The sequence below is a fragment of the Tachysurus fulvidraco genome, chromosome 26, assembly GCF_022655615.1.
Source record: "Tachysurus fulvidraco isolate hzauxx_2018 chromosome 26, HZAU_PFXX_2.0, whole genome shotgun sequence".
Classification (NCBI taxonomy): domain Eukaryota; kingdom Metazoa; phylum Chordata; class Actinopteri; order Siluriformes; family Bagridae; genus Tachysurus; species Tachysurus fulvidraco.
The window spans coordinates 8,105,438-8,241,005 of NC_062543.1; the positions used below are offsets into that span (position 1 = coordinate 8,105,438).

The window sequence follows — 135,568 nt, forward strand, 5'->3', positions numbered from 1 at the left end:
AACGCTTGATTTCAGTTCTTGCTGCTGAGGGCGTCACAACCAGTTATTCGGGTTAGGAAGCAAACTGCTTTTCACACAGGGCCAAGTAAGTTTGTATTTTGTTTGTCCTTGATAATAAAAACCTTTATTTAAAAATTGCTTGTTGTGTTTACTTGATATCTTTGACTCTCTGACTGTGCACTTGCACTTTAATCTACATTTTTACTTCAAACCTCAAACCTATACTCTAAATGAGTGACATTAAAGGACACCTTTTTTGTATTAAGACTGTCCTAAGAAGGAATAGTACTTCTGATTTGTTATTCCCATAAGTAATGGGGTTGTGGGTCTCAGCAAGAATGTCACTTATGCTCCCTTCATGAACTTTTTGTAGTTTTTAAAAAAAAGATGCTTGCATTCAAAGCCAAAAGCAACCAACCTATTTAAAAGAAACACCCCTCCCTGATCAAAGCCCACTCCACATTACATTTACATCATTTGGCAGACACCCTTATCCAGAGTGACTTACCTTATCTTTTTTTTATACAATTGAGAGTTAAGGGTCTTGCACAGGGGCCCAACAGTGGTAGCTTGGTGGACCTGGGATCAAACTCACAACCTTCTGATTGGTAGCCCAACACTTTAACCACTAGGCTACCACACGGCTTGACTCAGCACGTCATATCTCAGAGTACTTATCCTAGTACTCAGGCGGTGGAACGATATTCCCCTAGCTGTCTGAACAGCTGAGTCACTTGCTGTCTTCAAAAGAAGATTAGTGATGTACCTCTTCACCAAGCACTTGAACATGCACTTAATCTATTTAAAGACAAATGAATAAAACATCATACTGTACTATCCTCCCCGACAGGGTTTTCAGGCTGATGTCATTCTTGGTCTCAGTCAAGCAACATGATCTGGTCTGTTTTCGACAGATAGAAAATTGCATCTGATAAGGCTGATAACAAGAGGAAGCAATTAAATGTTCTCAATGTGATAAGGATCTGGTTTCACCATTAGCCCAAGCTTCTTTTCAATGTTTTTTGTGAGTCTCATTATATCACATTTGTGAGAAATCCAATGTAGAGATAATAGAGACGACAAACACCAGACTCAGTTCAATCACAGAATCGGCTCAGCTAATTAACCGTCTACAAAAAGGATGAGAATGATGAGCACAGTGTACAGATGAGTGCATAAGAGATAGTGAAAGATAAAAATATAAAGTGCAGCCTTTTTAGGTAGTGAATACTGTCAGTAGACAGTCATAGAGCATTATGGGTAATGTTGGAAACTAACCAAAATGAAACTAAAATCATATAGAAGTTTAAACTAAAAACACAAAGAATTTCATGGTTTTTATTTTGATTATAATTTAAATCACGGATGCAAACAAAGATCCCACATTTAACATACAAGCACTCATTCATTTTTCTTTCTATTGACATGATTTTGTGATTTACATGAAATGGGTCACTTCACTACACAGCTAGCATGTTTATCCACCTTGTAGCTAAAACAGTGGTCTTTTTCTGTTGGATCTGACGGAGTGCTTAACCAAAGTAATCTTTTTAAACTTAAGTAAACTTTCAAGATTATTGACACAGATAGTGAGAATGTAGCGGACAATGCATTTATTTCATTAAACAAGGTATCAAGTTCAGACAAGCTATATAGCCAATCACGTTTAATGGAAGAATGCAACACTCAATAAAAATCCAAATAAACCAAGAATATCAGAGTAATAAAATATAACAATCTAAGTTTAGATAAACACACTTAAAACAATACCTACATGCATCACACGTTTCTTAGGATCTAATACTTTATGTAATATAATATGACATGCCAGCAGAGCAAGAACTCACAACTAATACACAGAAAGAAGACAGAATATCCCAACACAGATTTGTCACCAACACAGATACAGCTATGGATATTAATCAAAAAGTACAGGCATAATCCTCATCATTTGAAAGCACTTAAATTTTTAGCAGGAGCAGATCGTTTCTTCAGAGCAGGGAGGAAACTTTGGCTTCAGTGGTGTATGTTTAAGGCTACATTTCTTTCCATTATTTATCGTGATGGTTCACAGCATGCCAGACAGCAGAGGAAAAACAATAGCCAACAGCAGAATCACACCTCCATGCTTCAGAACATTGCCATCAGAGCAGGGTTTCGTGGTTTCTAGAACAAACAAATAAAATATGTTCGTATAACGATAACATCAGGGCATCATTGCACTGAGCATGCTCAGTTCACAAGAGGAAATCACTCCAATGAATAATGTCTATTGGTTTTACAGCACACTTCCTACTGGATGCAGAATGACTCTTGAGTTTTAATTGGCAACGTTTCATGACATTAATGCGCAATGCAATTATGCAGAGACAGACTAACAGATCAGACAGAACATGAGAGACAAAAAAAAGAGACAGATAATGCCAAGAAGAAGGAAATACATGGATAGGCAATACTGAAATCTTGCTTTTCAACAAAAGTAAACAGCATTGAGCTGATGGGAAAAGAACATAAAAATACTCTTACTCTTTTCCACAGTTTTTGCCACTGTAGCATTTGTACTCCCCTGGTAGAGATTACAGTTGTATGTCTGTGGCTGGTCACCAGAATATCCTTTCAGAGTCATTTGGCATACATTATTGTTAATTAAGCTGGCTGTGGCCCGGATCTTGTAGGTTGGATCCACAACTATGGAGTCATTAGTAGTAGCCACTGTTTTCTTATCAATTGTAAAGAAACATGATGGATTCATACTGGCTGTTGCGGTGTACGTGCAGTTCAAAAGTAAGTTTTGCTCCTTAGTCAAACAAGCAGTGACCCCGTCTATTTTTTGAGAGCTGGCCATGCCTACAGGACAGTAAGACAAAGCGTTATGTTTGTGGATGGTCAGAGAAATTCCAGTATCACTTTTATAAATGGAAAAGAAAAAGAAAACTATATATTGAAGAGATTATATGCAAGCGGATAATAACTGGTACTGATCATTTAGTTTTCTAAGTGGAATGACAACACTGTTTTTTTAAACTTAAATTTAAGATGGAGAAAAATGGTCTGCTCAATAGAAAAATATACAGTATAGCTGTAGCAGGAACTAACTTGTCTCACGGATGCTTCATAACAAGTAATGTACATTGAATATTTTCCTATAATAATGCTAACTTCTAATTGATTTGTATTACATTGTGACTGCAATATGCATTACACAACATTCTGTAGTCAAATTAATGCCTTAAGCAGTGATGTGTCATGCTTAAAGACTGGCATACAATCTTGTTATTCGGAATAGATTATTTTGCAATCTGTATTAGGAAATCTTTTGCAAGTCTGCAATAACTGATTAATAAACTACTGTATACTGTACAGCCCTGTTCTGTAGTATTATCATGCTATGTAGTTTTTAACATGCTGATGGGTTGAAGTATAGACACATATGTTTAATTACCTAGCAGACAGAAAGTTGCAAGGATACTGTAGTACATCATTTTGTCTCCTGAATCCTGAAGAGAAGTCACAACAAGACTGTCAGATTAATACAGCGTCAGAATTTGAACACCAGGAGAGAACTTGTGCACAAAACGGAAAACTGAACGTTGGCAGAAGTTTAGTATCGCTCTGATCTGGTTTTTGGTTTGAAATATTCCGACAGATTTAAGCAGGATTTTGAAAGGTGCTGAAAGGAAACACAATGCAATAACCACTGCCTGTTGCAGGGAATCTGTGGTGTGTTGCAAATAAGCCCAAATCTAGAATGGGTGGGGTCGCCCAAGGATCCAGCGTCTTAAAGTGCATGCGTAATCTACATACATTTTATTTCATTACCATAGATATTATGCAATCTTCTTTATTTACTGGAAAACCACAATGGATAAAACAAAAGAACGATTAATTGGGATGTTTACGGATTTACAGCTTTCAAGAAACACTGACATTTTTAATAATAATAAGAAGAATAATAAAATAAATCCATGAGACATGACTGAACTCGCTTGCATTCCTTAGAAACCAAATTGAAATTAAGCACCTGGAATTCAGCAATTAAAAAAAAGAACAAAACAACAGCAATAAATGCGGGAAAAAAATAATGGAATCTGTTAAATGTGTAATATCTTATGTATAAATCACTAAACTAACAGTCCTAAGCATAAAGTCGGAGTAAAGGCGCGTCATTTTTTGGGTATTCTGTTAAACGTTACGCACGTTAACTAATCATCAATTTACACATCTTCTGCCTTACTTTTTCAGATTTTCTTTGTAAAGAAAGCATTCACGACTTCTTACCGTTTATTCCCTGTGTTTGAGATGTGGCTGGTTGCTGGAGGTGAAGCTCTAGTCTGTCCTGTGACTGACTTGTTGGTGCTGGAAGTGCGTAACGCGCTGTGTCATTGCACAGATATAGTGAGCCGCACCTCCGACCATCATCCGCCTTCCCGCAAATTACATCCCCAAATCTCCATTAGCACTCACATTCAGGCGAGACATCTCAAAAACCACAAAGCAAAGCATCCATGCATTAAATGTTATCCTTATTCTGCTCATAATCCTACATATAAATTGGTGTAATTATCCTCTACTCATATCCTCCTCACACAACAGTTTAATGTTACTTTTGTGAGAATCACAATTTACACAACGTCATTGCGGAAAATGTGAAAACCTTTCATATGCTGTAGTCTCTCAAAATCATCAACATTTTTTTTTATGTTGTTTTTTATGATCATAGGACAGGTCTTCCTGGACTCAAATTTGCCTCACTTTTGTATATATCATAGGTCAGATTCTAACACACTCAAACGTGGAAAAGTGATGATGAATTAATGCTGACTAATATTTGCACTGATTCCACTGAGACACACAAAGGCTTTGTCTAAATACAAAATACAATACAATAATATATATGAATGCATTTGCATTTAATTTAGCATACATACATACATACATACATACATACATACATACATACATACATAGTATCTCAAAGAAGTAAGTACATCCCTCACATTCTTGTAAATATTTATTATATCTTTACATGTGACAATCCAGAAGAAATGACACTTTGCTACAATGTAAAGTAGTGAACATTGTACAGTTTGTATAAAGGTGTAAATTGGCAGTGGCCATCATGGAGGTGTGTTTGGGGTCGTTATCATGTTGAAATATTGCCCTGCAGGCCAGACTCCAAAGGGAGGGGATCCTGCTCTGCTTTAGTATGTCACAGTACATGTTGGCATTCATGGTTCCCCAATGAACTGTAGCTCCAAAGTGCCGGCAGAACTAATGCAGCCCCAGACCATGACACTCCAACCGCTATGCTTGACTGTAGGCAAGACACACTTGTCTTTGTTCTCCTTACCTGGTTGCCACCACACATGCTTGACACCATCTGAACCAAATAAGTTTATCTTGGTCTCATCAGACCACAGGACATGGATCCAGTAATCCACGTCCTTAGTCTGCTTGTCTTCAGCAAACTGTTTGCAGCACCTTCTTGTGCATCAACTTTAGAAGAGGCTCCCTTCTGGGATGACAGCTATGCAGACTAATTTGATGCAGTGTTTGTGGTATATGGTCTGAGAACTGACAGGCTGATCCCCCACCCCTTCAACCTCTGCAACAATGCTGGCAGCATTCATACATCTATTTCCCAAACACAACCTTTGGATATGACGCTGATCAAGTGCAACACAATTTCTTTGGTCGTCCATGACGAGCCCTGTTCTGAGTGGAACCTGCCCTGTTAAACCGCTGTATGGTCTTGGCCACCGTGCTGCAGCTCAGTTTCAGGGTCTTGGCAATCTTCTTATAGCCTACGCCATCTTTATGTAGAGCAACAATTATTTTTTCCAGATCCTCAGAATTTTCATTTCCATGAGGTGCCATGTTGATCTTCCAGTGATCAGTATGAGAGAGTGAGAGTGATAACACCAAATTTAACACACCTGTTCCCCATTCACACCTGAGTCCTTTTAACACTAACAAGTCACATGACCCCGGGGAGAGAAAATGGCTATGTGGCCCAATTTGGACAATTTCACTTAGAGGTGTTCTCATTTTGTGGCCCGCAGTTTAGACATCAATGGCTGTGTGTTGAGTTATTTTGAGAGGACAGCAAATGTACTCTTTTATAAAAAAAAAAAAAAAAGTGTAATTTCTTCAGTGTTGTCAAAAAAACTTTTTTAGTCTAAATAAAACCCACTTTCTTGCTGCTGTAAATGACTTAAAATACCCTAAACCACCTTATTTGAGCCCCTGACCAATTGAATCTCAAATAAAAATGTTGACTGGGACATGAATTTATTAATCAGATCAATATTTGTATTAGTATCAGTCTCACCGACAATGTAACACCACAATATTACCTCGTTAATAAACTAATGGTTAGACGCAAACATTTATTTGTGTAAAATATTATTTTGTTTCTGGACTACATTACCAGGTATATCTTATCACTGAAGTCCTGAGAAGTCCAATAAAGTTTCAACATTGTGAACAGAATTGATTATGCAATTTCGGGTGCACATGCAATCCATAACCATGGTAAACTTTTATTTTATAAGGTTATTTCTTGTTAGTAAATGGCTCAAGGTAAGCCAATGTAAACACTTTAATTATTGGATTTTAATGGATTAAAATGAACCAATATGGATTTTATCATGTTGGTTAATATTGCTTAGTATCGGTTGAATTTGTTAATAATGATTTCCTCCTTTTTTTTCTTTTCCTTCCCCCAAATCTTCTTTTTTTTTTGTACTGCACAGCTCTATTATACATGAGCCTCACAACAAGCATTACATTTGTCCATGATATTCTATGCACATGACAATAAAAATAAAACTGAAACTTATGTAAACAAATGTTTCCTTTTTTTAAGCACCTGGGCAGTAATATTAGTATTTGTATTTGCTGATATGTGGACATTTGGAGTAGTAATCACAATTTTCCAGTAAACCTGTCATACTCACTGCCTGCTTTCAGCCATGGTCCCTCAGGGGCTGTATGAGTGGCTGTTCATGGTTGCTTGGCAGCAGCTCCTGATAGAGGACCTACTGTATGAATGCAGTACATCATTTCTGACACCAGGCCAATAGATTCACTCTCTGGGATGGGGTAATGAGCTTTGAATGGCTTTCTGACTACAAGAAAAGCTTCCTTAGAAATATGAAGCATTTGCTAAAGGTTACAAACTCTGCAGCACAATTTGAGACCAGAAATGATGCATTGTACTTTCTTTTGTGGCCACCCACAATGCTGCAGTTGTTTCACAAGAGGTAGCTCTGTTATAGAGCTGATTTGATATCATATTCTTAAAGTGATATTAAAGAAATATTCAACTGCTCTTGGTTTATGTCCTTGGTAGTCAGTTCATGTGGAATTGCTCAGAAAACAGCATACAATACTTATGCCATATTTCTGAGTATAAAGTCTTGCAAACATGTTGCTAAATTTGACTCATGAAACTTCCAAAATACAACGGCTACACCTGAGCACCTTTTTGTTCTGTACTTGTGAAGCATTTGTCTAATTTAAATTGCAAACCATGTGCAAAACACAAACAGAGACAATATGTAGCTTTGATCTCTCTACCAAAGCAAATATTCAGTTTTTTATGAAGTTTTGTGTTTTTCACATTTGAAGTAGTTACTCCTGCATCATTCCAAATCAGAAACAGAATCTTAGGTTATTTTGTTTCACATTTCACACTGTACTTTAACTTTAATGAGTGCGCTCCTACATTTGACAACACCTTAGGTAAGTGCTGGGAGCTGCACCATCTCCTGTAATTAAGTTTGTGAGGGAAGAGCAGTGTAGTTACTGTAGTTTTCTTCATGTTTTCTTTGTAGATAAGCATGTATAAAATAAACTAACATTAGGGAAGTTTGTTTTGGTTCTACTTCTTTCCTTTAGAACCAACATTGTCCATGTCCCCATGTGTGTCCGTGTCCTTTTAACTCAACTGTAACTTTTTTAAATATTTATGTTCCATGTTGAAAAGCACAGTAAATGTCATACACAAGAAGTATCATAATGGGCTATTTTATTGTTGCTGTTTTGTTGTTGGTGGTGATCCACAAGGTTGGTTTCTCTCCTCCTATCAGCTTGGTAAGATACCCAATGCTGACTTTAAGCCCAACCCCCCCACCCCCCGGCCAACCTCAGGGTCATAACAGGATTAACAATTAATCCTGGCTATTCATAATCTGTCATTTCACTCATTCTGTACATTCCTAAACCCTGCCTTAACTTTCTTATTGCTGGTGTCAACAACCAGGTTTATTTTCAATCATTCATTTTCTACCGCTTATCCGAACTTCTTGGGTCACGGGGAGCCTGTGCCTATCTCAGGCGTCATCGGGCATCAAGGCAGGATACACCCTGGACGGAGTGTCAACCCATCGCAGGGCACACACACTCTCATTCACTCACGCAATCACACACTACGGACAATTTTCCAGAGATGCCAATCAACCTACCATGCATGTTTTTGGACCGGGAGAGGAAACCGGAGTACCCGGAGGAAACCCCTGAGGCACGGGGAGAACATGCAAACTCCACACACACAAGGCGGAGACGGGAATCGAACCCCCAACCCTGGAGGTGTGAGGCGAAAGTGCTAACCACTAAGCCCTTTGGGTTTATTTTTTCATTAAAATCTTCACCTGCATTTGTATCCACTGTCTCATCATTCTACACTCGTGACATACTGCTACAGTCTTTAACCCATATAGCATAGCTGGTCTCACTACTGTCTTGTACACCTTTCCTTATTCGGTTATTTACAGTATATGCCATTCAGTTTTCTGAGCAAAACAGTGAAAATAAAACTGTCTCTTCTTTGTTCCAATTGATTTATTTTCCATCACATTTGCGATTATTTAAAATTTTCCCTCAAACACAACAACTGTTAACACAATGCTCAGTCAAACGTCTGTAACTGTACAAAGCACACAAAATGAGCTATGTGTTGTTCAAATTCTTGGGTGTCTGTTGCTAAGAATCTAGCTGTAACATTCTAACAATACATTGTTTCCTGCAATGCAAATTCACCACTAACAATACTCCAGAACAGAGTTTCATAACCCTGGGAAAAATGTGGTGCTAACCTCGCTTCTAAATAACGTGTGTGAAATGTTCCTCAACACATGGTTAAAAGCCGTGTGAAAATCCCTTTTGAATGTCATATGATGAAGTCGGTGATGGATGAAATTTTATTCGAAAAACTGACAAACAAAATCAAATTATGAAGCGAAAGTCATTATCAGGAGCAGACAAAAGATCAGGTGATCAATATTTTTATTAAGGCTGGGAGGGTGATTGGATACAGAGGAATATGATTAGTGTTTAGTGTGATTGTGCCGGTGGAGTGAGGTGATGGAGATTGTTGTTGCTGATGGACATGATTGTTGGGCGCAATGTGTTCTATAATGTGGAGTCTCTAATGGTTTGCACTGCAGATGTGTGTAAGTGTCAGCGTTGTCTAACATTTTCTCTCTGATGCGTAACACAAAATCGTCTTCAGTATTTTTTAATTGAATTTAATTCAACTGAATTTGTATACCATTTTTAACAATGGACACAATTTCAAAGCAGCTTTGCAGAACATGAGAAATATAGTGCAAGAAGATTAAGATTAATATTAGACTTATATTTAAATGTGTTTGTATTTATCCTCAATGAACAAGCCTGAGGTGACTGAGGTAACTGTGGTGAGGAAAAACTCCCTTATGTAGAAAAGGAAGAAACCTTGGGAGGAACCAGACTCAAAGGGGAACCCATCCTCGTTTGAGTAACACTGGACAGTGTGATTATAATTTGTTATAAACACCGAAAGGTTTTATGAATAATGTCCTTTGTACATTCATATACAGTCCGACAATTCTGTATTGATTAGGAGGTTGTTGCCCTCAAAGCCCACACGTAGTTAGCATCGGGGTTGTACCCTTTTGTTTTAATTCTTTATAAATCTGAATTGTACTTATATGCCCATAATTGGTTGTTTTTGCAACTACAATGATTTCTTTTTAAAAAAAAAAAAAGTAACTAAATACCCTCTCAGTATCATTTTCTTCTGGCTGTGTCTACAGCCTTTTACTGTAAATGGAAGACATTCCTTTTTTAAACGCATAGCTATCTCATTTATGATTCCACTAAGGGGCATGTGTGTGTAAGACATTCCAGTGATCTGCTCCTTCTTGTAGCACTTGACTTGTCAACACATGCCTTTAAACCTCTGCATGTTTTTATCTGTTGGCTGCATCAGGGACGTGTATTTTTGCTGATCTTAATTGAAAACAATACTAAAATTAGGAGTACCGTTAGTTCTATCTGCCACTTGATTTAATTCATATCAGTATGGCTCGATCTTATCTGCAAATGTATTGGTGCAGGTTTTCCTTCCAATCAAAGAGATGGAAAAGATTGGACACAGCTGATCTACATATGATACTTTATTCATTAATTTTCTACCGCTTATCCGAACTTCTTGGGTCATGGGGAGCCTGTGACTATCTCAGGCGTCATCGGGCATCAAGGCAGGATACACCCTGGACGGAGTGCCGACCCATCGCAGTGCACACACACTCTCATTCACTCACACAATGGACAATTTTCCAGAGATGCCAATCAACCTACCATGCATGTCTTTGTACCAGGGAGGAAACCCCCGAGGCACCAGGAGAACATGCAAACTCCACATTACACATTAAACTGTGAATTAGTTTTGTTAATGGTTCCTTACATTACCCACAATGCAATTTTACTATCTGTTCTGGCAGTGGGATTTAGCCCTTGCTTTATCTAATGAGAACATTACTGCAGTGCATGAGTCTTTTAATCTGGCCAGATCTTAGACATCCTCATCTCTACACTCTGCTCAGACAGATCAGGAATTTTAATGAAAACATCACCATGGGCACCATTGTGTATGTTAAGTTATAGTTTGCTTACTAAACCTACCCGACTGCACATTATATATAGCTGTACTGCTTCTTGGAATGTGACACTGGACTTATTAAAATGCCACTGTATGTGTAGGAGCTAACAATGACACCTTACTGTTATCATATCAATATCTGAGATATTTGACTTACATCTTATCTCCACTGCTATCGTCTCACAGAAACTATGTGAATGCAGCAGCAACCAACAATTTAGCACCAGAATCGGAAAGCATATCATAAATAATTCAGTTTCAACATGCTGTTTATTTAGGGGGGGTTTTGACGATAATAAACAGACGATAATAAGACAGAGTTTACGTTCCTTTATTTCTTACTACATTCGAATACATAGACACTGGGCAGGTGATAAGGGCAAGGAAAAGTGCAACAGAAAATTTCTTAGTGCAAAATATCTAAAAGCAACAGAATATTATATGGTATAATCATTGCACATAAAAAGCATCCCTAGTTCTGTTAAACCTCAGAAGTAACCTGAGACAGTGATGGCATGCAGAAAATCCCAGCCAAGTCACAAAATCATACAGTACTACTACCATTATTTAGATAAATAGATTCTGTGAACTTTAATTCTAGCATATCTTGTCTTGCATTTACTTCTATTTCTATTTAAAGCTTGCGCAAAGAGCAAGATCCTCATAATACTACCTGCAAAGAAAATTAAACATCTGTTGTGACCTTAAAGTGCCAAAAAAAGCATGTGCAAATATGCAATTGAATACAAAAGCAGTTCAATGTGCATGAGTGCATAGGGGAAGACATTACTTTAATTATATGATATTAATTGATTGCAAGTTATATATATATATATATATATATATATATATATATATATATATATATATATATATATATATATATATATATATATATATATATATATATATACGTATACGTATATGTATATATAAGACAGTAGTGATAAATAATAGTATTTTTGCTACGTGGTGGGAGTGCTGTCCTATAGAGTGTTATATCCTCTACATTAAGGACTGTGGCAAAAACTGGAAGACAATTTAGCTTGCTTTAACATGAATAGCATCAAGACACATTACAATACATTTGGCTGTAAATGAATGCCAAGCATCAGTACCAACATTAGCTAAGATTAGCCTTTAATATGACCTCACTCTGCTGTTTCTTATTTAATATTATATATCAAAAAGTAAAAGTATAGCTCCATGTAATTATCTGAAAAATAAAATCATGAGAGGACTGTATTGTATTGTAAGTGCAGAAAAAGTACTATACTGTATGGTAGTTCTTTGGATTTACAATGTAAGATATAAAGTGAAACAAATTCTTGTTGTAGAGTTAACTGACAAGGAAAAGCAAAACATATTTAATGTCTATATACTGGGCATCATTTATCAAATTCACCCAAAAAACAGGAACTGTTTAAAAGCTCCCAAATGTTTCTAAAATGTAAGGTATACTCACTAATATGAGCCTTGACTGGTCAGCTTCAAATTGTGTAATCGGTGATGAGTTACTGCGATCTTATATCCAGATTACATTGTCAGGTTGAAAATATAAACATTTTGTGAAACATGTTATATTACAATGACCAGAAAAAAACTTATTCAAAATAAGTTTCTACATTTTGACTAATAAGGCTAGCTATCTGAGAAGTGCGTTTGTTCCCACCTCATACTCAGTGTTTCCATGACAGGGATCCATCCATCATGATCCTGAATAAAAACTGAAATTGTATAAATGAGGATAGTTAACTATTGTATAACTATTCAATTATGATAAAAGAAAGGGAATCTATAACAGGTGGAAAGGTTAGTGTGTCTGTGGTCACCGACTCGCTGCATTAGCTGAGCTGCTTTACTGAATTTCAGTGTGTTTTTAAACCCTTTATCAGTGGTTTACTGGTAGCACACATTTATTATCCTTTAGTGGAGAATTTCAGGGCTGTTTCATTTATACAATAGCTTTCCTCTCTCCCATTAAACCTTTTAATCCATTTATTATTATTAGTCTTAATTTATGTGCCGTGCCTGACCTGTTTCTTACACCCCTTTTGACTTCAGGTGTGTACTTTTACCAAGTTTTACTTCAGGCCTTCAAAATTATTTATAAACAATTTGTGATAAACTATTGATAAATGAAGCCCAATACATATTATGTGGAGTTAAAAAAAATTTAATCATTTAAATCTGATAATCATAAGAACCACATGGACGCCATGATGTTGAGTATTTGTATGTTGATCACTGCGGATCATGCTGGCAGAAGCCCCAGAGAGACAGGAATTGAGATGGCAATGGAAATAATCCAGAATGTAGCCTGAGCTTCTGTGTTCATAGCAGAGCAGATTAGAAGATTTCCTGAGAAATAGAGCGAGAGGAAGTAAAACTATATAAAAACTATTCTTCCAGATTTATACTCATGATCATGAACAATCATTTCAAAACTCATATACATGACACTCACTTTGAGAAAAGGCCATGCTAGTCTCTTTCCAGGTGCTTCCCTGATATACCCTGCAGGTATATGTGTATGCTCGTTCATCTGACATTGGCATCCAGGTGAGGCGGCATATGTTGTTAGGCACCAGTGAAACGTTGGAACGACGTCTGGTCTCTATAGGCGGGATGAGGTGCACTGGGTTGTTGGGATTCGTGGTTCCCATCAGGCGTCCATCCTGTTTGAACTCGCAGAACGGCCCAGGAATTTTGTCGCTTTTTGGAAACTCACAATCCACACGTACATTCCTCTCCAAGTAGGTGATGCAGGAGAATATCTGAGGGCCACGGGGTGTGTGATACCACCAGGAATCAAAATCTAGGAAGCTTGGTTTCTGGTAGCCCGTTGATGCAGCAGTCAGTCCAATCATACATGACAAAAACACTGAAACATTAAGCAGATTTGGTACTCATAGCATAGCATTACAATAATAAAACATGCAGAGTCATGCATTATTGCATACATAATAAATAATCAAACAAAAAGTGATTCAAAAACGAATAAAATGGTCATATTTGTGACAGGAAAACACTGCTGACAAAAAAAAGATGTAAAAAAAGAGAACACAGGCAAAGCCCCTTCTAGCGTTTCATAAACTCATAAATACACTTCTATGATGGAAAGAAAATACAGATATAGCTGACTGCAATGTAGCTTGTGCTGTTGCTAACATAGTGTCTTCAGCTGAAAGTAAACCGCCTGCAAAATTAGTTTCTAGACACATACATGACATTATTGCATATAATATAATATGTATATTAGCATAGCCATGATATCAGCATGTAAAGGTATGTTTATGAATTTAATAATAATAATAATAATAATAATAATAATAATCTGGTACTATAATATGCTATTTTTCCTGTACATTACACACATCGGTTCTTAGCTCCATTCATCCAATCATCCATTCTGACTAGTCTCCCCATCCCTGTGAAGCACTCCTATTGCATTATGCTACCAACACTATGTTTCACCATAGAGATAGTACTAGCCAGTTGTTGAGCAGTTTTCACCAGATGTAGTACTTGGAGTTCAGTCAACATCCTTACATTTTTTTCTCATCAATCCAGAGAATCATTTACCTGAAACTCTCACATATAAACACTGACATCTGACCACAGCACCCATTTGAGAGCCTTCCCTACTGAAATTGAGTCCCACACCAGCTCTAGCATGATAAGGTTCCTGTGTGGACAGTAAATGAGGTATTTCTAAGGTTGGTGTTCTGCATAAAGCCCTGGCCTCAACCTCACTGAACACCTTTAGCATGAATCTGAATACTGACTGCACCCGAGGCTTCCTCACCTGACATCATGCCTGAACTCACGAATGCTCTTAAAACTAATTGGCAAAACCCCACAGATCAGATCCCAAAGTATTCTTTAAAGAGTGGAGGTTACTATACAGTCATGGCCAAAATTGGTAGCACCCCTGATTTTTTTCCAAAAAAAAAAAAGGATTTCTCACAGAAAAGTATTGCATTTACAGATGTTTTGCTATGCACATGTTTATTTCCTTTGTGTGTATTGAAACAATACGATTTCACACAAAACTCCAAAAATAGCCCAGACAAAATTATTGGCACCCTTAACTTAATATTTGCTTGCACACCCTTTGGAAAAAATAACTGAAATCAGTCGCTTCCTATAACTATCAATAATATTCTTACACCTCTCACCCAGAATTTTGTTATGTTTTGTTAGGGACTATCCTGCGTTGCAACCTTTCATCAATTTTTCTCTTCCATCCATGTCCAGGGAGATTAGCTACAGTGCCATGGGTTGCAAACTTCTTGATCATGTTGCACATTGTGGACAAAGGAACATCTAGATCTCTGGAGATGGACTTGTAACCTTGAGATTGTTGATATTTTTCCACAATTTTGGTTCTTAAGTCCTCAGGCAGTTCTCTTCTCCTCTTTCTGTTCTCCATGCTTACACACACACACACACACACACACACACACACACACACACACACACACACACACACACACACACACACAATGCAAAGACTGAGTCAACATCTCTCCTTTTTATCTGCTAAATGCAGTAAATGTATCTGCTTTCAGGTGTGATTTCTATATTGCCCACACCTGTTACTTGTCCCACGTGAGTTTAAAGGAGCATCACTGCTTGAAACAAACTTATTTATCCACAATTTTAAAAGGGTGCCAAAAATTTTGTCTGGCCCATTTTTGGAATTTTGTGTAAAATTATGTCAAATTTGCTTTTTGCTCTGTTGTTTTGTGTTGTTTCAATACACACAAAGGAAATAAACACGTGTATAGTATAGCAAAATGTGTAATTGCAATATTTTTCTGTGAGAAATACTTTATTTTCTGAAAAAATGTCAGGGGTGCCAACAATTTTGGCCATGACTGTAAATATCTTTATTACTATAAATATAAATAAGTACACCCTTCTTACAAGAATAAATAGCAGCCAAGTTTTACTATTTATTTACACAAGATTTTTTTTTACTGTTTCATCTATCTGGCCTGCTGTATAATTCACAGTCTCATCATAAGTAAGAGCTTAAAACATATTTCTAATTTCAGACAGAAAAAAAATGTGGATTTATTTACCAGGCTCTTGTTAACTCAAAACTGGAGTACTGCAACACATTGCTTGGATGCCTTAAAGCCTGCTCCATAAACCACCTTCAGGTGATTTAGAATGCTGCAGCATGATTTGTTTTCAACCAGTGCAAGAGGACCCATATTACGGCCCTCCTCTTCACCCTCTGCTAGCTTTTTTCTTGTCTGGAACAGCACCTCCCTAATTCAACACTCTCTTTCCCTTCCCCATCCTGTGTTCAGATAAAGACCAATGCTTGCTCAGTGAGGGATGAGTTCCCTTTCAAGGACATTCATACAGACTGTCCCTCAGTGCTTCCAAACTGAACAACAAAATCTGTCAATATCTTTAAAAAATGGTTTAAACTCCTAACTTGTCCAAAACTGTCCAAAACTGCACTTACACTAGCTTATGTACTTACATCTAACAAATTCTGTATGTAAGGACTTTTTTGTTTTCTTCTGTGCATGATATATTGCTTTGCTTGTATTCCCTCATTTGTAAATAAATAAATGTAAAATGTACATGTTTGCCAGATAAGATGCTAAATAATAAGCTGAATTTCACTGAACAAGGTAGAGACAGCTTTATATCTATAACTGAAAGTGAACGAAAAAAATATATTTTTAATTTATTCAAATAAAATGAAATTGGCCGGAACTTTGTACCATCCTGTGATATGTCTACTCAGAGAAGGACTCTGAGTTCTGGCAAGGTGCTTGATCATTTGATTGTGTTACAGCAAGTGTTACAGCCCACTCCTGTACTCGCTGTATACACACGACTGTACAGCCACACATAGCTCCAACGTCATCATCAAATTCGCTGATGATACAACGGTGATAGGCCTGATCACCGACAACGATGAGACATTTGCACGTTTTTTAACCTGTTTGTAAATTGTTCTAATTTCTGTTTCTTAACTACTGTATGTAAATGGTTCTGCAATTTCTGGAGCTCGCTCCCAAGAATTTCACTCACCATGGAACATGTGCTGTGGTGATGTGACAATAAAGGTGACTTGACTTGACTTGATAAATAATATAGACACATCTATCTGGAGGAGCTGTGCATCTTGGCAGAACAAGTGGAAAGTGTATATTGTCCAAATAAATGATGGGACATTTAACTCAAACCTGTTGTCCAATAAATAATAATTGGTCCCATTAAAAAAAAACATAGAACCTTCACTGCCAGTGCTGGCTGCACTGATCAGCAAAAGTAGTTGTAGTAAAAGGAGAGAGGTTAAATGTCTTTTTGTTTACTACTGTATTAGTGAAAGTAGATAGTTAGTAAAATAGGAAACTGGCCAGAACTCTGTACCACCCTGTGATATGTCACTCAGGGGAGGACTCTGAATTCTGACAAGGTGTTTGATCATTTGCTTGTGTTTCAGCAAGTGTGATAAAATAATAAAGATACATTTACTGAAAGTTTAAGGAAGGCCAGGCTTCTTCTTTTAGAGCGATCGCCTCTAGTCTTGACCTGATCTTGGAGGTTTAGTGACAAGCTCCTTGGAGTTCATGGCTTGGAATTTGGTCTGATTTGCACTATGAAATGTAGAAATCTACAGTCTACAGAAATGTACAGTCATTACATGAAATGTAATAGAGTCTAACTCTAGAGTCATCTCAAAATCAAAGCCTCTAGTCATTATGGATTAATACCTAGTGCAGTTTTGATGACCAAAAACAAGCAATTTCATTTAATCCATTCTAAATTACATTTATAACCCAATAAAATCCTACTGTTACGCAAAAAAAGGCCAATGGAGCTGTTTAAATGTTGATTTTTGCTAAGTAGATGCTAAATATGTTGATTTTTGAAATATGTTGATGCTAAAAATGTTGATTTTTGCTAAGTAGATGCTAAATATGTCGACAAACACTTTACAGAAGGCTTAGTAAATAGACAGTTATGGTAAATAGACGAATCACTGGATTATTCAGTGTAAATTAAGATGCGCTGGAAATAAAGTGGAAAACGGAGGAGACATGTTTACTTACCAACCAGGGCGCATACGGTTCGTGCAGGAGGATGCAGAATCATGGTCGGACGATCAGACTGGATTGCTTTAAACACAAGCAGTACAGTTAGAATATCTCAATTTGTGTAGAAATGATTAGGAAATGGTTTAAATGCGAGAGATAACTGCAGAATGCGCCCGATGATTAAAACACTGCGTATCTCTGTCAAACACACATACACACACGCATGGGCGTAAATCCCGGGGCAAGTCCCGACATGTCCCCCTCAAAAAAATTATTTAAAAAATATCGCACTCTCTATTGTGAAAAATATATGTATGTATACCTAAATAATTGTGTAAGTAGAAAAAACCCCCGCAAAAACTGCATTTAGAAACAGTTGAGTTCCCCCTCCGCTTCCTCACAGTGGTTTGACCCACTGCCTGCTTTCCCAGTTCATCTACTCTGCACACAGGAGTCAGGTGTGTGGCTGCGGCTTATTATTTTATTATTATAATTATATTACATAAATATATAATTATCTTATTATTTTGTTCACTTTAAATAAAGCGATTCTCTTTAATGTAGCTGGGGCAAACTCATTCATAAATATTTGCGGCAAAATGCTGATTACCGACGTAATTCTCCATGTATCTGCCATATTAGCGATTAAAATCTTACTTACTATCTAGTTAACGTTAGCTTGTTTACAATAGCTTGTTTACAGTAGCTGGTTGCACAGTGCACTGTAACCTTTAACCCTTTTTTAATTCCTTGTTTTTATTGTTGTGATTATTTTTATGATAGTTTTACTTTCTTTGAAGAAAAACTTTGAAAATAACCATAATGACGCAGTCTCCATGCTACAATAATAATCTTTATAAGTACAATTAGACTATTATTTGTGTCCCCCTTCAAAAATTTGCTCATGAGAAATTTTATAGTTATTGTCCCCCCTACTATTAAATGAAATTTACGCACATGCACACACACGCGCTCGCGCGCGCACGCACGCCCGCCCGCACGCACGCACACACACACACACACACACACACACACACACACACACACACAGAGAGAGAGAGAGACACAGACACAGACAAAACTAACAGGACAAAAAAGTCAATCTAAGCTATTAATATCGTCATTCTATGTAACATACAGGATATGTATCTGATGCCCTGATTCAGGACCATGTCGCAACACCAGAGTACCAATGTCGCAACACCAGAGTACCAATGTCGCACACCAGAGTACCACATTAAGGTGAAGGTTAAATCCTGGTAAATTAAATGTTTTCATTATATAGCTTATATATTACCTGAAAACTGAAACCGAGCACTGTAAGCAGTGTAAAGATCTGCAGATCTTGGCGATGCGGTCACCTTAAATATCCGCGTTGATGCTGCTGGTGCTGCTGATGCTGAATCCTCACTGTTGTCTATAAAGCTCCTGTAGTCAGCTGCACTCTCAGTAATGTTGCTGTGTGGGTTATGTCAACGGATAATGCATAATTCACCTGGAGTCCATTAAATGGTACATTATGGCTTGTGGTACATTGTTGGACCACTACTCTTATACCTATATAACAAAAAGGTTGTTGTTAACACAAGAGTAGCTGACTGAAAACATTACTAGCTATTTTTAATTCACAAAAACTAGCGTGTTAATTTATGTTGTATAATAAATTACAAAAACGGTGTTTTATTTTCAAGCAAAATATTTTTCTAGTGCACAGATCACCTCCTTATAGAACAATGTCTGCTATAGAGAGGTCAAAAGATGTGTTGGATCAAGGTCACATCAAGATCATAAGAACCCTTGGTAGGGCATTTAGTTGTTGTATATCACACATTCAGTTACATTCAGTTTATTTCTATAGCACCTTTAACAATTGATAGTCACTCATTAGCTTTACAGAACTATATAAATTCTGTATATGAATTTCAAATGTTTACATTTCTCTATAATAATCAAGCCAGATGCAGAAACGGTGAGGAAAACAACATGAGATGACATAAGGAAGCTTGAGAAGAACCAGACTTAATCTTGAGAAGAACCAGACTTAAAATGGAACTTCTTATCTGGGTGACACCAGATAGTGTGGAATTCAATCTATTTTTAACATGAAATTTATTTTGACTCTTCTCCAATGGAGACTTGAACTCAAATTCAAATGTATTTGAATAGTGCTTTTAACAATGTACATTGACTCAAAGCAGCTTTACAGAACATAAACATAAAAAAGTTAATATAAAGATTAATATAATACAACAGTTCAAGATTAATATTAGATATATTTAAATGTGCTTGTATTTATTTCCAATGAGTCTGAGGTGACTCAGTTGACTCCCTTGGATGGTAAAAGAAGAAACCTTGAGAGGAACCAGACTCAAAGGGGAACCTCATCCTCATATGGGTGACACCGGAGGGTGTGATTATAAATATCCAGTCCGACAATTGTGTATTGATGAGGCAGTTGTTGTCCACAAAGACCACATGTCTATGTGTTGAGTGCCAAACTGGTTGTGGCATTTCCACTTCTAAAGCTATCACAGCAGTCCTAACCCACTGTGGCAAAATTGTTTGAATCAAATGCAGTCCAAAGTCATCTATATGGTTGCTAAGGGTATTCTTAGGCTGTCCATGTGGGGTCATCTTCAGCAGCTGAGAGTGATGAGAAATCCAACAGGAATTAGGACATCAGGATGGATCCGGTGAGCAAAATATATCAGAATCACAAAGAGACTTATACTACACGTTATAATAATGCTAGCATCAGTATAACATTCCATGATATTATTGAATCCCTGTATCTAAACAAAACTATAAAATATATTCACTATCTTTCTATCACTTTGACCGTGCCTGGCCAAACGACTGCTTTATCTTATTGACTTAAAGATAAATGAGTTCTGCACCAATACTGCTGTATGCTACACAGATATATGCAATTATACAATGTGGCCAGCAGAGGGCGGTGCGCACCAGTCATGCAGCAGCAAAAGCAAAATATAAACACAAAATCAAATTTGATGTGCAATTAATCACATTTTTTTATGATTATTTAATTCCAATAAATTGATTGTAATGAAAGAAGAGTATTGCATGTAGACATGTACAGTGTTAAATGAACACCTACTTTGATTTTAAAATAAGATTAAATATTAATCTCAGAGCTAATGGGATTTGATGTGTTTACTGACATTGTGGCTGAAAATGTTAGTAAAATTTAAACAGTGTCCTTTTTTGAGTCTCTAAACTGAAACACAGATGCAGATCTGACTGTGAGTAAAACTCAACAGTAAACTTTTATTTCCTGAAGACAGTTATCTCAAATATTAACAATATACATGCATAGCAGATAATGTCATTTAAAATCAGTTTAAAATTGAACAAAAACTCCATGTGGACAATATTTATTAAACTGACTTGTTTAAAAGAAATTGCAGACAGCCTTTAACATAATAGCTTGTAACACTTTATGAGACATGCTCAGTAATTTCAGTAGCATAAATGAGAGATTTAAGAGGAAAATGTAAAACATGACCTTTGTAGATTGTTTAGATGAAAGATTTTGTTCATAGAGCCATTACAATGCATGTTGATTCCAGGTTATTTCACTAATGCACTAATGTACAAGATATTATAAAAATTATTTCAATAATATCATACATTTCAATTCAGTAATAGTTATAATACAAACACTATTTGTATATATGTATACAGATATGTATATATATATATGTACAAATTGTATATTAGTATACAGTGAGAGGAAATAAGTATTTTAAATGTTTACCCCTGAGTGCTCCTGAGCAAGGCCCTTAACCCTCAATTGCACTGTTGCTTAAATTGAAATAAAAAAAAAAGAATCGAAGTCACTCTGGATATGCGTGTCTGCTAAACGCTGTGTATGTAATATAATGAATGAGTAAAGAGAATTCACATAGGTTGGAATTCCAGTCCATTGCAAATCATATATTGCATGATGTATATGTAAACATATGTACATCATGTAATATATATAGGCATATATGTAAACATATGTACATTATGTAATATATAGACGTATATGTAAACATACGTACATCATGTAATATATATATAGACGTATATGTAAACATATGAACAGCATGTGATATAAATAGGCATATATGTAAACATATGTACAGTCAATAAATATAAAGGCTAGAGCAGTGCAGAGATGTGTGGACATTGTTGAAAATACAAGTAAAAGGCTATGGCATTGAAAATAATGTGCAGACACTGTTGTAAAGGAACAACAAGTAGATGGCATTAAAAATGTGCAAGCTGAATAAACAAGTCCAGAATCTGAATCAGAATTAGAAAGATCTTTACTGCCAGGTATGTTTTCACATATCGAGGAATTTGTCTTAGTACAGAAGCTCCACAGTGTAACATAATGACATTGACAAGACACTAACACATATATAATATAGTCAGTTTGTATGTACAGTGGAAAATGTGCAAATTGAAATATAAATAAGTATGTATGTGTTTTAAGTAAATAATGTAAGAATAGTGTTGTGTGTTCCGTGTATGTCAAGTGTTCATCAGATGGATTGCCTGAGGGAAGAAACTGTTCCTATATCTGGTCGTTCTGGTGCTCAGGGCTCTGTAGCGTCGACCAGATGGCAAGAGTTCCAAGAGTGAGTGTGCTGGATGTGAGGGGTCCTGAGTTATTTTCTTTGCCCTTTTGCTCGCTCTGGAGAAGTACAGATTTGAAGAGTGGGGAGAGTTGTGCCAGTGGTCTGCTCGGCAGTCCAGACTACTAGTGTTAATTAAAAAGTAAATTACCAACTTAATGCAAGTAATACATGGTATTGCACACACCATTAGGATTACGAGTCAGACTCTCTAACCATTAGGCCACGACTTGCCCCAAGGCTATAAAACTTGTCAAAACTCCGCGAATCACAAAAGTATCAGTGAGAAGTATCAGTGAGAACACTCGTTTAAACAGTGCAAACACTCGAACTTGATGCACATCACATTTTTTTACTTTATTGATACTGTTTTTAATCGTAATGCAAAGACCGGTCATCGGGACATAAGCTGTCATGTACAATAAAAGCGCCTGTGCAGCGACAGGAAATATAATTTAACGCAAAAAGCCGCCTAGACGGTGGACTTGCGCTCAGGATTTATTTATTTATTTTTTTGTGCGGCGTGTGGACGGATTTTTTCTAAGCACACACTATTTTATTTCTTGATAACAGACCGCTGCTAACTATAACACACCGTTGCCATGAAAAACAGAGCGTTGCCATGGACACCCAGGACTCTAACCGTAGAGACGGAGCGCACTATTTTCTTTAGCGGAAGCAATACAATTGTTCAGCAGTTCCGTGTTGCAGCCACAGGCGTATGAGACCTGTAACTTGAGCAACAGCGCGAAGCCGCGAACTCGTTCTGAATATTTTAAAGGCGTAACAGCTGATGAAAAAGCAGAGACAATTGTAGACGAAAATGAAGAGAGATTTTATCTTAGTTTTTATTTTATACGAAACATTTTCGCCTCGTCTTTTTTCGTCAACATGTTAATTTAGTCTTAGTCAGCGTTTTTGGACAGTGGTGCAGTCTTGTCATCGTCTCGTCTTAGTCATGAAAAAAAAAGGTTGCTGACGAACATATTCCGTCTCGTCTCGTCTGACGAAATTAACACTACGGACTACCCTCTGTAGTCTTCTGAGGTCAGATTTGGTGGCTGAGCTGAACCAAACAGTAATTGAAGTGCAGAGGATGGATTCGATGATGGCAGTGTAGAACTGTTTCAGCAGATCCTGTGGCAGGTTGAACTTTCTCAGCTGGGGAAGGAAGTACAACCTCTGCTGAGAATTTTTCACAATGGAGTCAATGTGAATGTCCCACTTCCGGTCCTGGGAGATTGTGATTCCCAGGAATCTGAATGACTCCACTGCTGTAACAATGCTGTCCATGATGGTGAGGTGGGGGAAGAGCAGGGGGGATTCTCCTGAAGTCCACGATCATCTCCACTGTCTTGAGCGTGTTCAGCTCCAGGTTGTCTAGACTGCACCAGACAGCCAGCCGTTCAACCTCCAGTTTGTAGGCAGACTCGTCACCGTCCTGGATGAGGCCGATCAGCGTGGTGTTATCTGCAAACTTCAGGAGCTTGACAGAGGGGTCATGGTGCAGTCGTTTGTGTACAGGGAGAAGAGCAGTGGGGAGAGGACACAACCCTGAGGGGTGCCAGTGCTGATGGATTTGAGTTTTCCCAGTCACACTAGCTGCTGCCAGACAGAGGAGGGCACGGAGAGCTGGAGTAGTGATGGGATGATGGTGTTAAAGGCAGAGCTGAAGTCCACAAACAGGATGCTCACATAAGTCCCTGGTCTGTCCAGATGTTGCAGAACATAATGCAGTCCCATATTGACTGCATCATTCACAGACCTGTTTGCTCTGTAGGCAAACTGCAGAGGGTCCTGTAAGGGTTCAGTTATGTACTTCAGATAAGCCAAAACCAGTCTTTCATGACCACAGACGTTAGAGCCACAGGTCTGTAGTCATTAAGTCCGGTAATTTTGGGTTTCTTCACACAGCTCCTTTATACAGGGCTGTCAAGTGTCACGCATTGACACTCATTTTGTTATTTTCTCACGCTCTCCCGCCACACATCGTTTTTCTCACGCAGAAAAACTTTTTGACTATTTATCATATATTTAATAAGCCGCAGCGCCCAAAATGTATCAGTCCGCGCCGCTTAGTCGAGCCTGACACTTATCAGCCAATCAGAAAATAGTACTATTTGGGTAAGATTTAACGCAACCAATGAAAAAAAAAAAAACATTCATTAGCGATGGTATGGGTGGGGGTGTGTGTGAAATGGGTGGAGATGTCACGCTTGCCTGTCTTCAAAACTTGAGAGCTCTGTTTATATATACTCTCTCTCTCTCTCTCTCTCTCTCTCTCTCTCTCTGTATATATATATATATATATATATATATATATATATATATATATATATATATATATATATATATATATATATATATATATATATATTAAGGGCAAGTCGTGACCTAATGGTTAGAGAGTCTGACTCATAATCCTAAGGTTGTGTGGGTTCGAGTCTCGGGCCGACCACGACTTAGGTGCCCTTGAGCAAGGCACCGAACCCTACAACTGCTCCCCGGGCGCCACAGCATAAATGGCTGCCCACTTCTCCGGGTGTGTGTTCACGGTGTGTGTACACTGCTGTGTGTGTGCACTTTGGATGGGTCAAATGCAGAGAACGAATTCTGAGTATGGTTCACCATACTTAGCTGTATGTCATGTCACTGTCACAGGTGTATATATAGATACAGATACAACAGCTACAAAAAATACATGTTGTATGAAGAATTGTACAGGAGTTCAGTTTATGTTTTTCTTTTAATTATTAAAAAAAATGTTAAATTTACCCTGATTTAAAAAACCCTCTCTCTATAATGACGCCACGCGCACTCGCGTCATTTCCGGGTTCAGCACGCAATCTGATTTGCTACTGTAGTTTGTTCAGCAACAAAAACAAGCAGAGAGACTTAGAGATCGCTCGGGTCGGTAAGAACAAACTGTCCTCATTATAATCACACTTTGCATGCCTGTCAGCTCACGATAATTATTCGTTGTAAGAAATTGGACGCGCACAACAAAATATCAAGGGTTTGTTGACAATTATACGTTTAATTTGCAAAAAATAAATATATATTTACTGTCTACAAAAGATCACTTGTAAGTTATTACACAGGAATCGTATTCTGACTGAAAATCTTTAATAGATTTATTCGTGTAGACAGATATTAAAATGTTTCATCGGGATTTACAGAGTCTGGTTCTCTCTTCCTGCAGAAGCGAGTGTAAACAACTGAGCCAAGGCTCTGATTGGCTCGTTACAGCAGCGCGTGCTATGGTTTTGTTTTTTTTATTAACCTAATATTAAGTAAACATTTTGTATTTTGGGGGGTTAAAGTGCTTATTTTTTCCCCGCTATGTTAAATAGATTCCGTGAGTTGTTTTTATGACATGAACCACCTTTGTGTACTTTGGGGGAAAATAAGCAGAAAACAAAAAAGTTTGACTCTTCCGGTGATTTAAAACAGTGTCACATACAATAACATCACGTTATCTGACATTATATACATGTATATAAATACATATTTATATTTTCAAAAGATATTTATGCACACAGTTAGTACGCCGTTAGCTACATAACCAGTCCAAAACAAACGTAGTCATGGTACCGGGACATTGCACGGCATTTCGCAGCTGTTCGCAAAGCGTTGTGTGCGCATGCGCAGTCGACACTCTACAAGTTTAGTCTATTTAAAGGGACACACGGTTCCCTGGGGGAAAGTGTATGTAAAGCGTCAACATTAACACATATGTGTGTGTATATTTATGTTTTGTTAATGCTTCAGTAATTACAGCGTCAGATTCATAGATGTATATATCTATGGTCAGATTTACATACACTTTACATACACCCAGGGAATCTTGTGTCCCTTTAAATAGACTAAACTAAAAAGAGTGTCGACTGCGCATGCGCACACAACACTGCGTGAATAGCTGCAGAATGCCGTGCAATGTTGTTATGTGGATTTCAGAAGTCCCGGTACCATGACAGCGTTTGTTTTGGACTGGTTATGTAGCTAATGGCGTACTGTGAGAAAAACGGTACGCCATTGTCTGCATATATAAGCCAAACACACACACACACACACACACACACACACACACACACACACACACACACACACACACACACACACATACATACATATATAAATCTTCAACTAAGATTTGATGGCCTTTGATAGCAAATTCATATTATCACATCAAATAATTTCACTTGGTTTTTTGACATTTTATGGATTGTTTTTTGTAACAACCCTACACACACACACACACACACACACACACACACACACACACACACACACACACACACACACACACAGTATTTGCTCCCACTCAACACTTCTTCATTAAAATTATGCAGAAATTTTCTAAGCTGCCCAGATCCTTTCATATTCAGTAACTTTTGACGCTGTAATACATTCCCTGTCCTGTATTATTGACAAGAGCCTTTGAGAAACTAGACACTATATTAGTTCAACAATTCTGAAAAATTTTGTTGCTAGAGATTTTTGTCTACTAGTTTAAATCTAGATCATAGTTTTATAATAATACTTTTCTATCATAAAGACAACATTCATCTTGTTTTATTGGTATTACGGTAAGATTCCAGTTTATTGTTATTGAAACATTAAGTGTATTTGGCCTGAATGTTCAGTGGCTGCTTAAACAAATCTTAATTATGCATTAAAATGCACTTTACTGAAATCTGTCAGATAATCTTTATTGCTATATTTTTATTATCACAATTAAAGGTAAATTGAAGGCAAGGAACGATGTTGAGTTCAGAATTAATTAGTCTTTTAATGGATGATAAATTAGTTGTCTTTCGGAGCATATCACAGATATAATTTAAATGTGTCTCTGTTTGCCATGCCTTTCTTTTCACAGCAAACTGATTAGCATGGCAAACATCTTTTATATAAATTTACACCAGAATGCTGTTGAATCTTAGAACATGTTTACTATTTTTCTAAAACAGCAGCGGACAGTAATGCCAGCTGCAACTCAATCGCAGGTAGCAATGCAGTTGTTCTAATATGTGACACAGATTTGGCCTTGCTCTACCTAATCTAATCTAAATAACAATAATTATAATAAACTAAGATAGAAAATAAATTACTCCATCCAGGGTGTATCCTGCCTTGATGCCCGATGACGCCTGAGATAGGCACAGGCTCCCCGTGACCCGAGAAGCTCGGATAAAGCGGTAGAAAATGAGTGAGAAAATAAATTAATAATAAGCAATTGATTATTTATAATTCAATGAGATCACACATAGACACGCGCGCGCGCGCACACACACACACACACACACACACACACACACACACACACACACACACACACACACACAACACCAGTGTCAGACATGTCAGACATTTGTAAATGTCAGTAATTATTTTTCCAGCAACGTCCACAGGACAGAGGTCCTTGAGCTTTCTGTTTTCTATGTAACATTGTTTAATAGTTTCATGAAAAGAAAAAAAGACTTGAGTTGGAACAGGAACTAACTTGTTTTGTAGATGTTCCACTTGTTTTGCTGGTTTCTTTAACGAATATAAAAATGTTGTTTTAAGCCTTTGTGCAGTTAGTTGATTGCTTCGATGAAGAGAATGGCATGAGTATGTAGAATAGATGTTGTAGGCACTCATGTTAGAGACAGTCCTTTTATTCTAATGCTAATGTTATATCTCATTGTGGTTCTTGTTAAACCAGGAAAGAAGAATGAACGTTCTGTGACTGGGTTCATGTGAACCGGCAACCGGAGACTGAAACATAACATTGCACTTGTAAAGGTGTGTGTCCAGAGCACTAGCAATAGGACTTTCAACTGTCCGGTAAAGAACTGCAACTTTAAGCTTTTAGTGAAGCTTATTTAGTAGTTTGTCACACTTCCTAATTTAAATAATTTTTCTCAATTACCCGGTGTCCTAAATCCATGCCCGTCCTTCCCCTTGCTTCACTATTCTTGGTTCAAGACTCTTGACCTTTGCTCCAGTAAATGACAAGGTCCTAAAATACACTCTCTCTCCAAATGTCAAACTAGTAACCAGGAAGAAAATCACAGTCCCCTGTTTGTAGCCATTACTTTTTTGGTTTGTGGTTATTATTATTATTATTATTATTATTATTATTATTATTATTATTATTATTATTATTATTTTAACATGCATAGCTGAAAAGGCAAAAGGAAAGATGGAGCTGGACAATGAGGATGAAAAAAGTCGCACTCTGGTTCAGGTCATCAGTGAGAAGTACAACCCTGATGACTTCCCATACTGCCGTGGGCCTGGTGCTGGTGTTGTGATCCGCACCAGTCCTCAGGGTTCTCCAATCAAAGGTTAGATATTTCACTTCAACTTTATTTTTTTTAAAAATTCAGCTGTCTGATGTCACGGATTAAAATGATTTAAATTCATTACCAACCAAATATTTACCTTCTCATGCAGTCTCATTTCTCAAGGGTGGAGAAACTAAAACTAGATAGATTAAGCAGAGAACAAATGACACAAAAGGATGGATGAAAAAACAGAATTTAATGTTAGCATTTATTTTTGGTTTGAACAAAAGGGTTACTTTGTTGGGTTTGGTACCTTGAACAAACATTGCAAGAATACAAAGGAGCATTACAGACCTGAATCATAGCTGAAATCAAAAATACACTTGCATGCAAATTAATAACCATTTAACTGTCATATCTCTAATGACAAGCTCTTGATCTTTAATGAATTTTAAAGAATCTCACCATTTAAATTTGCATTCTGGATGAAAGAAACTGATGCTATTTCGTATCAAACGTTATTAGAGCTTATTAAATGAGAAGTTCAACTCTGTTCATTGTTTAACTGTCCATGTCAGATCGTGTAAATCTGCCCAGCGTGCTGGTTCTGAATAGCTGTGGAATAAGTCACGCTGGAGATGAGGAAGAAGTGGCGACATTCTGCGCTCATGTGATGGAGTTGGACCTGTCTCATAACCAGTTCAGAGACTGGGGAGAGGTGAGGGTAGTCAGTGTATGTACTGCTCATGATTATAAAGCACTATACAGTTAATGTGCTTTTATCTCATGTTCTGAGTAGAACTAAGACCAAAGACTAAGACAACCCTCTGGGAATGCTCTGGTTGCTGCAAGGGTAGATGATGATAAAGGTGTGGCCACTAGGGGGAGCTCAGTCTGTGGCCTGTTGGTGTTCTAAAATCTACCCTAAAAGGGCACAAAAGGTGATGACTGACAATAAAAATGATGGCATATTTCATCAAAAGCAATACAACTTAATAATATTACCCCCAACATTTGTTAACGTTTAGTATCATCTGCAAATTTCATTAAATACTGTTAATTACCTCAACATGTGTTATTTCCTTAAATACAGCTTATCTCTGATTTCCATCTGCCAGTCTGCGCTCTCCCTATTTTCTGCCATTTGGTAGCCGGGAAGCAGCAGCTCTAATTTTTAGCCCCTATGTAAGATAAGAGATCCCCATAAGAGATTATTACCAGAACATCCATAAAAATCTATTATTAGCCAAAAAATAGCTAATAACATTTATGCACCGTTTACAGTTTCATAACATGCCTTTATTAAGTTATGCTCACAATTAAGTTCTTGAGATTTATATTAAAAATCAATCAATCAGTGACGTGCTGTTTTATAAACGTTTATACAATAAGGGTGGAAGTTTTAATATTCTTAATAATATTAATAATACATTTAATAATATTATTTTAATGACTGCAATCGTCTCTACATTGGATTATTTTATTTTCATTTTTAAATTGTCTTACTTTTATGATTTGTAAGCAAAATAATAATAGATAGATAGATAGATAGATAGATAGATAGATAGATAGATAGATAGATAGATAGATAGATAGATAGATAGATAAGATCTCCTTAGGTCCACGTTTTCTACCTTCAATATTCTTTTAGGTTTAACGTGCTTGTGTTTAAAGACATATGACAAACAGATGAAATAGCTAAATTGTCCAAATTAACTGAATGTGTTAGAAAGATAAAAGATTAGTTGAGCTATAATTTTCTGTTGTTAAACTCTGATAAGACAGAAATACTACTTATTGGTCCAAAAACTAGTACACAGAAGCGCTCACACTTACAATTCCATTTAGAGGGATGTACTGTAACTACTAGTTCAACAGTGAAAGACCTGGGTGTTATATTAGACAGCAACTTGTCTTTAAAATCATACCGCACATAGTACAAAAACAGACTTCTTCCACCTTAGAAATATTTCCAAGCTGAGAAACATCCTAACTTTATCTGATGCCGAGAAGTTACTGTAGTTCATGCATTCATGACCTCTAGACTGGATTATTGTAATGTATTACTAGGTGGTTGTCCTGAATATAAATAGGCTACAGTTAGTCCAAAATGCAGCTGCCAGAGTTCTTACCAGGACAAGAAAGTATGATCATATAACCCCAATTATATTATAGATATAATTATATAATTATATCATCTCTACATTGGCCATTAATGGTTAAGTCCCGTGTATCTAACTAGTCTTCTAACACATTACAATCCTTCACGCTCTGAGGTCACAAAACTCAGGACGTCTGGTAGTTCCCAGAATATCTATGTCTACTAAAGGTGGTAGAGCATTTTCTTATTTAGCTCCCAAACTTTGGAATAGTGTTCCTGGTAGTGTTCAGGGCTCAGACACACTTTCCAAGTTTAAATGTAGATTTAAAAAAACTCATCTCTTTACTCAGGCATACACATAATACATCCCATAATCTTGTGCACTATTATATCAGACTTGCAAATATTGTGAACAGCAGCTACGTTAGGGTTAGGGTTAGGAGAAAAGCTGATTTCATGTGATACTGCAACAGGAAAGTGATTTAAAAGTGTGAATATCTCCAAGACAAAGGAGGAGCAGATCATAAAGATGACAAAACAACAATGTGCACAATAACTGAAAGGCTATTTTAGTTTAGAAATCCTAAATGTGATTTTATTGTTATTGACGTTTCCTTTATAGATCACTAAGATTCTGTCTAACATCCCTCATCTGGACTTTCTCAATCTGAGCATGAATCCTCTAAAGGGCTCCAGGATAGAGCCCGGAGGTGCTGAAGCCTTCTCAAGTCTCCGCCGCCTCGTCCTCAACAACACACACATCTCCTGGGACATGGTGCACATGCTCACAAAAGATATCCCAGAGTAAGTGTACAAGTGTGTGGTGAAAAACCTGTAGAGATTTTTATGCTTTATCCTACCTACATGCCTGATCGTGTGTGTGTGTGTGTGTGTGTGTGTGTGTGTGTGTGTGTGTGTGTGTGTGTGTGTGTGTTGAGCTCTCTAGGATTAATTGATGCCCTGGATCTGGAGTGTGTGCATGTGTGTGTGTGAGTGGATGAGAAAGTACTGTATTTTTATTTTTTTGTTTGTTTGTTTGTTTGTTTATTGTTTATTTATCATGTCTAAACGTGCATCTGGCTGTTGTTTTGTGTCTGTGCGTGTCGATAGTGTATGAATGATCTGTTTATATATCTCAGTTTCAGACTAGTGCACGAGGCAGGTGTATGTGTGTGTAGCTGAGTTTGAGAAACCCTGTGAATGTGTTTCCTGTTTGCGTCTTAATCACGTTATCGCTGCTGCAGACTGGAGGAGCTCTTCCTGTGCCTGAATGACTATGAGTGTGTGAACTTGTCACGGGTTCCCTGCCCATCGCTGCGCCTGCTGCACATCACTGATAATCTGCTGCAGGACTGGGGCGAGGTGCGCAAGCTGGGCCTCCTGTACCCTAATCTTACATCGCTCATCCTCGCTAATAACTCTCTCTCCTCCATCCGTGAGTCACAGGACTCCCTGCAGTGCCTGTTCCCGAACCTGCACAGTATAAACCTGCACAACTCAGGTTAGTTAGGCAGCTTCCTAACATAGCGATGGATTGAAAAGGTTTTTTGTTGTTCAGTAACACAGAATATTGCAATATTATTCCAAATCACGGTAAAATTCGCAAATCAGTTTGAACAGCAGGCACTGATTATTTTAGGCTCTGATTCCTTTAGGGTTCATCGGGTTTATATATCGCTCATTTTTACTACGTTATTATTTCTATAGAGATCAATTTGTATGGCTCACACTGCACACAATCTAAGAATATTTATAAATGTAGTGTTACTTAAGTAATATGTAGATTAACTTACTTATACAGCTATATGTTTTCTGTACAGTGACACAGAACATTTACACATTATAACAATTATGGAAGCACTTTATTACAGTCAAGTTACAAGTATGTTTCTCACCATTGTCCTTTATATATTTGTTTGTTTGTTTGTTTATTTGTTTATTTTAATTAACCAATGAAATAGCTAATAGATTATGTAGCTTAGGTGATAACATGAATTAAACTGATAACATGATGAAACTGGTAAATATCTTATTCGTTAATAAATGGGAAACGTTTCATTGTAACCGGCATATTTTATTCCTTACACTTCCAATATACATAGTTACAAAAACTTCAGCCTAATTATTAATAATATAAGGACTATTTCTTGACTCAAAAAGTGCCCTTGTCATTCTTAGAGATCTGATCTGTAATTCTAAATAAAAGATTTCTCACAGGGACCAAAAGCACATTTTGGTGTCAGCTTTGCAAACATTAACTGCTGTGAACCAGTCGATTAATTAAAGATTTATTAGGAGTTTAGGAAAATAAAGTCACATTCTTAGCCAATCTGAATAAAATCCTTGTGACGTTTACAATCCGAATAGAATATTGTTCAATAACATATTTTCATATTCATGGGATTACAACTGGATAATAGATGGAGGTTTTCCCTTCTTGTCTTTTAGGTCTAAATAGTTGGGAGGACATTGAGAAGCTCAATTTCTTCCCAAAGCTTTCGGAGGTTCGTTTAATGGGCATCCCTTTATTGCAGCCTTACACTGACCAAGAGAGACGATACCTTACTATAGCGCAGTGAGTGTACAGACATATACACTTGCACTCTCATATACTGTACATTACCAGATTCACTCACATAAAATTCTCCCTTTGTAAAATGGTACGCTTATATGATGTGAGTTCTGCCACCGACTATAATGTTATTTGGGTTAGTGGTATGTATATAATGAAATGAGCCAAATGTCTCCTGTTGCCTCTAGCTTGCCTTCTGTGACTGTTCTGAATGGAAGTGTGGTGACACCTGGAGAAAGAGAGGATGCTGAACGCTTCTACATCCGCTATCACCTCAACTCTCCTGAGGATGAGTTATCATGCAGGTACATTTCTCAACTCCTAGATTTCAGCTGATGAACTGTTCAGGTTTGCTGTGTGATGTCATTCCACCTCAAAATTGCTTACTGTCCAATAACTGCACATCCCGAAGTGTTATATTTCTCTTATAGCAATTACTTGTCAATGACTACGATTAATGAATGAATTTTGTGGTCCTTTTGTGAAGCAACATCTTATCATCATTGATGTTACAGCAGGTTTCAACAGTCATTTCCTTAACAGCCTTCTCCACCAGTTAATAATACAAAATAAATAAATGCAACTGGTCATGATTTCAATTTCAATTCCTTTTTCACTTAAAATAACAGTTTTACCTCTGACTGTTACGTTGTGCTGATACTGGAGACCTTTCATACGCGATAAATGAATATCTCCTTTAAGAGACAGTTATCATTTACTCTAAACTGGTCCTTTGTTTGATCTAAGCAGATACACAGTACATGATTGATTGGCCATAAATGTGACAGCTCCACTTCAGAAGAGCTGAAGTGCAGGTGGATCAGTTGCTATCACTTATCCACATCTCCTCAAAATGGAAAGCTTTAAGAGCTATTGTTCAGCACAGCTCTCTGTGTGTGCACTGATCCATTCAAAGCAGGCCTGAGATCAGTAACACAAGCGTAATGTAGACACACAAATACAATATCGTTTACCACTTTGACTGTGTGTTTGCCTCCTTGGCTGTGTCTTAAAAAAATGCTTGCCATCACTGCAATTCAGTACGTTGCACTTATTTTTCTTCCTTATCATCTCCTTTTCAAGCACTAGATAGTCAGCTTGGTGATGTCTTGTACTCATCCCTTTCATGTGTCCCTATCTTCTTTTCCCCATGTCGTTGTTGTTGGGGGTATTTTCTGATGCTCAGCACATGTCAGAAGAAGAGGGATCCCCCACGTTCTTTAGGCCACCGTGTTGTGCTTAACCTGGGAGAGGACGTTTCTCGGGCTCGCTCTCCTGTAGAGGAGGCTAACCTTTGAGAGACAATGTGGCCAGTCTCTGCCTCCTCAAAGACGCCTTTGTGCCAGAATACTCTTGCCAGGAAACTGATATACGAGGTGGCAGCTTGATTCTTTTTTCCTTCTCTATATCCTCCTGTCCACCTTTCCTTATTCTCCACAGTCTCTTCTAAGGTTTTAGGTTGACCGAAATGGCAGGTTTTTTTTTTTTTTTTAAAGAAAGGTGAATTAGTGAATCACACACACTCTCTCACCCTCATGTCTTTGAATGGTTCACTCCCGTAATGAATTGATGAAGATGCGTACGCATTGTGACACAGGGATTCCTGTAGGCAGCGGGAGGAGGGACATGGAATTGTGAATGGCTCTATATAAGGAAAGATCTAAATGAAGTAATGATGTGTCGAACCACTTAGACATTGGGTAGTTTTATTTAACAAAGCAAATGTCTTGTGAGTCAGTTCTATGAATGACTGACAACTTGTCATCTAATCTGATTTACCTGAGCAGTTAAACTTATCAGATTTATTCTACTTTTACGTCATTAGTACAACTAGCAAGGCAAGAGCTGTCTCAGATTTCTGGTGAGTTAAATTTTCTTTGACATTCAACACAGAAATAGTTTGATTGGCCTTCATCTCTCTTTCTCTGACATTCTCTCTTTTCCATCCCACAGCATGGAAAGGTTCCCAGGGGAGTGCAGGTTGAACTTGGTAATAATGCTAAGTGGGTAGCTCTGGTGGAAAGTCTAGGGTTGAGTTTAGGTTGCCTCTTACTGATTTGGACAACTTGCCCTCACCTTAAAAATCAGTCCACTTGATAAAAGAGAGAAATTGAGAGAGAGAGAGAGAGAGAGAGAGAGAGAGAGAGAGAGAGAGAGAGAGAGAGAGAGAGAGAGAGAGAGAGAGAGAGAGAGAGACCTGCTGAGCTTTAATATAGCTACATCCTTTATACAATAATACCCATTATGTGCATGACTATGGCATTTGACACAGACCAGAAGCTCAAGGCAGAGTCAAATCTAAAGCAGTGGCTTTTTAAAAACCCTCCACTTACTCCTTTACTTAGCTCTGTAGGAGTTGATTTCACACTGTAATAATAACTGTTCAGGAAATGAAGAAAACCCATAAGTACCCATCTGTAACCTCAGCCTGGTTGCTGAGTCGAAGCCTGGGCCCAAATAGCATTATCTCTGTGTATGGGATATAATGAGCGTTGTGCTGGCTCAAGTAATTGTAAACCTGTACTGTTCATTTACTTTCTCTGGTAGCACAGATCAGACTCTTGTCCTATAGATTTCTTATGCAGAATAATTTGGTTACCCCATGTGGAAAAACAAGAAGTGAGAATTGAAAGTAGAAATAGAGAAGATATTTGATATATACACTGCCAGACGTATTGCCCAGATTACTGTGGCCTGTCTCTGTGCTAACAAAAAGAGAGATTTTGTCAAGAGAGAACGGTGGAGATGGTCCAAGACACGACCTGTTTGTGGTGGCATGGTAAATGCTGATTGCACGATAGAGGTGGGATAAAGGTAAATAGTAACTGAATGAAGGTAATGAGATTGAAGATAAAGGATTCCACATGTCCACCAGCCTTTGAGAACCTAAAACCCCAGCTGTGGGAATAGACATCACAGCTTGATCCATGAAGAGAATGAGAAGAGCGATGAGATAGATGAAAGATGGAAGAGGTGGCAAAACAAGAAAGCAATGAGGGGAGGAGAAAATGATGGAAATGAAAGAGGGTTCAAGGCTTTATGTCAACTGAGTAACCATAGCTTTGCAGTGGCTGGCATCAGTGATAAGGAAGAAAAAGATGTCTAGAAAAGAAAAAGGGAATGTCTGGATCACTTTGCATGAAGTGTCTGTACAGTCACAGATGGATACCTAGCGATAGTTATCTCTAGTGAATATTATAGAATGTCACCATCAAGTGGTTCCACATGCACAACCTAAAATTGCCTGTGGATGGTCCTACTAAAGTTTGAACAGTTTCTGCCCAATACTCCTTTAGTGAATAATTTCACCTGGGTACACAAAGACTTTTACCTAAAAATGTAAGTTATGATCATAATCAAGTCCCTGATTTTCATAGTTAACGTTGTGGTGTTATCCAAAAGTGGAAAAAGTTCTGGTTCTTCGCAATGGTTTTTCCTTTTGTCTTATTAGACTTTTTTTTCTTGCCACTGGCGCCTTCGGCTTGCTCTTTAGGGATCGTCAAGATGTTCCCATACTGTTGAGTTGTCCATTGTTAAAAGAGCTCTATAAACATGATTGACTTGACTTTATCACGCAATGCACTGAAGATTCTTCTCAGTCTTATTTCGGATTCAAAACACTTTGTGTATGTAAAGCTTAAGCAAAATCATATATTTTGTATTGAACTTCAGGATTCATTGGAACCCAGGTAGTCTAGGTATGTCTATGACAACTTTGCTGAAAACCAACCCCATTGTTGTGTCCCCATTAAAAGAGACAAGTCACTGTCTATGTCCTTTTTCCTTTCTGTAAGTTTAGTCACTTATACTGTTACAGTACGTACAGTAGACTCACTGTATGTCTCCTACTATGAACCTGCTTTACCTTCTACCAACTATTGTCCAGCCTCATCTCTGGGGCTGATCAGAGAACAGTGCGCTGATGGAATTCAGGTCGGACGTGTTATCACCGCCAATGTGATTTCGCTTGCATTTAAGAGAGCTTAGCTCAGGCTAAATGAGACCTTTGAGTGAGTCTTGCTTTTTTCCCTAGACAGAGTGGCACTTTGTATGGACGGAGCGGTATTCCCATGGTGAAGGTTCGGAGCCGCAGGCACCTACCCACGCTCAGCCTCCGCTTTGTGGGGACACTTTTCTTGGCAGGCTGGGAGGGAAATTACTTTGATTGGCATAGTTGGTACAGTAGCACTTTAAAGCAAAAAAGAGCCCCCTCACTAACCCCCCTTCCTAGATTTTTTGAATCATTCCTGCCTGATGTCCTCTTATCTTTCTCACAAACCCTCAGTAACTTGGAGGGTGGCTAGGGAGAACTTTCTCATGGCAAGAGAACACATTGTCCTTTGCAAAGCAGTTAAATAAATAGACTACCAGTAATACACACTGACATTAGTATGTTTCAAAATACAAGAAACATTTTTTTTCTTTTATCTATTTACCAATTTTGAAATGTTGTAATTGCTGGCTTCTTGTGTTTGGCACGAATCTTCAATACTTTTACCATTTCTTTTTTGCTTTTCATATCCTTGTATCTGGACTTAATTTACTTTTGGTACCTATTATAGTAACACCAAGAAAAGATTTCTCCTTGTGAAATGGCTGTGAGCATGACCCAAGCATGAGCAGATTATTCATGAAAAGCGTCCTGCATGTGTCTTTATCCATCATCAAATCATCAATAACCACTTTATACTCATCAGGGACGTGTTGGAGCTAGAGACTGTCCTATGAATCTTTTGGATGCTTTTAAAAGATTTTCCTTCACTCTAACTAAGGGGCCCAAACCTGATTTGTCATGACAGTGCCCCAAGGTTGGAGATGAGGTATTGAGTGGCCTGCAGTGTCTTGTCCTCAACCCCACTGAACATCATGAATTGGAAGGCCAGGCCTCCTTGGTCATATATGAAGTCACTAATGCTCTTGTGGCAAAAGGTGCAAATCTCCACCACCATGTCCCAAAACCTTCTCAGAAGAGCATATCTGCAAAGGAATGAGGAATGGGATGGTATAAAATGGGATGATTTAAAAGGAGATATAGGGATTATGGTCAGGTGTCCACAAACATTTGTCTATATTAATAGTTATTTATATTTTTGCCGCTTGGTCTTATAATTCTACTATTTAAAAGAAGATGTGAGACGTGATTGTGAGAGCAAATGTAAGTAGCTCCAAATGTTTCCTTAAAAGTTCCTAACTATTTACTAATTCCTCCTATTGCTAATTTTAGAGGGAATTGTGCAGTATATTAAGCTTGATGCATACACATTGGTAAAATGATCATTACTTCTAGCTCTTCTATCTTCTTCGGTACAATATGAAGGAGAGTCACTTCAGCACGAAACATAGCTACAGCAGTTGGTATTGTAAAATGCTTAATGAAAAGATACTATGCCTGAGCTTTAACATGACCAATATGTCATTGTTAGTCAATTTTATGATCAAATAACTGTTTCTTTTACAGGTTCCACAACCTTGTGGCCAATTATGGCCGCCTGGCACCACTGGCAGAGGTGGATTTGCGTCCATTGAGCTGTGCCCAGGTTGAGCTGCACTTTGGGGATAACACCAAGCAGCTGGAGCTCCGGCTGGATCAGACTGTAGCTGACCTCAAGAAGCAGCTCAAGCCTGTGGTGCAGCTGCCGGTCAAAATGATGCGTGTCTACTACATTGACAGGCAGCTGGGTTATGCGCTAGCACCTCAGGAGCTCAAGTATGGAGCCCGAGCCCTCCATTCCTACAGCATACGGGATGGAGATAAGATCCTTGTAGTGCCAAAGAGTCAGTAAATATAAAGTGATATGATCACAGAGACAGTGCTTAAAAGAGAACATTTAAAAAAGGAGATAAAGATTAAAGCCAGTGTATAATGAGAAATTTCCCCACTGTGGGACGAATAAAGGTATACAGTGAGGAAAATAAGTATTTGAACACGCTGCCATTTTACAAGTTCTCCCACTTAGAAATCATGGAAGGGTCTGAAATTGTCATCGTAGGTGCATGTCCACTGTGAGAGACATAATCTAAAAAAAAAATCCAGAAATCACAATGTATGATTTTTTAACTATTTATTTGTATGATACAGCCGCAAATAAGTATTTGAACACCTGAGAAAATCAATGTTAATATTTGGTACAGTAGCCTTTGTTTGCAATTACAGAGGTCAAACGTTTCCTGTAGTTTTTCACCAGGTTTGCACACACTGCAGGAGGGATTTTGGCCCACTCCTCCACACAGATCTTCTCTAGATCAGTCAGATTTCTGGCCTGTCGCTGAGAAACACGGAGTTTGAGCTCCCTCCAAAGATTCTCTATTGGGTGGAGACTGGCTAGGCCACGCCAGAACCTTGATATGCTTCTTACAGAGCCACTCCTTGGTTATCCTGGCTGTGTGCTTCGGGTCATTGTCATGTTGGAAGACCCAGCCTCGACCCATCTTCAATGCTCTGACTGAGGGAAGGAGGTTGTTCCCCAAAATCTCGCAATACATGGCCCCGGTCATCCTCTCCTTAATACAGTGCAGTCGCCCTGTCCCATGTGCAGAAAAACACCCCCAAAGCATGATGCTATGGAATTATGACCAAAAAGTTCTATTTTGGTCTCATCTGACCACATGACTTTCTCCCATGACTCCTCTGGATCATCCAAATGGTCATTGGCAAACTGAAGATGGGCCTGGACATGTGCTGGTTTAAGCAGGGGAACCTTCCGTTCCATGCATGATTTCAAACCATGACGTCTTAGTGTATTACCAACAGTAACCTTGGAAACGGTGGTCCCAGCTCTTTTCAGGTCATTGAACAGCTCCCCCTGTGTAGTTCTGGGCTGATTTCTCACCTTTCTTAGGATCATTGAGACCCCACGAGGTGAGATCTTGCATGGAGCCCCAGTCCGAGGGAGATTGACGGTCATGTTTAGCTTCTTCCATTTTCTAATGATTGCTCCAACAGTGGACCTTTTTTCACCAAGCTGCTTGGTAATTTCCGCGTAGCCCTTTCCAGCCTTGTGGAGGTGTACAGTTTTGTCTCTAGTGTCTTTGGACAGCTCTTTGGTCTTGGCCATGTTTGTAGTTGGATTCTTACTGATTGTATGGGGTGGACAGGTGTCTTTATAGAGCTAACGACCTCAAACAGGTGCATCTAATTTAGGATAATAAATGGAGTGGAGGTGGACATTTTAAAGGCAGACTAACAGGTCTTTGAGGGTCAGAATTCTAGCTGATAGACAGGTGTTCAAATACTTATTTGCAGCTGTATCATACAAATAAATAGTTAAAAAAATCATATATTGTGATTTCTGGATTTTTTTTTTAGATTACGTCTCTCACAGTGGACATGCACCTATGATGACAATTTCAGACCATTCCATGATTTCCAATTGGGAGAACTTGCAAAATAGCAGGGTGTTCAAATACTTATTTTCCTCACTGTATCTTATACAATTAGATCAAATCAGTTTATAAATCAGTCTTATGGAACATCAGAGAGAAAAAGGGCCTAAAAGTTGAACGTTTACTATGTTCAACTTGGGAAATCTAATGCTGTCCAGCAGAAATTATTTCTAAAGAACTCTGAATTGGGATATAAGCTCTTCTATTCTTGTTACACTATTACTTTTGAAGATGTGAAAGTGGTGTATTTTTTTAGATGCACCACTGATAACAGATTTTAAAGGTTTTAACTCATCCTGTTGATAGTTTCTTGTGTTACGCATACAATATGCATATCTGCTTGAGACTCTCAACAACAACAAATCCAATACATTTTCAAAATGTATTTTAGCATTTGTAAGGTGTACAACACAAACTATTTTTAAAACACAATCCTATAATACAGTCTCACACATAGATACATATATCAGTGTATACAAAATTCACAAAGCTCTCATTATAAACACTTATTTTATATTAAGATCCAGTTAATAAATGCTTGCATAGAGATATTGACAGAGTGAGTCTTATAAGGTCTCATGCTATGAGCTACAGTTTTTCCTTAAACTTCATTCCTGTATGGCTCCCTGCTGCTTGGGTGGTTAAAGAAGGAAATGCTGCCTTAGCCTTTCCTAGAGGTTAGCACTGTGTGATGAATGGATCAGGACTGCCCTAGTCAACGGTGTGTTTGTGTTTGATTGCTGCAGAACACACAGATCTTCGGCTGGGGTAACACCGCCTCAGTCACACAGCCAGGACGGCTTTCTCCCTGCTTAGATTACAATAGGGTTACCCACCACACTGAAAGCTCTCTGGGTTCATGTGTCTCTTCACATGCAATTCACATCCTCATGCCTAGCTTCCCTTAATAAGACCACTTAATGTTTGCAATGGGGTGGAACTCAGCTTCACATCACATGGGAAACTTGTCACTTGATATTCATTTGCCTGTGCAACCTTCCTTTCCCCCCCCCATTTATGCAGAGATGCCTTTGAGGCTTTTTGATGATTACTGGTCCTCTTGGTCAGTTTCCTGTGTCATGTTGTTGCACAAGTAAGACTTGATATGCCAAGTTAGTATTTGTCAAAGTTGACTCACTCTGAAAAATAGACGAGCATGAATAAAACTGCTGTCATTTGGCTAGCAAACCATCAGCAGTTGTATTTTATGTGCTATTCGTGTAGATTATTTATTAAGGTTATTAATAAGACATAATTATAATATCCACAGTATATTTAGGATTTTTTTATTTTTTGTGAAGAAAATAAGAGTTTATTCAAAATGCATGTTTTATGGGTTTAATTTTATGGTATAATTTTATGTGCAACACAGATTTCAATGAAGTGAATGTTTGTTTTTTAAATGTACAAAAATTGAACTTTTTCATGTTTGTTTTCTTAATATGTAATTTTTGAGGTGAAGCATATAGAGAATTCAGGCTTTATGTAGCCTTGTATGTGTTGAAGAAGGCTAGACACATGCATTTGAGCCAAGTCATGTGATGATACTGATTTTTGTTACCAAAGGGAATTTTACTTGTTTTCACATGTAATGCACAGCTGTATAAAAATTGATGAACAATAATGAACGAACAGTACATCATTACTGCCAATGGTGTCATCTGTTTTAAAATGAGGTTTTTCTAATTTTAGGTAATCTTAGGTTCTTCATTTCTTGACCTTCTACCAATTCCCAGCAATGTGGCTCTAATCCTGAACTGGTTTCTAGTGGTGCTTAAATGGGCAGATTGTATGCTATTCCATAATGCATACATTTAGTGTTATATTATTACATGCTTTGGACTTAGCAGCATCAGGATCAATCATTATTGCTATATTACATCCAATGTGCATTTTCTTCCCAAGGTAAACAGCTCATTTGTGTAGTATCTTACAATTGTCCAAATTATGTCCTACCACTGCTCTTTGAGGTCTTTCTCAAATATTGTTCTCCCAGTCCTTTCATTATACAGTTTACCCCTTTAATGAAGCTTGTTAGCTAATTGGATCAGTTTTAATTCAGTCTCTGATTGTTGATTTTCTTTATTCTGGATATTTTCACTGTGTTCCAATCCTAAAGTGTTGATTAGCTGTTGAAAAGGGATTAAGTGCTAATGTGTTACTGACAGGTCTGTTTATTCTTGTGTCATTGCTCAGTGTGCAACTGAAATGTTCATGAATTTTGGTTCTGTTATTTTGTAGCTGTTGTGTGTAATAGACATAGACCTTGATAAATACTTTATGATTTTTTTTCTACAGATGCAAACAAAGAAAAACAAACAATGCAGAAAGCTCTTAGTTGTAAGACCTCAAATTAATTCACTAGAGAAGCTGATATTAACCAGTGCAAATTAAAGCAACAAAATGATCACTGTTTTTTAGTGTCATATTTCACCACCAGTGTCATATTTCACCACTAAAAAGCCCTAAATAATTCTATGATGAGTTTCTCTTACGGAAGACACCTTAAATAAAACACCCCCGCTGCTAACTCATTTTTTCAATATCCGTGAAACATCATACGGGGCAATAATCACTTGTGAGCCAAAGCGAGTCAGTGCTTTGTGGAATTGTAGCCGTTCTCTGAAGAAATCAGATGCAACTCACTGTGTTTTGTACTGATACAGACACACAGATTGCAAAGAATGTACTGTTTACCATTTAATTGAGTCTAATTGCTAGAAACTGCAGCCTATTTTAAGCTAAAGTTTTTGTATGTTTAGACAGAAAGGATCATGAATCAAGACCTGTCAATTGTTAATCATAAGAAAATATTTTACTGCAATGATACATTTATTACATACATTACATTTACACATGTAAAAAAAAAAAAAAAAAAAGATGCCAACAGATACTGTATCTGTCTTAGTCACACATACCACATCATATCTTCAGAGGTCTTGTGTCCGTGCCTCAACGGGTCAGAGCTGTTTTAGCATCACAAATTAGACATAAATAATATAATGAATAAAAAAGTTTACACGATAGATTTTAAAGCAGGACCGTGAAGATTTGTCTATTCAGTCAGCATTAGTCAGGTCAGACACTGATATCAAGTAAGGAGGCTTGGCATGTAGTCAGTGTTCCAGTTCACCCTAAAGGTTATCAGTGGGGTTGAGGTCAGACCATTTTGGATGCATATTTTACAAATTAGTCAGGTATGGTGTCATCAAGAAAGAAAGAAATTTTATATGGTATGACCCCTGAAAGATTTTGAACAAAGGAAAAATAAAGAGGTTGATTAATCTAAAACCCAAATTACAAAATGATAAAAACCAACCTAATCAAGCAACACTCCAATACAATTCCAACTACAAAAACAATTTTAACTATAGCTCTCACAACCTATCAGATACTAAGAATTTAGGAAGGCGTGTTAAAGATGAGCTAAATTATAAAGAATGTTAATACAATGTTAAAACATTAATTAACTACCTTCCCAGGCTGCCCTTCTCCAAATGTCCCTCACCAAAGTTTTTTTTTTCCTGTGTTGACTTGTGATTCTTATTTACAAAAGATGCCTTGTTTCTCAGTAATCCCTCAAAAATATGTTAAATTCAATTAAATTCAGTTCATTTAATCTAAATGTTTTGGCACCATCAACGTCATCTGCCATTCCTATATCTATGCTGGGCGCTCTGAGGTAATATTCCCATACCATGTAAAAGGTATTTTTTAAACTCTCAGCTGCAGAGCTTTTGGCTATTTCTCAACAGTGCAGGTGGTTTTAGCTGTGTTAGCATCTTAGAGTCTACCCACAGGAAAGAGCTTACCCCAGAGCCCAGGCAAACTCTATCCAACTGGATCCTGTCCAGTACTCCAGCATGCTTGGATCACTACAACAACTTGGCTGAAAAAAATAATCAGGTTTAATTGGTGTCAAAGCCTAATGCTAAGGGCTGGACTACTCTTGTCACGCCTACAGGTGAGAGTCACACGTGCTAAATTTGGCAAGGCTCTCACACACTATTCATTCTCCCAGATTAAAAACTCTGACATCCGTAGTGGGTTCACTATCAAGCAGCAAAAGCCTTCCTGAGTAAAGCAGCAGTCAGAGTTCACCATCAGCTTGGCAACACCAAATAACATGGTGAACTGCCGGGATATCAAGTGTAAGAGTCAGACAAGCGGTTACCAGGCCATGAAAGCAGGGGCTGATGTAAAAAGAAAGGTCACAGAGGAGGTGGCTGTGAGAGTTGGTGTGTTTTGGAATGGTGGGGGCTTTAAGAAAGCTTTTCATGCCTTGCCCTGTACCAGGAGCAAACGTGTTCTGGCTAAGCTGCTGGTATCCTGATCCACCGTCTGCACCACAAATAAGGGGAACGACAAGGAGGGCTGAAGGAGGCTCATTGTGTGGCCAGGAGAGGGAGTAATTTTTGGGGAGGTTTAGATTACCTGAAAGGAGCTTGACATTGTGGATGAATGGAAAGAAAAAGGAGCAACAAGTAACAGATGGATAGGGAAGAACTTTTTCCTCTTCCAAGCTCAAGCCTAGTAGACCAACCAGAACTTTGTGGCAGCACTGGTGAACTACCTGAGTACATTTGACCTCTTTCCCATCGAAATGATCACAGGACTTCCGCAATTCTTCATTGGGCTTGTTGATAGTGTGCAAAATTCAGACAATATTATTTGAATCTTCTTGGTAATGGTGGCAGGTGGCTGGTAAGGCTGATGTCTTGTAGATGCGTTTTATCAGACATTTGACTCTTATATCCAAACAGTGGTGTTAGTGCTTATCACCAAGCATGTCACAGTCTCTTCTTTGTGAGACAGAAACTGGTTCAGATGACACAGAGCCATCTCGGTTGGGCTGACCTATTGCACAATCACCAAGCAAATGTTCTGAAAAGAAAATCAAGAGAATGGGAGGAAGATGGAGAGAAAAGACATGGGCTGATATGTCTTATTAGCAAACTCATTACATCATAAGGAAGACAAGATAGTGAAAAGATAGAAATCAGTCTTTCTCTCTCGTGCCCTTTCTTCTTCTCTTACCACTGTTTATACTGTTACGCTAGGATAGAATGAATGCAGAGTCGTACCGTCTCACATTGTACTCTTTATCATCTTTTCTGTCTTCTTGCATGGATTGGTTAAGAATATGGGTGCATTTACACAACAAGGCAACAAGGTGTAACAGAATCCTCCACTGGGATTCCTACGTTGGACATAGGGAATCCAGGTTTGGCCTTCTGTCCAGAAGATTTTCACACGTCCAGCCCCTTTTGGTCTCCAGTTACCTCCACTGTCCTTCTGTGAACAAAGGTGCATCTGACTCCCATCTCTTTCCCATCTACTTCCCAGACCCTATCACCATGGATTTACCCGCTATTTCCCCGCCTTTCGGTTCTATCTCAGCACCAAATCTATGGAAATCAGCTCCCTTGGTGACTGACCCAGCCTAATGTGTGCCATTGCAAATGAGACTGTCCTTAATTAGTGTAGAGAACCAAGCAAACAGGAGGGGGAGCACTCATACACATCTCTTACATACACTTAGTCATTGACTCATGCGCACACACTGAATGTTCTGACTGACTCATGTTAATGTTGTAATTCTAGCCACCTCTTCTTTATATTTACAAAGAGACTCTCATCTTGTTTTCTTTTGTAAATAAATGACCCAAGGGTGGGCAATAGAGATTTCCTATTTTCTGTAGAGGTTTTTGGTAGGAAAGGGACTCAGAAAGGAAAGTGAAATATCTTTATCCAACTACACATTGTGGAGAAACATGTAGCACACAGAGACCCCAAAAGCTACAATGTGCAAATCTAAAAATAAAATCTCATTGTAAACTTTAGTACCTAACACAGTACCTAACAATTTGTGGAATCATGGAAGTGGAGTTTGTTTAAATTGCTCTATTAATGGCTAGCTAAGTAGCTAAATAGAAAACATAGCCAATTCCCTTCTCTACAGCATTTAATGCATTAAATCAGAAGCACCGGTACAAACACTAATATAAGGTGTGTAGACTGTAGGTATTTGTTACATGGTGAAATTAAATATTTGATGATGTTTATCATAACTATAAGTACTGTGCAGTAAGGATAATTGGCCTTCAGAACATGAACAGTAAGATTATAATGTATAGTTTTGGTTCCACTAGTCATCATCTGGTCCCAGTCTGACCTCTTTACACCAAAAGTTTTTTAGTAACCATATTTGTACTGACAGATTTAATATTCTTTTTTTTTTTTTTTTTTTTGCTTACCTATTATATACCATAATTTGCTAGTCCCCCCTCCCCATTCACCACTCCTTTTTTCCATTTCTTGCTCTCCCTCCCTCATCTGAAAAGTCTAAGCCTTTCTTCATCTCCACCCCCCTCCATCTCCTGTCTCCCACCTTCCCCACAAACACTCTCAGATTAACTTTAACACTATCTGCAGTCTAAAAGCTAGAGCCTGCCTCTGTCACTTCTTCTCCAGCTCACCACTAAAGGGACACACACACAAACATTCTCTCTTCTCTCATCTTGAGATCACTTTTGCAAATCTCTTGCTTTCCAAGCCAAAAGCCAAAACACGCCGCAGGCTCGGATTGGGTCTGATTTGCTGGTCTTGTTTTCCTCTGTAATCCTGCATACTTGGACTTGCAGTGTACTCTTGCGTGAGGGGGTTTAAGGAAGCCTTTCTTGGGTGCTTTCCCCCGCCCCTGTCCCCGGTTCCAGCACAGAACCTGTCCACTCCTAAAACAGTGTGGATGGTACCCAGTTTGATGGGACTGGAAGGCTGATGCCACAGGTGAGGTGCTGAGCTTCTGTCTTCTGAAGACAGGTGAGTTGATATCAACCTTCATCCTATTCCTGTAATATCTCTGGTTTACTTGTTAGAAGGTTGGTGATGCTGTACATTTTTATAACAAGCCTCTAAGAAGTATTATCTGCCTTTCTTTATCCTTCACTCTCAGGTTCTCAGCTTCAGACTCTCTCCCCCTTTTTATCCCTTTCCTTGCTGCTGTTTGGGATCACACTAAATGTGTGAATAAGTATATCATTGGTTTATCTGGCAATAGGTAGCCTGGTGATTTTGATAACATCTAACTCTGGCTTTGATCTGGGTCTTAATCTGTTGTCAAGAAGACGTCTTGTTAGAGATCAGTTTCTCATGGGGTTAGCCAAATAAACCCTGTTTGAGAGATGGATTTACCCCTCTGGCATTTCTCACAATCTCTTGCGGTGCACTTGGGATTTACACCAAACACTGGTTTCGACTGTAGTCGGTTTCATCTCAGAGTACATCACACATGACCATGTGGTCTAAGCACCACATGCTCTCTGGAAGACTAGGTTTCAGTTATGTAGGAAGGTGGGGATTTGTAGTGATTTGTAATGAAGGGAAGTTGCTACTCTGCCTGCTGGAGGAACTCCGGCATCAATAAAATGACTCCATGAGATTTATATAATAAATCCTAATGTCAAATGGCTACATTTGAATAGTCATGTTTTAATTTAAGGTCAGTGGTCCATGTTGGATATGAGGAATTGTAATAGCTTCGAATTGAAAGTAATAAGAGATTACCTTATAGACTAGATGTTTTTTTTAATCCACAGCATATGATTTGATGATAAATGAAATTTGAATATTTATATTCATTAATGATATATGATCGTAAAGGTGAAGTGTATAATGACTGGCTTAATTCAGCAGCATATAAATAAGTATTATGAAGCAAGGCAAAAAATCATTTTGAGCCAGACAGTGTTTTTTATTATTTTATTTTTTTTATTTTTAAAAAAAAAAAAATTACAACCACTATAATGCTGTATTGGGCCAAAAATTTCAAAGCCACATTACAGCCCTGGCACAAGGTTACCAAAAGAGATGCCTAATATCTGCCAAGCCAAGCCAAGAGTCTAGCAGAGTTTGTAGATTTTTCAGCTTAAATACATTTTTCAAGATAGTGTGTGTGAAAATAAAATCAATTTTCTTGAAGACTAAAGCCTATTTAAAGCTTGAATATGGAGTACAAAAACATGCTGAATGTTTAATAATAGTACATTAATATATACACATTTCCAATGTATAAACAATGAAAAAACACAAATTTATAGGGACAGATGGGCGACATACAAAAAAGAATGAATTGAATTAATCAGTACGAATACAACTTTATTTTATAATTTGACAGCTCGTGAATTAACCCTGTTGCCTTAACTTAATGGATCTATGAACAGATTTACGAAACAAGCTGGATATAATATAATTAAATGGAATGTAAAAAGAACAATAAAATAAATTCCAACAATAAAAAAATGGATTTCAGCCTTTATATTTTATTCATATATGACCAGATATCCATTTTGGGATAGATAGTTTCAAGAAACAATAAACATTGTAGCCTGAAATGAAACATATATTTCAGATTTTATTTAGTAGATTTATATGTCTAAAAAATGTGCATATGTCTGTGTAATGAATACATCTATATACATCAAGATATAGTCAGTTGATAAAAATCACAGAACAATTCCCACTTGCACTTACGAGATAATCTACATGTTTGGTCATCCTGGGGTTAAAGGTGAAGTGAACTTGTTTTCCATGTGAGACCACCCTTAACTCCTTATTGTCTAGGTGGTAAAATAAGAAGTAACTGTAACATAATATTCACCAAAGGGCTTGGGCAGCTGAGTTAACAGAATTCCTCTTGTTTTGCTGTTTCCAACTATCCATTACTGATTAAGTAGAATCTTGGTCTTCCATATTGATTGCATTATGGAACATGTATTTTGACTGTCAGTAGAAATAGGAACATTGGAAAAATAAAGTTCCATGATTTGAAGACCCTCAAATGGATTGAGAGAAAATGTCTTTAAATTGAAGGGGACTGAAATTCAAACTCCGAGTGCCTCGGGTTGTCGAAAAGACCTTGGCAATTTAAGCCTTCTCAATTAGACCCATTAGCTGACCGCTCACGTCCCCTCTCTAAAGCCAATGAGACATACCACACAAACACACGGTAATAGACCCTCCAAATGATGGTGAGCCGTAAGTTTGACTCCCCGCCACAGGCTTGCCTGCAGTTGGGAAGCCTAGAACTGTTCCTCTGTTGCCCACTAACACAGTAGTACTGGCGAATGTGATCCCTGCACATTGTTCACTATCACATAATGGGACCTTTTCAGCAAAGGGCCAACAGGCCCACCATGGCAGGGAACAGAGAAGGCAGTGAAGACCCATGGGATGCCTGGGATACCGCTCTTAAAACCAAGGAAGATTAGAGCACGTTGAACTTATCTTATTTGTCCTTTAAATGTGCTTTGCAGTTAATAGTTCAATTCACATGTGTAATATATGCTCAGCTACAGTCACTGGCACAAGTCTAAAAATAGTAATAGCAGTTGCTATACTTCTAAAACCATAACAGAGAGATTTGTGATTTTCATAATTTTTTCTGTCAACCTTTAGTTCAAACAGTTCAAAATTTGATGTGTGTGCTTTAGGTCTTTAGGATGGTCAAAACAAGCACTTTAGTGTCTCTTCTCCAGCTTTTCAGCACTCTTGCTCCCACTGGAGGTGAGTCATCCTGCTTATTCTAGTTCCTCCTAATTAATGTATTATCTATCTTGCTGTTTCATCTAAATAATATTCATTATTCATACTGATAAGCAATATCGTACAAGCAAGAGTACTGTTGTACAGGATATAAGTAATAATGATCATTCGCCATAGGCACGCGTTTCGCAGGTAATCACAGCAGTGCTTCTATTTTGTAGATGACAGAATATAATTGCAGGTGTGATATTGCTTTTATTCAACAGATCTTTAAACAAGAAATGAATGTTGAGTAACTGACATTTCAGACAGAATATGGACGAATATTTGGTTTACTTTCTATCCATCAAAAAAAAAAAAAAAACACCCAAAGGTGTCATAGCTGGGATAGAGCACTGTTTTAAGTGTAGTAGCAGTTTTCATATAGCAATATATCTTTATCAAAGTGTGGCAATACGAATTAAAATAAAATCAAGGCTGTTGGAATGTTGCCTGTCCAATCAAATTAGTGAACTAGAATGAACTTGTTAGCAAAACAGACTATCACAAACAAATTTTGTGACACGCTGTTTTATTAACAGTTTGAATGTTTAATAATAACACAAACCTAAGCCAGTATTAGAATGCATGATTCTTGGCATAATCATTCGATTTGTGAGTGAAAATATTTAGCTTTGAACAGAAAAGGAGTTTTATAACTACTCTCTCAGATTAGAGGAAATGCATTCAAAATCTGTTTAAACTGATATTTGTGTTTTTGACAATGCTTTTTCCTTTCCTTTCTTAGTTGTCTCTCAGGATATCCTCTATCCCTTTGGACCAGCTCATAGGGACACAGAAACACCTAAGATGGATGATGGCAGTTCAGCAGAAGTTTCTTTATTAGTTCCATTTATCTTCTTCAATATCCCCTACCGCTCTCTATATGTGCGTGCAAAAGGAAACTTTTTTAAACACCATATATTTTGCTTCTAATTAGCATTATACATGGTAATATTATATGAATGCAGTGTAGATAATATCGTTTCAATCCCTGGGCATAATTAGTTTCTAAAATATTTTATAATCATAAAAATATGACCACCAGCCATACTTATTAAGTACAAATGCATCCCTTCAATGCTAATATTAATATAATCATTTTGGAAACTTATAATTTACCAGTCTTCTTACCACGCAGGTAAACAACAATGGCGTAATCTCCTTCAACGTTCAGGTGAGCCAGTTTACTCCTGAGCCTTTCCCCCTCAGTGACAGTCGGTCATTTATTGCTCCCTTATGGGCTGATGTACACAATGGAATCCGTGGAGATGTGTACTATCGTGAGACTACGGAGCCAGAGATCCTTGCAAGAGCTACTCAGGATGTCAGGAAGTATATCAAGAGTATGCAATCCTTTACTGCTACCTGGGCTTTTATATCCACCTGGAACCAGGTCACATTCTACGGTGGCAGTCAGACAACACCGGTAAAGAAAGGAGAAACACTCCTATTTTTTCACCTTACCTTTTATTATGAAAGGACACATATGTACTGCCATATAAATGAATAACTACTTTTGTATATTTGAATATGTATTTCAAATATTTTGACAGGTAAACACATTCCAGGCAGTGTTAATCTCAGATGGCACAGTCCATTTTGCCATGTTTAACTTTGGAGAAATTACATGGAGCACAGGGACAGCTAGTGGGGGAGATCCACTTACTGGCTTGGGGGGAACCACTGCACAGGTAACCTTGTTTAGATATCTGCTCAAACTATTTAGATATCTAGATTTCAATTTATATACTGTATCTGCTCAAAAGCACAACATGGTGCCTTGTGTCTGATGTTTCGGACATTATTGACCTTTCTAGTCAGGTTTCAACGGTGGAGATGTCAGTCACTTCTTTAACCTGCCTGGTTCCCGCACAAATGAGGTGATTAACATTGAGCGAACTACAAATGTCAATGTGCCTGGTCGTTGGTTCTTCCGTGTTGACACCGAACAGATTGACCCAGCCAATGGCTGCAGCTATAATGGTAAAATGATTAACAGTCCTCTTTGTTTGTACTTCCATGTTAAATCATTTTTGTATTTTTTTGTGGGAGATTAGGGGTTAATATGCAGAGACATGTTAGTGTTCAGGGCTGAATGCACATGTTTTAATTTTTAGTGCTCCGGTAACCTACAGTACACTAAAGGTGCCCTTTCTGAGTGAGGGTGCAGGTTTTCATTTGAATCAAACAATAAATATAATATATATAATAATATATTTGACATCCAGGAACTACACTCTGTCTTTACTGGACATCTTAAAGAAAAAAGTATGTGATCCTGCAGGATTAAACTGGCCGTGATAAAAAAAGCTGCACACATTTTCTGTAAATAAATCCATCAAACAATAACTTGACCATATCTTTGTGTGCTAAGAATACTTGCTTGCGATATTCATATATATATATACTCACTATTTAGTGTGAGAGCTTTATAATAGAGGAGAAACTTTATTAAAGACACCAGGGAATATATGAAGATATTTGCAGCAATTCTTTCTTGTTTATCCATTATTGTTTAGGATTTTATTGTTTACATTAGAAATGAATTTTTGAATAAACCAAATTTTAAACCCACAGAGGAATCCAGCCATCGTTCACACAAGGCACAGCACAGCTGTTAAACACAAAATTTGTAGTTATCTTGTGAAAGGAATGACTAGCATGTCACTGTTTACCACCTCTGTGTTGGGCATTTTTACGTATTTAAAAAGTATAGTCTGTGTATTAACTGATCTAAAACAAATATTGCTATAAACTAATTTAAAAGTAGAGAAAGGGCACTTTACACTTTTCACAGTAATGATGTTCTAGTTTATTTTGCAAGTAAACAGGGACATTTTTACTCGTTGTATAGAAATAATAAGTTCACCTCAAATGCAGCATGTCTTTGTGGTGATATACAGTCTGTCAGCTGAACACTGATTGGAACAGACTCTAAATAATTTCAGAATGAAGGTGAAGTAAACCGTAGCAACAAAAATTATAACTACAGTATCCATCATTGATGAAACTGTGATTTAAATACTGGATAAACTGATATGGTTTGGTAAAAAATCTGCTCATGCTGCAGAATTGAAATTAGTGAAAGAAATATAATTAATTTAATTAATTATAATTGATAATGCAAGATTTATTTTTCCACAGCATTTTTCAGAACAAAATTACCATTGTTATTTTTTTATTTATTTGTCCTGCAGTGAAATATGGAAATTCCCTTTGTTTTGGCTTCTTTCAGGGTATATTTCAGTAAATGTGATACTTGCCCCCTTGAGAATATGTTCATGTTAAGGTGACATAAAACTTCACCCTGTGCGTGTGTTCATGCACAAGGATTTGCCTTTTTCACAAAAACATAAAAGATTCCTAAGTCATCTTTCATATTTAGGGCGGTTTTATCGACGCGGAGAGGTGTTCTGGCTGTCAGACCAATGTTCTCAGCGTTGCAGATGTCTAGATTTGGACAATGAAGTAATTTGCCAGGAGGCTCCATGTGGCCAGTTGGAGACGTGTGAACAGCAAGAGGGAGCGTACTACTGCCAGCCCACCCGAACCAGCACCTGTGTGGTTTTTGGAGACCCCCATTATCACACCTTTGATGGCTTTCTCTACCACTTCCAAGTAAGATTGAATGTGCCTGATTTTGGAAAAGGTATTGCCTGGGTTGTTGCACTTGTACTAGTCTGGACATATTTTTGATTTGCACATGTAAACCACTTTAAATAAGCAGGTTATTCACAAAATGTTGTGGTGTGATCTCCATTTTTATCCTGTCCATTCCTACAGGGTACTTGCTCTTATCTTCTGGCTCGGCCATGCTGGGAGGTTCCTGGTCTCCCATTTTTCAGTGTTGAGGCTAAGAATGAAAATCGTGGAATGACCTCTGTGTCTTGGTTGAAAGATGTCACTGTGGATGTGTATGGCCATCGAGTTACACTACCAAAAGGAACTCTGGGCACTGTACGGGTGAGTTTTGTCCCTTATATTTCTGCCATCATTTATATAGAAGAAGGTACAAAATCAAGGTTAAATTAACTAAGTCTTCATTTATGGTTACAGGTGGACAGTCTCTTCAAGACTCTACCTGTCCAACTCCAGTTAGGGGCTGTTAAAGTATACCAGTCTGGTCTTGCAGTTGCCTTAGAAACTGACTTTGGTCTCTTGGTAACATATGATGGGCAGCATTATGCTTCCATCTCCCTTCCCAGTTCCTACTTCAACAATACTTGTGGCTTGTGTGGTAATTATAATGATGACCCAGCTGATGACCCTGTGTTGCCAGATGGTTCTTTAGCTGATAGTGTCGTCGAGTTGGGTGGTAGTTGGCGAGCAGAAGACACTGATTTTCGTTGCACAGATGGTTGTGCTCAGAACTGCAGCATATGTGAACCAGCAGCTGAAGCATTTTACTTTCGTCCTGATTACTGTGGGCTCATAAACAAGACTGATGGCCCATTCCGAGATTGTCGGGCTGTGGTGGACCCTACTGCATTTGTCTACAGTTGTGTGTATGACATGTGCAGCAACCGTGACAACATCACAACACTCTGCCAAGCTATACAGGCTTATGCTTTAGCATGCCAAGCTTTGGGAGTAACCATCAGACCCTGGAGGTCACGTACATTCTGTGGTAAGTCTCTCCATGGTTTATGTATATTGCATATTTCTTAAAATTAAATACCATTCATTATGGTTTTCAATATTAATTCACTAAACCTTTCATATTTATTCCTCAACTTTCACTGATTTTAGCTTTAACATGCCCAGAGAACAGCCACTACCAAGTCTGCACAACTGCTTGCCCCCCTTCCTGCTCTGACCTGACCTCCCACTTATACTGCACACATCCATGCACAGAGGGCTGCCAATGCGACCAAGGCTTTGTGCTGAGTGGCAGCCACTGCGTCCGCCGCTCTGAATGTGGTTGTGAGCGTGATGGCCTGTACTATGCTCTCAATGAGACCTTTTGGGTAGATGAGGGGGGTGAGGTGGGCAGTGACTGTTTCCAGCGCTGTGTGTGTGGCCCAGTGGGTGAGGTCATTTGCTTCAATGACTCCTGCCATGAAGGCGAGGTGTGCACAGCAGAAGTGGGGGTGCTGGGTTGTTATCCTCGTAGAGAAGCCATGTGTTCGTTATCTCAGACATACATCTTGGCTACCTTCGATGGTTCATCCATGCCATTCCCAGATGAAAGCTCCTTCTACCTGGTGAAGACTATAGGACGTATGCCAGCCAATGTGTCAGTGGTGGAGGTGAAGATTGGAAGGAAGCTGGTGAATAAAGGGCCTACATGGAAGAGGCCTGTGGTTATCAGAGTTGCATACCTGGAGGCACAGATAGGTGGCTCTGATTTTGACATTGTTAAGGTTTGTGGAATAATAATTATTATTACCTATTATATGCATCTTTTTATAGGATAAAAGGTGTGATCAAGGTCATTTATCAATGATACCACTCCTGTCTCTTCTTAGGTAAACAGTGAGCAAGTTGCTCTTCCATATGTCCACCCAATGGAACCTCTTACAGTGTACCGTGCTCCTGGCAATGCTACTGTAGTGGAATGGACCGGTCTGATTCAGGCTCGCTACTCTCGCCAAGGCTTTCTCAACATCACCCTCTCCACCCTGTTTTACAATTTAACTTGTGGCCTGTGTGGCTTCTTCAATGGAGATCCCTCTGATGATTTACGCTTGCCAAGTGGTCGCCAAGCTGACACGGCTGACCAGTTTGCTGAGGGCTGGAGGGCCATTGCTGATGACTTAACATGCAATGGTGACTGTGATGATCTGTACCGCATGTGCACAGACCTTCGGCTATACCAGAGCCCCTGGCTCTGTGGCAATATCAATGACCCAGGAAACAGCTCATTCCTAGCATGCCACTTAGCTGTCAACCCCTCTCCCTTCTTCAGGAACTGCCTGTATAACATGTGCGTAAAGGAGGGTAATCGCTCAGCTTTGTGTTCTTCCTTGCAGGCCTATGCTTCAGCCTGTCAGGATGCTCAGATTAACCTGGGGCCCTGGAGGAGTGCCACTAACTGCCGTAAGTAATATTTGACCCCTAAATGCAGTGTTGTATCTACTGTTTAAGCTTTGCAGAGGTTTTAATATTCTCTTCTCTCTCCGCTGTCCAGCATTGCCATGCCCAGAAAATAGCCACTTTGATGAGTGTACCACAGCATGCCCCCTGACTTGTGAAAATCTGGATGACCCAGAGGAGCCCTGTCCATACCCGTGCTCTGAAGGCTGCCAGTGTGAAGAAGGCTTTGTGCTTCGTGATGGGCTCTGTGTTCACCGCAGTGACTGTGGCTGCTTCTACCTTGGCCGTCAGCTAGCCACCAATGACACTTTCTGGACTGACTGGGAATGTCAAGAACGCTGTTACTGCAATGGGACCGACAACAGTGTCTACTGCAACTTTTCTCCATGCCACCCTGAGGAATACTGCCAAGAGACAGATGGGTTATTTTTCTGTCAGCCTCGGACTGAGGCTTTGTGTGCGGTGGCTGGATATGGGCATTTTTTGCCATTTGGAGGTGTCCCATTTGACCTTCAGAGCAGCTGTGCACTTCATTTGGTTACCACAGAGTGTGGTGGGATGGAATCAGATGAGGACAGAGGAAGTTTTGGTGCCGAGATAGGACCAGGGGACCTGCCTCGATTCCAGCTTTCAGCCCGGAATGAAGAAAGAGATACTGGGCAGGCCATCTGGGTGCAAGGTTTTGTGTTGGAGGTTTATGGATATGAAATTGAGGTGTCAAGAAGCTTTAAACATACAGTGATGGTGAGGAATAGATTTACATTTACAGTTTGATACAGGTAATGCGAACACCAAAGGTTTACTGAACTAAACCCTTTATTTCTCATGCTCATCAGTGTAATTTCCTTTAGATTTACCAGGCCCTACAGCTGCACAAGAACATTAAAACCGTTTGTACAATGAATTCTGTTAGGTGAAGTATTTCATCATCACAATAATTTATCTGTAGTTCTAATATATAAATAGCTGCATTTTCTGGAGGTCAAGCATTTGTTTATGTCACAAAACTATTTTTAATCAAACAGACATAGTTTGTTTGATTAACAAGACAAAGGAACAGGTGAGGGAACATGAAGAATATCTGATTACAATCTATGTCTGTTAACAAGCTGGAGTACAGTCACAAAAAAACATAAATGAGTGATAGTTGGATGAAGTTCACAACAGCATCTAAAGATCTGAGGGACTTTAGATCAAATAAAGATAGAGTAGAGGAAAGATACTGAAAGTTATTCTTTGGGCCTCTCTATGTAATACAAGATCAGAGAAATGAGAAATAGAAAAAAAAATTATAATAAACTGCCATCACACTTCTGCCAACAGTAAATACATTTAAACAATGATTACATTTTATAATGTGAATATCTTTGTTTATCTCTACAAGGTGAATAAAGAGCGTTTATACCTGCCTCTGAAATTGGGCCCAGGGAAAGTGAACATATACACTCTGGGATTACAGTTACTAGTGGAAACTGACTTTGGATTGAAGGTGAAGTAGATCTTTACTCACTATCATTGTGCACATAATGAACAAACATTTAGTCAATCGGTGGATATTCAACTTTGTGTGACTTTATGATTCACCGGTTATACATAAGCATTGAACTGTTTCTAACTATCTTTTATTCTTAGGTGGCATTTGACTGGAATACACTACTTCTGCTTTCTCTGCCCCGGAGCATCTTTAATTCCACTTGTGGTCTGTGCCAGGGAATGCCTATCTCTGGTCCTGCCCTTAGTGTCAGCGAATGGGGCATGATGTGGGCAGAGCGTGACACCTTCTGTCAAGTAGGATGTGGTGATGCCTGCCCACGCTGTGGATTAGTTGAAAGAGGCCTGGCAGCAGATGTCCATGCACCTGCGCAGACAATGGATGCCATAAACAACAATGACATTGAAAACTCTATCCCAGTTAACCGTTTCCATCTGTCCGAGGGCTTGTATGTTTATGTGGAACCAGAGGCAGTCAGGCTATGTGGACTTATTATTGACCGTGGAGGTGTATTTGCACGGTGTCACAGCAAGGTGGCACCAGCATACTTTTACCAGAGCTGTCTACAGGATACATGTGTGGACCAGGGAGCACGAGAGACCATTTGTAATTGGTTGCAGATCTATGCTACTACTTGTCAAATACAGGGGCTGTCTATGGTTGGCTGGAGAAGCTCTACACCGTGTGGTGAGATGTACAACTTGCCCTTGCAGTCATAAAAGCATACAGTATACAGCACACAATATAATACACACTTTACCTTGTGTAGTCCTGTTTGAAACACATATTTGACTTTTTTTAAGCTACCTCACTCCAGAATAATGCAGTGAAACCTGTCTGCCATCCATCCTGACCATGTGTGTTTGTATGTATGTTTCTAGTGCTTTCATGCCCACTTAATAGTCATTATTCAAGCTGTATGATGGTGTGCCAGCCACAGTGTGCCCCAGCACGTGGACAGAGAGACTGCAACCAGCACTGTGTGGAGGGTTGCCAATGTGATCAAGGATTTGTGCTCAACGGCAAAAGCTGCATCCTCAACCAGAACTGTGGCTGCTATACCGACAGCAAGTACTATGAGGTGAGAGAGATTTTTGAGGTAGGCATAGAGGATTTCGGGAGCATAAAGAAATTATTCAAACAGGCAGAACAATGAACAACATTGTGGCTTATTTTAGATAGGTGCTTTAAGTGATACAAGAACCACAAGTTCTGTATGTAAGCACAATAATGCAAATGAAATGGCATTGAATATAACACCATTACAGTTTTAGGTGAAGGCTGATTATATCAGGTTCAGGATTTTGCCATGCCTTGCTCAGTTTAAAAAATCAAAGCTACAAGCCACTACAATTCTCCCTCTGTCTCTTGCACACCCTAGCCTAAGCAGTTGTTTTGGAACAACGATTGCACCAAGCGTTGCCAGTGCATCGGTCGCAACTTGATACAGTGTGACCCTCGCCGTTGTAAGGCTGAGGAGGAGTGTGTACTACGCCATGGAGTCCGTGGCTGCTTTGCCCGTCGCAACCAGCACTGTGTGGCATCAGGTGGTGGTGTTTTCCGCACCTTTGATGGTGCCTCTCTCCGCCTGCCTGCCTCCTGTTCCTTTGTCCTGTCTACTATCTGCCATAAGCTGCCCGAACTCTCCTTCCAGCTCATCGCCAATTTTGACAAGTGGAGCACACCCAATCTTACTACCATCTCACATGCCTACCTCTACATCAATGAGGAGAATATTCTCATCTCTGGAAACACTGTTAAGGTCTGTAAAGTTTAAAAAAAAGTTATACTGTTGTGTCTCATTTGCTCCTACAATTTAAAATGGTTGTCATAGTCATTTCTCATTGGCCTTCTCCTTATATTTATGGGAGAAATGTGGTGTTCAGTTCATTATTTCATTTTAATTATTAGCAACCCAAACAATTTAAAGACATAGGCAAACAAAACATAAATCATAAATTCATCTGCCTCATGCCAGGTATGTATGGCAGTGTAAATAGTTAGAATGAATAAAATGAAGGTTAGAACCACCATGATGAGCTTCTTTCAACATAGTTAAAAATGCTTTGAAAAACAAGTATAAAAAAAGAAGCACTGGTAAATTTAGATAAAAATTGATCAGTTATGAGCAACTGTCTATAATGATACTGAATTTTACCTGCCCTTTTTTAGGTAAATGGGACACCAGTGTCTGTGCCTTTCATAACAGGCCTTATGACGCGCGTCTCCACGTCTGAAGGTTTTCTGGTGATCGACACGCCACAGGACATCCAGGTCCGCTATAATCGTTTTAACACACTTAGTATTACCATGGGACCAAGGCTACAGAACAAGGTGTGTGGTTTGTGTGGAAACTTTAATGGTGACCCCACTGATGATTACATCACTTCCCGTGGCAAACCAGCACTTAGTGCGCTGGAGCTTGCACAGAGCTGGAAGACCAATGGTATGCAGAACAGGTGTGTCTTTTTAATATAATTGTTTTTTATGATATTTTCTCTCACTTCTCAAACTTTCTCCCCTTCTTTCCACGTCTCAAACTTTCTCTCCCCATCATGATCATTGTTTTCTTTTATATATCTGTCTCATTCCACTCACTTACTCTATCTTTTTCAGGGTTTTTTTTCTCACAATGTCTTACATTTTGGCTTATATTTCTCTAAAAAAACAATTTCATTTTCTCAAACTTTCTCTCTCTTTTCCTCTCTACTTGTGTGTATTTGCAGCTGTGATGAAACTCAGTATGTAGCTCTGGCCCAGTCCTGTGATAATACAGACATTTTGGAGCTTCAGGGTGAGGACAGCTGTTTGAAACTTACCCAGCCAAAGGGCTTTTTCCAGCCATGTCATGGCCTTTTGGACCCACAACCTTTCTACCAATCCTGTTACCTGGATGGCTGCTACAACCACCGTAGGGCTCAGGTTTGCGGATCTATGGCTGCATATGCTGAGGCCTGCCGCTCGTTTGGCACGCTCACCACCAAGTGGATTGCCCAGGAGAACTGCTGTAAGGGCACACTGCCACCTATTGGACAGGAGAGGGAAGCTAGTTTGTGGAGTTAGCGGGTGGTGGGACAAAAGCTTGAAAGGATCATTTTACTTCTGACTAACAAAAAAAAACTTTGCTGATGTGAAAATAGCAATAATATCTATATGCTTAGTAGGAGCTTATTGAAATTAGGATAAAAATGTTTGTGTATAACATAAATTTCCCATTAACTGTAAAAAGAAACAAACTGTACAAACTTTTTATCATAAAATTTTGCATTAAAGCGATAAAGATTGGGGCAGAAAAGCTACTGTAACTAACTGAATAAAAAGAGGCTAAAAGGTCTCATCTCTGATATAAACCGTTTACAACTCTATAAATGAATAGCAACATGTTAAGCTTCTAATTTATTGCACACATTTCACATAAAAATCTAAAACACTGTCCATTTAATGACTAATAAAACTAATAACCTAGCCTAACGTTAGCGGCTACTGTAATAAAACTTTGAATGTTGAACATAGCCTTACCTTGTGTTTAGTCTGTTTACTCCTAGTAGAAAAACTGTAAACTGCAGTCACATCACCTAATGTAGAAAATGCATGAAAAGTGAAAAAAGTCAAACCCTGGCTAGTAAGCTAGTAAAGAATTAAGCACAGAAAAGCAGTTTTTATTATTTCTATGAAGTTTTCTCTCACACATGCCTCTTAATCTATGAATGGTATGAATGAACGGGGTGTGTGGGAATGAACGGTGTGTGTGTGTGTACTAACTTTGTGCCTGGACATGTCTTTAGCAGAATGGATCTATGACCCCTGTGCAGGGGAGATCTGCACAAACAACACATGTGAGCAGGAGAATGGAGGAGACCTTTGTGGCTGCCCAGAACTTCCCAGCATGGAAATTAGTAAGCAACATAACTGATTTTGGGTTCTATTAACACAGTATAATAAGCTTCATATCATAACCAATCAACTATATACAATGAATACACAGGATATAGTCCCTACAGTGTCTACACCAAAGACATCAATCCACATAGATATTCTAGAATAATCTCGTTAAAGGAGAGGAAACTTGCTGGTTAGTACATTAGATAATACTTAATCTTAAACCGTTACCTTAGGGTGCAGGTGCTTTTAGCCATGGCTAAAATTACAGCTAAATGCCAGTGACGTCACTAGATACATTAGTCTTGACAACAGGCAGCTTTTACACAATGAAATGTCAAAAGTAAAGGAGATGCAAAAATACAGAGGACACTGTCTGCTGTAAAATCAATGCTCCTTTTATTATGTAGCTGTTTTTTAATTATTAGTTTAATTTGTGAAGCAAACCACATACACATAGTCGTGTGACATTTATAATCTGTCAGTGACAGATTATAGGATGACCTTGTGCTTAAAGATATGACAACATTTTGCTTGCGTCATCAATAATTGTGATCTGAGCTCATATATAAAATGGTAATAGAGAAACAATAAGGATATTTTTAGAAGGATATTAATAGGTCTGTTGTTAGATGTTTACTGTATAATCTTTCTGTTATATAAGTGTGACTGAAATTTTATTGGTTCATCTCATTAGTGTGATTTGTGTAAATATACAGTGCAAAACTAACTTTAACCTGGCATTAGATAACATAATGGAAATATACTGTACAATAAAAGCCAAAATCCTAAATGGTTTCCAATGGTTATACACCTAGGGTGTAGAGGGGATTACAATTTTGTTGTACCCTGTGCAGTGCATGTTTATACAGAGTAGGAGGTGGTTTCTGTGATATTGTCTATGGTTAAAACCTGCTGACCTTCTAAAAAGCCTTCATATAGAAAAAAATCATGGATTTCTAAGACTGGAAATAAATGACTGTGAGTGGACAAATTAACCTTTAATGACTTGTCTGGCACTATGAGTTTTTAGTACTAGACATACCATTATATTAAACATACCATTATATTAGATTACCAATAGAATATTTATAACTTCCACTTAATTATAACTGCATTATATTCTGTGTGTTGCCAGGAGCAACAGTTATTTTTCTTTTCAGAAGCAATATACACTTTCAGTATTAGATCATCAGGATTCTCTTTATTTAATTGTAATTTCTATTGAACAGGTGAGGATGACATTATTCAAGCTGAGGTGACATGCAAACATGCCCAGATGGAGGTGTCTATCTCAAAGTGTCGCCTCTTCCAGCTCGGCTTTGAGAGAGAGGACGTGCGCATCAATGATCAGCGTTGCTCTGGTATCGAGGGTGAAGACTTTATCTCCTTCCACATCAACAATACCAAAGGCTATTGTGGCTCTATAGTACAGGTACATCCTCCCTTCACCAAAGCACATTAGCAGAACAACTAGCAGAACAGATTGATATGCAAAAACATACAACACTGGGAAGTTTATAATTATAAACTTATATGTAGTTATATATAAATATATCTGTATTCTATATTTTGGAGGGCCAATTAGTGCTCTCCTTTTACTAAATGCTATGTTTCCACATACGTTACCATAGTAATACATTTTATCAGTGGAAGGAGCAACTAGCATTCCAAATTAGTTTTCTTGCTGCTAAAATTCAACATTCTTAAAAGAGAACATTTGCTTTGCTAGACATGCCCACATCTACCTATCACTGTCGCTTATGTCACCAGAAGTCGCCAGGTTTCACTGAAAGTCACCGTATATATGTGAATATAGCATAACACACCACATTCAGTCCACAAAGGCTTTGATAGTCAGCTGATAAGTTAACTGTGATGTATTAAATAAGACACAATGCTAAATAGTATAATAGTGCTTTTACTCTTCAGGAATATAGTGTGGCATGAAATAACTAAAAATTTATATATATCTTCACATTTTACAGCATTTGAGAGATGTCCTTTTATGGAGCGACTTACAGATCTGTCTCGTGATCAAGTAATATCATCATGCTAATGACAAGTCAGGGTCCAACAATACCATTAAGAAAGAGCCCCATTAAAGAGGATTTAGCACAATGAGCTAAACGAGTACAGCAACAAAAAACAAGCAATTTAAGTGTTTTATTACAATTATCTCTGTATTTTATAATTCCTAGGCAATTTCAGGATTCCAGTCGTCTCCAAGAGTCTGGAGACTCTGTCACTACACAGAACTTTCATTTCATCCTTAACACAATAATAAACACTAAATAAACATTTTACTAATACAATCCTAATGATTAAGATATGTTTTATTTAAGACTTTAATACATTGTTAGTTGTAGTTATTGATAGTGGCTAAATGCTCGGTTTTATTCATAATCTTTTGTCATCCTCACCACTTTCAGTAAATGACCGATGTTTGAGTCTAGTAAGCAAATGGATGAATAAAATATGGATTTTACTTTTAAATACAAAATCCATTTGAACTTTATAACAAGAGTAACAGTTATAATGACAAGGATTTTCCATTTAAGCTGTGAAAATAAATTAATGTATTAAATCCTGAGGCACCCAGTAATTATAATAGATATGGCAATAATTGCTTTTTTCCGCCTTTGTATTGACTTTAAGACTGTTTCTCAAAATGCACTCTTTATTATGCACTCATTCAGAGCATATTATCTACTCTGAGAAAGTAATTCAATTCCAGACCCTGACAATGTTAGTGCTTTGTGTGTGGGTCTTTGTGTCCAGTCGAATGGCACGCACATCATGTACAAGAACACGGTGTGGATCGAGAGCGTGAATAACACAGGGAGTGTGGTGACCCGTGACAAGACCATCAATGTGGAGTTTTCTTGTGCTTACGAGCTGGACATTAAGATCTCCCTGGAGACTGTGCTCAAGCCCATGCTGAGGTCAGAGGTCAACTGAGGTTATTAACCTACATCTCACAACGGCTTTACAATTGCACAAAGCCCTTATTCATGAGTCCTAACCTTGATTTTGTTATAGTCGGTAGATGTAATCCAGTAAAGGTTAAGTATATGACATTGAATCTCTGTTTGTCGTAGCTTTGTTGAAAGAAAGTCAATTTATATTTTTAATAGCTTTGTTATACTTTGTGTATTCCAATACCTCAGTGGCACCATAATAAATTATATAGCACAAAGAATTATTGTCTCCCTGATACATTTCAAGATGATTAAAATGTTATGTTCCAGTCTACTGTACATCATTAAACATGTTTAAACATGCTCTCTCTCTCTCATTCCACAGTGTAATTAACCTCACCCTCCCCACCCAGGAGGGGAACTTCATCACCAAGATGGCTCTTTATAAAAACTCCTCGTATCAGCAGCCATACCGCGAGGGCGAGGTGGTGCTCAGTACACGAGACGTGCTATTTGTGGGCGTTTTTGTGGAAGGAGCCGATGACAGCCAGCTCATCCTAATAGTGAACATGTGCTGGGCCACACCATCACGCTATAGCAGTGACCGCCTCCGCTACATCATCATAGAGAAAGGGTGACCGCACACTCCCAAATACACACAAGCACTATTATAGCTTTTATGACACTAGATGTTTGATATTTTTGGATATTTGCTAAAAAAAATGACGGTACAGGCATTCTCTATTTAAGTCTTACAAATATGAAGTAACACGATATAAAAAGAAAATTGAACGTGACTTTTCTAAAGGGCTATGAGTTTAATAGTGTATTCATTTTTAATAGAATAAAAGGAAAACTTAAGTAATTCATTCTAATGGTATTTGAAACTGTTCATTTTCTCCTATTATGGATTGTTATTTTAAAAAAAAAAGAGTCAAAGAGTGAAAAAGAGAAGCTCAGCACACCACTAGCATTGGTCGCTAATACCATGTGTACTGTACTATTCTCAAGAGATTTAGAACCTCTGCACTAGCTTTATTAACAAACCTAATACACTGTCTTACATTCAACATGGTTCAGCAGACAAAGCTTAGGAAAGTGATTGGCTTATCTTCTGAATTTGGTGTTTTATCCTCAAAGGCAATGAATCTAAACACATTCCAGACAATCAGGGATAAATTAGCCTCAGAGCTTACACACCTCTGAGATGATGACTTTGCAATGACACGCTGAAAACTGTGAGAATGAGATGAACAGAAACCTGAGGTTAGTAGAGTTAGAGTTAGAGTTAGAGTTAGAATTAGAGTAGAGAGAGAGTTAGAGTTACTTAGGTTATAAATATGAGGCTGCACATATGGGAAAACACACATGATTTGTAGCTGTTACAAATAGGGCTATGCCTTCTGCATGTGCTAGTATCAGTAGGTTAATGAACAGATATTTAGTTAAACACTAATAAATCATGTAGTAATGTCATGTAGATATTCAGCATAACAAACAGCTGAATAATGATTTTAGTATTAAAATTTTGCTAAACAGTTAAAAGGGTGAAGACATGTGCACTTCTGTAATTTGAATTTCTGTGGCCTGGACTGAAGAGGAAAGCACAAAAATATAAAAAACATGAAATGTTCTGCTACAAAGGTGTTTAAACTTAACAAAAAGTAATATCACAGGAAGTGGTCAAATGTTGGGTTTAACCCGTAGGTTTATTCAAGCCTTCACTGATTATATATTCATTATTTTCTAAAAAGTGCCAAAAGTACTGGAATATTTTGCTAGTATATTGGGTTAATCCACTGCTATCTGCTTGTAACTTCACAGATTAACTTTGATAGTGTGATTTGTATCTACAGAATCCTCAGAAACAACAGCAAATTACTGAATCTACTTGTTATGAAAAACCACAAACCTTGTTGCAATATGTTTTGGACACAGCAATATATTGTCATGTTTACTTTTACTATTACAGTACCACATTTATAAAAGGTCATGTTCCCTTCTGTTATGAGCTAATCCATGGGTTTCTGTTGGCTTTTAGGTGTCCCAACATTAAAGACAACACCATCGGCATGGCAGAAAATGGCGTGTCTCTGACCTGTCGCTTTCACGTCACTGTATTTAAGTTCATCGGTGATTATGATGAGGTGCACCTTCATTGCGATGTCACGTTGTGTGACTCTGAGACCAATGCGTGCAAAGTGGTGAGAATAGACACACACACACACACACACACACACACACACACACACACACACACACACACACACACACACACACACACACACACACACACAGATTAAAGACCTGTTTTTAATCCTCACTTATATATATGGACTTGTATGATACCAATTATTGAAGGAAACATTGCTAACAATTATTTCACAGCAACATGGAAGGTGTGATTCTGATAAGAGAATTAAAGTGAATTATAGAATGAATTCTCTATAATAGCAGCTCTGACAGAGGATCAGACTATAAGACAAAGTGCAGATCATTGACAAACCATGTCATTGTTTCCATAGTAACAACTATGATTGAGTCTCCAGTGTCAGCATTTTTTTTTTAAGTCAGAGGTTTTCTAACATAGGAAGGTCTTCAAGCGAAAGAAGATGATGTTTCTTAGTAACAACATTGTTAAGTATGTGAGAGAGGAAAACAGAGAGGCTAGTGAGGGAAAGACTGTTTATAGCTGCTATAATGTAAGTCATAGCAGGAGAATGTATGATGTGTTGTTGTCCTACAGCTACTACCTGTTCAGGGTCACCATCACAACAGCAGATCATCCGATCTACATTTTTGATTTGGCAAAGGTTTTACACCAGATTTACACATTCCTTAACATAACCCCCCAGCCCCCATTCTATTCAGACTTAGGACCAGCACTTGGTTTGGTTCTCTGCCCAGGACTCAATATACTCAATAACTATGTTGTTAAATAATATTTTCAAAAATGTAATCATTGACAAATTGCTGCGGTATAAGAGGAATAAAACACTGTTCTCTTCAGTTTTGTGACATTATTGATTACAGACAGTAATCTAGACTAGCAATAAAATAGCCAGTTATAAAAAGAGAGTTGGGCTGAGTTCTGCTGTGAACCAAATCACCTCCTCTCATTTCCTTTAAAGCTAAGTGACATCTAATCAATATTTCTTGTGTGCACTTTGTGTGCACTAACATGGCTGAACCTCTACACCTGATATTGTTTGTGTCAGCTAAATCTGATGGCAATAAATTGAATAAATACTATAAATTGATTAATATTCAGCTCACTGTTCCACATTTACTAGCTCTAATAATTCAGTAAGTTATATCAGTATATTTATATCCATAAATTTGCTTTGAAAGAATTTAGACAGATTGTTGTTTATTTTTGTTGTTTCCTAGAACTGTCCACACAACAGAAGAAGCTACAGTGACTACAGTCAGCAAAAAGAACACATTCTGTCAGTGGGACCAATTAGAAAAAGAGGTAGTGTGTGTGTGTGTGTGTGTGTGTGTGTGTGTGTGTGTGTGTGTGTGTGTGTGTGTGTGTGTGTGTGTGTGTGTGTGTGTGTGTGTGTGTGTGTGTGTGTTGGTTGGGGGGGGGGGGGGGGTCCTGGTCATGGTAAGATCAAGAGTCTATCCCTGAATAACTGGGCAGGAGGCAGGAATCATCATGAAGGACACACACATTCACACACTCATTCATACATAGGGGCAGTGATAATGAGGCCTAAAATATACTGTGTGTGAGGAAATAATTAAGCAAGGGAATTATGGCCATCCTGTATATCTGTGTGTGTGTGTGTGTGTGTGTGTGTGTGTGTGTGTGTGTGTGTGTGTGTGTGTGTGTGTGTGTGTGTGTGTGTGTGTGTGTGTGTGTGTGTGTGTGTGTGTGTGTGTGTTTGTGTGTGTGTTGCAGAATCAGACTGGTGTGAAGAGGTTAATGGAGGATGTGAGCAGATCTGTACTAGTCAGGTATCTGGCCCTGTGTGTAGCTGTGTGACTGGAATGCTGCAGAGAGACGGGAAGAGTTGCCGTGGTGAGCACTACAAACACCCACAAAACCTGTTTTCAACAAATGAGTTGTTAATTTAAAAAAAAAAGAAAAGGGATTACCAATACTTTAAGCATAAGGCACAACACAAAAGTGTTCCACCCACACACAAACTCCTTCTCAGCATATTCTGTCAGTGCATTGTTCTTGCACTATCCTAACATTTAACAGGTTCTGACAATTTTCTGCAACTATACAAAACAATGCATGTATGACATAACCAGGGAACACACGCCTTGTACAACACAGATGTCAGACACCATGCTATTCCAGGGTCACTGACAAGACACAGTGTTCACCTGCCTTAGCCTCTGAGTGTAAAATGCCAGAAATTGCATTACATATTACTTTATTTATCCACTCTCATCCATCCAACCCTTTACCTCACCCAACCAACCACACACACACACACACACACACACACACACACACACACACACACACACACACACACACACACACACACACACATTATATCTTTCCATATTCAGCAGAGGTCTGTCTATTTATTTGACTATAATATATATCTGAGAATCAAGAGGTATCTATCTATCTATCTATCTATCTATGTATCTATCTATCTATCTATCTATCTATCTATCTATCTATCTATCTATCTATCTATCTATCTATCTATCTATCTATCTATCTATCTATCTATCTATCTATCTATCTATCTATCTATCTATCTATCTTCTCATTCTGTTCCTCCTGTGACTTTCTCTTTCTTTTTCTGACTTTGCACTGACTGATCCCACACATCTTTTCCTCTCTGTCTTTTTCCATAGCTACCAGTTCCAGCACAGATCTCCAGCCCCTCGCTCCCCTGGTTGCTATTGGCATCTGCGTCATGCTTCTGATACACACACACGCCTCTGTGCTTTTCTCCAGCAGAGCTTAACGCCAACTAAACCATGGCCTTGCCGAGGAGAGAAGGCAAAAACAAGGGGGGGCTGAGAAAGCAAAATAGAGAGAAAACAAGGAGAGGAGGAGTGCATGTTTTAAACCACACACACGGCAAAGAACTGTGATAAAACACTCCTCATTCTGCTGCATGGACACTTTAAAAGCAAACCAGCGTGTGTAAAATAGATCCACCTTTTGAAACCCTTGTTCAAAACAACCTTGCCATTAGCAAACACACGGAGCCCAAAACTATCCGTTTGATTTTATTAGACATAGACGTTCAGCTACTAAATACACAGATTAGCTAAGAGAGATTAGTAAAATGCAGTTTAGTAGATTATAATATCTGATAAACACCATCTTGTGTGAGGTTATGTTGCAATGAGTGGTTAAAATTCTCAGAGCCACATATTTATATTTGTTTTTGTTTTTGTTTTTTAAGAATTTCTCCCTATTCAAGTTCTCAACTTTGTCAATTATTTAATTTCCATTTTTGCCATATTGAAGTATTTTTCAGATTAATCATTGCTGGAAAAGTATTTGTTATGTATGACGCATTGAAAATTTCACTGATGAGTACTAGATGATCAAGTGCTGTTCATATTATTTGGTATACCCATGACACTGTTGAGAAATAAAATCGCACCGCATGGAGGAGAAGAAATATTTTACAAAACCAAGACAAGTATTTTATTTGTCCTCGATTAGACATGTTTTGTACCTTTATTCTGTACTGTAATGCTATAGTTTGAGAGAATCACCATCTATTAGGATACAGGAGTGGGTGAATAAGTTGTATGCACATGCAGAGTAGCCTTGACTTATAAAAACACCTGAGCAGATGGAAATGCAGAGAAAGGTTTGGGATCCAGATTTCCAAATTGATGATCAATGAAAATGTCTGCACCCTCCTTTAATGAGGATGTCACTGTTACTGTATGACCTTTTTATGATCACATGTTTCTTTTGAGAATAAAGCAAGTGCTTTACATCACTCAACCCACTTTGATTCTATTTCAGGCTGTTTAGTTAGTCAGAAGGATTTCATGCCAAAAGTGCAACTCTATTTCTATCAGTGTGTGCATTTCCTCTTATGAATGCTTTAGTTTGTTTATTTCCTTTGTATTCACACAGCAGTGTTGCTTGGGTTTTTAAACACTATGTTCGTACTGACCACAGACACACAACTTGTAGAACCAGAGACTTCAGGCTTTTTTTTGTACACCCTGGTTAATGGTGTTATATCCATTCACTGGTTTCTGCTGGTGACCAAAACACTGCTGTTTGTTTGATTTTTTTGTTCCACTGTGACACTAAAGGGAATAATCTCTCCATCTGACATACTTGCATCAGTGCATGTACAGCAATATATGGCTAGGCAAGCTAGTTGCTTGGCCACCATCCTCCTACCTTCCTCCTGCAATGAACTCTCTCTCGTTTCTACTGAAAATATAAATCACACAAATTTGCCTAAATAATTTTAATATGCTCTCTTTCTCTCCCTCCTCTTCTCTCTCTCCCTCTCTCACTTTCTCTTACTCTCTCTCTCTCCCTTTCTTTCTCTATTTCTCTCTCTCTCTCCCTCTCTTCTTTTCTCTCTCTCCCTCCCCCTTTCTCTCCCTCTCCCTTTCTCTCTCTCTTTCTCTCTCTCCCTTTCTCTCTCTCTCTCTCTCTCTCTCTCTCTCTCTCTCTCTCTCTCCCCCTCTATGATATTTGATCATCCTATCATGTGAAGTAAAAAAAAAATGCACGGGCTACAGTCCCTGTTGTATCCCTGGAAATTAAACAAAAAATAAATAAACGTACAAAATAAAAGGTCCAATAAGTCAAAGTACAAAGTAGGTGTAGTTAATTAACCAGTCATTCAGTGCCTCAATAAACTGTTCAGGGTGCATTTCCGCGTTTGTCATCCAAGTCGCCATGGCGACAGCTTGGGGGCGGGGCCTCGACTACAGCTAAACCCAGCAGCTTTCTCTGCTCTATCATTAACACACGCTTCTGTAAAGGCGTTTGGTCACACCGACCTATCATCATCATCACACTAACGTTTCAGCCGGAATTCATCTGGAAAGGATCCATTTTGGCGGAGAACAGAGAGCATGAAACCGACCTCCGCTGGTAAGGAGGAATCTTGGGTCTACGCAGAGAGTAGGATTAGTTCTTAGGCCACAAAGTGTGACATAACCTGCTTTATTCTTCAATAGTTAGGGTCAGATAACGTTTTTTTATCGGCTAGACTTAATGTCCTGAATATTATGAACCATTTAAAATGACATTTTTGCTCCCAAAACGGAGAGCGTCAGCTAACTTCTTAGCCTCTGTGTGTTGGTAGCAACGGCAGCCTGTGTAAGTGCTCACTAAGCTACAACAACCGTGTGCTATTTACAGAAAATACCGAAAATACTCACATATTGTGCGGGTTTTTTTTTTACTCTTTTTTTTTTTTTTCTTTTTTTTTTTGGATTAATATACCTCGATCACAGAGACTCTAGTGATTTATTTAAGAACCACATTTCACAGTGATTCATTTAAATGATTCATTTAAGAACCACATTTCACACTGATTCATTTAAACGATTCATTTCAGAAGCACACATTGCCAGTACTTAGGACAAGTTGCATTCCTCTTTATATATTTATTTGTCTGTAATACATTTTGAGGAGACTGTTATAAGCAATACAGACAGATTTGCATTTTATGTCTAAAAGTAATAGACCACCATTTCACCTTATAAAAGATCACATGAATTTAAAGGGATATTGTGTCATCACAATGAACGAGAGAAAGAAATATCTTAATAGCTTTGTAACTTCTTTGTGGGGGAAAAAATCCAATTAACTGTTCTGAAGTGTTGCGTTTCCACACTGACATGTACAACATGACATGTGGAAAATTAAAGGTATAAACAGTAGATGTCATGCCATGTTGGGCATGTTGTTGATATGGTTTTCTGATTTTTTTACTCCCAGATTTTTGTAATAAAAATGATGCTTTGGAAATTATCATCAACCACCATCATAAAAACACCAACGGGGGAAAACCTTTTGGAAGAGAATTGTTTATTTATTATACAGTACAGCTTTAAAGACTTGTAGTGTCATGATGCTATGTTACACTGGTATCCCAACACCTTGTCATATTTATTCAGTAATCCTAAGCATTAGAATGGCAAAGACCCACAGTGGTTAACAAACATATATAATCAAGTCAAGTCAATATAGTCATATATATAGCTGTTGCAGTACACAGTGAAATGAGACAACGTTTCTCCAGGACCTCAGTGCTACATAAAACAAAGTTTGTTGGTGCAAACAGTGCAGGACAAGACAAACAAGACAGTGCAGGACAAAAGACAGTGCAAACAGTCAACACAAGACAAAAACAAAAGACAATAAACAGAAACAGCTTTGACCAGTGTAAATATTGCGTTTTCAGAAATACTGGGATGAACAAGTACAGTATTATAGCAGCAGTTAGATATTGTAATGGATTGTGCAAAACAGAAATCGACTGAAATGTGAGACAGCAATGTATATATATATTTATTTATATATATATATATATATATATATATATATATATATATAGTAATACCTCGAGCTACGAGTTTAATTCATTCCGTGTCCTTGCTTGTATCTCAAATTGCTCGTATCTCAAAGCAATTTTTAAATGAATTGAAATCCCATTAATCCGTTCCAGCTCGCAAAATTCCACTCCAGTTGTTTTGTTTGTGTTTTGAATATGAAAAATGTACAGTATCTGTATTTATAAATGACAAATATTGTATAAAAACATGCAGTAATAAAAGAGAAGGTTAAAAAAAATAAACTGGTTTTACTTTACGGAAGATGCGCACAGAGGTTGAGGGAGGAGTAAACAGGCGAAGGAGTTAGGAGGAATTACACTTTCACTTTCGTTCACTTACTCGCTACTGTACACTAATGCTACTTTACACTTAAATGGAACTTAACTAAACTTCACTAAAATTAACGAACTTAACTGAAATTCTCTTAACTGAACTTAATTGCTACAAATTCTGTTTTCTTTACATTCATTTTGCTTAATTTTCTTCATCGCTTTTCTCTTCACTTGTTTTTGCCTTTTTTGTCACTCTTTCCTCACTAATATTTGCCCATTGTTTTAATAAAAACCTGTCCGGTCGTCATATCAGATGCGGTGTAGTCGCACAAGTTAAAATTTTTTAACGGATCCAACGCTCAAAACGGTTCTGAAAATTACGGATCCGCAGATGGTCGGCACCTCATGCAGCTCCTTTGCGACTTTCCATAGGAAATTAATGACTTATGGAAATAAAGCACACGTGGTTGTTGGGGATCTTTGTTTCGGCGGTGGCAGCGGCTCGGATGCTCGAATCACAGCTCGTATCTCAAAAAATTTGTATGTCAAAGCACTCGTATCTCGAGGTATAACTGTGTGTATATATATATATATATAAATATATATATATATATATATATATATATATATATATATATATATATATATATATATATATATATATATATATATATATATATAAATAAACTGTTCTTATGGATAACACAATATTTCTTTAAACTATTTGTACTGGCTTCAGTCTTCTGAAAATTTAGCTTTTTCAGAAAGAGGCTGCCTTAGTGGTCATCCTGACACACTGATGTAATTGACCATTTGGAAAGCAGCATAAGGACAGATGACTTCTAGTTGTTTTTATTTTGGAAAAGCATTACAGAGTTGATGAGCCCTTGGCACCAAGTTTCACTGGTAATTCTGCTCACTTACAACTGACTGCCATTGAAGAAACATGACAGGCAGAAATAACACAATTGTTCATTTAAAATACTGCCCATTGAATACAAGTACATAAAACTTGGTACTTTTTCAGAACAATATTAAGAACATAAAGATCATGATGAAAGGTTTGGAAATTGTCACCTATTTCATTCATGATCTAGCATGTATAGGTAGTAATTAAGTTTGTAAGTAGGTACTAATGATCGTATTTGATGTGATATATAAGTAAATAATGATTTAATCTTTTCTTAACTACATTTATACACAATAATAGACTCTTGCTTAGAAAAAATGCCCAAAATGGTTCATTTCAAAATATAGGTGAATACATTTTACAGAGGAACATATAGTGGGTATGTAGTCAATGTAGTCAGTGTAGTCAATTGTTATAACCATAATAAATATCACATGTTTTCTGAAAGCTGCAGAGATAAGTACATCCACTTACCTGTGTTTGCTGTATTCTTACAGTTTGGATTTGTCTTCTGCAAAGCTAAATCCCTCCACCCACCTTTTTATCATGTCTCCAGTTTTCTCATCTCCCAAATACACGACCGGCTCCACTCTACTCAGCCCTTTCCACCCATATGACCCCTATGATCCTTATGGTCCCTGTAACCCTTATGACCACAGCCAGACTTTTATTTCTCAAGGTCATCCTCAGCCCTCAAGATACTCACCATCCACATCACGCTACTTTTTCCCAAGTTCCTGTCCAGCCCAGGTAACCCTTTCCCTCCCTAACGAGCGAGGGCGAGCTGTGCCCCGTGTCATCCCCCATGAATCCTTCCGCAGCGAGAGCTCAGGCCGCATGCAGGCTAAAGGTCAAATCCCACGGGCAAATGAGGTACGACGTCGGTCACCATCGCAAGGCTGGCACCGCTCAGTGAACCACTTGGACCTGGCACAGGAGCTGGCAATGGTGGAGCTGTGTGGGCACGGCGATTGCGGGAAAGGTCCATTTAGGGCGGTTTCTTTTGGGGAGAATACCAGTCGGTCATGTGGTAGCTACTCAGGGCCGTTCTACTGGAGCTCAGAGGTGAGATTTAAAAAATATAAATTACACAATTTTGCCTAAATAGTTTTAATATGCGCTCTCTCTCTCTCTCTCTCTCTCTCTCTCTCTCTCTCTCTCTCTCTCTCTCTGTTCCTCACTCTCTCTCTTTTTCTGTCGTACACCCACACACACCTCATCTGACGTATTTATTATATTCCCAAACAAACAAACCCCAGACACTGTTGTACGGTTTTACAAACACAAGACATTTCCACGTAATTAACGCTAAATCTGTAATTCTCCTGAGTCATCGTTTATTTTGATTAATAGATACCAGCTGTATTTATATAGCAATTAACTCCTCACCATTAGTGATGAGATTAATATTTATGGAAAAACACACACAACACCTTTTCTCATGCTCTGCAAGCCGCCTACCGGAGGGCTTGAATACGCAGGTGGGAGTGTAAATAAAAGATGGAGGAAAATATAACTGAAGGGCTGAGGCCAAATTTTATTTATATTTTAATGTACGCTTTTTAATATAATATTGTGCTGATTATTACTTGGAAAATGTCAAGCACATACAATCAGGGAAAAATTTTTTATTTTTTTTTTAATATATCTTTCTGAAATTATTTTAAAATGTGCAAATGTTTTTATATATAGCATTGTGTGGTTGAACCTTGTGGTTCGTGGTGCTGTCTTCGTACGCTACAATGCATTTTGGGGATTGAAGTGTGACACATTCTGTCATGGATGTGACATATGTTCTAAGATTTGTGTAAAATTGTACTTCCTTATTTCAGGGGCAAGTTTCTAACTGCTGTGAAAGTGCTAGTATCACAATACCTGCTGAAGAATATTATTCTGTAATGACGTTTAAAGAACAGGATACACTGTGAGAAGAGTGCACTCACTTTGTAGTGGGCATAACACAAAGAAATTGCTTTATAACTTGATTTGTATCCTGAACGTGCCACCTCAGATCCAGTCTGTGTATTTGAAAGGCTTGTCTTTGGCTTTGTATTATAAGAGCTTTAAGACTATTTGGCTTCAGAAGGCTAAAATGAAATTACAAGCAAGTTCAGACTTGCTCTTCAAAGTTTCACACTCGCAGGTCACACGTTCGTGTAAGCACACTTGGGGTTAAAACACTAATTAACACCCAGTGCCCTTCCTTTTTTGCCGGTAATAAGAACACTCATACTGTACGTGCATGAACAAACGTTTGAAATAAGTGTGCAATTATAATGCTGCACCTTGGTGTTGATGGGGACATTTTGTGCTGAGATCGTTTTGTGCACAATATAGGTTTGCTGTTCTATCATTAATACTTGTAATTCTATTATATGAACACTAGAGGGTGCTCATTTTATGAAACATGGATGCTAGATTTGATTAGATTAGAGTGACACACACACACACACACACACAAACACATATTCATCACTGTCATCAGTGGTGGGTTAGTGAGTTGAAAAGATCAGTAAGGGGACCGCTTTGGCTTAAAAGCTCTTTCATAGCCTGCTGGTCTTAGACTGCAAGCACCTGAACCTCTTCACAGTGGATAGGAGGGTAAACAGTTTATGGGTTCGGTTACAGGCTTTACACAGACATTGCTTCCTCTGGGCGTCTGGAAGTGTGGTCCCAATAATGCACTGAGTGGTTTTCCCCACCCTCTATAGTGCTTTATAGCTTGTGACAGAGCAATTCCCGTGCCAGACTGTGATACTGTACAGCTGGTGAGGATGCTCTCAGCTGCACATCAGTAGCAGTTGGTAGCAGGTGGCTCTTCCTCAATAATCTCAGGAAGAAGAGGTTCTTGATCAGCCTGGAAGTGTTATTCTACCAAGTCCTCAGAGATGTGGATCTCAGGACCTTGAAGCTGATAACACGTTCAACCATCATCACGTTAAAAGGGATATGCGCTAAATGGCTTCTTCCTAGGTTATTGTCAGGGCACCAAGCAGCCAGGTGCTTCACCTCCTCTCTGTAGTCTGACTTATTCCTGTCGCTGATGAGGAGAATCAACTTAGTGTCCTCTGAAGACTTGATTATAGTGCATAGTCCTGCAGTCATGGGTGAAGATACAGGTAGAGTACAGGGTGGGACTCGGCACACAGCTTTGGGGTACGCCAGTGCTCAGTGTGATGGTTGAGGAGATAATGTTATGTAACAACATGCTGCTGTCTGTTGCTCAGGAAGTCCAATATCCTATTGCAAAGGAAGGTGTTGATTGCAAGGTCACCAAGTTTAGTGATCAGATTGAATGTGAACTGAAATTAACAAAGTGCATTCATGTATATGTGTTTTTGTTATCCAGGTGAGTTAGTATGGTGTGTAATGCTATGGAGACAGCATCCTCAGTGCTCCTTTTTCTATAGTAGACAAATTGATGAGGGTCCAGTGTGGGTGTAAGGCTGGTTTAGAGATGTGCTAGGGCTAACCTCTCAAAGCGCTTCATGATTATGGGTACAAGTGCTACAGGGTGGTATTCATTCAGGCATACTGGCTTAGAGTACTCATCTTTGTGGATTTTGCTAATTTATTTTCTATTTTTTTTCTAGATGTTCTGGACTATATAATCTATAGCAACTCAAATGAACACTCTAAGTACTCTAGCATCTCAGAACACACAATACATTGAACCTTGACATCAGGTTCCTTTCCTGTCAGCCAAGAACAGGAATCTGTTGCTATCATTGGCAAAGATTTTCCAAACTAGAGAGTTAAAGACAGGTTATTATTTTCTTATCTTCAACCATCTAATGTGTTCCTCTGCTGTTGTAGTCCATCCACCTTATGGTCCAGTGTTTTGTGATGCTGACATGCTGCTCCACTTACCAATGATCACAGATGATTGTATGAGTTACTGTATACTTTCTAGCAGCTCAAACATATCTGGTTATTTTCCATTGATCTCTTGGCTCTTGTTCATCCACAAGACAGTCTCCAGTTTGACGATAAGCTAGGGTTATTCTGTGTAGGGTTTCTTGGCATGTTCTTACATCTTCTGTTTTTTTAGTTCCTTTCCAATGTCCTAAAATATGCCAGTAGGTTGACTGGAAATGATGGAATACCAATATGTGAAGCCATACTTTCTTCCTGTGTGCTTGAAATAACCTTGATATCAACTATGAGTGATTTTGGAAGGCAGGATTCTGTAGTATAATCTTATTTTGCACACTAAATGGAAACAGGATGCTGCATTTATTACTGTTTTGGTTTTTTTAACTAAGAAAAATTGAATGAAAGTAATTGAATCACAGCAATTTATGGAGCACTTTTAAATGAATCAAATAGCTATAAAACAAGTCCAATTAGTCCAAAGTAGTGTTCACGCTCCTCTAGTTACCCGAACTTGGCAGAACCACTATGTGGTTTTTTTTTCCACTGCTTCCAGGAAATATATATGAAAAATGCCAAGCATTAGTTATGCTCAGTAATGTACTGTTCCAGTATGTTCAGTGCATTTCTGAAAAGATTAGTCTGGATCAGAATAGCAGTAGAAATCCCTTACTCCTAGATCTCAGCACTTCTATCTATCTATCTGTCTGTCTGTCTGTCTGTTTATTTATTTATTTATTTATTTATTTATTTCTTTATTATGTATTGGTGCACAGCACAGCTCAGGCTTCACTAGAGGGCAGTGTTTGTTTATTGCTGCCACAAAATGTAAAACCTCTGCTGGAAGTTAGGACATGTTGCTGTAACTTAATATATATTAACAGATAAGAGAAAAATACAGTCTTTTGGAAATATACATTTATATAAATTCTAAGTGTATTCAGGACCTACACAATCATACACAGTAGGGTATGTTGTAGATGACTGCTCTTATATAAAAAAGAAATTGAGGCAAAGTCAAGATAAAAAAAAAAGGATTAAACCGGAATTTAACAATAAAATATGATAAAGTACAAAAGTAGAATATTAAGGAAATAAATTCAATCTGCTGTGCAATAAAGTGGGAGGCTGTGTAAAATAACAGACATAATATGGGGAAAATAGAAAAATTTTCCTTTTGTCTATTGGTGTAACGTTATCGTGTACACTGTGAAGACTTTATAGAGTGTACATTTATAATGTGTGTACAGATTGTTTTTATCAAACACTAGGCATTCTTGTAGACTTATCAGTATGATTTACACATTAGCTACATTAGTTAATGATAACACAGGCTAAACGTATTTTAATCAACACTATCACTACGTAAGTGCTTACTGATGATGTTGAGCAATGTTTCAGCTATCTATCAGAAGCCTGTCCAATTATTAGGAGCTTTTACATTCTACAATTCTACACTTCATTGTCAAATACTGTAGAAGAGAATGATTGAATATATATTTTGAGGGTTTGTTATATAACAGGCTGATATTTTATCACACCGAGGCAAAGAATGAGTATGGGCTTTAACGCGCTCTTGAAATGTACAGGCAAAACCGCTGTGGCTTTGGCCTGCAGTAAAAGTGGCTTGTTCCCAGAATCTGGGATTGTGGAGATTATGTGTTCTGCAGTCACGTGGAAATAAATCTGGAATCAGGCCACGGGTCTGACCTGGGTGTTTATTCTGGCCAGCAATCAAGCAACAGGGTCTGCAATATGACCCACGGATTATGCAAGATTTTATGTCAAGGCACTCTTTGCTTTACTTTATAAATTTCCAAAGAGCATATAAATGTGTTAATTTTAAATATTTTTATGTGTTTAGAAATTGTATTTACATTAGTCTTGTGAAAAGTGATTTTTTTTTTACCATTTAATAAAAAAAAAACATTATTATAAAAGAGTATGCTGTTACAAACATAAATAAATAGCAAGAGGGCGTCCTTTCTCGCCCACCATTTTTCAGTAATATTTATTGACATAATGAAAAATCCAATGTAGAATTAGTGATGTTAAGACTAAGACTGTTAATACAAAGAAAGTTCCTGCAACTGTATGATTGAGCACTAAAGCCCTGCTGCATCAGTTTCCTGCTGCAAGACCTCAATCCTGCAGCAGACTCCCTATAAAGACGAATTTAAACAGCACTGTGGATAATGTAGGAAACCATTATAGATAAGTGATTGTTTGACCTTTAAACACTTTGAATTTTAATTTAAAATAAGTCTTCATCAATATCATTAAAGAATGATACGGCTTCTCGGACTCCGGAAAGGCAGCCTGAGTCTCCTATTTCTATGTATACATGTCTAAAATATCTATGTAGTATAACTATAAAAACTATAACTATAGATAGTCAGTCATTTTCTTTATGCCGAAGCATCTATACTGAGTGATTACTGAATCTTTGGAGCTTGATCTTTAAAAAACTTCTAGTTTAATTATCACAATGGTGCATAATGGCAAACTGGTTAGAGTTAGCTTGGAGCCCCTCACACTAATGAATATCGTCAGTGGACACACTGCTTATTCTAACTAGCTTGGCATGCACTGTATATAGTGGAGTATGTAGTGTCTAAGTTGTTACTTTTGTTTTGTTTTTTGAAGTATCATGAACTTTTAACTTTTAAATGTATTAAACTTTCAGGAACACATTCTGATGAGGTTTAGTTGAATGGCAGGCAGGATTCCCACATGTAGTAAGATAAAAAAAAAAAAACTGGCAGTGAGGAAAATACATAAGGCAGAGATGGAGGTAGCAGAGATGAAGATGTTGAGGTTCTCTTTAGGAGTGACTAGGATGGACAGGATTAGGAAGGAGCACATCAGAGGGACAGCTCAGGTCGGCTCAGTAGGTTGTGGGGACAAGGACAGAAAGGATAGATTGAGATGGTTTGAACATGAACAGAGGAGGGAGATGGTCATATTGGTAGAAGGATGTTGGAGATGGAGCTGCCAGGTAAGAGGTCAAGAGGAAGGCCAAAGAGGAGATATATGGATGTGTTAAAGGACATGAAGGTAATTGGTGTGAGAGTAGAGGATGCTGAGGATAGAGTTAGGTGGAAACAGATGATTTGCTGTGGCGACCCCTAATGGGAAAAGCTGAAAGTAAAAGAAAGAGAAGATTTACAACACAGGCAGCCAAACCAAAAACATCATGTGTCTTCAAGCAAGGTGAAAAATATGAATATCGTGAGTTGTATATGTGAATATGACAAGTGATGATGTCCGCAGCTCTGCATTTATTCTATTTTCATCAACACGACTGCTATCAAACACATATAATATCACATTGCTGTGTATTTTTAGAATTCTCCTTACTTTCCTTTCTGGATGTAATCTAATGACTGTTACATGTGAATGTGTGAGCAATAGACTTTACTAGTGTGTGTTGTCTGAATGTTGGTTTACTTACTATTTTTTACATGCTTATTGTGGTCTTGTTAGTGACTGGGAGATAAGGATTTGTAACAGGCTTGTAGACTATAAACAGAAAGGGCTCTTTTTTGGCTTCATATAATTTTAATGTTTGCTATAGTAACCGAAATGTTTGCTTGTCTATAATAAACAGATGTTTTACAGAGATCCTTCAGTTAAGTTTTTTTTAATTGTAAGTCAATTAAAAATTTAATTTTGTGTAGTGTGTTTAACAAATGGACACTGGCCAATTGACACAAAGACATTTTTATGGAAATATACAGTTATATATACTAACATATAGTTAGGGCAAAATACTAATTATTGTATTTATTATGAAATGTGTGAAAGGATCCAGTTCACGCATACAGTTTCTAAGGAATGAGGCAGTGATATAAAAGTTCCTAAACAAAATTTCACCAATTGAGCAGGAAAAACAAAAAGATCCATAGTTTTATACACAGACACATGAAGTCTACCACACAGAGAAATCCATGAATACAAGGGTTGAAGTCTGTGAATAGCTAAAAACAAAGCAGTAAAAAATAATTTTAATGTCTTCTATAGTGTGGTTGCACTTAAATTTCCAATTGGTTGTTAGATTTAATATTCAGTTCCTTCTTGCAGTCCCTATGTTATGTGTACACATATTGTTTCTTGGTGCAGTCTAGGCAAGTGACTCGTGTCACCGAGAAGTACAATAAAGTACGAGGGAATAGGTAGAATGTATGGTTATTAATGCTTCATTGGCTAGTGTACAAATAGTACATATGATAGGATGCAGTGCTTGGACAGATCACTGGAATCATGGAGAAGGAATCCTAAAATTCCAAACAACTAGAACTTTAGACATTTCTAACGTTTCCACAGCAAAGCACAGTAACACAAGCTTTAACTAGACCTCATAAGGGTGGAGATCATGGTAAGACAACTTTCATGACCTGACACACCTGAAGGGTTATGGTTTTATTTTTTGTTGCTAATAGTAGCAGTTAATCCTTGATTCTTACTATTGTTGTCTGCAGTTATGCAAGAGAGATGAAAAATCTTAGGAGAATGTTAGAGGAGTGCTAATGGTGTGCCCCAATCATCATAAATGAGCCAACTCATGAGTCAAGACCGATATTTTAGAGTAATATTGGGTTGTTCTGCGTATATGTGTGTCAGTGCGCTGACCCTTCCCTTGACTTGCGTCAAGTCCCAATACTTAAACACCCTCTCTTGTCTGCATTCCAAAAGCAGTGAGTCAGTCCAGAAGTGATTCCCTGTAAAACTTTGTAGATGCTAACATGTGTAGATGCTAACTTTGTAGATGCTAACTTGTGTGTGTGTTAGCTATGTTCACCAATCAGCCATAACATTAAAATCACTGACAGCTGAAGTGAAAAACTTTGATTTGTTACTATGGCACATATCAAACATGTTAGAAGCTTGGAAATAGGGACAAGCATAAGAATCTTTGACAAGGACGTCAAGGACTGAATAGATAACTGGGTCAGAGCATCTGTGGAACAGAGGTTCTCACAGTTTGTTCCTGATGAGCAGTGTTTAGTACTTTAGTACAAAAGTCTTTTAATGGTAGATGAAGCAATGGAAATGAGCTAAAACTGTCAGCTGACCCTTCCCTTGACTTGCCAATATTCTTAAACACCCTCTCATCTTCATTCCAAAGACAGTTGTGTCACTCCAGAAGTGATTCCTTGGCGAATTCTTCAATGCTAATTGTGGTGTGTGTATTAAGTGTTTATGACAATGACAACTGAAGATGTCACTGTGTATTTATATAGGTGAAGGGTTAGTTTTGATGCACCTTGCCCTGTCATCACCAAACCACTCAGTTAGTCATGATATACAGTAGTAGTGACTTTAGGCCATTGAAGCTCTTATAGATAAATATATATATAACTAGTTGAAGCTAGTTATAGATTGGTGAGGCAAGGTCAAGGTAATTATTATTCTGATTCAGTGGAATCTTCATTTATGAATCGAGTTATGTCTCTAAAGGTCTGAAACTATAGTACAATCTAATACCTTATGATGCAAATGTCCTCTCTCAGCACTTCTCTAGTTCAGCCTAATCATGTAGCAGACTTTATTACAGGCTTATATCAGGAAGGCAGGGCTGTAAAAAAAATCTTCTTGTTAGAGGGACTTTAAATTTGTGTAGTTTAAGGTGGTGTGTATAACATCTTAGGCAGGGTCTGCCAGTCGGTTTCAGCGGAATCGAAGATTAATTAGAATGAAAAGACATTAATTTTATATTAAAGAGTTCGGAAAATGTTTATTTTTGCTTTTGCTGCCAAGCATTTGTGTTTTAAATGCAACAATCTCGAAAGGTAATGCAGCTTGCAGGATCAAGATGGTATTCAAGGAAAGAAAAGGCAGGTGTAAGCTGCAGTAGTCCAGTTTCAGGTCGAGAAAGGACTGAACAAGCATCTGAACAGCCTCCATTGAGAGAAATGGCTGAATCCAGTTTGTCCATTGCTGGGGTTTGTGGTGTTTCAGCAGAATGGTAGCTCCCTTGGGAGATCATGAGATAAAGGGAAATCATTTCTGGGGATTTACAGCAGATTTAAAGTTCAGTTTTGCTGAGATTTATTTCCAAATGATGAACTGGAAATGAGAATCTAACTGCCTTAAAGCATGCTTACTTAATAGTCCAGAAAGTTCAGCTAGTCAGAAAGAAGAGTTATGTATCTCCTAAACTTATTGAAAAAATAGAATAGACTGAGGAAATTAGCTGTTTCTATCATAGCTAGCTTGAAATGTTGGTTAGAAGATTAGTGGGTTAAGACACTGCGCTTGATGTAAATCATAATGATTCAGAAACACATCATGGTGGCAGTGGCAGGTCCAGAAATAAAGTTTAGAGAGATGAGAACATGTTTTAATGGTCTGTACACTATGCATTTCAGGTGGATTTAGTATTTTTGTATTACTATTTTAAAATTTTAATTAATATTTTTAAGTTTCACTTTAAATGCATATATTAATTTATTTAGATTTATTCTCCATACTATTATTAAATTTATTTCTTTTTTCTCTTCTGTTTCTATACTTCTGTAAAGCTGCTTCGAGACAATATGACTTGTTAAAAGTGCTATACCAATAAATTTAATTGAATTTTGAGGCAGTTAGGTTCCTCCTTGCAAACGCCATGCTCTGTAGGTTGTTTCCTCTGGTGCTGCTGCCTAGTGTGTAAGCAGAGGAAAGCTGATATTGAATATTAAATGACAATATTGCAGTACACGACATAAGCAGCAAATTCACCTCGCTAGTGTTTTGTATTACAATATTTGCAGTTTACAATGCAGACAAAAAATACAAGTCTAATCTAAATTTGGTAAGAAATATTCAAGTATATTAAGGTCATTTTTTCCTGCAAAGTGTAACTGCAGTGTATTCTTCAAGCAGCCTATTGCTCGTAATATTAATGGAATGAGTTCCCCCTTTGCCTGCCCCAAAATATACATTTTTTCAGCCTTACTTGATCTTGACATTCAACCACTATTTATAATAGCATCCATGACTCCAGTAGTAGATCAACACATCTCAGCTAGAGGCCTTTGCTGGAACATTTCACGCTACAGGCTTCATTCTGTATCACTCCATCCTAACTCTGGCCCATTAAGCAAGCTGTTAGAGCAAAATGCTTGAAGTCAGTGGGTCTCTGTTATGTCTTCGCCAGAGATTTGCTCAGATATTTGTACAAGATAAAAAAAAGTTTTGTGATTTCTCTTAACACAGGTTGTTGGGTATTTTTTTTTTTTTTTATTTTATTTTTTTTAACAGATATGAGCCACTTCTGAATGCTGAGATTGGTTAAGATTGTATAAGAGGATAAGGTGGTCAGGCAGCTGACAGACCTTGTGAGAAGTTTGTGGTATTCAGCATGCTCTACATTCCTATCATACCATTCGTACATCAATCAAAGCTGCAATGCCAGTTTTACAGACATTAGTCTGAACGCTGCAGCAGCGTTGTACAGGCACAGAGCACGTGTTGGTTGCGTGATGCTGGGCGGATACTAATCTTATCATTGTTCTCGTGTCAATCCTATCATCAACTTGGCAGGTCTTTAAGAACATGTACAAGACTAACTCAAGGTCATTGAATATTGCCTTTGGACTTTAGTAGACTTAGAGCAACTTAAAATTCCTAAAATAGGTGGAAAAAATGGTGTTTCATATATAGTTCTGAGAAAATTGACATTTTTGAAATGAAATATTATAAAAATACAACCGCCCCCCTCACCCCAAACACCCCCGATACCCCCACCCCACCCCCCTGTAATTGACTAGACGACTAGAGCTGAGAAGCCCTGCTCCTTCAAAAAGCAAATATACAGTATATGTATATATATTTTTTAAACAAACATTTCATTCAAGTTCATTAAAATCAGTCACACCATGAGAAAGCATGTACACATTCTTTTTACTGTTGATATAAGTCACCTGCTACACAAAGTATGTGCTGCAGATGCTAATGGACAGACATGTTTACACACACTGTAGTCAGCAAAGTAGTCTCTGTATATAATAGTCTTGCATTCTTATGCAACACTGCATCATGCAAAGAGTGGCTATATTTTCAGACTTAATATATCCTGCAATAAGACAGTATTCCATTGAAGATGCATAAGATTTTGGAATACTGCATTCGCTTATTAAGCAACGCATGTGCCTTTAGGTAAGCATGTATTCAGTGTATTCCTGCTATTCAAATTTAATATAACACTAAATATTAACATAGATTTCAGTTAAATTACAATACCACTGTGAAAGCTGTCTCAATTCTGAAATATGTTGTTGTGGTTAGGCCATTATGTGCCTAATAAATGTGACATCTCGATTGTAACATATAGCAAGGAATAGAAGCTTAATGCTAATCTTGTCTCAAGCCGAATGCCTTTTCCATGGTATGGGTTTATTTTTACTGCTAAACCGTTTTTATGGCTGGTGTTTGACAGGCTAGTTTTGTTTAACACAGTTAAATAACTTGACATTTTTGGTGTAACTGCCTTCAATCACTTCTTCAGAAGCATACTGTAGATGACGTTACAGTTTGTAGCCTTTGTGTTTTCCAAAGTAATGGCAGATCAGAAATGGCAGAAATTTCTCATCAATGCAGCAATGTACGTTAGATTTGGGTTAACTTACCACACGGTAAATAAAGTTGTCGTAATGAATGAAAGATGTGGAACAATATACACAAAACTAAGGATATAACCCCTATTTTGGGTGACTCTACTTGTTCCGGTTGTTGTCCTGTACACAGTGTTCGTGTACATGGCAGAAAGGGTGGAAATTATGGGAAATACGGAGATGACGTCATTGATGATACGTCACTACGGTTCTAAAGTGACGAGCGTTTATTTCCTAGTACAAACTTAAACCTCATACACACTACTGTGTCCGGCACTCTGATTCGGCATGTGTTTGTTTTTATACGACTGACCTCAAAAGTACATACTGTTTGACTCTCTGTCCTTCTCTACCTCCCACAACTTTTCTAACACACTTTTTCCTATAATAACCACAACTCCACCTTAAAGCCTTAAAACAAACACTAAATCTTCAGTGTCATATTTGGTCATCTTTCATACCTCAAATTTCTCGGAATAAGAAATAGGAACCGTTCTGCTTATACCTAAAATGCACACAATAAAATATTGTTCCTACAGTTTAGCCACTAGTCCTGTTCCCATCATACCCCACACCCTGTAAACTTTTCTTTCTATTTGTTCTTTCTGGCCTAATGGACCTTCACGCTTGTATGTTTATAGGGAACAATTGCAGCAAATACAGCTCGTCGTTACGGCAGCATCCCAAAATGTATGAATAATTCAAGCATACATTTGTACTTGAGTATTGACTTGTTTCTTGAGAGAAGTAAATTGCTTTTTGGGATTTGCTGGGCAAGGTTTTAAGAGGCAGAGTCTATAGATATGTGTGTGTATATATTTATATATGAAGCACTTTTATTACATCTCCAAAGGAACAGACAGGCCCCTTTATGGTTACAGTCCTCAATAAACCGATAAGGTTACACTGGAAAATTGCAGACTTGGATTTGGTCACTAGCTTTCTTCTTCTTTTACAACAGTATTCTTCCACCAAATCCTCAAGCGCACATGCTATGCTATGTGCCACAGCCTATCATGGCCTCTAGGACGATTCTGTGCTATTACATAACAGTGCACAGCTTGCGGTTGGACTTTTACCAGCTTAGCTGAGGCCAAAGTACCTGAGGATTTCCTTTGGCAACACTACTGTGAAATGTTACTGTTTAATTCTTCATTGTGTGAGAATATGGGAATGTACAAAGTGCATTAATGATGCCTCTAGCTTATGTAAAAGCTAATGAAGTCTGAAGCTCTATGTGTGTGTGCTCTGGAATGTTTAAACCGAATGGAAAGTTACTAATTTGTTTTTCTGTTCTTCAGCAAAGGATTTTCTTAGAACGTAACAGAGTACGACACTTAGCTTGACCTGGAAGTCTTATCATATCAGGAGCTGTTGCTCCAGAGGAACCTATTGAACATTTTTAATCAAATATTTGAAAGAAATCCAACCCCATTCAAATAATAGCTCATGAAGCAGTTGGCTTTGAAAAGATCTGTCATTTCCGTGGCTCTAAATCTTGACATATTTATTTCTTTATATGTATGTAGAATGTAAAAATATCCAAGACATTTAAGGACTGAAGTAATGAAATTATTCCTGGGATATTCAACATAAATGCTATTATACACACACTATACATATCGTCTAACACGGTTTAACAAGAACTGCTGTATCACACTTTATGCTGTTTTATGCAAATTCATGAAAAAACACTCAAGAGGTTCATTTAATGTTTACATCAAATACCGAAAAGGGAAAAAATACTGATTTCTATGACTTTGACCACAGCATGGTTGCAGGTGGCAGACTGTCCGCTTTGAGAAACCGCTGATCTTTTGCTATTTTTGCACACCACAATCTCTAAAGATTACACAAAATGGTTCCAAAACATCCAAGAGTCGGCTTTGTGGGCAAAAATACCTCATCTGATTAGAATAACCAGACTGGTTCAAATAAAAACTTTTAAGTACTTGAAATAGTCACTCGATACAACCCTGCCGAGCTCAAAAGCATATCAAAACACATCATACATGTTTGACTTACAACCGCAGAATACCACTATCAGTAAAAAAAAAAAGAGGAATCAGAGACTAAAGCAGACACAGGCTTACTGATACCAGAGCGCTGAGGAGTAAAAAAAAAGAAAATTCGCATAGTCTTGCAAAGGAGTTGAATTTTATTTTCATATTAGATTCTGTTGATTCTGTGTGAATGACGAAATGTTTGAATTAGTACAGAAGTGATAATGTATTAGAATGAGCTCATTAATATAAAGAATTACTGCTATGGTATGAATCATTGTAAATCCAATGCGAACAGTGGATAGTACAATGAAAATAAGCATATTTCACATATTAAGCGTTCTAGGCAATGTTGTCTTTGCCTTTATGCCTTGAGAGAAAAGTTGAAAAATGCAATCTAAAGTTTAAGAATTTCAGACACTTAACATGCAATAACCATGCAGTATATGTATAAGTCTCAGCTGACAGATCTGCGCTGTGATAAAGCCATAGAGCAGGTCTGATTACAAACGCTGCTAGGTTTGCTTTCATAGAAATTCCTTAAACACAGCACACCTTGAGAAAGTTCTGACTTTCTCATCTGACCTCCTAGTAAAGCAAAGGACACCCAGACATGTGACCTGGTTGAATCATGGTCCAAGCCAAAGTTTGAAGACAAAAAAGAACTAATGAAGTATATGTGAACTATATAACATTGTATATGTGTTTGATAATGCATAGAAAATTTGAGCATCATAGATTTAGTCTTAAAGACAGCAATGGGGTCCTTTATGTTAATAATTATCATACAATGTAGAATAAATTCAAATTCAATTTATTTGTATAGCACCTTTTACAATTCCCGTTGTCTCAAAGCAGCTTTACAGAAGTATAGAAACAGAAGAATGAAAGAAAGATGAAGAAGAAGAAGAAGAAATAAGAATAAAAATAAATAAATTAATACATACAATTAAAGTTGTCAAATTTAAAAAACTATATATCTATCTTTATCCGTAATGAGCGAGTCAGAGGCGACGGCAGCGAGGAAAAACTCCCTGAGATGATATGAGGAAGAAACCTTGAGATGAAACAGGCTCAGAAAGGATCCCATCCTCATTTGTGTGACACTGGACAGGAAATGATGTAAATAATGTCCTTTAAATAACAGTTTATAATAATGCAACCAAGAGCTCTTGAGGAACTAATGGGTCATCGCAAACTCTGAGTTCGCCACAGACCCAACAGAAGAATACCACCTTACTACTCAGTGCAAAATGCATCAGTATCTCTTTCTATATAGATATAGATGGATTTCTCTAAAATTGCATTGAAATGTCAGTACGTTTTTTTTGTTTGTTTTTTTTTTTTGTCTCTTTTTTGTTCAAGACTATTATACTATAGCCAACAGTTTGCTTTACTTTCTACCTGAAAAAGATGGATTAAAAAGAGTTACTTTGGAAATGCACATGCCTTTTATACACAACTATATATCACAACTTTTATTTGATCTCTTTCGTATGTTTTTTAGCTACACAACCATGAGGTCGGATAAGGACAGACGTCATCTTTATTTATATCCTTAACACTGCATTAAAGTGCATTTCCAAAACCCGCACTAAACCAATTTAATTTTGCTCTACTTCTTGCAACGGTATCTTTAATTGAAGTTCATCATCTTGGACCTTTTAGCATGCTATAGCATGTTGTAGCTGTCATTTGAAATGAGAAGCACCGTAAGCAGGACAGACATTGTTTACCATACATGGTGAGTTGTGTGTGTCCATGCACATACGTGGAAATGAGTGTGGCCATACACAAGCTCATTAAGTTAGAATGTGTGGGATTTATCAGTAGTCATAGTGTACAGCAGAGTGTATGCACTTGTGATAAATTCTAGTTAGTACTCTGTTGTATTTTTGCTGTGATAAATAAGGCCCCTGGCCTGCAGTGAGCACAGAGGAGCACTGAATCCTAACCAATATAATACCTGGCAGTCATTTCTCATTTATGACATGTCTTTAAGTGAAACAGATCCTTGAAAATGTGCCGAAACACACATTAACAAAACAGCAGTAACTCAGTTGTAGTAACTTATTACACAAGAGGAAATGAGTTTGATCATTTCTCTGCACCATGGTCCATCTTTTTTAAACTCGGTAGAATAGGAACATTCTTCTACTGTTACTTTTAGTTCCAAGACGTCTTTTTATCTATTTTATTTAGTCAACAGATGGCATTTAGTGAGTGTCATAAACCTCATAAGCAAGTCTGTTTGTGACACTGAAAAAGCGAACATGGTTTGAGGCTAATGTTATGTTTAATAATGATAAATCAACAATTTTAAGCTCTACTTACTAAGCTACAGGAGCTACTCATATTCCAAATGCAAAGACTGACAGTAATATGAGCCAGATGGTTATTGCATCATTGCAAATACAAAATACTGGAGTATATAGTGAAAATAAGAGTGCTGCTGGGCAAACACTCAGAGGAGGCTTAGAGTCTGCTGAAGAAATTGTCTTTGTAATTGAGAGCTTATAACACTTAACATATATTCTCCTTTGTGTGTGTGTTTGTGTGTGTGTGGTGTTTGTGTGTGTTGAAGTGTCCATTAGCTGCATTGATCATTACAGTGGGGCTGGAAAGTAATAGAACCCCTTCACATTTGATACAGTTCAGACTTAATCTCAAATAGATTTAAATGAAGAAGCCTTTATTTGTCACATATACTGTAGGTAACAGCACAGTGCAATTCTGTACTTCACCTCTACTAGCTTGTCTCCTAGCTCCTAGCACTGTTGGAGCAGAAAGGGTAAAATGCTTTGCTCAAGGTCCCACATTGGCAGATTGTCAATGTTGGGTTTGAACCTCCAAACCTTCTTATCAGAAACCCAGAGCCTTTACAATTAAACTACTACCGATATTCCAAAATAAAAAGCAAAAACAAGATTTTAGAAAATGTTTTGCGGATTTTGACAACTATTACAGATTTTAATCTTCTAGTATCTGAAAGATTTGGGCAGTTTCTCCCTTCTCCCTGATGCCTGCTTCATGGATCTGCTTCCTGGCAGATTATCTCAAGCTCAATCATATTGGATGGAGAGAGTCTGAAAACTGCCATCTTCAGGTCTCTCAAAAAAATTTCTGTGAGGTTCATATCTAGCCTTAGGCTGGGTCACTCAGTGGCATTTAGAGACTCTTGAAACATTATCTTGGCTGTAAGCTTTGGCTCGATATTGTGCCAAAAAGTGAAATGTCTGACCACTCCGGATCAGGTTTACATTCACCCTTCCCTCAATTCTGACTAGTTTCTCCATCCCTGCCACTAACAAGCAACCCACAGTATGATGCTGCCAACACCGTGCTTCACCATAGGGATAGTGTTAGCCAGCTGGTAAGTCTGTTAGACAGCAGTGTAGTCTTTGGTCTCATCAGACCTCTCATTCTGTCCTGTTGTGTGTGTGTGTGTGTGTGTGTGTGTGTGTGTGTGTGTGTGTGTGTGTGTGTGTGTGTGTGTGTGTGTGTCTGCACGCGCATTCAGTAACTTTGATCTGATCTGGTATTGCGTCAAACCCGCAGCACTCAAGTCCTGTGACAGTCTGTCTTGTGACACTCATAATGTCATGCATATTACACTGCAGTGTCACCATATTACACTGTAATTAAAATGTCTTACTGTAGAATTACCATTTAATTTCGAACAACCCTCTACAGTGACATATACTTGTTAATTCCAGTCAAAGGTCTAAATTCAATAATGCAGATATTACAGTAAATCATTTTGACTTCATTTTTAGATTGTTTGAGTGGCCATGTTATCTGAGTAACATTACCGCACCGAACTGTGAATCATATGAACCTCAGCTTCTGATCTATATAAAGGTGAATCAGAACTCTCAACATTCTCCTCACCTTCAGCCAGATAAATGAAGATACAACCCTTGGTTCTGAAATGAAAGAAGAAAAAAAACATATGATGCAGACACCATCATTTAGCCAGTAAAAATGCTAGACAGTGGGATTATAATATCCTTTCTGTGGAATTGTGTAACTGGGAAAAATCATTTCTGAATTCATTGTAGAGTTAACACTAATTTCCTTCCTGGTGAAGCCATCAAATGTTCAATGATTAAGACCAATGTGCTGCAACACCATTTCAAAGCCGGTGCTATAGTTTCCAAGCAGTTCTACCCATAGCAGTCCCATATACTGTATCTCCAGGTATTTTACTGGTGTTTAATTTCAGCATTGCTTTTTTTATTCACTCTGGATGTTTAATGTAGTCTTCATGTTTGGTCTCAGACAAACGTACACAATGATCCTTGGAAATTTGATGAACTAACTACAGCTTGGGCTAAATGATCTACAAGTCGTAATAAAACAGCATGACCACCAACCTTCTTAATTATTTGTATTTGATTCATGGATTATTTGATTCTACTTCAAAATTCTGGAAACATTTAATTAATAACCTACAAAATTACAAATGCTGGCTGTTAATTACAGACATAAGGAGTCTCAGATAGCAACGCACACTGTTCTGAGCAGGACGAGGGCTTTTTGTGAAATGCTTGTGAGAGTCTCTGGTAGTCACATGACTAGTGTGAGTATGTGAGTGTAGTTTTCAGATGTGTGTAGCAATGCTATTAGGAATGTGGCTTTAAATTCAATGCAATACTTTTTTGCTGTTTGCCGCACATCTGCAGGCTGCTGTGCATCCCTGACGAGTAATTTGCGTCACTGTGATGTTTTTGTGAGTGTTGTTGCAGCGCGTGCGCCGTGAGCTATTGTGGAATCGTTTAGAGGTCAGTGCAATGTTAGGTTTCTATTTTTGACTGGCGGGTCCAGACTGAGTCACTGCAGTGGTCTTGGTGACATCACTCCGTCTGTGTTGCAGCTTATAATAGATTAAGCTTTTTGCACACACGCATACACGATACATCTCCCTTCTTTTTCTGTGTGTGTGTGTGTGTGTGTGTGTGTGTGTGTGTGTGTGTGTGTGTGTGTGTGTGTGTGTGTGTGTGTGTGTGCTAGCAGCATCGAGGTGAAGGCACACTGTTTTAATTTATGCCTAAATACAGCATCCGCTGCATTCTCACATTCCCTCACATGTGAATGAATGGAGCAGCCCACACATCATTCCCACCTGCATGGTTCATCTGCAGCATTTCTCTACTCCTACATGTACAAGTAGTTTGTTCTGTTGCCAGTTACTGAAGCTTACTTTTTTATTAATTAAACCTACCGTATAGGTCACTTTGTAGATCAACAAAAACTATTGACTCTAGCCCATCTGTTGCTACGCCTGTTGCTCTGTCTATCCATCAGTGGAAATGTACCACCAGAAGCCAGATGTTATTTGCGTCCTCTCCGCTGCCAATCTGAGAATAATAACTGTGGTGCCACCTCATAGCTCTTTCCAGTGATTCATCATCTTTTTACAGCCCTCATTGGTAACAGTATCGTGATTTCTCCCAAGTGTATGTACTTTAATATTTGTTGCAAATGCATCAGCCAGCTTTCAGACCAAATAATTGTATGAAAAGAAACGGAATGCAGTGATATTTTTAAAGCTTAACCAATGAGGTACCACTTCTCTGTTAACATTAGACAGTTAGATTGATCTACTGATTAGAAGGTCATGAGTTAAAGTCCAAGAACCACCAAGCTGCTTCCAGTGGGCCCCCAAAGAAGGCCCCTGACCCCCAATTTCTCAGTTGTATAAATGTTATAAGTCGCTCTGGATAAGGGTGTCTGCCCTACATGTAAATGTTAACTAAGCCCTTTAAAAATGTACTAAAACTAAAACAAATAATTTGATAAATGAAGAAAATATTTAACTTGCTCTTTTTCTTTTTTTTAAACAATTTTTAATAAGGAGTTGAAACATTATCTGTCTGTGTACAGAAGCTGTGTACATAAAGTTAATCTTTTTTCTAATGTGTGTGCAATACATTAGGGAGGTGATAGAACGGCATTAAATTACACCATACGTAGCGGTTTAACCGTTAAGTTTAACAGAAGTGCATCGAGATTCAACACAACTTTCAGTTATTACATGAAAGGCTAAATAGGTAAAGCAAATCTGAAACATTAATTATTAGCCCTTTTCTCTGAAGGGTGAAGGCAAAGCTTGTGCAAGTCAGTAATGCTAAACTCATTCCTCTAAAGTTCACCGTTTCTCCGTGAGTGACGTTGATCCTCTTTATGATTGTTGAAATTCCAAACCTGCTAAGCAGTACAGTGCTTACTGCTAAGCATTATGTTTTACCATAATGGTATGATTGGTTTCAACCTAACTTGATCATCTGTGCCATTTTTATGATGAAACTGACACAACAAAACTGTACCTACTGAAATTCCAAAATTAGCACTAATTTCTAATTTCCAGATGGTTCAGTCTGACTTTTTCTTACAGTTTGTTCGTTTGTGTTTCTGGTCACACACTGCATTATGTAGCAGTATCAAATCTCTTTAAATATGGTTATGTTTCCATCTCTAATCAAATCAAAGGGTGTATACATACTTTGTGCCCAGTGCTTTGTTCTGTGCCTCGAGACTTGTATCAAGACCAAACGCACTTGTCATTAGCATGTTGCTTGTTTAATAAACTCAGGCTTAGATCACTGCAGAGTTGTGTTTTTGTATCTTGTGCTTGTTTTGCTTAAAAAGATCATTACACCTGTGAGAAATGAAGAAAATAGAAGGAGGAGTGAAGTACCTGTTTGTTTCTTTGCACAAACTTTTTCACAAAGACACAAAGTGAACATGTACCTACCTGATTTTGTCTGTATTTGGTGTACTCGGTTCTTTGTCCAGGTTTTAGTTCTCAAGTCTCAATCACTTTGTGTCTTTTTCTCTTACACGACACACAGTCGTGGAAAAGCTGTATTTTATAACATCCGTCGTTGATTAGGAAGTGAAAGGTCACAATCATTCGCTTCAACCTGGCCTTATATAAGCTTAATCTGGAGTGATATTTTATAAATGAATGCATTAATTCACACAAAGCTGGCCAGCTCACTAAAGAGACGGAAATGGAGGAAGGATTCTTGGATCAAACTATCAGTTTCTGTAATGTTCAGTCACTAACACAGCTTTGTCATGATTTAATCATGTCACGTGTTCATAATGGACTTAACGAGCTCCTTATTAGGAACACCTCTATACATTCACGCATTTAATTTATCAGCCAATTGTGTGGCAGAAGTATAATGCATAAAATCACGCAGAAGAGCATCTTCAGGTCATGTTCACATCAACCATCAGAATGGAGAAAAATGTGATCTCAATGATTTTGACTGTGCCATACTTGTTGGTGCGCGACGGGCTGGTTCGATTATTTAGCATCAGGAACTGCTGATATCCTGGAATTTCCACACAAAACAGACTCTAGAGCTTACATAGAATGGTGTGAAAAAGAAATTACATCAAGTGAGTGACAGTTCTGTTAGTAGAAACACCTTGTTGATGAGAGAGGCTAGTGGTTAATGGACAGACTGGTTTAAGCCAACAAGAAGGATACAGAACCAAATATGAACTTCTGCTCTTGTAGGCCATCTAACTCAAGGCTCAGTGGTTTGTGTATCGAGATGGTTTTTCTGTTCACCACATTTGTAAAGAGTAATTATTTGACTTACTGTATATTCGCTATATTCGCTCCCTCAACAAGGCATTTCTACCATTTCTAGAACCATTGGTACCTTGATGTGTATTGTTTTTCACACCATTCTGTGTAAACTCTCGAGACTAGCTGAAACATCGAATTAGCTGTTTAGATAGCACCACATGAACGAATAGGTGTGTAATAAATGGATAATAAATGGTGGCGTGTTCCTTTAAAATGATGTAATAGTGTCATCTGAGGGCAGATTTAGGTCTTTTGCATGTCCTTAGTCACCACTTAGCATAAGACACTTTCGAAAGTAAAGCACATAACCCTTTCTTTTTTGTCGAGTACACAAGCAACAGATGCACTTCAGGGTATCTAAAATACCTGAGACTGATGTCTGCCCCCACAGCTGGAGGAACAAAAGGTGTAAGACTGTTCTTGATGGGTGCATAATTACCTTTTCAGCTGTCCCTGACGAAGGCAGCTCGGCTCTTCCATGTGGTGAAAGAGCTAAACGTAATGAACCTCCTGCTCTGGGCACATGAAGCTGAGTCATTAATTCTGAACTGCTGCCCTGAAGGAGCACTGAACACACATGCATGACAGTAACAGGCTCTAAAGAAGCTGTGGAGCTAGAAATGCACACAGAGGTTAGTGGTTTGATGGCTGTGTGAACTGACTCACACTCTTTCCTAACATTCATTTAAGAGCCTCGCTTACAGTGATGACAAAGATCGTGATGCTCTGAGACAGGTTTCTTGGCTGAGAGTCATGATTACTATAAAAAAGAATTACTGTCAGCTGCGTGGGTAATATTATAAAACATGACTTCATGTCTTCAAGGCTGCATTAATGCAGAAAGCAGAAAATGGCAAGGCATTGTGTTATTCGATTCCATATTGTCTTTTAATGGGTGTTTCTATTTAATATGCTTGTTTGGGATTTATATCGAACTCTGAATTAGATCTGTTCACTAAAATTTGTGGAATTGAAGGTTATAAGACGATGAAATGGGCACACAGACTGAAAAGTCAACGTCTTTTGCAGCATGTGTGGTAAACTCTTGCCTGGTATTTCTGTCACCAGTCTTTTTGTTTTTCTTTTGTGCTGTCTGCATCTGTTCTGTCACATTTTGATGTACACAGCTTCCAGATGGACAGCCCATGATGCCCTCAGGCATCACCGATGTGCACCGCTGTGACACCGTTTTGGCCCTATGGACACTTGGCCATTGTAACAAGTAGAATTTTTTATACTAATTTCCACTGATTTTCTTGCGCTGAAGTGGATTTGGACACAAACTTATATGGGTCTGTGAATTTTCCAGGACTAAAAACTGCCCTGTGAAGTACATGAAGTGCCTATATTCCTTACATATTTTATTTTTTATGTATAAGGGCTCATCATTTGAAGGAATTCCACAAGAAGCGAGATTTGATGGAGTCTGTTGGGGATTTATTTCCTTTAAAAAAATTTTATTTATTTATTGATACCTATTGAGAACAGACTGGTTAATGTATCTGTCATGCATTCAACTTTTCTGGCTCTTAGGGAAGCTTTTTTGGCTTCGGCTCCCCCACGTCGCTCCAGTGAGTCCACATCTGTGGATGACTGAGAGAGCTATAAGCCAAGGCAGCTGAAACGTGAAAGCTAGAGACTGCAGTTTGGTGAATTTCCTGTTGTTAGCAATGAGAGAACTCACTACGCAGTCACAGTCAGGACACTTCACAACCCAGGGGTCATACCAGATCCTGGAGAGGTAGATGATCAAACAAAAGGGTGAATGTGGAAACCAAGCATCGTCAATGGAAGACGAATGCGTCCTCCGTTTTGGAGTGAACCCAAGAAGGTCTTGGTACGTCCTCCGTGTGCTGACGTCAAAAAGCACTATGACGTCAGTCTGAAGGAGGCGTGTCCGCGCGCGCCTTGTAAAAAAAACCCAAACGCAGCGCACAGACTTGTCCATTAGTCCTCTAAGGCTGTGAAACAAGCATAGCAGCGGACTACACCAGCGCGAGTTCTGATTTACAGCTTTTCTACCTCTACATTTTTTTCGTTATTTATCCCTGAATGCATTGCACATTCGTTACAATCCGCCCCCAAGGACACTGTGCTTGTAAGCGTCGGAGCATAAAACAGCGACTTCAACCACTGTGGCGATGAGAAGATCGGCTACTCTACAGCAACAGCGTCACTAACTCGCAGATCTGATCGCGTACAAAGTCGAAGAGATTCAGTTCGTGTGTGTATAAGGTCTGTTTCGTGGTCATTATGCCCAGCCTGCGTCAGTCATACACGGTGACGGTGCTGGAGGAGCCTCCGACCTCCGGTTTCCCCTTCAGCAAAGCGGAGACACGCAGGAAAAGCGCGTCCGTGTCGCGCTCCATGCTGGTCTCCACTTTCGTCGGTCTCCTTATTAACCAGGCCAAGGTGAGACACAACAAGGTTCTGGACCCTGTCCTTTATAGTATGTTTTATGTAGTTGGGTTTATATTTGTTGAGTTTTTTGTTTGTTTCAGCTTAGTGCGTAAGTGCGTAAAACTTGTGTGATGTTTCTCAGCCCAGACCTGATGTTTCTCAGCCCAGACTTGATGTTTCTCAGCCCAAACCTGATGTTTCTCAGCCCAAACCTGATGTTTCTCAACCCAAACATGTCCTAATGCTGTAGTCTACCTGTAACCAACTCTCGTCTCAACGTGTGATTAGTTATTATGTGAAATGAACCAATTACGCGTCTGCGTACAATCCACGGGTTCACATTGCCATCGTTATATACAGCGTCATCATTTTACTTCTAGTTCTGTACTAACGCTGCACATTTGCTGGCAGTCACAAAAAGTGCTAAGTTGGGATTTGGAGGTGCAAACACTTGTTGCTAGGCTGGAACTCTGAATATTGCATCATTTGCACTTTTAGTGGAACATAATTATTGTTGTACTTTTGAGGCTGCAGGAAAGTCTTGTCTGTACCTGAGGACAAAATGCACCTTTTGGACTTGTTAATGGATAATGAACAAAGATGACAGGAGTGCAGACTTATTCTTTTTTTTCTGGAGTTCTCCTAAATGGTATAGTTTATATTTTCTCTGCTTTAACACACCTTACTCACTTCATCAGTTCGTTGGCAGGCCTTTTAAAAGGTTTATATGTGCTAGAGTAGGGATTTTAAAGGACCTGGACTCTATGGGAAATTGCAGTTTGTACTTGGAGAATGTGGAATGAAATAATGTGCACAGAACTATTTAATTGGGAACAGCAGCCCATATGCTGTGTTCCAGATCAGATAACATCCTACCCGAACAAGTATTATATTTGAAGGTCAGTTCACTTCGTGAGTTTGACTTTGTCTGTGCACACGGACACTGCAGAAATAAGCAGGACATGCTTGCAGGTGTTTGATCCTCGATTTCGGGAGTCTTATCAGCATTCCGGCTTACAAAAACCTGACTTGTCGTGGCTGTTGTTATAAAAAACATTTCATTTTACATAAAAACCTGAGCTGTGTTCCAGTATTCTTGCAGCTATGAGAGCATGCTGTTACATAATCCGGATGATTCGGTGGGCAGCTGAGAGGCCCACTTCTGGAGGATTGTGCGTTATTAGTCAGGCCCTTTCTATAGCTATAGTAGTCATTTGCTTTCTGCTCACCCAGGCACACTGTACATGTCCATATAGCAATCTGTCCAGGAAAAGTCCTCTTTTTATTACTATATCACTGTGGGCCTTGCATTAGAAACACCAGTTGGACGGGCGCACTGTAGCAGCCATGGACATGTTTAAGCGTTTGGCCTCATGCTCACTTGGCTCAGTGCGTCTTGGATAGAAAGTGATGCCGCTTGGCACCGTAAGCCCTCTTTAGACTGCATGTGACGACATGTTGTATAATCTCAGGTTAAGGACACAATGTTCTTCCGTACCGTCTTTCAACACTTGCCAACCAATTTGCATAGAGCCCTCAGCTTTGAAGATTAAGACCAATCGGTTTCCACGCTACTCTGTTGCCTCCCAATGAGCGACTACAGCAATGCACCCTCCCAGTGGCGGTGTCAACAGGCTGCTCCTGGGTTTAACCCTCTGTCATAGCACTGGCAGCACGAGAGTCCATGGTCTCGTGCATTCATACATATACAGTATAGAAAAAAAAATTTGAGACACTCTTATCCACCCATATACTGTATTAGTGTCTTTGTGGGGTGTTTCTATTGTTAGCCTTACCACTAACTTTAACTTCAGTGTCCAAAACAAAACCCTTTTGCAACTTTTATTTATTTATTTTTTGGTTATTCTAAATGAATGCCACATTATTCACTCTTCAGGATGAAAATTGTCACGTATTCCTGTGATCATCAGGACATTTGGTCTAAATACATGCTGGTACACTCCTCCACCTTGGTGTGATGAAGAGAAAAACCTCGTCGTCCAGTTTGGGTGTAGGAGGGTGTTTGGGTGTGGGAGGGAGTTTGGGCGCAGTAGCCAGAGGCGCTCGTACGAGGCATCTGATTATTGTGGAGGTGTGAGAGGCTCGAGCTGTTGCTGTTGATTGCTTGGAGTGACTCAGTTGCATGACTAAACCCATCAGGGTCAAACAGAATCCTACACATTACGCTCAGTTTTTTTTTTATTCAGTTCAAACAAGCTGAAGGTCCATTTAACAGGTTAATGATACACTATTATACTATTTAGGACAGTGTTCATTGTTTTTGGTTTAATTTGTTCATGTGTAAGTGTGAGAAACTTTTCCACCTTTGCCTAGTCCTTTGTAATAGGTCATGAATATGGTTTAGCATTAGATGTTCAACAGTGGAAAATGCAGGTATCAGGAAGGTGCTGTGTATACCTAGAACTGGCCATGAGTAGTGCCCTAACCTGTTGTTTTTCACTGGACTGGAACTATACCTGGAAAACTGCTGTAATTCCAGACATGATCTCAGATAAGCATGAAACGGATGGTTTTGGGTGAACTGTACAGATTTACGCTGTGATGGTCCATTAAACTGTACTGTAACATTTTTAATCCAAGTGAATATTGACCTCTAAACAAATACACAGTGCAGCGATCCAATTAGAAATGTCTTCGTAGTCGTGCATTGAATAAGTAGGTACAACAAGCAGAAAAAGTTCAGAAAAAATCACCCTACGCCCCATTGACCTTCTGAGAAAGCAAATGTTTTTATTTGCAGGCTGGGTTTAGATTTTAAGCGCTTCAGAGTGACACACCTTGACGGTACTATAGTTTGAACAATCTGGCTGATCTAGAAGGATCAAATAGCAGGCATAATTGACAGTGTTTTTAAAACCATGAACAGACAGGCATGTGAAAACAATGGAGAGAAAATAATGATGCTAAACAGTTGATGCCAATTTCATCTTAGAAGCAAGAACTGACACTGTAGCATCTCCATAGCCCGTGAAAGTCTTTGTGCATGTGTGTGTTTTCTGCGAGCTGTCAGAATCTCCAGAGAAAACGCAGCAAGCTTCGCCCCCATAGCTACCGTGATATCGGCACAGCCGTACTTTTACCGTGCTCTAATCCTCCATTTAATAAACAGTTTGTTGTTTTTGTTGCCACGCATGTTGTAATGCGGCAGATGGAGCCTGTTTGTTTAGGAGAAGTGATGACCAGCGGGGGTCTCTCTTCATATCTGCCCACATGCTGTTTGGAGGAATCAAAGCTCACAGCTCACACACACAGGCTGTCTCCAGCATCAGTGTCCATCACCATTACAGCATGCTCTACTGCCATTGAATTCATATGAAAAGCTGTTTACCTTATGAAATGTATCCAGCAGTTTTACTGATCACTCCTGGATTTTTTTTTTTTCTTTTTAAGGCAAAATAGCAAAAGAATCGTGCAGCCATCAGGATCCTCTTGTAATATGAGCTTCACCTTTTTATTCAGTAGTGCAGAATCTTTAACCACTGAGATCTTTAACCACTTTTGGCCTCTTCTGAGCACTCAGTGGTACAAATGTACCGTAGCTTTATTGTTAGAACATATATATTCTGGCTGGAACGTGTTTTTGTGGTTGCCTTAACTTGCCTAATAATCCTCCTCGCCATTTCTTTGTGTCCTTACTCCCATAGAACTCTAAGAATGCTCAGGGACTCGTAGGCTTAAGGAACCTGGGGAACACGGTAAGTACTCGACACAAACACATACATTACTGTATACATAGCTGTATAAATTACCACTCAAAGGTTAACGTAGAAAATATTTATTAACGCATTGATTATTTATGACATGGACTCACTGTTTCCACAGTGCTTCATGAACTCCATTCTGCAGTGTCTGAGTAACACACACGACCTGCGTGACTACTGTCTGCGCAACACACACCGGACCGACCTCAACATCAACTGCAGGGCCAAGGCGGCTCTAATGGAGGGTATGTTCACATCCAGCTGCGTTAAACTCAGATAACAGCATCAGTTAGGGGAAGGGAATTTTTCAGGTTTGCAGGATTAGATTTAAATTCATGCCATGTCTTTATTTGTACCAAACTGAACCAAATTCTATATACCTACAACCATATACTGTAGGTTCTACATGATTCTTTGTTGTTTTTGCCTATGTTGAGATTTTAGAGATACGTTCACACACACACACACACACACACACACACACACACACACACACACACACACACACACACAGTTATGGACACTTATTTTGAGTCAGTAGCATGTTTTAGAGAGGTGGGAGGAAGCCGGAGAACCTCAGAAGGGACGTATGTGAACACAGGGAGATTATTAAAAACACTCATTTCTATTTCTATTCTATTTTATCTACTTCATATTTCTCTTTAAAATGTCAGCATGCAGTCTGATTTATATAACGCTCTAGATGCAGAATTGGGTTGCGAGAGTATTCAAATACTAACTGAATTTACATTCTAAGAGGAGATGCCACCTCCATGTGGTCTTTAATAATTTAGAATCATTACACAATTGTCAGACTGTATATTTATAATCACACCCTTCAGTGTCACCCAAATGACGACGAAGGTCTCTTTTGAGCCAAGTTTCTTCCTCTTCCATCTAAGGGAGTTTTTCCTTGCCACAGTCACACCATTAACCTCAGGCTTAAACAATGGGTATAAATACAAACAAATTTAACTATAAGTCTAATATTTATCTTTAATTATATTAATCTTTGTATAATATTACTATAACATATTATAGGTTTTGTATTATGTTTCTTATGTTCTGTAAGTCTGCTTTGAGACAATGTCCATTGTTAAATGTGCTACGCAAATCAATTTGAATTGAATTTACATAATATTCATATGTGCATTTTCAGAGTTTGCCAAGCTCACTCAGACACTGTGGACATCAGCGAGCAACGAAGCAATCAGCCCGTCCGACTTCAAGACTCAGATTCAGAAGTACGCTCCACGCTTCATGGGCTACAAGTAAGTATCTACTCTTTAAATAGGACACGTCAGAGCGTGCTAATTAGCCTTGCTATAGTCCCTATGTCTTCAGCTGAATGTTTTATGAACCAAGTGAAATATTAGACTCCACCAATCCATCTGATAGTACAAAGTGTTCGATTTCCTTGCTTCTCCTTTCTCATATTTTGCTCTCTCTGTGGCGGTCACAGTCAGCAAGATGCTCAGGAGTTCCTGCGCTTCCTCCTGGATGGGCTGCATAACGAAGTGAACCGAGGCTCACTGAGGCCCAGAGCCACCATGGAGGACTTCGACCACCTCTCGTAAGCACACACTTAAGATTTCCAACACTCTGTGTGGTTCTCAAAGTGAGGTCCCCAGGGGTCATGAACCAGTAATAGGGTCTCCTTGCCGTAATGCTAGAATATTTGGGTTGTTTTCATAAGATGAATCTTTATTGAGGAGGTCCAAAGAATTTGACCGTTAAAGAGTTTTCTGTCTTCAAAAGTCTGATCTAAAGTGTGGTTCAAAAGGCCAGATCTATGTGGGAACAGTGATTTTATTATTACTACTTTATTATTTCTCACAGAATTATAAAAGTGGAGATTAGTGTCTCAATTTAGTAGCAGATTTAGTACACAGTATGAAACGTTAGTAATATGTAGCTGGAGCTCCATAGACCAGCAATATAAATACCCAGTCTTAAGTGGATGAAATCTCTGCTTTAGCTGAAGCAAAATTCTCTTTGAAGTGATTTGAAGCTAGGTAACTGTTTGCTAACATACACACACACACACACACACACACACACACACACACACACACAAAAAGCAAAAGACTTATTTGAGGTTAGATAAACACAATGACAGGACATACCTTCAGTGAAATTGTTTACTGAGAAACAATATTGGTTGCTAACACACTAGCACTAGCTTGCTAGCAGACTTGCCTAGCAATAGCTCTGTACTGGTTGTGTTTAGGTGAACGGTTGTTAGCAAATTGCAAGTCATTTCAACATGCCTTTTAATGAATCTTTATTGTTTGTTTATTTGTTTATTTTAACAAATTGCAAATATTATTCACAATAAATACAAGTCTGATCATAAGGGATGGAAATTCTGCAGTATAGGTGTCACTGTCTACAAACAGTCTAAGAATCTTGCTGTTAAATGGACTATAGGTACTGACTGTAGCCTTGAGGTTACGCTAATTGTTTTTGTGTGTGTGTGTGTGTGTGTGTGTGTGTGTGTGTGTGTGTGTGTGTGTGTGTGTGTGTGTGTGTGTGTGTTAATATATCAGGGATGACGAGAAAGCCAAGAGAATGTGGAACAAGTACCTGGAGAAAGAAGACAGCAAAGTAGTTGGTAAGTGTGAATAACATTGTGCGTGTCTCTGTCTGTCTGTCTGTGTGTTAGATTGTTAATGTTCACTTTGTTCTTTTCCCACAAGATCTGTTTGTTGGCCAGCTGAAGAGTTCATTGACCTGCAGTGAGTGTGGCTTCTGCTCCACTGTATTCGATCCATTCTGGGATCTGTCTTTACCTATTGCCAAGGTGAACACACACACACACACACACACACACACACACACACACACACACACACACACACAAGCACGTACACAAAACACAAACAGGTCAGAGTTCCCTGTGACTGAGTGTGTCTTAACTCTACTGTCTTACTTCTGTAGAGCTCTGGAGAGGTGATGTTGATTGACTGCCTTCGGCTTTTCACTAAGGAAGACGTACTGGATGGAAACGAGAAGCCGGTAAGTGTTTGTACATACTGTGTGTGTGTTATTCTAATCACTCTTAGTCTTAATTTTATATATTTGTTCAAAAATCCATTTTATTTTAATGTGTTGTTAAATAGAAAAATATATAAAAAAACACTTGTACAAAATAGTCTCTCTCTCTCTCTCTCTCTCTCGCTCTCGTGCTCTCTTGCTCTTGCTCTCAGACATGCCAAAGGTGTAAAGCCAGAAGGAAATGCACAAAAAAATTCACCATTCAGAAGTTCCCCAAAATCCTGGTGCTTCGTATCCTTTCAAAAAGTCATGTTGCCTGGCAACCTATCACCAATTCTGCAAATAATTTAACATAAGTGTGTATATATATAACATTATATGCACGCACCCATATGCGTCGGTATGTCCTTAACTCTCCTTTCGTTCAGATCTCAAGCGATTCTCTGAGGCTCGCCTGAAAACCGCCAAACTCTCTACTTTCGTCAACTTTCCCATCAAAGAGCTGGACCTGTGTGAGTTTGCGTCAGACAACAGCAGTACGTATAGCATCCAGTCATCCTTTTATACATTTCAACACATTTTAGTTAAATTGAGCAGCACCATTTTTACAGTAATCAACAACAGTATAAAGAGAGAATCTGATATACCTCAGGAAGCCCAGTACAGTGTATTTAATCTCTTGTCTTTCACTTTTCTTTCTCTTTCCTTTCATTTGTCTAGTGCACGCCGTCTATAACCTGTATGCAGTGTCTAATCACACAGGCACCACACTGGGTGGCCATTACACAGCATACTGCCGCAACCCTTCCACAGGAGAGTGGTACTCATACAATGACTCCAGGTAACTCACAGAAAGGTGCTTGGATGTTGCACATGCTAGTACGTGCTGTTAGTCAGGAGGTCCACATTGTTCCAAAGCCCTGTTCATCTTTAAGATATTATATAAATCTATACTCCGTTTTAAATATGCCGTTTTTCTTTCTTGTTTTTAGGGTCAGCCCCATGTCCTCCAGCCAAGTGCGTAGCAGTGATGCTTACGTGTTGTTCTACGAGCTTGCAAACTCCTCACGATTGTAATCCTGCCTCAACTCCACCCTATAAAGGATTCTTGAGGCTAAAACCTGCCCTGGACTTCAGACAAAACCTCAGAATCACCTGTGCTTTCAGCCACAGCCTGAGGTTGTTTTTAAGATCTTGGAAGTTCTTAGAAGCCTGGGACATGAGTTCAGATATAAACAAGCTCCATATAAGGGCTTCCTCATCCTGTATTCCACTGGATTTAGAGTGCTGCTGCTAAACGGATGGGGATGAAACACTCCTTGTCAAAAGGAAGAAAGAAAAAGAAGAAAAAGAATCTGGATCACTACCTCTCAATGAGCAGGACCGTGTGTGTGTGTGTGTGTGTGTGTGTGTGTGTGTGTGTGTGTGTGTGTGTGTGTGTGTGTGTGTGAGAGAGAGAGAGAAGCTGGATGTCAAAGAACTATGCACTGTGTACCTGGAGCTCTTTGTTCCTCTACCGTCAGTCATCGCAACTGCATGAAGTTTAATTTATTTCTGTATTTTTTTGTTTTTCATTTTGAGACTCTGGATCTAAATATGGGTCAAAGCAATTAGTGGTTCATGGAAGGATCATATTCTAGTCTTCACTTTTTCCACACAAATAATTTGACATGCTTGGTATCTATAGTCTTGCACTGGTCTAAGCCTAAAGGGGATTACATTATCATCAGCATCTGGCCTGTTCATAATTACTGGCTTTTATACTATATCTCATACCGTGTATTGGACATAGTTTTGGGAGGAGATTTATGGAAAAGATTGTTTGTGAGATTGACATCCTGTCATCAAACATTTGGGGTACATGAAATGTTTTATACTTGTATTTGAGCTATTTTTCTATTTAACAGATGAGATTAGTCGCCCCCTGGTGGATCTCATCTTTTCAACGCAGGCTTTATTTTATTTATTGACCACAGGATTCACTTTCATGGAAAACAACTTTTACAGCACAAGGAGCCACCTGGTGTATCTGCGCATTGTCTGTACCAGATAGTGTGTGTGTCTGTCTATGTGTGTGATGCAGATGGTGTGATATTTTATTTATGAAGTACATGTTATGAATGTGTATGTGTGAGAGTCATCATTTGACTAAAACAGAATGAGTCCTTCCTGTCCATTGGGCTCCACCTGTAAACTACTTTTGGCTTTTTAAAAGCCAGATAGATGTACATAGATGAATAAATTAACCTGTTTGACCATAACAAGCATATTTGTCTCTTTTTTATTATTCTTATTATTGTGTTACATTGGATCTTTTTTGGAGTTTCTGTAAGAAAGATTCCTCCTCGTACTCACCCGCGTCTCTTTACCTCCGCAAACAATAGGAGCGCTCCGGAGCACTGAGAGAACAAACCACACAAGTGAAATCAAATCTGGTTTATTCCAAACAGCTGCTCAAAGAACTGAGCGACAGAACAGAATATGTACGCAATGAAATACAGTAAGCTATGGTGTATGAGATAAGGTGGAGGCCAAGTTTTGTCAACATAGATAGGGGTATGCTAGAATGCTGCTTCCTCACAACTCTTATCCAAGCATTGAAGGTCAGAAAGCCTGTACAAGAGCAAAGAGAAACTGAGTGTCCTGCGAGTAATCTCACAAGCAGGTCAACCTATCTTGTCTTTTCATCCGGTCAAGACCACTAAAAGGACAGGATAGACTCAAATCAAGAACATTAAATCAGAAGAGGTGAAGATGACATATAACATATAACACAGAAATACAATTTTACATGACAGAGATTTCCTCGTTTTCTATTCCCTTAAGATTATGGTTACGTTATCAGCAAGCCTTACCATCCTGCTTATGTTTGCAGAAACACAGGGTACAAAAACAAGAAAACAAGAACATACTTTTCACAGGTCAGCATGACCATGCGGGGGGGGGGGGGGGCACATTCATTTCGACATATAGAAATTTAGAAAGAAAATGAAATAAGCACAAAAATCACGGGGGGGGGGGGGGGATCCACTGGTGGCTCTTTTAAGGTGAATACTACGAGAAGGACCCTGATGAAATAAGGACAGAAAACTGGGTGTAAGCACATACCCCTCCCCACTCGCTAGGTAAATATAAATACACAAATTTCCCACAAACCCAATACCAATCGTGTTTCCAGGTGGTGCCATCTATACCGGGGTGTATTATAGAGCAACTAGTGGAGTTATGTGATCCCAGGGGGCAGGCAACATAAGTGGCATTACAATTTTTATCTGTTAAATTTCCTAGAGATACGACCCCCTCCCTCTTCACACACACACTATACTGATGATTCGGGCCATTGAGGGCTTGGAAAGTGCTAAGAAAGGCGTTCTTTCAGAGATACATTTTTAGGGTGTTACACAGGGCATGAATACAAAGAGATTTATCTGTGTTATTCTCACACCCGCGAGAACCGGTGTAGTTAAGAAACTCTTCATGCACATTATTCATCATATTTTTAGAGGCATTAGAAGCGACACAAACATCAGAAATACAGACATAGGCCATGGCAGTAAGAGTGTCCTGTATAGTATTGTTACGAGGTCTTAGAGTGGTGGCGGTTGTTGATGTCGGGAAGACTTGACACACGTAGCATGACTCGTCAGTATGCTGTCGAGCTGTCCAATTCGCGAACTGCCAGAAGGTATTATCGTGGATGAACTTGGACGGGAATCCCTGTCCCAAGCGCGACGAGCAGTAGTAGAAGTAGAACAGCCATACTGGTCACTGGCTGTGTTTCCTGATTCCAGTAGAGGTAGTCTTCTGTCCCCTAACGGCTTCCTCGTGCACCGTTTGCACCGTGGCAGATGTCCGAACAGGCGGCACAGGAGAGTCTGCGGGGTCACCACGCCGTTTCGCTCAATGATGTCAGCCTTTCGCAGAGAGATGTGTGTCGTCACCTGGAGCTCACCAACAACCCCCTCTTTGTAGATCAGCCAATCCTTCTATTTGGATGCTGGGAAGAGGGGACCCCTGAAAAGGTCGTCAGCTGTTGCCTCAAATTTCTGAAACACAAACACTGTTTAGACAGACTTTTCACTTATGATTCTTCTTTCAAACCCGTGCCTGGTTTTAGACAGGAGGCGTGGATCCACTGTGGAAAAAGATTGGTTAACACAGCAGTGCGAGTCACAGCGACTATTTCTGCAGGTCCACTATACGGGGTCTCACCCAAAGGCATGCCTTATTTTTCCAAATTTCTGACCAAGACACGATCTCCCACCTTAAAAGGGTGAGTATTGCCAATTGGAATTTGGGGTTGTTTTGAATTTACCCGCGCCCAATACTCGTTGAGCTTCTGAATTAACCCTGCAGAGTACTCGCTGAGGTGTACATCAAGGTCCCCCGTTCCCAATGCCTGTTTGCCTCTTCGCCAAGGTTGGGGAAATGGTCTCCCCATCACGAGCTCATAGGGAGACAGGTGATCCAAAGCCACTTTTGCGGTCATTCTCATATCTGCTAAGACGAGTGGCAGTGCGTGTAGCCAATTTTTAGAACCGGACGTGTGCATTGCTTTACGAATTTTGTCTTTTATTGTGTGATTGGCTCGCTCCACCATACTTGATGACTGTGGATGGTAAGGAATGTGGAAATGCCAATTGATCTTTAACTCTTCACACAGAAGCTGAGTGACTTTAGATGTAAATGGAGTTCCCTTGTCAGAATCAATTCCTACAGGGATGCCATATCTAGGAATTATTTCAGTAGTTAGCTTCTGTACCACCACTCTAGCATTTTCCTTACTACATGGGAAGGCTTCTACCCATCTGGAGAACTTATCAACCATTACCAAAAGATATCTGAAAGGACCCTGCCTAGGCATGTGTGTGAAATCGATCTGCCATTCTTGAAAGGGAGTGTCAGGTGTGGGAAGGTGTTTATGTGTGGCACCTGATTTTGAAATGTTATTCTGTGCGCATATTAAACATCCGTCTAATATTCTATTCACGTCTGTGTGTAAGCGGAAAATACAAAAAACCTCAGATAAGTACTGTAACACCCCTCTTCGTCCGCGATGAGTGGGGCCATGAAACTTGCGGACGAGAAAAGGAGTACAATGTCATGGTTGGCAGACACGGCCCTTGTTATCTAGAATAACATAGGAATCAGTCACACCCTGACTAGTCCAAAATTCACGGTCAGCAGGCGAAGCTGAAGCCTGCAGCGAAGGGAGATCCATGTCAGGTAGAACAGCACTGATCATGGTGTTAACAGAGACCATGGCTGGAGATAGATTTGGGGGAAGTGGGCGTGAAGCCGCAGCCTGTTTAGCCATTCGGTCAGCGAAACTGTTCCCTCTCACTTCATCGGTGTCACCAGAGGAATGCGCCCTAGTTTTAACAATGGCCACAGAACGAGGCAGATGACAGGCGGTGATTAAATCCTGCACTAACGAGGCATGGGAGATAGGCTTGCCGTCAGCTGCAGTGAACCCACGAGATTGCCAGATGCGGCCAAAATCATGAGCTACTCCGAAGGCATAACGAGAGTCAGTGTAAATAGTGACGTCAGCGTCCTCAGCGAGAAAACAGGCACGAGTGAGAGCGAAGAGTTCAGCTGCCAGCGCAGAGGAGAAAGGGAGAGAAAAAGATTCAAGGACCGTGTTAGTAACCGACAAACAGCATAGCCACAAAGATAAACACCATCACTAGGTTTGGAGCAAGAGCCAGCTACAAAGATGACATCACCTGTCTATAGGGGAACGGAGGAGAGGTCAGGGCGAATGCTAGTGGCATTGACTATTTCAGTAAGGCAATCATGATCAGAGTCACCCATACAATCATCCTGTGCATTAAGAAGGCGCCGCAGGGCATGCGCTACAATGTCAAGAGAGGATGATGGACGTACAGTTAAATGCTCAGTGGCCAATAATACGGTCTCATATCCTGAACGACACTGGGATGACATGTGCTGTGTGTTTAAATTGCGTAAAATTTGCGTTACCTGATGTGAGGTGTGTAAGATCAAAGGATGAGATAAAACGATCTTTTCAGCATCAGTTACCATCAGAGCACAGGCGGCAACAGCACGTAAACAGGCAGGCAAACCCTGAGCCACAGTGTCGAGGGATTTAGAAAGAAACGCACAAGGTCGCATGCCTCCCCCATGTTCCTGGGCCAGCACCCCAGAGGCTGTTCCTGGCTGAGTCGCAACATACAGGTGGAAAGGGAGGCTATAGTTGGGGAGTCCCAGAGTAGGAGCTGTACACAGGGCCCGTTTCAAGGCCTCAAAAGCAGCCTGCATTTCTGGAGTCCATGAGAGAGGTGCGGATGAAGGATCACCGCAGCACGCAGACATTTTCATATAGAGAGCAGTCTGGGATCCACTGGCGGCAGTAGTTGATGAGGCCGAGGAAGGCCTGTAAAGCCTGTTTAGTGGCAGGCCGCTGAGTGTCCATGATAACTTGTATTCGTTCAGCAGTTAACTTCCTTGAGCCCTGAGAGAGTTCATAGCCCAGGTAGCGGACAGTCTTCTTTTTTACTTGGACACCTTAAAACCTTTCTCAGCAAGGTGTGTGAGTAGAGCCAGGGTCGCTGCTTGGCAGGTGTCATAATCGGCCGCAGCCACCAGGAGGTCATCTGCATATTGTAAGACCACTGAGTCTGGGGGAAGGCAGAGGCTTGACAGGGCGTTCTTGACCGTGGTCGAGAAGACCGCGGAGGAATGGAACCCTGTGGCAACCTGGTCCACGTATACTGCTGTCCCCTGTGTGTGAAGGCAAAGAGTGACTGTGTGTCTTTCCCTACAGAACATTAAAGAAAGCAGAACAAAGGTCAATCACAGAAAAGACTCTATGTGCACATGGAATAGAGGCTATAATTGAGGATACATCAGGGACAATTGGAGCAACAGGAATAATAAGTTCGTTTATTTTACTCAGATCTTGGGTGAATCTCCAAGAGCCATCTGGTTTTGGAACAGGATTGACAGTATTAGACAGATAGGAGTATTGTATGGGCTAACACATGGCGTTGCCACCCCCTGCTGTAAAAGAGAATAAAGAATAACGTCAATTCCAGCGGCTTTCTCATGAGACAGAGGATACTGTTTAATATACACAGGTGTAAGGTGTTTAATTCTGGAAAGCAGGAAACGCAGGAAACGCAGCCCACGTCATCCTTGTGTTCCGCCCACAAAGAAGAAGGAACAGACTCTAGAGCGGGAGAGAGAGCAGGGAGAGAACAGACAGCGTTAACTGCAGCAGCGATATGTGGAAGTACACAGTCAGAGAGAGCAAGAATATCTGGAACAGAGGTATCGAGATTTTGTACAGACATGTGGGAACCTCTAAAAGCTATAGAGAGTCCCAGGAGACTCATAAGATCACAGCCAAGGAGGTTAAAGGTCGAGCTCCATTCCTCCTAAATCTTGCCACACCTGGCTAAATCGAGTCCAAAACACGGAGGTGGACTCTCCCTTTTCCTGCTTACAGTTAGTAACCTGAGAGAGATCACGATTAGCATGTTTAATATTAAGCAGATATTTAGTGATCTGCCGACGCAATTGGTCTAAAGCGTCTTTATTATCCTTACAAAAATATGTGGAAACAACTTGAGTTTGAGTTCTTCTCAAACTCTCCTTCCTCCTATTTTGTTATATTTACTACTTCATCATTCTGAGGTTTTAACACAGGAACTTGTTCAATTAGTTTCTCTTCATCATACTGGTCGCCTAATTTATTCTGGAGAATAAATCGATAATCTGCTCCTGTAAGCTGACAGTTACGATAACTCTTAATTAGCATATCCACAAAATGTAATGGTTATCTGGCGAGGTAGGCCGATTAGAGGCCAACGGGACCTTTTTTCTTTTTCTTTTCTTTAGAATAAGGTGGCGGTTCAACACTCCCACTGTCGATCTCTCGTACCCTCAAAATCATGCGGTATGCGGAGGCTAAATAACCAGGATCAAAAGTACCATCACGTGGGTATGGTGGAATCTGAGGATCAAACATGTCTTACCTGATCGAGAGTATCACGTCGGGGTATAACCTTCTTGGCCTTCCCAAACGAAGCCAAGGATAAATATCCCGTCAAAATGGGATAACTTCTTCCTAGTAATCCTGCCGACCAGGTAGTCAATCAAACATGTCTTACCTGATCGAGAGTATCACGTCGGGGTCACCAAACTGTAAGAAAGATTCCTCCTTGTACTCACCCGCTTCTCTTTACCTCCACAAACAATAGGAGCGCTCCGGAGCACTGAGAGAACAAACCACACGAGTGAAATCAAATCTGGTTTATTCCAAACAGCTGCTCAAAGAACTGAGCGACAGAACAGAATATGTACGCAATGAAATACAGTAAGCTATGGTGTATGAGATAAGGTGGAGGCCAAGTTTTGTCAACATAGATAGGGGTATGCTAGAATGCTGCTTCCTCACAACTCTTATCCAAGCATTGAATGTCAGAAAGCCTGTACATGAGTAAAGAGAAACTGAGTGTCCTGCGAGTAATCTCACAAGCAGGTCAACCTATCTTGTCTTTTCATCCGGTCAAGACCACTAAAAGGACAGGATAGACTCAAATCAAGAACATTAAATCAGAAGAGGTGAAGATGACATATAACATATAACACAGAAATACAATTATGCATGACAGAGATTTCCTAGTTTTCTATTCCCTTAAGATTATGGTTACGTTATCAGCAAGCCTTACCATCCTGCTTATGTTTGCAGAAACACAGGGTACAAAAACACTTATCACAGGTCAGCATGACCATGGTGGGGTGGGGTGGGGTGGGGGGCACACATTCATTTCGACATAGAAAGAGAAATGTAGAAAGAAAATGAAATAAGCACAAAAATTAATTACCATAAAGAAAATTCATTTTAACAGTTTCTGTTTCTACTTTTGGCTTTTCCTGTTAGGGGTCGCCACAGCGAATCATCTGTTTCCACCTAACTGTCCTCGTCATCCTCTACTCTCACACTTATTATCTTCATGTCCTCTTTCAACACATCCATATATCTCCTTATCTCCTCTTTGGCCTTCCTCTTGACCTCTTACCTGGCAGGTCCAACATCCTTCTACCAATATAACCATCTCCCTGCTCTGTACATGTCCAAACCATCTCAATCTAGCCTCTCTGACCTTGTCCCCAAAACAGCCGACCTGAGCTGTCCGTCTGATGTGCTCGTTCCTAATTCTGTCCATCCTTGTCAACATCCTCATCTCTGCTACCTCCATCTCTGCCTCATGTCTTTTCCTTACTGCTACAGTCTCTACCCCATACAGCATAGCTGGTCTCACTACTGTTTTATACACCTTTCCTTTGATTCATGCTGACACTCTTCTCTCACACGACACTCCTGACACTTTTTCCCACCCACTCCAACCTGCCTGTACTCGCCTCTTCACCCCATTTTCCACACTCCCCGTCCCCAAATCCTTAAACTCCTGCACCTTCTTGACCTAGGCCATCTGTAACCTCACTGTTCTACTTTCCTGCCTCTCGTTCATACACATGTATTCTGTCTCACTACAACTGACTTTCATTCCTCTTCTTTCCAAAGCAGACCTCTCCCTTTTCAGGTGTTCCTCCACCTGCTCCCTACTCTCACTACAGATCACAATGTCATCCGCAAACATCATTGTCTATGGAGATTCCTGTCTGACTTCATCTGTCAACCTGTCCATCACCACAGCAAACAAATAGGGACTCAAAGCTGATCCTTGATGTATCCCCAGCTCCACCTTGAACTCCTCTGTCTGACCTACAGCACATCTCACTGCTGTCATACTCGTCACATACATATCTTGAACTACTTTGATGCACTTCTCTGCCACTCCTGACATACTCATAGAGTACCATAGCTCCTCTCTCGACACCTTGTCATAAGCTTTCTCTAAATCGACAAAGACTCCGTGCAGCTCCTTCTGACCATCTCTGTACTTCTCCATTAACATTCTCAGAGCAAAAATTGCATTAGTTCTTTTTCAGCGCATGAAGCCATACTGCTAATCACATTTATTCACTTCCTTTCTTATCCTAGCTTCCACTACTCTTTCCCACAGCTCCGTTGTATGGCTCATCAACTTTATACCTCTGTATCCTTCTTGGTTTAATTTTTTTTTTAATAAATATCTATAATCTCAGAGCTACTTTACTAAGGATAAATAACCACAATGTACACCACAATCATTAAATGGTAATCATACCTATATTTGAGAATAAATGTAAAAGTAGTACTGACCACAAATGACTTTAGATGTCAATTAGATTATTTTCTATTCTATTTTCTATTTGTCAGACTGTATATTTCTAATCACAATATATGAGGATGAGGATGAAGATGAGGATGAGGTTCCCCTTTGAGTCCGGTTCCTCTCAAGGTTTCTTCCTCTTCCATCTAAGGGAGTTTTTCCTCACCTCAGTCACCTCAGACTTGCTCATTGGGGATAAATACAAACACATTTAAATATAACATAAATATATCTAACGTTAATCTTAAATTTTGTATGATATTAATCTTTATATTCTTTATAATAACCTTTTGTCTTCTATGTTTATGTTCTGTAAAGCTGCTTTGAGACAACGTCAGTTGTAAAAAGTGCCATACAAATCAATTTGAATTGAATTGAATTGATAAAACTGTATTAAATTCTATTATCTTGTGTCAATAGTTTAATTTTTATTATGTTTTTACATATTCCTTAATTTGCAGTTTGATTTGGATATTACCTGGGTGAATAATGTAGATTTGAGAGTAAATGAACAACAGAGAGATATTTTAACCGAAACAAATAAGCCTCCATTTACTTGTTTGGAAGAAAGTAATCATCTTTTTTTTTTTTTTACTGCGTTTAATGAAAAAGGGAGGAATGAAAATACATAAGTCTGCTTGTAGGTTCATTGTTGTTCACTAACCCTAGCTTTGTTACAATGTGGTCAGTTCATTTACATTTAGGCATCAAACAGATTTTAAATAATATCATGTATGTATGAATATAATCCCCTAATATAAATATATTATCTGTTATAAAACTGTTATAAGCTCTATAAACTGATAAGGGTGTAGCAGGCACAGCGGACTTCTATTATATGATAAGTCCCCTGTGCCTGCTACACCCTTAACAGTCATCTTTCCTTGGGAAATGTTTACCTTGGTAAAGTTTATGGATAGACCCACCTGAGGAGATTACATGCAATGTAAAATAAACCCAGTAAAGTGAACCCAGCCTCATACCGCTCTCACGCTTGATGTAACTGATCATTGCAGCACTGTCTGAGTGAAGCACAACATGGAGATACATAAGATCTGGTAAAAATAATTGAAGTGCAGATGAACCGCCTACAGTTCTAGCTGGTTGATTAAACTCATAGCTCAGGAGGTCTCACGTCCATTCTATCTATATGTTGTGCCACATTACCTCCCAGGCTCTAAAGGAAGCTGCTGAAAGTGGACCAATTTGATTAGAAATACTTTGCATCTCCAGCCAGTTATAGCATGTGACAATCTTGCTGAGATAAGGACACAGCTTTGGTGTTTTGGTCTTTACCATTATGTATCCTTGCATCCTACACAAGGAGTACTACACATGAGAACCTGGCTAAAACTGATTGGCAATCATTTGGTCTAAACATGTGAGTCTAACTTCACACCAATTAACCGTGCATCCTGCTTGAGTGTTAAGGAGCTCTTTTTTTAGTTCACTGTGAGACCAAGTGCTGCAATGTGTGTCAGAAGGGTGGGGCATGTCCTGGTCCTGACTTACCAAGTGTGAGGGCACTAAGGATCCAGTCAGAGGACAAGGCTACTTGCATACATCCTACATTGCATACATACAAGATTATTCATAAATGACAACCTTTTCTTAACCATTAAAACAAGGGCTTGAGGTTCTTTTGGACTTTGTATTTGTCAATTTAAATGGACCAAGATTCAGGGTGAGAGTTTTTGTTTGTATGTGTAAAACTGAAAAACAAACACACACACACACACACACACACACACACACACACACACACACACACACACACACACACACACACACACACACACACACACACTTTTTGTTTGAATGCCTGATGTCAGCTCATCACAGGGCACCATGCACACACATTTTCACACTCGTTGTGGCATAGACGCAAGTGGACAGTGACAGTGTGAAGAGGTAACCCACAGGAACACGAGAAGGACGTGCAAAACCCCAAACAGACAGTAACTTAAGCTCAGGATTGAACTGAAAGGCAGAAATTGTCTTTAGGGAATGTGATATGAAAGAAAATGTCACTCAGGCCTAGTGGTTTGATATTTCATAGATCACTTTAATGTTTTGAAATAAAATATATTTTAATATAATCTAGTTTATTCTAGTCTTTACTCATCAGAATAGAATACAAAACGAATTTGCAAATGATCTGTTTAACAACAAAGCAGAAACACAGTCTCTGCAGAACAACAAAGCACAAACAGCAGTTGATGATTTTACACTTTTACACATTTAGAAAGATGCTTTTTTTGTCTACTCTTCTCTCACACCATTTTTATGAATGACAAATGACCGTATAGACACTTGTTCACACACACACACACACACACACACACACACACACACACACACACACACACACACACACACACACACACACACACACACACACACACACACACCCCTGTTATTTCCTGGTGTAATCTACAGTATGTGGTTCCTGTAATGATGCACCTACAGCTGGTACCTGTTTACAGAGCGATGGGTAAAGTGGCATGTCGTAAACTGTTGTTTGAGCTTGACATCGATCAGGAGAACAAGAATGATAAGTAAACAAAAGAAAAGAAAAGGATAATGAACATTGAAACTGAGAAATTGTATATACACTTATATGTGTGTGTGTGTATATATACATATATATTATGTCACACTGTGTTACAGATATAATTCATTTCTAAAGTCTATTGTTATATATTTCAATATTTCATTTAAAAGGTGTCTATCACTGCATGGCAACTGCAGATCATCAAACAGAACTTGCATAAATCTGTCACTGTTCTGGGAAAGAACAGCTAGTCAACTGGCCTGAGCATGTTCCAGGTGTCAAACACATAGAAGTGAGAGAGTTTAGCCCAGTTTCCCACTGAACTTCAGACCAGCATAAATACCTCCACCTACAGACAGACAGACAAACAGACAGACAGACAGAAATGGTTGTCTCTTGATGATCACAAAACATAATCCACAATTTGATATGGTCTTGATGTTAATGAATGACTTAATTACTGAACTTTTGCCCTCTGTGGCTTCTGTTTTATGTCTCTGCTTTCGTCATTTTTTTATATATTTATATGTACAGTGCAGTATGTATCATTGTTTGAACAGATTATTTTGGGTACAAGGAAGTTGGAAGGTTCACCAGTTATAAAGTTATTTATGAAGAAGCTAAACACAGATAAGCAGTGTGCTTTTATTATCCATCCATATACTTATCCTACACAGGATAGAAAGGAGCCTTGAGTCTATCCCAGGGACACATTCATGTGCTATGGACAATTAGATTCTTTTATTATTATATTATGTATATTTTAAATGTAAGTTCAAATTTATATTTCACAAAAGTATAATTATTGTCTATAATGTCTCTCTCTATGTAGCTAGACATGTTCATTTTGTACATTTGTCTATCTAGAATTATTCTTCATTAAATTCATATATTTGAATGAAATGCATGCATCATATGTTTGTAATATTTTGTGCTCCATCAGTATTACATGTACAGCACTTAAATGCTATACTTATGTAACTGTATGTAGAATAAAATAGAAGGGTTTATTTTGTCATATCTACATTACAGCAGAGTCAAATTCCTTCGCTTTTACATATCGCGCACGTGTGTGTGTGTGTGTGTGTGTGTGTGTGTGTGTGTGTGTGTGTGTGTTTGTGTGTTCCAGTTGCTTACCCAGCACAGCCACCCCAGCAATGGTGCCTATGGCTACTCCTGCTGTTTCTCCTGGAGTTAAACCTTCCTGTTTGCCACTTGAGCCTTCATCAGGGGGGGTGGTCTGGGGCGTCTCTGTACTTTGGTCTACAGAGGTCGATTCTAAAGTGGAATCTGTGTGTGTTGTAGACTCAGGGGTAGTTTCAGGTACAGAACTTTCAGGTACAGTAGTTTCAGGTACAGAACTTTCAGGTACAGTAGTTTCAGGTACAGAACTTTCAGGTACAGTAGTTTCAGGTACAGTACTTTCAGGTACAGTACTTTCAGGTACAGTAGCTTCAGGTACACTAGTTTCAGGTACAGTAGCTGCAACAGTGGGCGATGTGCTTTCTAATGTAGAACTTTCGGGTTTTGGAGAAAGTACTGTAGTTATAGGATCAACAGTGGAACCTGTTCCATGTAGAACTGTTGAAAGTGACAGAAACAAGATGATAAAAGTCAGACTTTTGCTATGTGACTTTAGAACATGATATTAACAGAAATACATTTGTTTTGTTGAGAATTTGTGCAATTTAAACACTTTACTTTTAACCAAATAACTCACAAAAATGCTGCTAAAGGCAGTGTATCTGTTAACAACTTATTTGTCGTGAGTTTTTTTTTTTTATTGGATCTGCATTTCACTAAAACTTGACATTTTCTTGCTATTTAATATTTTCTGATAAATTTGCTTTTGAAATCAATAATTATAAAATGATTTAGACAAAGTTGGCACCACTTTTACAGGCAGAATTTTAAACAAGCTAAGTTCATCACATTTAATCTCTCACACTACTGTACCATCTACTTATGGTCAAACCCGATTAATTTCTTGGAAAAATTGTGACACAATATGACTAATTTTGTGACTTATCCTGTAGCATACGATACCATGTATAGTGGTACATGGTTTTATACTTGTGTGTTAAATATTTTCACATTAGTATTGAACTTTCTTTGTCTGGAGTTATTTTAAGCCTGCCAGCTTTTGTAATAATTAATTAATTTAATGGCAATTTTAATAATTGACTGAAAGGTAGACAGCAATAATTGGCACAGGAAGACAGCAAATATCACTCTCTTCATTTTCCTCTTGTATATCACATTATAATTACTCTCGTACCTGCTTCTAGCAGAATTAAAATGATGTACAGGCTTCTAGCCATAGCTCAGTTAGATGTGATGCTCTAAAATGGGCATAAAAAGAATAAAGTAGTTAAAAAAATAATCAAGAAATAAACACACATTAATATTGCATTATATCTACATAGAAATAATGGTTAAATGTTAAAAAGGCAAGTTAAATATTAATGTGTCTTCTCCATTAAAGGAAGTATATTTCTTTTAAACGTTTATTATAAAAAGTTAAAAAATACTCCACACACAATTTTTTAAGTGCATAATAGAAGCAAAATTCAGAAAACTCTGTAATGTATCATGAAAATCAGACAAATGAAAAAGTAATAATGAAATTTTACAATTTACCTTTTATTCAGGTAGATGTGCAGAACTTCTCTGTTCCAGATTGCTTCTGTTATGTGTTAAGTTTGACCCCTTCTGTCCTTTTTTATACCCTAACATCACCATGGCAACTTCCTTAATAGCCATCTATAAAGTAGGCATGTCACAAATGCGTTTATGACAGAGGCACAATATAAAGGTCATAATGGTTTTTTTTTCTAAGAAGCCTCCGTATCAGTACAAAGCAGGAAACAGGAGAGAAATGAAACCCAGGTTATGAAACAGGAGAGAAAGCAACCCAGTATTACAGCAAAAAAAAAGTGTTCGTAGTACCTTATATATGATAAATCTCTCACAAACACATCATATTACAGTGAGAGGGATAAAACTTTTGGTTTTCTTAATGAATAAACTTTATATACTATTACACACATAATAGCTTTTTACTTATTTAAATATCATTGAATATATACATATATATATTTTTATATAAGATAAGACACACTTTCCAACCAAAATTGCTAAAGGAAAACACTGTGCCAAAGGATGGAGGAATTCTGTTTTTTGGGTTGCTCGTCTGTCTGTGAAAGATCCTCATTTGAATGATATATGTATATCCAGAGCGAGTGCTTGACTGTTGTATTTGTACAACAAATGATCGTTGTAATGTCAACAGATGAACTGGTTTCATTTAGGAATTGATCTACAGAGGGTCAAGGTCACACTGAATTTGATTTCTTCAGTAGCTTCCTCTCTGTTTGAAGTATATTAGTAAATTAGTAACACAAAGGATAAAGCTAGTTGCAGAAGCATCCCCAGGTTTAGTCGTCAAATGAAAATGATTGATAACTTTTGTTCGGATCTTTATAGGCATTTCTCAAAAATATTTCACAATAAACATCAAATACTGCTCCAAACATGAGATGCATTGAGAAACCATTAAAAAAACAAAAAGTTGCAGGATGACCTGAAAGCACTAGGAACAACAATTACATAGAGAAGTGCACTGAAATCAGTACGGTTCCTTCATCCCACATAAAACTACTCCGTTAAAAGAGGAAGCACTTATAATACTGTTCATATTCATTCAGAGCAAATCAGAACTGTTGAGAAACATCATGCTCTGTTCAAACTAAAAATAGAACTCTTTGGCAATAATTCAATTTGTCATGTCTGGAGAAAGACGGGTGAGAGCAATATGATATGAGCCTCTGCTTCTCTGCAAATGGTACTAGGGTTTAAAGGAAACATGAATATAACATGGTACTCAATCTCATCAGCCAATAATCTGAGTCATAAGAGAGGAACAAGACAACACCCACAAATAAACAGCGGAAACTATTTATGAAGGTCTGGCAATGGCCTAAGCAATTTCCTGACTTAAATTATATGTAGTTTATCATAGGGACCCTCATAATCTCTGGAAATTTAAGTTCATTTTGATAAAAATGGCCCATAACTGAACAATAATGCTACAAAAAGCAATTCTTTCTTAATCTCAAAGCCGTAATTACCATTCGTAGTGTTGCAACATAAGACCTCATTTTATTCAATTGTCACATCTGAAGACTTCATTATCAACCATGTTTAAACATATCTTTCTTATGAAAACAATGAATACATAAAGTCAAAAATCATTATTTGTGTAACTTTCAATTTGTGTAACTTGTCTATTTGTGCATTAGAATTATATCAAATACAGAAACAATTATATCAAAATATATTATACCTTCATTGTATAATATTATACCCTCATTGTATATCAAACTTTCACTAAACTGCTAACTTTCTATGGAGTGTCTTTGTATCATAAGCTAATTTATCTAATAATACATAACCTATCTAATAAAACATCAAGACTCTTTATTGTTCTAGCACCAAAGTGGTGAAATGAACCTTGCCCAGATGTCCAAACAGCTAGGTTTTCAAACAACATCTTCCTGAAATAATTAATCTAGCTCTTATTTCCCTGTTTGTTTTTAAAATGAAAAGAAAGCTATCATTTCTCCAAACAGAGGTTAGGATGATGGCATACGTGTGTGTGTGTGTGTGTGTGTGTGTGTGTGTGTGTGTGTGTGTGTGTGTGTGTGTGTGTGTGTGTGTGTGTGTGTGTGTGTGTGTGTGTGTGTAAAACTGAAAATGGCAAACTGAAAATTTCATGCTGTATTTAGGTCTCTTTACAAAAACACTGAGGAGGTTCACAGCTGTGTGGATAAAAACTTGTGCAATCATGACTAACTGTAAATAATTATGTCGAACGACTGGCCACCCCACCATACTTATGGCAGCAAGTCACTGTACCAGAGGTTTTTTAGAATTGCGTATAAAGACAGTATGTCCAGCTACAGACAGGCTCTAAAAGCTGCTAGGGCTGAGCACCTGAGCAAACTCATAGAAAATAACCAGAACAATCCCAGGTTTTTATTTAGCACAGTGGCTACATTAACAAACAAACAAAAACAGAAATCTGAACACACTATTCCATCACAGTTCAGTAGTGAGGACTTCACTGATAAAATTGAAAGTATCAGGAACAAAACTGTTGATGTTTAACCCCTGACAACATCTTGTGACCCAGTCTCACCTAAAGCTCTACACTCACAACTACAGTGCTTTACATGTACGGGACAGATAGAGCTAGATAAACTTATTACTACAGCTAAACCAACAACTTGTTTACTAGATCCCATTCCAACTAAATTACTAAAAGGTGTTACATAAAGCTGGTGAGCCTCTTCTTAATATTATTAATTCCTCGCTATCTTTGGGTTATATCCCTAAATCTTTCAAGTTGGCAGTTATGAGGCCACTCATCAAGAAACCTAATTTAGATCCTAATGAACTATCAAATTACAGACCTATTTCACACCTTCCATTTATGTCTAAAATACTAGAAACGATTGTGTCTGTTCAACTGAGCTCCTTCTTACAAGAGAAAAATATCTTGGAAGAGTTTCAGTCAGGTTTCAGGCCCCATCATAGCACAGAAACTGCACTTGTTAAAGTTACAGATGACTAAAGTTAGCTTTGGACCAAGACTGCATCTGACTATTAGTTCTACTTGACCTTAGTGCTGCATTCGACACTATAGATCAACGTTCTCCTAGATCGCTTACAAAATCCCACATGTACTCAGTGACAGGCTTTAAGTTGGTTTAGATCCTACCTGTCTAATTGATACCATTTTGTAGAATTAAATGGTGATTCCTCCAGTTTATTGCCAGTTAATTATGGGGTCCCTCAAGGATCAGTTCTAGGACCTCTGCTTTTCTCAATATACATGCTTACCTTAGGGAACATCATTAGGAGCCATGGGATTAGTTTCCACTGCTATGCTGACATTACCCAGTTATATATCTCATCAAAAACAGATGAAATAGCTAAATTGTCTAAATTAACCGAGTGCATTAAAGAGATAAATGATCGGATGACCTGTATTTTATGTTGTTAAACTCTGATAAGACAGAAATACTACTGATCCGTCCAAAAACTAGTACACAGAAGCTCTCACACTTACACTTCCATTTAGAGGGATCTACTGAGGGATGAACTTCTAGCTCAACAGTGAAAGACTTGGGTGTTATATTAGACAGCAACTTGTCTTTAAAATCATACCGCACATATTACAAAAACAGCCTTCTTCCACCTTAGAAATATTGCCAAGCTGAGAAACATCCTGTCTGTGTCTGATGCTGAGATGCTAGTTCATGCATTCATGACCTCTAGACTGGACTATTGTAATGCATTACTAGGTGGTTGTCCTGCATATAAATAGGCTACAATTAGTCCAAAGTGCAGCTGCCAGAGTTCTTACCAGTACAGGAAAGTATGATCATATTACCCCATTTTATCATCTATACATAGGCTACCTGAATAAGTTTAGAATTGATTACAAACTACTGCTACTGACGTACAAGGCTCCCACATATCTACTGTAACTAGTCTTCTAACACGTTACAATCCTTCCTGCTCTCTGAGATCACAAAACTCAGGACTTCTGGTAGTTCCCAGAATATCAACATCTACTAAAGGTGGTAGAGCATTTTCTTATTTAGCTCCCAAACTTTGGAATAGTCTTCCTGATAGTGTTCAGGGCTCAGACACACTTTCCCAGTTTAAATGTAGATTAAAAAACTTATCACTTTAGTCAGGTGTACACATAATACATCCCATAATCTTGTGCTCTAATACATTTGACCAAATTCACATTATCATCTAGTGCTTGCTAATATTATGAACAGCATCTACACTGATTCCTCTCCACTGCTTATCTCTTTCTAATTGTACCAGCTCCGATTGCCTTCCGTGCCATGAAGAGTTTGAACCTCCACTGAGATGAGGCATCTACAGATTTACCAGCTCCAGTTGGACTCTGCTACATTAAGATGAGATGCCAACTCCATGTGGTCTTTGAGGATAACAACTTCCTCCAATACGCAATTGCCAGACTCTATATTTATAATCACACCCTCCAGTGTCACACATATGAGGATGAGGTTCCCCTTTGAGTCTGGTTCCTTCCCCTTTATGATTCAATGGAGTTTTTCCTCGCCACAGTCGCCTCAGACTTGCTCATTGGGGATAAATGCAAACACATTTAAATATATCTAACATTAATCTTGCATTTTTGCATTATATTAATCTTTATATTATTCTTTATAATAACCTTTTGTTATATGTTTATGTTCTGTAAAGCTGCTTTGAGACAATTTCAATTGTTGAAAGCGCCATACAAATAAATTTGAATTAAAGTGAATTGAATGTGTTTATAATAAAATCATTATTTGGTATAGAACTGCAGTGTAGTCTGGGTATCTGTACTGTAAATGATACAGTAAAGAGATACACTAAATGATAGGTTATGCATATATTACATTTATGCGTTCAGAATATGTGTTTGTTAGTGGTCACTAACTTCCTATGAAAGCTTTGGCATACTACTGTATCTAATATTTTATATATTTTATAACTATATATATATGTATATGTATATGTATATATATATATATATATATATATATATATATATATATATATATATATATATATATATAACTATATATATATATGTATATATATACACGTATATCTATATATATATATCTATCTATATCTATCTATATATCTATCTATGTATCTATATATGTATCTATATATCTATATATATATATATATATATATATATATATATATATATATATATATATATATATATCACTATATCTGTTGCAATTCTGCAAGATGTGTCCCAAATCCAAATCACATCTGGATTCTCTGTGCACTTGCTCTTGGATCATCTTTATTAGTTGTAGGTTTAAAGCATTTAAACATTAAATAATGGATTGTTCTAGAATTACTAATCGAATGATTTTAAATGACATGGTTGATCTAAAATGATTCAAGTGAGTCGATTCACTGACGACTCTCAGATCGATGAATCAAATGAGTCAAATTCGAGCCAAAAGAATGGAATCACTAAAGAGAGATGTATGTATTCCCATCACTAAACTGATGTACTGTAGCAGCATCCTGTTGGTCCCCTAAATGGCGCTGTCGAGCAGTAAGAGCGCGAAAACAGAGTTCCCATTCATTCTGATAACGCCGGGTCTTGATGCTCTTTTGCTGAATCGAGTTTCATGTTGCAGACGATACCAAACCACGTGCTTAAGCCAGTCGCAGTTTACCGAGACGTCGTCAGCTCCTTGCAGAAAGCTGTGATATGTAAGGAACTATTAAACCCAGCTGCTTGCCAGCCAAAACCCAGATCTTGTGTGTGTGTAAGAGAGAGAGAGAAAAGAGAGAGAAAGAGAGAGCGCGAGCGCGCGCGTGCCACCTGTGGCTGAATTTCACCCTTAAATCCTCACGAGTCTTTTCTTAGTAAACAACCCGAGGATGTGGCGAGTGTTAGTGAGCGGGGTTGTGCTCTTTCCCGGCTTATTTATAGTCTTTAGGAAAACGCTGCCGGTCATTTTCAGACGCTGGAACGATGCCGACGTGGTGTTGGTCAGCGAGAGGTAAGAAAGTTGTATTATTTTACCTTCACAATACGTTTTTTCTTCTCTGCAATAACGGAAAGTTTAACCGTTTCTCTGACCTGCTGTACTGAGATGTAGCGTTCAATGGCTTGGCTAAGTTTAGAATAAACAACACTAGCAGCTAAAATGTTAGGCCGCTTATCTGCTGCCGTATAGCCTTCCTAGGACACAGTGACACTTTTAATCAGATTAAGCCTTTTTTGCGTTGGTGTCTGTCTCATTTTGGCCGATAATCTCTTTTAGCAGATTATATTTCTCGCCCATTATACTGGGCTTTCGTTCAGCACTTCAGGCGTTCAATACAGTGCAGTAATGCAGCGTTCAAGCGTCTCTTAAGTGTTTTCCACTGCAACTGATGATGTTGATGCACTATAACTAACAGTATTCCTACAGCAGATCTATGGATACCACAACAACTAAAGCCCAGCCTTTATCCACTGCTACATATGATCCTATACCACTTAAGGTTTTCCATCAATACCATAGATTCAGCCACCCATAAAAGCAATAATGTTGGTCTAGTACTAAAGGTGATGCATTACAACTAACAGTATTCCTACAGCAGATCTGGGGATCCCACAACAACTAAAGCATAACCTTTTATCCACTGCTACATAGAGAACCTTAAGTGGTATGGGATCACATCAACACATCAACTGGGATGTGGTAGCCTAGTGGTTAAGATGTTGGGCTACCAATTGGAAGGTTTTGAGTGCGATTCCTATGTCCACCAGGTTCCCACTGATGGGCCCCTGAGCAAGGCCCTTAACCCTCAATTGCTCAGTTGTATAAAAATGAGATTAAAACAAAAGTAAGTCACTGTCTGCTAAATGCTGTAAATGTAAATTCCATAGTTTCAGCCACACATGAAAGCTGTCTGTACACCACCTTAAGGGTTTCCGCCACTGCTAACGGTCCTCCTTCTTCACCTTAGGTGTTTATCCACTGTGAAATGTTCTCTCAGTGCCTTAAGATATTGCTCCTAACGGTGTTTTATCAACACCAAAATGGTGTTCCTCCACAACCTAATGGTGTTCCTCCACAACCTAATGGTCTTCCTCCACAACCTAATGGTCTTCCTCCACAACCTAATGGTCTTCCTCCACAACCTAATGGTCTTCCTCCACAACCTAATGGTGTCCACTATAAAAAGTTTTAACCATCCTTAATAATTGTATTTATTTATTTATTTTTACGTACAATCTCCCTGTTTATGTTGCTGTTATAGAAATAACATATTAGAGCAAGTACATTAATAGAAACATAACCTGGAGCCTCCACCTGAACCACATTGTTCTAGAAAACAAATCATCGCCTTCTGACCAATTGGATTTGACCTTTCTGCAGCTCTCTGGTATAATTAATAATTATATATGCATTATTTAAAAAAACTGCCAGTGACGGGAGAACTGAAATATCACGCTGTATATGATCATATTATTCATGAGCAGTACCTCATTTTGGAGGTCAGATAATGGGAACCAAAAGTTTTGTCTCATTAGAAACATGATGCAAGGACTTTTTTTTTATTTTTTTTTACAGAGTTTGGGTACACGCAGTGCCTATTTATAAGCCTCTGTGTATTAGTTATGGTATGGGTGGAAGATACTGCCTTTATCAGTGTTGTTCATGTATTTGGGCTTACGTTGGAATGGCTATGTACTGCAAGAGGGTGATAAGCTGGTGCCGACATTCATATTCTTGGCTTTAAGTCTTTTGACTGTTTTATTGAAGAAGAAATGAATTGGTCTGAAAAAAAAAATTGGTAATTTATTTTGGATTACTTTGTTTTTTCAGCATGTAACAGGCTTGACTTTGTTTTTTTGGCAGGAGTGAGCACTGGCTATTGTTAAACCAATCACCTCTGCCCTTGTGAAAGTGTTCTGGCTGCTTTAATGGCGTTTCCTAGTCAGCAGTTCCAATACAAGCCCCAGAACACAAGTTTTCCATTGCAGCATCATGCTTTGCTTTGGAAAGTGATCCCTTGCTATTTCACTCTGCACTGCTAATGTGGCACCTATATTGTCTTTCTGTACACTTTTTAGCCAATGCTGGAAATGAGGTTTCAGGTGATTAGTTCAGCTAAATGCTAAGAACACTAGACTGAACCCCCAGAATGAAATAAAGTAAAAACAAACTTTAATAAAGGGTGTACAAATGTTTCCATGCAGTTGTTATAGAGTGATATAAATGACGTTCCTGTAGTTTGGCTCATTATGTTAGAACTGTGTTGTGTGGTCTACAACCTAGTTATCTATTTGTTAACATGGTCTTGTCATTGTGGTTCTGGTGGGAAGTTGATCAACAGTGCATAGCAACAAATGGGCTACTACAACCAGTAACTATATAACCACACTGTGCTCCCATGTGATATATAATATTGGGGCTGCGATCGAGAATACAAAAAGAAATACATTCTATGCTAATCTCAGTGTTCAGCCTGTCTTGTGTCTTCTGGAGGTTGGTTATTTTCCAAATTAATGGGGACTGCTATAAGGTCACTGCTGGTTTTGGTATTGAACCACATCGAACATAGCATTGATATTGATATGGTAGCGATCACACAGTGATTATAAAGCCTAGAGAATTATTAACATTTTTGGTTGTCAGGGAAGGACAAATAACTAGCTCAGTGCTCAAGACAAGCAGTATGCAGCATGTATCAGATTTTAAGCTGTTTTTGCCAGTGGAGACTAGTAATCTGATGATATAATGATCACCAATATTATTAGTGTTAAAACCCCCTGTTCCCTGTTAATGTTCAATCAACCAATGGCACACCATAGCGGAGCTTTCAAGTGTAGTAACAATTGGACAAGATTCAGTAGCTGTTCCCTTACCAAATGGCACTATTGTAGGGTTAATTTATACAAGAATGCAGTGTAACAGTGTAATATACTGGCAACTTGATATAATTAACATACTTAGAAGAGAACGCAGGCTGAGATCTAAAACCATTCAAGCTCCTGACTGATTAGCTCATTGCCTAATGATGACATGATGACAAGGAGCAGATAATCCCTTCAGTGGGATTGACCAATATGCTCCAAATACTGAAAAAAATGCACTGTCAGCTCCCAGGAGCTAGTGTGGTGTAGAAACCATTTTTGATTTATTTTGTTCTTTTAACTTCTCATTGAGAATTGTAGCTTTGTACTACATAGTGGAACTAAGAGCATCTGGCAGACTGTGAAGTCAAAATGACTCAGCATGTAATTTAACAGAAATGAATAATTTAGTGGAATGCTGCTTTGAGTGGATTACACCAACAATAGACCAGCATGCAATTCTTATGAAATGTGCTAAGAAGGAAAAGGATGATCTTTTGACCCGGGGTAGAGTGTTAATTCCTGGCTTTAGTCAGAGTAAAACAGTGTCAAGCTTCTCCACAACATTGCTGACTTTGAACACGCACAATAATGTGAATTATTTGTGTATGTGTATATACATATACTGTACACACACGTAAAGTTCATCGATGCTCGTCTTTGGAAATGCATCCAATTTAGACACCAAGCTGGCACATGGCAAGCTGTTCTGTCTGATGACGAGAGATGGTCTCCACAAAAGACAAAAGACTGGGGTGGGATGATCTCAAGTTTTTACTGGCATCTCAGGGCCTAGCTCCTCTATCTGGAACCACTGTCAGAGCCTCAGGAACCCCTCTCTCCATGTTTTAAGAAAGTGTGGTATATTTGCAATATATTTGCCTCTATCATTTCACCAGAACCGATATCATTTTTCACAACTAGATGTATGACCTTAAAGGGCTTATGCAACTTTGCAAATCAGTTAGAGCTTGATGTGCTATTACTAGACATAAAGCAAGTACTTTATCTCCTGGTCTAAATTACCTATAGTGTTTTGGTACCAACAACTGGGTGAACTCTTCCTTGGTCCTGCCTTGATGCATCGAGAAGGAACGATGGAGTCAACAGGAGAGATGTCTGCTGTGATGGACACTGATATGTCTACATAATAACATAATGTCTTAATAAACTAGCTAGCTAGGCAGCTTGATTGGGATTACCAAAATCTTTGGTTTTATTATATATTCTGGCAGCTGTAGTTGTTGATAAAGAAACTGGTGAGAATACAATAGAAACTGAGTCAACTGATTTGAGTCGGACCATTTGAGTGGTTGTATTTATTCAGCTTTTAAGCAGTATTTTGGTCTCAAATGTCTTGGATATAATAGTTTTTTATATAATTTTTTTTTAAAACTTTCTAGATGTTTCTGGGAAATGTTAGGCATTAAAATCAAACAAGTCCTTATTCTATTTTCTAGATAAAATATGTTGATTTTATGTAGTATCTTAAATGGTTTACAGTGGAAATCGTCAATATTAGCAGCAAAGTGCTGTTGTGGCTACAGGCTTCCGTTTCAAGCTATTCAGGAGATCTTTTACTGATTGCATCATTTCTATTAGCTCTGCACTGTATCTATATATACACTGTATTTCCTCTGAATATATCTGGCCATTAGTGAGGCTCAGAGGAAGGATGTACTTTCCCCCAGAATGCAGGAAGAGGATTATTACAGAAATGATGGTGAGGATAAGAGCACTCTGGACATTCACCACAAGGTGTTCCTATACCGGAGTGAACGTGTGGTATTTTGAGAGCTTACACCAAATCCTGCTATCTGGATAAAGCCAAGTTTATGCTCGCTTTGGACTGAACTAGTTGAGGAGGTTTATGGTAACTGCTCTTCAGATCTCAATGCTATGGATCTGCTATGAATTCTGGATAGTGTGAAAATGTTGCACATTAGTATATTGCAGGCCAAATGAAACATGACTGTTTGAGACACGTTTTTCCGATTAGCTTCACCGTCGGTGCTCAGTAACCTACTACCTCTGCCTTGTGCACCTTGTGTGTAAGAAGAGCTAGAGCTCGTAATGAATACTAAATGGAAATATCAAGACATTCCATATGAGAAACAAATCCATTCATTCATTCATTTTCTACCGCTTTATCCGAACTTCTCGGGTCACGGGGAGCCTGTGCCTATCTCAGGCGTCATCGGGCATCAAGGCAGGATACACCCTGGACGGAGTGCCAAACCATCGCAGGGCACACACACACTCTCATTCACTCACGCATTCACACACTACGGACAATTTTCCAGAGATGCCAATTAACCTACCATGCATGTCTTTGGACTGGGGGAGGAAACCGGAGTACCCGGAGGAAACCCCCGAGGCACGGGGAGAACATGCAAACTCCGCACACACAAGGCGGAGGCGGGAATCGAACCCCGACCCTGGAGGTGTGAGGCGAACGTGCTACCCACTAAGCCACCGTGCCCCCCAGAAACAAATCCATTTCACCGGTATTTTGTATTGTGATATTTGAGATGGCGATATTCTTTCTTGTGCCGACTCGAATCACGCAGATATTTACGATTCCAGACAGTATTTGAGGGTGAACGCTGAACAATTTTCTGGTTAGAATTTAAAACTCACTCAGATCTAATGGAAGTCTGTTTTGCATCCAAATCCTATGGAACTAGTGAAAGGGAGAATTCTTTAAATTGAGAATCAGCTCATGGCTATGATCACCATGGCTGAAAGTTTTGAAGAGCAGCTAAGAATTTGTGCATGTATTTAACAAAAGTCCTTAAACAATCTCTGGTTTACCATCCCTATTCATATGGGGCATGTGGTAACATACTGGCTAAGGTGTTGGACTACCGATCAAAAGGTTTAGAGCTTGAATCTCGCCAAACTGCTACTGCTGGGCCCTCAAGCAAGGGAGGGGCTAGTATTGCTAATGAGGTCGTCATGAAAACTTATGAACCGTGGATGTCACTCTCAGTCCCTCAAATGTACACATGGTATGCAAGCAGGAATGTGAACACCGTGGCTCATGTTGCCTCACATGTATAACTCAGATGTCCGTTCCAATAAGCAGACAAGAAGACACGGGGCTCTGACACACCAAGCTGTAGTTACCGACTGTGAAGAGAGAAAACTGGGTGTTCAGCTGTGTAGATCGAAGCAAGCAACACGAACACCGACAATGTTATGCTTAGCTCCTGAAGAACAACGAATAAGTGCTTCAGTGTAATCGTGGTTGATTCAGCCGTGATTTGATTTCTGTATGCTGATGTTTTTTATCCTTTTGGAGCATGTCTTCTAAATGACTGTGTTTAAGTGATTGATTTCTACAACAGATACAGTAATAGCTTTCAGAATAGCTCGGACAACTAGCTAAATATGAACAGGGTAGAGATTAACAATGAGAACGTTTTACAATTGCAAAGCATTTGATTGTCAAAGCATGACTGGCGTGACAGTATCGAATTCTCCTCTCTTCAAAACTGCAAACTTTTTTTTTTTTTTCACAACCAAGTGATTCTTGGAATAGAGAATAGTGTTTGGGAAGATACACAGACAAACCATGTTTTATTCCTAACAAGCTGCTACTCTAGAGTAAGAGTACATTAACTGCACTTACTGTATGCTGGAGTTATGTTCTAGAAGTTTAGAATTACAATTCTATAATATAAAATTCCAAAAAGTAAAGTGACTGCAGATGTTTTCAAACCAGCTGTTTTCTCGCTATCTCCTTGGATTTGGTGCCTGAGAAAAATGCACAATGGCTCTGAAACATCAGTTTTCAGGGACTTTCAAAAGAAGTGTGAATGAAATGTTTTTAGATTCAGGAAGTGATAGAACCGGACAGTAAAAAAAAGACAGGAAATGGATGCGTTAAAGAAGCTCCGGTGTCAGCATTACACCCTCACACGCAACGAGACTGGGCCGCATTTAAAAGGAGAACGAAAACAAAAGACAGTCACAACAACAAAAAAAACCTATAAGGCACCTTCTCCTCCTGCCTGATTCACCCCTCCTTCTCAAGCCCTCTAAGTAAGGCAAAGACACAAAGGGTAGATTGTGGAATTCTGGGCCTTGTGACAGTGTTCAGATTGCGAGGCTATTGGGGGGCATAGCTCTGTGTGTGTGGCTTTTAGAAAGGGGCTGCTTATACTGGAGCCAACCCCAGTGTATGCTGGCAGCATCAGGTCATGTGACCAGTGTCGTCATGACGAACGTGTATCACCCCATATGGATAAAGGAACCATTTAGCTTTTAGCCTGACCACAAAAGAGCTCGACGTTTATTATTCTCTTGCCGCAATACAAATTAAGTTCATGCCATTATATTAAAAAAAAAATCTTTATTTATTAATGAATTGATTCTCATTTTGTCTTTTTTTTTTTAAATCCTTGTTGATTTGAATACAGGCGCTCACAGGCTTCTCTTTCCTGCTGTGCATTTCAGGCATACTAAAAAGGTGATGATAAATAATTACTGTGTTTGAGTTTGAGATCTGCTGCTGGTCCAGAGCACCCCACCACCACCACCACCACACACCACACACCACACACACACACACACACACAATTTGAGAACGAGAGCAACCGGTTTTCATAATTAATATGCACAATCAGCTTTTTTAATGTGTGCAGTACCCATGACCACACGTGTACACAGGTGCGCACACACACACACACACACACACACACACACAAATGTACTGTGCGAGTTTGTCTCTGGAGCCTGAGGTAGTGAAATGTCTTTGCAGCTCAGCTGACTTTCCTTTGTGACTTCATAATTGCACATGTTGGAGCACTTGATCAATCTTATCAGACCTACCAGGAGAAATTCCATGCTGTGCTCAAACCACAACTGTTTATTCATACTTTTGTGTTATTTTAGTGTGGAAAAAAGTGATAATGGGCAAATTTGTAAAATTATTATTTTTAATGCACCATTTCTATCAATAATTGACCTGAACGCAAAGCAGCTTTACTGAAAAACTGAAATTGTACATTTATATATGCATCACCTTTAACTCGTTATTTTAAAACTTATCTTTGGTCTTGGTTTCTTATTTTTTTTAAATAAATATTGTGTTAATGTGACTAAAAACGTAGAATCACTGTACTTTTTCATAGCCAGAATGTGTTTGTAGCATAGCAAGTGGTGGGATTTAGGAAAAGAGTACATGGACAGTTATAACATGCACTATGTGAACCATTTGGAGGGGTTTTTTTTTTCAAGCCAAGTGTTAGCAGGATTTTTCTCTGTGGCCGACTGGATGAAACCACCCCGATAATTGCTGCGTCAGCAACCTACTGAGTCCACTGATCCCGGACACAAACATTTTTACCCTCTTACAGATAACAGACCGTAGCTGCAACTGATATTGAATTATTGAACGTCTCCGTTTCCTCGTGCTGTGCTGTTTGTCAGAATATACAGCAACGTAAGTCAAACGGAAACTCTATATAGTAACC

The 135,568-nt window shown here is 38.6% G+C and overlaps 7 protein-coding genes and 1 long non-coding RNA gene across 13 annotated transcripts in view; 4 read left to right on the forward strand and 4 right to left on the reverse strand.

The window, feature by feature from the left end:
• Nucleotides 1–1,324: 1,324 nt before the first annotated feature.
• On the reverse strand, nt 1,325–4,437 carry thy1 (Thy-1 cell surface antigen). 2 transcript variants are annotated; one of them, XM_047808972.1, is made up of 4 exons: nt 4,279–4,437; nt 3,443–3,519; nt 2,527–2,847; nt 1,325–2,166 (listed from the first exon to the last, which is right to left on the reverse strand). In XM_047808972.1, the coding sequence occupies exons 2-4, from the start codon at nt 3,480–3,482 to the stop codon at nt 2,069–2,071; spliced, it is 459 nt and encodes a 152-aa protein (XP_047664928.1). In that variant the 5' UTR covers nt 3,483–3,519; nt 4,279–4,437; the 3' UTR covers nt 1,325–2,068. The 2 variants fall into 2 exon arrangements, with proteins under 2 accessions (XP_047664928.1, XP_047664927.1); XM_047808971.1 differs by having other exon boundaries at nt 3,443–3,497; nt 4,279–4,436.
• A 7,370-nt stretch (nt 4,438–11,807) lies between these two features.
• si:ch211-215c18.3 lies at nt 11,808–26,682 on the reverse strand. Its single transcript, XM_047809636.1, has 6 exons — nt 26,661–26,682; nt 24,038–24,251; nt 19,298–19,458; nt 18,016–18,081; nt 13,395–13,811; nt 11,808–13,288 (listed from the first exon to the last, which is right to left on the reverse strand). The coding sequence occupies exons 1-6, from the start codon at nt 26,680–26,682 to the stop codon at nt 13,182–13,184; spliced, it is 987 nt and encodes a 328-aa protein (XP_047665592.1). The 3' UTR covers nt 11,808–13,181.
• tbcelb (tubulin folding cofactor E-like b) lies at nt 25,242–43,381 on the forward strand. 3 transcript variants are annotated; one of them, XM_027165591.2, is made up of 9 exons: nt 25,242–25,560; nt 28,354–28,433; nt 28,814–28,978; nt 29,497–29,636; nt 31,642–31,823; nt 32,264–32,520; nt 33,468–33,594; nt 33,780–33,896; nt 39,050–43,381. In XM_027165591.2, the coding sequence occupies exons 3-9, from the start codon at nt 28,834–28,836 to the stop codon at nt 39,372–39,374; spliced, it is 1,293 nt and encodes a 430-aa protein (XP_027021392.2). In that variant the 5' UTR covers nt 25,242–25,560; nt 28,354–28,433; nt 28,814–28,833; the 3' UTR covers nt 39,375–43,381. The 3 variants fall into 3 exon arrangements, with proteins under 3 accessions (XP_027021392.2, XP_027021394.2, XP_027021393.2); XM_027165593.2 differs by having other exon boundaries at nt 25,242–25,556; XM_027165592.2 differs by lacking the exon at nt 25,242–25,560 and adding an exon at nt 25,630–25,662.
• Nucleotides 43,382–50,474: 7,093 nt separating this feature from the next.
• Nucleotides 50,475–70,834, forward strand: tecta (tectorin alpha). Its single transcript, XM_027165411.2, is given in 26 exon segments — nt 50,475–50,538; nt 51,305–51,444; nt 51,698–51,985; nt 52,113–52,250; nt 52,377–52,542; nt 53,945–54,177; nt 54,343–54,522; nt 54,616–55,186; nt 55,309–55,922; nt 56,028–56,598; nt 56,690–57,339; nt 57,980–58,084; nt 58,228–58,774; nt 58,969–59,168; nt 59,469–59,849; nt 60,260–60,546; nt 60,814–61,094; nt 61,873–61,983; nt 63,199–63,401; nt 64,748–64,911; nt 65,273–65,521; nt 66,929–67,091; nt 68,278–68,362; nt 68,795–68,914; nt 69,718–69,793; nt 69,795–70,834. Coding segments are annotated over 26 exon segments (6,633 nt in total). The 3' UTR covers nt 69,841–70,834.
• On the reverse strand, nt 58,325–62,149 carry LOC125140294. The gene is made up of 3 exons (XR_007139589.1): nt 61,607–62,149; nt 60,907–61,112; nt 58,325–58,453 (listed from the first exon to the last, which is right to left on the reverse strand). It is a non-coding gene; the product is annotated as an uncharacterized LOC125140294 (long non-coding RNA).
• An 887-nt stretch (nt 70,835–71,721) lies between the features above and the next one.
• On the forward strand, nt 71,722–108,069 carry usp2b (ubiquitin specific peptidase 2b). Of its 3 annotated transcripts, none has more exons than XM_027165345.2 (13): nt 71,722–71,953; nt 75,102–75,669; nt 102,755–102,805; nt 102,933–103,056; nt 103,971–104,082; nt 104,274–104,384; nt 105,361–105,425; nt 105,511–105,614; nt 105,752–105,829; nt 106,021–106,099; nt 106,237–106,344; nt 106,529–106,649; nt 106,801–108,069. In XM_027165345.2, exons 2-13 carry the CDS (start codon nt 75,151–75,153, stop codon nt 106,883–106,885), a joined length of 1,557 nt encoding a protein of 518 aa, XP_027021146.1. In that variant the 5' UTR covers nt 71,722–71,953; nt 75,102–75,150; the 3' UTR covers nt 106,886–108,069. The 3 variants fall into 3 exon arrangements, with proteins under 3 accessions (XP_027021146.1, XP_027021145.1, XP_027021147.1); XM_027165344.2 differs by having other exon boundaries at nt 71,753–71,953; nt 75,161–75,669; XM_027165346.2 differs by lacking the exons at nt 71,722–71,953; nt 75,102–75,669 and adding an exon at nt 98,623–99,101.
• Nucleotides 108,070–118,099: 10,030 nt separating this feature from the next.
• Nucleotides 118,100–121,346, reverse strand: LOC113655069 (cell wall protein RTB1-like). The gene is made up of 4 exons (XM_027165351.2): nt 121,250–121,346; nt 120,888–120,951; nt 119,747–120,190; nt 118,100–118,958 (listed from the first exon to the last, which is right to left on the reverse strand). The coding sequence occupies exons 2-4, from the start codon at nt 120,928–120,930 to the stop codon at nt 118,912–118,914; spliced, it is 534 nt and encodes a 177-aa protein (XP_027021152.2). The 5' UTR covers nt 120,931–120,951; nt 121,250–121,346; the 3' UTR covers nt 118,100–118,911.
• A 5,360-nt stretch (nt 121,347–126,706) lies between these two features.
• Nucleotides 126,707–135,568, forward strand: part of tlcd3a (TLC domain containing 3A) — a 17,055-nt gene continuing 8,193 nt past the window's right edge. Inside the window, exon 1 of the mRNA XM_027165347.2 lies at nt 126,707–127,239. Within this exon, the coding sequence (XP_027021148.1) occupies nt 127,118–127,239 (122 nt within the window). The 5' untranslated portion in view covers nt 126,707–127,117. The remainder of the gene's footprint in view (nt 127,240–135,568) is intronic.

What these genes read in the sequence shown, in the direction of transcription:
- LOC113655069 (XM_027165351.2), bottom strand. Translation starts at nt 120,930, where the DNA reads ATGGCTAGAAGCCTGTACATCATTTTAATTCTGCTAGAAGCAG. An exon ending in TTTAATTCTGCTAGAAGCAG is followed by an intron (nt 120,191 to 120,887) that starts GTACGAGAGTAA and finishes CACTTTCAACAG; the next exon opens with TTCTACATGGAACAGGTTCC. An exon ending in TGCTGGGGTGGCTGTGCTGG is followed by an intron (nt 118,959 to 119,746) that starts GTAAGCAACTGG and finishes GTCTGTCTGTAG; the next exon opens with GTGGAGGTATTTATGCTGGT.
- usp2b (XM_027165344.2), top strand. An exon ending in GAGGACTTCGACCACCTCTC is followed by an intron (nt 104,385 to 105,360) that starts GTAAGCACACAC and finishes TTAATATATCAG; the next exon opens with GGATGACGAGAAAGCCAAGA. An exon ending in TGTCTTTACCTATTGCCAAG is followed by an intron (nt 105,615 to 105,751) that starts GTGAACACACAC and finishes TTACTTCTGTAG; the next exon opens with AGCTCTGGAGAGGTGATGTT.
- si:ch211-215c18.3 (XM_047809636.1), bottom strand. Translation starts at nt 26,682, where the DNA reads ATGGCGTACCGTTTTTCTCACA. An exon ending in GGCGTACCGTTTTTCTCACA is followed by an intron (nt 24,252 to 26,660) that starts GTACGCCATTAG and finishes TCTGTCTGGCAG; the next exon opens with CAGCTAGTGTGACTGGGAAA. An exon ending in TGCTCGGTTTCAGTTTTCAG is followed by an intron (nt 18,082 to 19,297) that starts GTAATATATAAG and finishes TTGTGTTTAAAG; the next exon opens with CAATCCAGTCTGATCGTCCG.
- tbcelb (XM_027165591.2), top strand. Translation starts at nt 28,834, where the DNA reads ATGGAGCTGGACAATGAGGATGAAAAAAGTCGCACTCTGGTTCAGGTC. An exon ending in AGTTCAGAGACTGGGGAGAG is followed by an intron (nt 29,637 to 31,641) that starts GTGAGGGTAGTC and finishes TTTCCTTTATAG; the next exon opens with ATCACTAAGATTCTGTCTAA. An exon ending in TATAAACCTGCACAACTCAG is followed by an intron (nt 32,521 to 33,467) that starts GTTAGTTAGGCA and finishes CTTGTCTTTTAG; the next exon opens with GTCTAAATAGTTGGGAGGAC.
- thy1 (XM_047808972.1), bottom strand. Translation starts at nt 3,482, where the DNA reads ATGATGTACTACAGTATCCTTGCAACTTTCTGTCTGCTAG. An exon ending in TGCAACTTTCTGTCTGCTAG is followed by an intron (nt 2,848 to 3,442) that starts GTAATTAAACAT and finishes ACTGTCCTGTAG; the next exon opens with GCATGGCCAGCTCTCAAAAA. An exon ending in GGCAAAAACTGTGGAAAAGA is followed by an intron (nt 2,167 to 2,526) that starts GTAAGAGTATTT and finishes TGTTTGTTCTAG; the next exon opens with AAACCACGAAACCCTGCTCT.